Below are 124064 nucleotides of genomic sequence, written 5' to 3' on the forward strand. Positions count from 1 at the left end.
TCACCTATTGTGTGTGGGGGTGTGTGGGAGTGGGGGTGTGGGTTTGTCTGTTTGTGCCTATGGCACTCTTTCCCAGCCAGATAGCCTCCAAACCTATTAAGCTACAACCTCCATCGCCTCAAGCCAGCTGTGGATGATGGGAGCTATAGTCCCAAAATATCTCGAAGCCTCTCCATTGAGGTGAGCTATGTCCCTTGTTGCACAGCTTGACTTTGTATTTGCCATGCTGCTTGCTTCTGTCTCACAGTCACCGAGGATGTTCCTTGCCTGCTAGCTGGCTCAGTGACAAGCCAGGCCTCTTAAATACCTTCCGGAAGTTTCCTTCCGTAGGGAGTGACACAGGTGTGGCTTCCCTGGAGGCGACAGCCCAGTTCTCTCATTCCCCAAGAGAAGGGCTTCCCCATCCCCCAGTCCTTTCTTTCGAGAGCACAGCCTCTTTTCCCTGGGATCGCTGCTCATTCTATTCAAGGCCATTCTGAATGGCTCCTTTATGTCCTGTCCTGAACAGTGGGTGGGTGGTTGATGGTGATCTGCAGGCATGTGACTCCCTTGACCAAGACTATTTAAAAAAAAACAACAAACCCAACTCCCAAGCTGGCAGTGCTGAGTCCTTCCTGGCATCCTGCACCACCAATATTCAAAGCAGGGAGAAACAACGTGTTCCTTACTCATTTATATAGTCCTTTTTATGTGCCAAGCACAGGGGCTGCCACGCTTGCCATGAGGCAAGGCGAGGGCATCACCCACAAGCAGCGCAGCGTTTATAGCAATTGGAAAGAGGGGTTGCTGCTTTCAGCAGAAGCGTTTCTTGCGTTTTCACCTCCAGTTAATAGGTTGTGCTGGAATGTGTGTGTGTGTGTGTGTGTGTGTGTGTGTGTGTGTGTGTGTGTGTGTGTGTGTGTGTGTGTGTGTGTGTGTGTGTGTGTATTTTAAAAAACCTGCAAAACTTGTTTAGTGAAAACAAAGAGATGTGTATGTGTAAAATATAGTCAGCATTGCGTCTCTCAGACCATTTATATGTCTTACTAATAACTTCTGTTCTTCTCTTGTGGGCGCAAGAAGGCCAGCCGCTTCAGGGAGAAGTTTCTCCTGCACAAACTCCAGACCACACTATTGCCCGGCTCACAGCGTCCGAAGGTTTGAGGGCCATGTTTCTGTCCTGGGGCCTTTGGAGAGCAAAATGCAAAGACAAACATGCACACCAAACTGGGAAGCAAGTAGAAGACTCTGTGTTTTTGTTTTGTTTGTCTTGTTCTGAAAAACTGCTTTGAATTGGCTTGTTTTCCAAAAGTGATTCATTGAACTTTCAGATCAGCTGCAACCTATTTGAAAAGGGAATCATGGCCACTTCCATCATAGGCATCCTTCAGTCTCGAGAGACTATGGTAACGTGCTCTGTATGGAGGACTTGGAACAGTGTCTAGTGTTTTGATGCTGTACGCGAAGTTGGAGTGTCCTCTCCAGGGCACGAAGCCTGGGTAAAATAATATGGAGGATAGGCTGTTACCCAACCAGCAAATCCCCTCTCTCCACATCACTGAAATAGTCCAATGGAAAGGCAAGAGCCAATACAATTGGTTTCAGCGACGTTGCAGGAGTTGTCAGAACGACACAAACTGCCTCTGGGACTCCAGCTCCAGATTTTGCCTCGAGATTAACTCCTTAAGCCTTTTCCATTAGTGGATATAGCCACAAGGCAGTGGAGGTTTGGAATCAGAGTGCGTTCCAACTTTAATTCGTCCTGTGGAAATTGCTGTCTTGCGAAAACATCTTGTGAAACGCGGTTCCCCATTGGAATGCATTGAAATCTATTCAATGCGTTCCATCATAGACATCCTTCAGTCTCGAGAGACTATGGTAACATGCGCTGTATGGAGGACTTGGAACAGCGTCTAGTGTTTTGATGCTGTACGCGAAGTTGGAGTGTCCTCTCCAGGGCATGAAGCCTGAGCCTTGGTGGAACAGTGAAAGGCAGAGTGTTGTGTGTGTACAGAAAGTCTTGGAGGCACCCTTTTCTCATCCATACCAATCTCTCCCACTCCCCACGTTGCACAGGAGATGTTCCTGGAGAGTTTTATATATATATCCTACATACATTAATGAATATCGTGGAGGGAAGGGATATGGATTTTCCACTCTATCTGCCAAGAGTTTGTGAGAGACTGTAGCCTATGATTATGGACCTTGCTTGTTCTCACAGAGCTGACCGATCACTTGTAAATGTCCCATTTTTGAAAGGGAGCATCAGGAGCCGTTTCCTTAGGCAGGCTGGCAAGTCAGTTCAGGAGAGGCAGCAGAAAGTGCCCAGAGCCGAATGACTGAACAAATGACCCAAAAGCAAAAGAGTTATACTCACTCTTACCTGTCAGTTGACTGGTAACCAGCAGTATACAAAAGACAAGTACCACCACAGATGGCCACACAAGCCATGAACTGCACCACGTGCATAGGACTGGCCTGGAATGCACCTGAATACCCATCAACCCTACAGCAGCGTTCTGTCTTTAAAATCTGTGCTATATCAACCCACCAGTCCTGGTGCTGTATGTTTACTATGAAGAGTTGGTGACGCAGACATTGCCCATAAATCCCATTATTCTATTCCCTGCATGTGTGGAAAAAGCAAGGTTTTTATTATCCTCTTTTCACCATCACCCTAAAGCCATAAGTTTTGAGCTCTGTACCATAAATCCACACAGCCTCCGAAAGAAGCCACCCCAAGGCATTTTGGTGCCTGAGGCAATGAACCCCAGGGAGCCCCACCCCTGGGTACAGAAGGAAACAGCTGCATCCAATCTTCCTCCTCCACAATTTAGTAAAGTTACTTTTATTACTGATGTGGGATAAAAACTACAGTCTCGCGGCAATGAGGTGATCTGATATTAAGTTCTTCACTTGTAAAAGTCACCCATTTTACTAGGTACAAATGTGTCTCCTGGGTAGGAATAACATTAACAAGCTCTGGTTCAGCTGGAGACGTGACATCATGCCGTTATACCTTCAGTATCACCAGGCAGGGAACTAATTACAAGTAACGTGTTATTTGCAAAGAGTTGCTTCTGAGCCGGGACCCTGACAGTGACAGTGGCTCCGGGGAAAGAAATTCCAGCATCCAGCGGGGCTAGGACTGCAAAAGCACATGTGAGCAAATTACTGGGAATTCTTCTTGAAACAGATGTGTGACTGCCTGGAAGTTTCTACCATTGCATCATCATCATCATCATACACACAAACAGACACCAACACATGACTGAACCACAATCCGTGTTTGCTGTTCCAGAACCTCAAAGCCAAAATCTGTCAGGAAATGAGGATTAACACGCAGGCCAAGATTCAGCACTGGACGCTTTCCCATCCTGGGATCAGCATGAAGCTCGTCTCTCACATGCAAGCCCAGCTGCTGATGGCTGCTTCTCGGGGTGTGTGTGTGTGTGTCACTTCCTGTGTGGATCAGGGTAGATTGCTGCAGAGAAAATGGGTGTTAAGCATTGGAAGAAAACTAAAATGCATGCCTGTGGACCTTTCAAAGGAAGTGTGTGTGTGTGTGTGTGTGTGTGTGTGTGTGTGTGTGTGTGTGTGTGTGCGTGTGCGTGTGCGTGTGCGTGTGCGTGTGCGTGTGTGTGTGTAGGGTCTAACCCTCCCCAACCAGTTCTGCCCTCCACCTGCAGCAATGGCAGACTGCGATGCTCTGGACGTTTGCCAGGTTGCAAGTCCTAGCATCCCCTACCGTTGGCTATGCTGGCTAAGGCTGACGGGACTTGCATTCCACCAAAATCTGGAATGCTGCACTTACTTGCTCACCACTGTGCTGATGTGCTGAACTAGACCTAAAACACTGGCAGGCAAAGGGCCATCTTCTAGATATCTGTGGGACTGCAATTGCAGTAGTGTGGGACACTACGACTTGCAGACCAACAATATTTTCCATGCTCCCCATTCCTGCCAGCCAAATGGCCTCTTTTCAGGCCCTTCAGAAGCAGGCATCGGCCTGAAAGGGGGGGGGGTCAGATCTGAGGCTGTGGGAGTGCTGGTATGGGATAGGGAACCAACGAGTTGTTGCAGAGGGTCATCTCAAATCATTGGATTTAAGAATATCAGCTTAAAAAAGAAAAAGGAACAGGTCTCTGGCTGTCATGAGTGCAAAGATACTTCACTAAATGTACATGGGCAACGCCCGCTGAAATCTCAGAAGCCAGAGCAGATGTTGAAAAAGACGATCAGCCATGACCCTGCGGGGTAGTCTGCTTTCGCTGCCCTGGATAGCTCTCTACATGATTGGCAGAAGCAGGGGAAAACACACAAGAGGTATAGAGAAGAAGAAGAAGAAGAAGAAGAAGAAGAAGAAGAAGAAGAAGAAGAAGAAGAAGAAGAAGAAGAAGAAGAAGAAGAAGAAGAAGAAATGATATGTAAATATGGTGGCTTTCCATAATCTTTACCAGCTGAAAATCCTCTCTATTCTCATGGCACCATCTGGATGACCTTGACACCCGATTTTAGGTGTCACTGGGCATTTTTCTTTAAACGGCAGATTCCACATGTCTTTGAGAAGCAAGTGAGATATTACCATGCTGTAATTTTTACCAACTAATACACCTTCTGTTCTTATATGTACAGTTACTGTATGTGGCATGTCCTGGGCCAATAAGTATGGATTTAGTGTCATTCCCTTGTAAGGAAGCTTGAAAATGTGACCTTCAAATAACATAATTTTCAGTGGGGGAAAAAACACTTTTAAACACTACCAGTGTCGTAATTCTTCATGTTCTTGTGAAATAAGGATCTCGTTGAATACTAACACATCAGGAACAAGTAGCAGAACAGCTCCCCAAATCCTGGAACCCAAGTTGTTCTTGAACTATAGCTCCCAGAAACCATGGCCATTGGCTGTGATAGCTAGGGCTTCTGGCAGGTGCAGTCAAAGAGTGTCAGAGACCCCAAGTTTGAGAACTACAGAATTTCCAAATGTAAGTACATGTCAGTGAAGATGACAAATCCAAGTTCTCTTAAGTCCATAGTGCCAGTGGTGCAGTGTGAATGCCAAAATGCAAGCATGTAGCCCTACTGCCAGGCCTACAGGCAGAGCCAACAAAAGCAGCTGTGTTGATCCATGTTAATCATCCACGTTAATCTAATTCTAACCTTGTTCTGGGAGCAGATCTTTTGTAAATCTAATAGATCATAATTTTGAATTCACAACAACATTTGGCCACAACTACTTTGCCATTTCAACAGTTTAAACTTGCATCAATACAGTATATTATTGCCGAGAAATTTATTTTTCCCTACACCAACTAGGGGAGGATGAAAGGGAAAAGGGAAGCTTGAAGGTGGTAGAAAATAATCTTATTAATTTGCTAATAAAAACACTTGTTTTTTGCCTTGACCTTGGAGGTTTTCATTCCACTGTACCACTGCATCCCAGATCTATCACATAAAAGCTAATAGCAAATAAGGTACAGTCATGGCTGGGCACACATTTAGTATAAAGCAGCAAACTATACTTGTTTAAAAAGCAAGTGTAACGTGGCTGAGCCACTCTGAGGTCACCTCCTACTCAGGCCTCTCAGAATGCCCACCCCACCACTAAACACTCTTGCTGCCACCAACCTTTCCTTTAAATGAAAAGGACAAGGGTTTCTTTCAAAAACAAAACTGGTTTATTGAGTACAAAATAAAATAAGTAAATCACAGTAAGATAATCAAGGTGCAAATCACTTTCTGGTTTAAATCAATCACATAGACTTTCCCTCACTGACACGCAGGCCTCTAACAAACTCTCCAGATCTCACTCTGGTTCTCTCACTCAATCTCTTATCAATCTCCCCACACACACTCTTAACCCTCCTTTTTATACCAGCTCTTCCCCTTCAATTCCACCCTCCGTCACACCATTGGCTGATGATTCACTGCCCAGCTGTGACGGACAGGTGAGGTCATGGCTGCCCATTACAGCAAGCTTCAGTTAGGCAGGGAACAATGGGGTGTGAAATCATTTTAGTGATTAACCAAGGTGGTGGTGGACGGGGACGTCTTTTCTAAACCCAGAGTCTTCCTAACATTGGATCTGAATAGCATTCCAAACATGGGTTACTCTATAAAAGAGCAGGTACAGCTGTGGGTTTCCTGCATTGGCAAGGAGTTGGACTAAATGCCTCTTTGGAGTCCATGTAACTCTATAATTATATGGACCAAATCCTTCATTGTTTAAATAAGGAGTGTATAAATTGCCATAGCTAATTGTGACCTCCCCTTCATGGATTCCTGCCTTGTCATGGCGAAGGGGCCTGAGTAATTCAGAGAAGCTATGGGCTATTCCGTGCAGGGACACCCAAGACGGAGAGGTCATGGTGGAGAGTTCGGACTAAACATGATCCACCTGGAGCAGGAACTGGCAAGCCACTCAAGTATCTTTGCCAAGAAAACTCCTGGCAAACAGAAGGGGAAGATATGGAGGCAGTGACAGATTTTACTTTCTTGGGTTCCATGATGACTGCAGATGGTGACAGCAGCCACGAAATTAAAAGAGGCCTGCTTCTTGGGAGGAAAGCGATGACAAACCTAGACAGCATCTTAAAAAGCAGAGACAATCTTGCTGACAAAGGTCCACATAGTCAAAGCTATGGTTTTTCCAGTAGCAATGTATGGAAGTGAGAGCTGGACCATAAAGAAGGCTGACCACCGAAGAATTGATGCTTTTGAATTGTGGTGCTGGAGGAGACTCTTGAGAGTCCCCTGGACTGCAAGGAGAACAAACCTATCCATTCTGAAGGAAATCAACCCTTAGTGCTCACTGGAAGGACAGATCCTGAAGCTGAGGCTCCAGTACTTTGGCCATCTCATGAGAAGGGAAGAATCTCTAGAAAAGACCCTGATGTTGGGAAAGTGGGAGGGCAAAAGGAGAAGGGGATGACAGAGGACGAAATGGTTGGACAGTGTCACTGAAGCGACCAGCATGAATTTGATCCAACTCCGGGAGGCAGTAGAAGACAGGAGGGCCTGGCGTGCTCTGGTCCACAAAGAGTCCAACACGACTTAACGACTAAACAACAACAACAAATTGTGAACAATTGCCAAGGTGCTGGAGTACATCTTGGTTGTGCCATCAGGCATATGATCAAGATGCTCCAACCGTAGGAAGAACAACCTTCAGAACATGGCCAAAGAGCCCGAAAAACCCACAACAATCATGCACTATAATACTTCATCTATTAGTTACAATTAGCCATAGATGTTACACAAGTTTCAATAAGACTCTGCCCATGTCCTACTTTAGAGGACCATTGAAAGGACTACGGTGGACAACTCTGCACACATGTTTACGGATTTCTCTTTATACCTATTTAATTGTCATGTTTTTCTTGAAGAATGCTGGGAACTGTATTTTGCAGATGGCTCTGTACATTTTCTAGTAGAGGTCACTGATACAGCTTCCCAGCTCACAAAGTTTCATTTTCCTGGAACAGAGAGTGAGGGAATTACATTTAAATCTGTAAGACTCTGAGATAAGGGTTAAAGCCTCTCTGAGACCACAAAAAAGTTTGGTTGTTATTCCTCATTAGCCTAGCAATTCTATGACTGTACACTGCTATTTTTTCCTTTCATAGGCATCTTTATATTACTACAGAGGGACAGGATCTCCATCTCACAAAATCCTGCTCCCCTTAAAGGAGACCAAAACAAACAAACAAACCCACAATACTGGTTAATCATCTTTTGTTCTTCTAACCTACTCCTTTGGGGGTTAAAAACAGAAGCAGGGTGTTTTGAGCAGGTGTGTATTTAAGTGGCCGGGCGCTTACTCGTTTCTGTCGGAGCCTCCGGGAGCTGAGGATCCCATATCCACTGTTCACTCCCCTCTAGCTGCCCAAGCTTATCTGAATTCCAGATAAGTCTAAGAGAAAAATTTTCCAGCCGCCTGGTACATTCCTCCTCCCCACCCCAGCCAGTTTTTGCTGATGGTTCCATATTCCAGCTTCTTAGAGTGAGTTTCATGCAGTGTATTGTAGGAACAGCAGCTCCTTTGTGCTTCTTGCTGAATTGTGATCCCTCTCTTCCTTTTGCCTCCGGCTGGGAGGGTGTGGAGAGCAGAGTTAGTCCAGTTGGGTGATGGAACTCTGCCTGAAGATGAGAAAAAAGAACAGCGGCATGAGCAGACGGGACTTTCTAGCCCGCAGGACAATAGGCACATTGTTAGCCCCTGGAACTCATTGCCAATGGACGCTATAGAAGAAGCCATTGCAGGAAGAAGTTTGGAAAAGAGAGGGCAAAACTAAATCATATTTAGATTCCTGGAGAATCTAAATATGAATCCCAGTTGAGTTGAAGCAAGGGTTGCAACAGAATGTCCAGTTGCATACACACTTATTTATGTTATATTTAAAAAGCTTTAAAAAAAAAAAAGAAAATAAAAGAAAAAGGAGGATTTGCCATTTTTAACCGGTAAGAGCCACCAGTGAGGTGGCTGCAGTGCTTTCATAAAGTCTTCTTCCCTCTCTTGGCTAGTGTCACCACTTCCTTTTCAATGTTTACTATGTCGTTTTTCTGTCTCTGTAACAATGTGAAATACAGCTGGAGAATACATGTGACATGTTTCTCTTCGTTCTTTCTTTGCTTTGGCAAGCACACGCTTTATATAAACATTTTTGGCTCTCTTGAAGGCTGGAAGAGGGCCCACCTGGCTCAGAAGGACAGGGCCAAGCTGAGGAACTCTGGATCTGTGATTTTTGTCATGCAAATGGGGACAGAGAAGGTCACCTCTGCTCCAGTACTCCACAACCACCCTCGACCGCTTTCATCACTGCCGCTACACCTCTTGGAGTGGATGGTTCCGGAAAGAAGTAGGGTTGGTTCTGGCAACAGCTCTGTCTGTCTCATTCAAAGTAAGTGCTGTGAAAAAACAACAACACACAAAACATACGAGTTAATCATGACATTCTTGTTGGTTTAACTGGAAATTCATATGGAAATTGTCATTTCCACTAATGGTCAGGCTGAGATTAAAGAAAGGGAGAGGAAAACCACTTAATTATCATTGTCCTTACTGACACCCAATTAATTCACTGCTGAAGCTTGGAGGGTTCCTTTGACCGATCTATCAGCTCCAAGCTGAGAGATGAACGGGCTCCTAAAGTGGTAGGTCTGAGGCAAAAGCCCTGGGGATATATTCCACTTGGTACTCTGCTGCTGACAGAGTGGATGGCCTTGGGAATGATCCCCAGGGCTGTCACCACCCTTGTTCCAAGGAGATCCAGGAACTTTCCTCTTCATTCCAAGATCATTTGCGTAGAAAGAAGTTCTGGTGATTTATGCCTTTCAGTCTCTTCCTCTGGATCCCAGTGGCCAACAAAATTCATCAACCTTTCCTTGTGCATAAAAATGTGCAGAATGTGTCTGCCATTCAGAAGCAAATGCTAAACACGAAGGATTCAAATTAATGCTGGAAGAAGGATGCTGTATTCCCCCCCCCCCTTTATTATTCGTATTTCCATCAAGTTGAAGACTGATTTAATAAGTATTCTTGCTCTTGCAATGTCAGCAGTTTCCCCCCCACTGTTATCTTTCATTAAACAAGTTCTTCAGGTTTTCATACTGCTTAAAAACCTGCAAAACTGTTTCTTTGGAGATTGCGTTTGCTGAGTGTTCCTGTTACACAACATGCGCAAGATGTTTTTTAAAAAAATCATGTCTTCTTCAATTTGTATGCTTAAAAAAAAGCTGGCCACAATGTCTTCTTTTACACAATAGCTAAATATTCTGGTAGTGGGACAAAAAAATTATTCACTCTATCAACACCCTCGCCGCCACTCCCCCCCCCCCAATGTTTAGGTTTGTTTTACTCATTTCACCCTCATGCACCACCAGTTGCGCTTCTGCAGGAGTTGCTGCTATTATCAAGCCCAGAATAGGAGCTCATGCAGAGATACGATTTGACTTCCTCTACAGGGAAATAAAACATTGGCACATTGTTTGTTTGTTTATTTATTTAAAACTTTGCTCCCCCCAGCTTTTACCTTAAAAAGGACCCATGGGAGCCTATATCATTAAAAGGACAATATTTAAAAGCTAAAAACAGTAAGTATACAAATATTTTAAAATAATTTAACAAATACTGTATTAAAATGGTAAATAGACATAGGCTGTGTCCAGACCATTCAGCCACTCCTGATACAGCAAAGTAGAATTTGCCCAGAGATGAGCCTTCCTAGAACAACCCATGGCTTAAAACCACAGGGTTTACAGGGCTTCAGTGGTTTCCTCTGCGATAATTTCTGTTTTTTTTTTTTTTTTAATGAAAATAAAATGGAAAATTAACTTGTATTTTTGGGCTTGTGTGCCATCTTCTGGTTACAAAGCATATGGCATGCTTTGTCATGTTCCTCCTGGTCCTCCACCACAGAATTGCTCTTATGTCCCATTGAAATATTTTGTGCACATGGTAAACCTATTAATTAGGGCTCTTTTAAAGGTCATGTCATTAATAGCCAAGATCAAGACATAATATCCTTCTAAAGATGATACATATAGTCGTCTGAATCAGTAACTGACCCACCAAGGTCACTCAGCTTTAGGAGATTTGGTTTACACACTTGTTTAAAATATTTATACCTCACCCTTCACGGACAAATTTGAGGGTGGGATACAAAGAGCAATAAATAACTATTACATCAATGTGAAAATGGAAAACCAAAGTTGAAAAAAACTATGCTTGTCCTAAAATTGACAAATTCTTACTTGAACAGGGATGCTTTCCATAGACATTCAACCCCCACCTAGGCTGGTGATTTTCATCTTGCAGGTGTGGGTGGGTGCCATAACAATAAAGCTCTTCTCCTCAATACCACCCACAGTTTGCTTGCTTCTACAGTGGTGCCTTGCTAGACAGTTAGCCCGCATGACAGAGGGTTTTTTTTGCTAGACATTGACTTTTTGCGATCGCTATAGCGATTCGCAAAACAGTGAATCCTATGGGGGAATTTTGCTGGACAATGTTTGGTCCCTGCTTCGCAAACCAATTTTCACTAGACGACAACTTTGACAGCTCCCTCCGCGCTCGCAAAAGGGGTGTTTTGGGGACCTAAGCTTCGCAAGACAGTTATTTAAACAGCTGATCGGCGGTTCACAAAGTGGCTTTCCTATGGCCGATCTTCGCTAGACAATGAGGATTCTTCCCCATTGGAACACATTAAACAGGTTTCAATGCATTCCAATGGGGAAATGCTTTTCGCTAGACAATGATTTCGCTAAACAGCGATTTCAGTGGAACGGATTATCATCGTCTAGCGAGGCACCACTTGTATTTGCCTTTGCCAAGTTTTACTAGCCATTTTCAGACTTGACTTCACAGTATCCTTCTACATGGAATCCCCCTTCATTATGGGGAAGCCAACAGGGGCCATGGGATGAGGGGAAATCTTTAATGGATGAAAATTGCCTCCTCTAATAAAGTTGGCCTGGTGGTGATGATTTTTGGAGAGTAACAACCTCCCCCCCCACCTTGTCATGTGGCCCCCAGTGGCTTCCTTGCAATGAAGGGGACCCCATGAGAGCCCTTGGACTTTTGGGGGGAGGGATGGGAAATGTTTTGTTTCCAAAAGGTTGATGCAGTTGATGATGTCATCATCACCTTATGCTACATCACTGTGTGAACAAGATTTCAGCCATTGAATTTGGTGCTTTTGTACAACAATAGCCTCTTGTTCAGAGTACACCTTTCGCACCAGGACAATCGAATCCTGTGGAACACCCCTCCCCTTTAAACAAAATAATCCATATAGTTACAATCCATAAAGTCAATCCTGGTCAAGCAGAGACATGTCCAATTCAAAGAAAGGCGAAATAGGGAGGTCTGTATGTGAACGGCCTGTACCTCTTTGTGTGAAGAACTGGGGTGTGATACCGTATGTAGTTTACAGCTGCCTCAGATGTCACTTTAAAACAGCCCTAATGCAGCCTGCACCACTCCTGACTTATATCTAAGAAAGAGGTGCCTGGTGAAATCCATCTTGCCAAGAACTTTTGGACCTTAAATTATTCATGCTTAACGAAGTGAATGGTCTTGACCCACAAACACTTGCAGATTGTATGATGATTTTTTAGTAGTCTATAAAAGTATCACCCATTCTTGCATTTGTATTTTGTATTGATCACACAACTTCCTTTTATTTCATACAAAGACTCTGTTATAAACTATAAAGCACGGACTGATTTTATTCTAAAATTAATTGATACGCTCCAGGAGCCAATGTATATTTACAATATGATCTGTAGAGCATGTTCTTTTGTGAATTTGGCTCAAATGTCTGGCTTTGTTTGGTTGGTTGGTTTGCTCCATATGTGGTAAAAAAAATTCTTTAAAAAATTGAGCATCACTTTGCTTGTGTGTGAAATTAATTCAATGATCCTATTGTTACTCCAATTTTTGGCATCTCCTTTCTTTTAGATTGGAATGTATATTAATTATTTCCATTTTGTGGGCTGTTGGCTTGTTTTCCATATTTGACTTTGTTAGATTAAGTTTCTGTAGCTTGAAATAGTTCTGTTGGTGATTTATTTCTTCTAGTTGTTTTAGGAGCAGAATTCACTTTACTTTCTAAAATTGTTCTCTTTTTTTAGAGCTTTAAACTAACACTTTATTTAACAAAGTGCTTGCAAAGCACATAGCAGGCTAAAAAAAATAAACCTATTATCTGTCTCTATTACCCATTATCTGCAGAAACGTCTGGAACCAAACAGTGGGATATGGGAAATGGAACTGGAGCATGGTGCAGAAAAGAGGGGAGGGGATCATAGAGCATTTATAAAAATAGGGGATGGAGCAGGACAAGAAGAGGTTGTAAGGAAGCAATAGCAGGCAGTTGCACCACCCAAAATATGGACTGGTGCCCAGGGAGGTCTTATGCTCCTGTTTGCTCTTTCCCTGGCTCCTTTCCTAAGCACATCATCCTGAATCTGTCTCATTGTATCCAGCCCTGAGTCACCCTTCTGGAAGAAATCAGGTCTTTTGAGGCTGCTGCCCCCAAGTGACCAGCCAAAGGAAGGACTGTGAATGGGAGCATTGGAGAATCTTAGAGGCCTGTTACAAAGGAGGGCTTGGACTGTGTGCAGGGAAAAAAAAAAAAAACGGCAGGCTGCTTGGTGTCCAGAATTTCAGAGGACAGCTGACAACCATGAGCCCTGCCTGGGAGCGGCAATAATTGTTCTTTAAAAGATGGCTCTCTTCAATGTGTTTTGCCTCTTCTAGGCAACCCTTACAAGCATGTGTTCAGGTTGAAACTAAAGAAGGCCCAAGAGTCCCATCTTGCCTCAAACTCTACTGTCCAAAGCTGTGTGTTCATATCACAGCAAAGAACCTTTTCCTCTGGCCTGGAATTCAAGAAGTGTTGTTAAGGGGCCACATTCAAGCCATAGGCAATGCTAATAAAGAGCCCAAGGTGGAGTTTGTTTCTTATTTTGACTTACATAGTGCCCATAGTGCTAAAGCACTCTCTGGGCAGTTTTCCACTTAGTTATGCAAACAATAACTTTGCCCCCCTCCAAAAAACAAAAACAAAAACACAACCAACATGGGTACTTGAGTTGAAGTCAGAGAGAGCGTGGCCACATCTCCTGCTTACATTTTCTGACCCACAATGGACAGCATAGCTCAATTCTATGCGTGCCTCCTGGGACCATTGCAAGAGGTTTCTGCCTGCGCTACAGTGTGCTTTTGTGCATCCAAAGCAGAGAACAGGTCCAGGTGATCTTCTGCTGCCTGCCAACCATGGCTGCCATCCAGTCTCCTGAGCAAGCAAAGAGGTCAACGCCCTATCAGGGGTAGCAACTTTTAATGGCCCTGGGCAATGTTACCTCTAACTCTCTACCCCACTGGGCGGGAGCCTTGCTCCATGCACACATGCAGGGTCCCAGCCAAAACGAGAACTAAATGGGTACCAACACCAGCTGCCAGTGCACAGTCCCAATGGAGGTCAGACAGGATTGGGGGCCTGGAACAACTGCAGTTCATCCACCTCTGCTACAGATGTTTCAACTTAAAATTATTGGGCCAATCACTCTCTTTCTGACTATTTACCTCTGAGGGTTGTTACGAGACCCATGAAAGGAGAACAAGAGCCAAGTAGCCTACATTGAGCTCACTGGAAAACAGATGGGATATAAATGTAATGTGTAAATAAATCAAAGCTCATAGCTATTTTTGTGATTCTAAATTCACCAAAAAAAATTACCTACCGGTTCTAAATGGAGGCAACAACATGATGCAGTAACAGAAAATGCGAAGGCAGTTCAAGGTTTCATCAAGAAAAGAATTTAAAATGCCACTCCGTTTTGCATTGGTCAGACCTCACTAACAACCCTGCACCTATTCCTGGGAATCCCAGTTTTTAAAGGATATTGGAATGCATGTAGAGGAGAGTAACCAAGGTGTTGAAGAGTCTGGAAAAGAAGCCGTGTGTGGAACTGTTGAGAAGACATGTTTAGCCTGGAGAAGAGAAGAGGCCATCTTCAAATATTTGAAGGGTCTGTCAAATAAAAAGATTATTTGGAAAAGACAATAATGCTAGGAAAGGTGGAAGGCAGCAGGAAAAGGAGAAGACCAGATACAAGAGGGATTGATTCCCTAAGGAAGCAACAGGCTTAAATTTGCAAGAGCTGAGTGATGCTGTTGAGGACAGGACAGATTGGAGATGACTCATTCATGGGGTCACCATAAGTCCAAGGTGGACTTGGCAGCACATGTCAGCTGTCAAGTGGAACATGCAGCAAACATAATTTGTTTTGTTCTGAAGTTTAGGAGATGAACCCATGGATTCAATTTGCAACAGAATAAATATTAAGAACTTCCCAGGAGTAAGAGCTCTTTAACAGTGGCCTTGGAGTGCAGAGGGCTCCTCTTTCATGGGAGGGTTTTAAACTGTGGATTCTTTCACTGGACTAGAGTCGGCATTTATTTTATCCTTTTAAAAAAGGGAATGGGAAGCTATGACTGGGGAAGTCTGTGACACAGAAGGAAAGGATTAGCATATTTTTCTAGCCATGCAGAAGGGCAGGCTCCCCACTAAGAAAAGAGCATATCCTGTCATTAGCATCTCTTAATGAAACATCAGTCAACCATCCTGGATAATTTGCAGGCTATTAGACTAACAAAAGATGGTTTCCCCTGTTCAAACTGCCCTCCCTTTTTTTGCATTCTTTTCGAGATGGGAAGCTAAGAACTGTTTCCAATTTCTAATGATCAAATAAAAAAAATTAACAGAGAAATACCCTCCCTTCCTCTCTTTCTCTCTCCTCCTTTTCCTTTGGGGGGAAGTGTCCCATTTTTAAGGAAAGTGATAAAACTACAATGTTTTTATATGCAGCAATGTACCACCACCATAGAATATTAAAATTAAAAAAAAAGAGGTAAAAAGAACCAAGAAGATTCTTTTCCAGTTAGGACAGCAGCCATGAAATTAAAAGACGCCTGCTTCTTGGGAGGAAATCGATGACAAACCTTGACAGCATCTTAAAAAGCAGAGACATCACCTTGCCAACAAAAGTCTGAATAGTCAAAGCTATGGTTTTTCCTGGAGTGATGTATGGAAGTGAGAGCTGGACCATAAAGAAAGCTGACCACCGAAGAATTGATGCTTTTGAATTGTGGTGCTGGAGGAGACTCTTGAGAGTCCCCTGGACTGCAAGGAGAACAAACCTATCAATTCTAAAGGAAATCAGCCCTGAGTGCTCACTGGAAGGTCAGATCCTGAAGCTGAGGCTCCAGTAATTTGGCCATCTCATGAAAAGAGAAGACTCCCTGGAAAAGACTCTGATGTTGGGAAAGTGTGACGGCAAGAGAAGGGGACAGAGGATGAGATGGTTGGACAGTGTCATCGAAGCAACCAAGATGAATTTGACACAACTCCAGGAGGCAGTGGAAGACAGGAGGGCCTGGCGTGCTCTGGTCCATGGGGTCACGAAGAGTCGGACATGACTAAACGACGACAATGTTTCTCTACACTTCTCTTATAGCTATGGCTGCTACAGGTCTAGTCATTTGTCAAACCATTGAAAAGCAAGAGCCTTTTTTTCTTAAAGAACAATTTTTGCAGATGGAGACTTGCACACTGGAGCTCTATCACTGGTTTTCTAAGGGCTAAGGGGTGCTTTAATTTTTAAAATAAGTTTAATGTATTTTTTTTTAAAAAGAAACCCAAATGTTGTAGATGGACACCAAGCAGCACAGCTAGTACAGCCTAAGCGAAACAACCTGGCCCACCAAGCTATATAACACATGGACCTATTGTAATGTGAAGGTAAGCCCTTATATGCAGGGTAGCACCAGTATTTTCAAGAGTAGTTGGTAGAATAACCCACCATCTGCTCTGCGCTCTGAAAGGAAACCCCTGCTTTTCCAATAAATACTGTATTCCTTTCCTCCCATGCAACTTCTAAGCTTTCCCTGAATGCCAGCATATAATAGGATAATAATGGATAATAGCTACCCTGGAGTCCTAGTAATTGATGCCTTCTGAACAGCATCCCATAGAGCCAGACAGTACCAGTCTGTCCAAACAACTTGAACAGGTATTGCTACAAACTGGATGTTTTAAGAATAAGCATTACAGGTGTCAAGGGCAAAGGGAGACAGACCCTCCAGCTCACTCAAGCCCCCCTACCTTGCAAAACTAACAAGCCTCAGTTCACAACATTTAGACCGCCATCATGTCAGAGCTCCTTGGGCTGCCCTTGGCTTTCTACGTTCACCCAGCGAAGGTTGCCATGCTACACACACTATCTTTAGGACAGTGGGCCCAGTTGTACTATCTCAGTTGGGCACACCTCACAGAGTTTTTGTGAGAATAAAATTAGGAGGGTGAGAGCTACATCAGAGCCACCTTCAGCTCATGTAAGAAAATAACATTTCTAATCTTAGCATATAAGGGTGTGTGTGGAGATGACCGATCTCTGCATCAACTGTACTAGATGACCAAGGATTTCTGACTAGGACCAGCAAGTGATTCCCCCCCCTCCCCATTATTATTTAAAAAAACTTGTTTAGAATCATAGAATAATTGAGTTGGAAGGGACCAATAAGGCCATCGAATCCAACCTCCTGCTCAACACAGGAATCCAAATCAAAGCAGATCTAACACATGGCTGTCCAGTTTTTTCTTGAATGCTTCCAGTGCTGGAGCACTCAACTTCTCCTGAGGTACCGTATTTTTCCGTGTTTTTTAACCTCCCCCCCATTGTATAAGAATGACCCCCTAATTTTGTCCCTTGCAGGAGGCAGAGGAACAGTCAATGGGCAGCCGCGAGGGGCAGCCCCTCTGCCTCTGCCTCTTGCGGCCTCCGCTGCTCCAGTATGACTTGCCATGGCTCACCTCCTGCTCATGTCGCCACCTTGTCCCCTGTCCAAAGGGAGCCCATGAATGGCGCTGGAGGAGGCGATCCAGTGGTGGCTGCAGGAGGAGGTGGAGACAGAGCCAAAGGAGCAGTCGCTCTTGGCTGCCTCTCGCAGCTGCCTATTGAACCACTGCTGCCGGATCGCCTCCTCCAGAGCCACTCACGGGCTCCCTTTGGGCAGGGGACAATGTGGCGACATGAGCTGGAGGTGAGCCCTGGCAAGTCATACTGGAGGAGGCCATTGGGTGGCGGCGGCGGCGGCGGCTGTCAATAGGCAGCTGCAAGAGGCGGCTGAGCATGGCTGCTCCTTTGCCTCCACCTTCTTCCATGCATAAAACAATCCTTTGTTTTTCCTCTAATGATTTTAGGGAAAAAATATTGTTTCATACACGGAAAAATACAGTAATTGTTTCCATTGTTGTACTGCTCTAACAGTTAAGAAATTTTTTTCTGACTGGCTTCCTGTAGTTTGAGCCCATTATTATGTGTCCTGCAGTCTGAGATGATTAAGAGAACAGATCCTGTCCCTCTCCTGTACGACTACCTTTCAGACATTTGAAAAGTGCTATCATATCTCCCTTCAATCTTCTTTTCTCAAGGCTAAACATGCCCAGTTCTTTCAGTTTCTCCTCACAAGGCTTGGTGTCCAGTTGCCTGATTATCCTTGCTGCATGGGATCTGTCCATCTGTGTATTGCAAAGTGAGTGCAATGGACCTTGCTTTGGAAAAAGCTTAGGTTCATGTTGGACATGATTGTGAGAATGGGTATCATCTTAGAATGTCTGTGCTCAATAACAGGTGCTGGTTATGACCTAGAAAGTCCTTAGTGGCTTAGGACTTTGATACCTGTTGGAAAGTCTATCACTGAAATCAGTTACCCAATTCACTCTCACTCTTCCCGATCCATGTTGCTAAAGGTGGCCAAAAAGGTGATGAAAAGGAATTGGGCCTTTTTTTGATGTTGGCCCCCCGTCTCTCAAATAAATTACAAAATGAGAACAGCATCCTTCCCTCCTTATGTTCAGGAAATTAATGAAAACAGAATTATTAAAAGTTGCCTTCAACCACTGGTTGTCCTGGATACTGTTAATCTGAATGTTACATTTTGCAAGAATTTTAGACCTATACTTGTGAACTGCCACATTGTTAAATATACAGTATTTTGTTATGTGGGGTTTTAGGTTTTAACTGTTAAAACTGCCCAGAGTGGTGCTTGCACACACCACCATTCTGCACTCATAGGGCAGTATAAAAATCAAATCAATAATTATTAGTGGCCCAGTGCAGCAGCTGAGCTTGCTATTGAACAGGAGTAATAATCACTCTGGAGGCTGGAATTAAGCCAAAAGAGGAAACATACTACAGTACTTATTGTGTAGGAAATCCATTTAGAAATAGGGCAGAAGGATAAATCTGTAGCTTTATTGCAGAAGTTTCTAGACCTGGCTTCTCCCTCTGCAGCTCTGCCTGTTTTTGTCCTGTGAAGAAAGAAAAGCAAGAGGAAACAAAGTGACCTGGAGGCAAGGGTGAAGAATAATACTAATCTAGAGAGATGCTAACAGTCATTAAAACAACAAGAAGAGTAGTATATTCTATATTAGCCTGTCCCTCTCTCCCACTCCTAGCACAAGTTGCATTCTATACATACATGCACTGGGTAATCTGTTTTCAAGACACCAGGTGATGGAAACAGTGTCAGCAGTTTCAACCAGACATCAGTCTGGAAAGCTTTCAGGTGCTAAGTGGCAGTCGCTCAGATCTCATAACAACCTCTGGCAGAATCCCATCACCCGATTCTCTTTGGGAAGGGAACAGGCTTGCCAAGGTGTATGGGGTGTACTCCAAAAGAACTGCACATACATTTGTAGCCACGATTATGGGTCTTGGGAGGAAAGACAGCAACCACATTCAGACATAGCATTAAGGTATGGTTTAGCATTGTGAAAAGGAACCACTATCCTGTACCACTAAGCCTTGCAAACTTTCCCACTCCTCCTCTCCAACTCTGGAATGGCCCTGAAGAGTTCAGGTGTGGAAGCCTTTATAAAAAGCTTTTGTGGATGGATGCTGCCTCTTTCCCCCAGTGCCTAAGTTGGAATACAATTTAAGGGTAGAATTCTGCCAGTATGTGAGTCACAGTACCCAGCATGGTGCAGTGGACAGAGTAACAGGCTCAGGAGGCCCAGGTTCAAATCTCCAGTCAGCCATGAAAACTCACTGGGAGTGTGGAATTGGTACTCCTTACTTTGAAAGCCCTATTAGGGTCACTATACTGTGAGTTACTTCCAACTTGACAATACATAACAATGACCGTTTTCACACAGTGCCTTGTTAAAAGCATGCAATGTTCTCTCACAAGAGGTCGTATTAGCCACCAACGTGCAGAGCTTTGAAAGAGGATTAAAGGAATTCACGAAGGATCAACCTGTCAATGGCTACTAGCCTCAGAATTGGAGACAACACACTTCTGGACACCCTCTTCTGGAGGACCCTGCTATATATTTATTGCCCTCATGTCCTCCTTTCAGACTCCTTTCTGAAAAAAATTAACCTTCCTTTTATTTGTCCAGAATTTCTCCCTCATTCAATTTCAGTGGATGACTTCATTTATAATATTTTAACCTGCCTTTCTCTTTAAAAATGATCCAAGACAGCTTACAACGATTGAAAGACAGTATCTAAGTTAGTAATAATTAGCATAAAATACTAAAGGGATCAATGAATACAATACCAAAAACATACGCAACATCAAAATACATTCAATACAGTAAGGTTCAACAATCCATTTGTATGCCTTTTTTAAAAAAAATTATGGATACCATGGGAAGATAAATCAGTGGGTGCTAGATCAAATCAAGCCTGTGAGCAAAAATAACTGACCTGGGCACATGTGAACAGACAAGACTCACGGGAGAAAGCAATAACGCTAGAAAAAATTGAAAACAGCAGGAAGAGGACAACTGAATATGAGATGGATTGAATCCTTCCTCTATTGAGTCAATCCAGTGCACACAGCAGGATGAAATTCTAATACTAGTTTTAACAATATTAAATAGAACGTGACAGATCTATTTTTTCCTTATTTTGTCCTTTAAATAACGGAATGTAAAAATGCACCAGCAAGCAGGCAAAATATATAATCAATGGCCGATTAGTTTTGAGCTCCCTCATCTGAAAAAAGCAAACCAAAAAACACTTGGATTTTTTATATAGTTACCCCCCCCCCCGTGTTTTTCCTTCTTTCCCAGAAATGCCCTTGCTGCCTGTCCACATAACCAAAAAGGCAGTTCAAGCGGGGCTCTCTTTTTTTTCCCCTTTCCCGACTCAATCCAAAGGTGCACCAGGAACTGAGGCTGAGCTGACCCACCTTGGGGGGCGGGGGGGGCAGCCCTACCTTGAAGCAGAACGAGCGAGTGAGGCCGGTAGCCGAGGCATCCGCCCGGCTGGTCCTTCCGAGTCTGGCTGGCCCCAGCTATTCCCCTGGCTTGGTGGGGTGTGCCCCCCCCCCAGCCCGTCCTAGGCGGCCCCTAAAATAGCTTGCTTTCCTCAGAGACGACGGAGGACGAGCCTTCCACTGTCAATCCTGAAGTCAGGATTAGCCTCCGGCCCAGTTCACTTCTGTAGATGAAATGGTGGGGAGGGAGGGAGGGATCTGCTCCCCAGCTTTGGGGAGCAAAATTTCGGGAGACCCAACCCTCGCACACACGAGAGGCCACCGCAACCCCTCCACGTCTGGAAGAACTGGAGACTTTCCCCTTTAGAGACATCTCCGCTCCTGACTCCAAACGGCTCTCTCATGGCGTCTCCTCTAGGCGCCAAAGGAGCCTGGCCCTAGAAAGAACGGCAGCAGTTCCTCTGAGCACGTACAAAGCGTCTTCCTGATTCTTCCCCCCCCAGATGACCCACAATTAGCCCACCCCAGCACCCATGGAGGGCAAAGACGCCGGCACAATTCGTCCACGAGGCCAGAGGTGGCGTACAGGCGAGAGAAAGCGCCGAGCCCCACGGCCGGGCCGCCGCTACAGGAGGAGCAGGCGCCGGGCAAGAAAGGCGGGGTCGGGGGTGGGGAGACGTGGCCGTGGCTTTGGCAGGCAGGCAGCGGCCGCCCATGCGCAGTGGCTCCCCCCCCCCCCGCCAAGCCCTTCCCTGCTCTTCCCCCAATCGGGCCCATTTAAGGCGCATTAGAGCAGCGGGCCGGAGGCAGAGAGCCAGGGAGGAACCGCGAGACGACGACCTCGGAGCCCGCGCGCAGCTGAGAGCAGCCATGAGAGAGATCGTGCACCTGCAGGCCGGCCAGTGTGGCAACCAGATCGGGGCCAAGGTTAGGGCGGAGGGACGAAGGGAGGAGAAGCGGCAGGAAGGAGCATGGCTCGGTGCCTGGGACTTCATTCTGCCCCGGAGGCGCCGGGTGGGGGGGGGGGCGCGCTCGGAAGAGAGATCTTGGCTCTTTTTAGCCCTGGGAAGGAGAGGGGGCTCTTTCGCCTCCAAGGTTGGAGCTGCCCCCCCCATGGGACAAGGGAGGGGGCGAAGGAGCGGGTGGGTGGATGATGGCGGCGACCCTGGTAAATGGGGCGAAGGAATTCTCATTCTCCTCCCTTCTCCCCCCCCCCAAATGCCGGCGCGGTGGGACGGCTGCTTGGTTGAAGGTGCGCCTGGAGCGCGGGGTGGGAGGGGGGAAGAAGAGGCGCGAGAGACCGAGGGACGCTGAGAGGAGGGCAATTTGCGACGGAGCAAGGAGGGTGGCGGAGGCAGCAGCGGCATTTGGTGTCTGATCTAGAGCCGAATTTTCTTGACGGGTCAGTCCTGAACTCCCTTGCCGCCCGGGGGAGGGCTGCCTATGTGGCGGCGGCGGCGGCGGCGGCTGGACTGGACTGGGTGGATCTCTCTGCAATGCGGCCGCCAACATGGCTTCCACTCTTCCCCTTAGTGAAGAAATCCCAGTAGGAGGTGGGAAGGCGTCTGCGATCGCCTCCCATCGTAACCGCCTCGCCCGTTCCTCCACCGGCGAAGAAGAACAGATTCCCCAGCGCTGCAGTGCTGGCGAGGGAGTCGGAAGCACGTGGCCTCTTCCCCCTTCGCACCCCGCAACTCTTCACTTGGGTTCTGCTGGTTATTCCGGAGTTTTTAGTTCAGATCCAGTCAGTCTCAAGGCATGATGGAGAGTAAGCCTGAACCAGTAATTCTGGGTTATGACAGGTTGTGCTGATCTGGCATTTTATAAAGCCAGACACCCTTCCTCTTCCCCCCCCCCCAACCCCACGCCTCCCATGAAGCCTTTAAGCTTATGCTGCTTGGTGAGGCTGGGAACTCTTTCACCGACGATTGCAAGCCCCTTCCCCGGGTGGATGTAAACAGGAATCTGAATGTACCTTCCTGCAATTCCATATGCATTTGCTTCTGGGGAAGCTATGGTAGATTTCAGATACATACAGGTGGGAGAAGGGACCGTGCTGGTCAAGGATTGTGAGAAGTGCGTGGAATGTGGTGTAGAAAAATGGGCTTGTGTAAAACAGTCTTGATGTGGGGACGTTCTACTCCTTTCCACATCAAAGAGCTACACTCTGTAAGCGGGAAGGTTGTGCTGTATCCTAGAGCAGCCATTCTATTCTCAGCCCTTTTTTTTTGTCACACCCATGAACACAACATGAAAGAAATATAGGCCAAATCCAGATTGTATAAATCAGGTAACCCACTTTATAAGGTGGTATGTGAAGAATTGTTTTTAGTCTGTGTTCCCCTTCAAAGGTGCCCTATGCTGCCCCCACCCCATTGAGAATGGCTTGCCCTAAAGAATCCGGGATGCTGGTGCTTCCTGGATTTTAAGGAGCACCTTGAAAGTAACTGCTTAGGTTATGCCTGCCCAGGCGTTCGTTCCTGGAATTGAATAGGCACCTGTAATTTAAAAAAAAATTTTTTTTTAAATGTAACTTTAGCTTCACGGTCTCCTTCGGCTCTAGAGGCAATGGAAAGTAGTTCTGGGTCTTGCAGTGTCACCATTGTGCCTTTTACTTATTGCGGAGAATATGATTCTTTCTTGCAAGCCTCCTATTCCCTCGTGTTACTTTGTATCCACTGACTGGCAGGCTTCTGGCAGGGCCTAGTAGGCAAGGCTGCCCCTAGGAAAGGGAGGCTGCTGCTCATTGAGGGAGAAGAAGTAGGTCAGGAACGTAGTAGCGCAAGCCTTCCCGTCTTGACCTTCAGGCGTGCTCCACCCTTGCTGGCGAAAACAGGTCTTGCCATCCAGAGTGGGGATGCTGGATTTACGGCAGTGCAAGAAAGTGCCCCTCGTGTCCTTCCTTGAGAGCAGCTGTTAGGTGAAGGCCATATTCCCCTTTCACATCTTCTCCCTCTGGCTCTCTCTCTCTCCCCCCCCCCCACCCATCCACACTCCTCTGAAGGACTTTTTCCCTCCTTTTTTTGGGGGGGGGGAAAAAGGTGGTGGCTTCCTAGTGTGGCTTTTAAGGCCTATCCTTGAGAGGATCAGAATACCTCAGAACTGCAGGACAGGCAAAGCCGCCTAGAGTGGTTGCAATGACCAGATAGGCGGGGTATAAATAGAATAAATAAATAAAGGGAAGGGGGGGGGGACCTTTTGGATGTTTTGGACTACAACTGCCATAAGCCTTTACCCTTGACTATGTTCCCCGAAGCCTTTGGGAGTTAAAGTCCAACACCGTTAGAGGTTGGGGGGCAGTTCCTGAGATAAGGGAAGAGGAAATAGTTCCTACTGGCAACACCCCCTAAAAAAAAAAAAACACTAGAAGTCAAAGGAGGTCTCTGGCTTAGCCATTTTTTTGGATAGTTGCCTGTTTTCTCTGGGGAGGAACCACCCCTCCACCACTTGTCTTCTGAAGTAGTAGAGAGGAGATACAGGTTTCCCACCTCGGTGAGACCCAGGCTTGAGTCATCCCTGCCAAGCTCTCTTTCCCTCATGTTTGAGAGCTGAGCAAGTAAGTCCTCTGGGGGGGGGAGAGAGGGATCTGATCTATGAATAACCCCAGCTGCTAGCCTGTAACCTCCTGGAGAGGGAGTGACTTGCCCGCTGGGCTGCCACTCTTTGAGACTTTCCCAGACAGCTGCCACGGCTCCTGGTAGCAATATCCCTGCCCACCACGACTGCTGCATGTGGTTGGGAGCCGTCTTTACTGCAGTGTGCCCATGGGATTACAGCCCGTTGTGGCTCTCTGGCATAAAAACCGGCCGCTTTGCTGCCCTCCCTTCTGCCTTGTCTTACACATCTGTCTGACTTTGCAGCTAAACATGGTGGGGATCTGAAGGCATTAATAAAAACCCAGGGAAGGCTTAAAGACTTATCTGCTCAGCATGCTTGGATGAGCAGAAGAGTTAACGCCCCTGTACGCAGACCTGGTATGCTTCTTTAGGGACAGAGGATTCATCCTGACCTTGAGACTCAGGACATTTAGAGCCATGGAAGGGTTTTCTCGTGTTAGTGCGCTCAACTGCCGGCCACCCTTCTGCGCTTCCTGAGGAGTCAGGGTGCTGGTTGCTCTCTGCCTTGCATTTAGGCAGATCCAAACAGTGGCCTCACCCTTGATGGTAATCAGATCTGGCTTTACCATCCCACATACCTCTATCCTTGCAGAACAAAGACAGCACTTGCACCCTACAAACCAGGGGGGGGGGATTAAAGGTACACTGGCATGAAAGCTAGTGTGGCAGAAAAGTCCTTGCAAGGAATATTCTCCATCCACCTTCTCCATCCCCCCCCCAGCTGAGTCCCCCTAGGTCTGGTGCAAAGGATGCTAGACGAAGCCTGCAATGGAAGGTTTGGGTTCATTTTAAGGCACTGACATCTGGAGAGAGATTGGAGGCCTACTACAACTAGCTACTAGGGCTGGGGGGGGGGGGAAGTGTGAGGAGAAAGGAAGTGAGAGGCTTCTTTCTAATAAAGGGGGAGGGTCAGTTCTCTGAAGGGCTGCCAATCCTTAAGTCTGCAAGGCTATAGAGTGGGTGAAGGGGGAGGATTTGCCTTTGAATAGGTCAGTGTCACCTTCTTGCATGCAACCTACCCCCCTTCTTCTTCCTGCAGCCAGGGGAGTGACCTGACAGTTGGCTGGGCAAGTGCTGAGGGAGGCCATCTTTGCTCCCTGCTCTGGGATGTCAGGCTTCGAGGCTGCCAGCCTCCTCTTGCGCTGGATATACAGCATTATGACTGCATTGCTTGCCGCTCCCAACTGTCCTGGCTGCCTTCACTGAAGGGTGTATCTCTATGGGGTGGGGACGGTGGAAGAGATACAGCGACTGCTGCATCCACCCTTCAGCTCTCTCTCTCTCTCTCTCTCTCTCAGCAAGTTCTCCCTCTTTCCTTTCCCCTCCCCTCCTCTAGTTTTACATGCATGGAGTATAAATAGAATCTGCCACTGGTGCTGCTCCTGTTCCTGCAGCAGCATCAGGCAGGCAAAAGCTGAGAAAGGGAGACTCCATTTTAGAGTCCGGTGTGTGTGCGTGCGTGTGTGCTGTAGAATGCATTGAGAAACAGCTGTGCAAAGTGCCATACCTGGGTGGGGGTGGATCAGAACTGATGGGGGGGCCCTTTCTATTTGTGGGTTTTCTGAGAGGTCTCTAATCTTACGCCTGCTGTACTTACATGGTTAGAGCTTTTTGCTGCTTATGAAACCGTAGCATAGGACTACAGTCAGTAGCAATACAGCTGATTTCATAAAAGGTATTGTATGTGTGTGTCTATTTCAGATGATTTCTCAACCCTTGATTATTTCATAATAGGGAGGAGTCATAGAATAAATGAGTTGGGGCCTATAAGGCCGTTGAGTCCAACCCCTTGCTCAATGCAGGAATACAAATCAAAGGATATCTGCCAGATGGTTGTCTAAGTTTCTCTTGAATGGCTACAGCGTTGAAGTGCTCACCACCTCCTGGGGCAATTGGTTCCGTTGCCGTACTGCTCCTCTTAACAGTTAGGAAGTTATTCCTGATATTTAGCCTAAATTTGGCTTTTTGTAGCTTGAGCTCATTATTACATGTCCTGCACTCTGGGATGATCAAGAACAAATCCTACCCCCTCCTCTGTATGACTACCTTTTATATTTGAAAAGTGCTACCATGTCTCCCCTTAGAATTCTTTTCTCAAGACTAAACATGCACAGTTCTTCATGTATCAAATGGAGGTGGTGGTGGTGGGGTCTTGCTAGCTAGCTCCCCAGCCATGGCTAAAACCTATCTTTGTGTTTTTCAACACATAATAGAAAGGGCCCGTGTTCCAGACATGTACCTTGTATATTGAAAGAATATGGCTCTAGTACAGTGGTTCCCAGACTTTCTGGGAGTTGTAGTCGAAGGATACCAGGGGAACCACTGATTTAGCGGATTAGTGAAGGGGCTGCATTTTACTGGCCTCTTCCAAGTTCCAGGAGAGCTGCAGGGAAGTTGTGGCAGTTCATGTTTTGGGATGACAAACCATAAAGTGATGCGAGGGGCAGACCTTTGGGCAGATGGGCAAGCAGACAAGTGATGCACTTCTTTAAGCCCTGTTAGCAAGGAGCTTCTGCATGGATCCCAGTGAAGTGAGTCAGCAGTGCTTTCAGTGGGGCTTGTATTAATCACTAACATGGAAGCACTTGGATTTTTCAGCCCCAGGGGCAGGAATGCCTTAGTAGATGTGGGGTTCTGAACAGGTGTGTTGAACTACAACTCCTACCATCCCCAGCCAGCAAGGCCATTGGCCAACATGTATGGATAAGCGTAGAGGGGGGATAGACTGGCCGTTGGGCATCCATCTCTCATTACCATTAGCTTCTGGCCACTTTGATTATTTTATTATCTATCTATCTATCTATCTATCTATCTATCTATCTATCTATCTATCTATCTATCTATCTATCTATCTATCTATCTATCTATCTATCTATCTATCATCTATCATCTATCATCTATCATCTATCATCTATCATCTATCTATATCTATCTATATCTATCTATCCATTTTTTTATTTTTTATATCTGATATATTTTTTTTATATTTTTTTTTTATATCTGATATATTCTACCACTCTGGGCGGCTTCCAACAAACATATATTCATTAAAATAACACAAAAGCCATTGACATAATCAATAACAGAAACAGTGCAAAAATATATATAATAATGAATAGCAAAAAAGAAAAAAAAAAGAGTCAAGTGCTGACAGGAGGGAAGACCTGGATGTATATCCATGTTTTTAGTTGACTTTTAAATGTACCCAGTGTGGGGGCCTTGTGAATCTCCAGTAGAAGGTTATTCCAGAGACGAGGAGCCACCGCCAAGAAAGCCCGGTTTCGTGTTTTTTCTCTCCAGGCCTCCCTCGGCGTCAGGCTCCTCAACCTCACCTCCTGATTCGCGCGGGTGATCCGGGTAGATCTTGGTGGGAATAGACGTTCCACCAGGTATCGAGGTCCTAAACCATTTAGGGCCTTATAAGTAAGCATTAAAACTTTGAAGTCAATGCGGAAACGAATGGGCAGCCAGTGCAGCATGGCCAGAACAGGAGAAATACGTTGGTGTTTTCTCACTTCAGTAAGGAGTCTGGCCGCTGCATTCTGCACCACCTGAAGTTTCTGCATCAGCCTCAAAGGCAGCCCCACATAGAGTGTGTTACAGTGGTCTAATCTTGAGATTACGAGCACATGTGCCAAGGTAGTGAGCGCCCCCGTGTCTAGGTAGGGCCGCAGTTATCCACCAGAGATGGGAAAAGGCGGTATGGACTACCGACGCCACCTGTGTTTCCATGGTGAGCGTTGGGTCCAAGTGTAGAACTTACGTCTTGTCCGGGTTCAGCCTCAGCCCATTTTCCTGCATCCATTGCAGTACAGCCCCCAGGCAGCACTGGAGGGACAGGACAGCATCACCTGTAGTTGGAAAAAAGGAGATGTAGAGCTGGGTGTCATCCGCATACTGATGACACAATGCTCCACACCCCCTGATGACCCCACCCAGCAGCCTCATGTAGATGTTAAACAGCATTGGGGAGATGATCGACCCCTGTGGAACCCCACAATTGAGACTCCACAGGGCCGAGACACTCTCCCCAAGCTGCACTCTCTGGAGACGGTCCCCCAAGAAGGAACAGAGCCAGGCGAGTGCCGAGCCACCAATTCCCAACTCGGAGAGCCTCCCCAGGAGGATACCGTGGTCGACGGTATCGAAGGCTGCCGAGATATCGAGGAGGACCAACAGAGACCCTGGCAGGTAGAGCTGCTCAGAGAACCCATTGCTTGGGGGAACACCACATGTAATGTGCATTTCTGCCTGGTGCTTGCCCCTTCCCCTCACCGCCTTGTGAGCTGTTTGTTATCGGGTGTATCCTGTGGCTCTGTGTGGCACCTGCCATATGAGGGTCAAAGGACCACCATGGATCATTTTGCATCTTGTGTATGCCTTTAGTCCCCCCTTCCATAGAACGAAAGTCTTTGTACTTAGCTCTGTTTAACGTTATAGAGATCAAGTATCTGAGCACGACAGATGAGTACGGAGCCATTTCGCTCTTTTAAAAAAATAATAAAAGTGTCTTCTTACCCAGCTCCGAGAACAATGGGCAGGTATCTTTCCTCCCTGCAGGTTAGCTAAGTGGATTTTGCTAAATCATCATCCCATCAAATTGAGGCACGGAGACACATTGTGCTTTCTAGTCACGTTTTTTTAAGTCTCCCTTGGTCAGTTGCCCTGCAGGCTGTATCAAGGAATCTTAGTGCAGTAGCATCCCCAAGGGAATGAAATCACCTCAGTACCTCTTTGCTGCGAATAACCTACTTGAAAGAGTATCATCAAAGAGCCTTGACTCTTTATTGGTCCAGTCTAAAGCACTGGTGCAAAAACTGTGGAAAAGCTAGGGAACACTCGGATTCTTGATTTGAAGCCAGTATTTTGATTGTAGCCAGATACATTACTAACAAAGTAATCCTGGCTTGACAGAAAATTGGCATAAAGTCCCTTCCCCCTTAGTCTCTATTGAAGGGGGAGTCTAATCCCCACCTGCGTGCCTTGCCGCATTTCCCTTTGCCCATCCTGTTGTGAAGTCCACGATTCTCAGCTTTGATCTTTCTGCATGCTCAGCTAAGCTCCTTGAAGCCTCAATTCTGGGTGGTGGTCGTGATACACAAGATTTATTCAAATTCATGATCTATATTGAATGGAAACTTATTTAAGATTGTTCCAGCTGTTGGGGACAAAACAGTTTTCTTCTATTCACAGTAATACTAATTTGTAGAAAAGGACCCATGTTGGCTGGGGAATTCTGGGAGTTGTAGTCTCCAGATTAAGTTTTCCAAGCTCAGGTGACATGCACAGAGCCTGCCCCAACCCTTGTCAGAATCACACACACTGGGGTTCCTTTCCATGAGATTCTGTGGCTCACAGCTGATCTGACAGACTCTGGAGCTTTTGGTAGCCCCGTAAATCAGTGGTCCCCAATCTTGGGCCTCCAGATGTTCTTGGGCTACAACTCCAAGAAGACTTCACCACCATCTCTGCTGGCCAGGATTTCTGGGAGTTGAAGTCCAAGAACATCTGGAGGCCCAAGATTGGGTTCCACTGCTGTAAATGGCCTTCTGGAAATATCAGTGTCTCTACACGTACTTAGTGACTTGATCTGTAAGTTCAGATGACTGTGTGTGACAATCTGCTGAGTTTCCAAAGTAGGGTGGTTTTCTGAGTTTTAAAACCTGGGTGCGGTTTCTGTAGTGTGCCTGAAATACAATATGAAAGAGGGTGTCGCATTACTCCAAAGGGAAGTACCATGTACAGGGAGCTGCTTTGGGAAGGTATATGCCTCATGCAAAAGATGCAAGCGGTATATGACGGTAGTGCTGTCTATGACTTCTTGCCATATTCAGGTCTTTATTTCAGACAAAGGGTATGGATGTGCATACAGAAACATTCTGGTTAACAGTCAGTGAAACATTCAAGGAAGAATGTGAAGCAGATGAATATGGGGAGCCCCCTTATCCAAAGTAAAGATCACTGGGTCAACAACATTGAAGCTAACAAGCAGAGGTGGGCAGATTTGTGTTTTTGGGCTACAGTATATGCTCCCTGGGGAATTCTGCGGGTTGTACTCCAAAAATACAAATCTGCACACCTCTATTAAAAAGCAGCAGACTTTAAGGAGTTTCAGACAGTCATCTTCCCCATAGATATCAGAGATGGAACCAGGGCCTTCTGCATGATAAACATGTTCTGTCACTGACTTGTGATCCTACTTTAAACTTGGACTGTATTATTTCTGGAATGCTTTGTGGGGGATTGGAAGGCTCTCATAGAAGTAGGTGCCTTATATTGTGGGATACTAGTGCTTCATCTAGCCCATGAGCTGAATTTAGCAGGGTTGGTTAAAAAAAGAGAAAAGATCGCTCTAACATTGCTCACCACTGTTCTTTTTCAGTTTGCACCTCCTGTTGAAAATTAACTCATTCTCCCTTTGGGGATCTGGTGGAATGAACCAGAGCTGTTAGTTAATTAAACGGTATCCCTAGTTTGCTTCCTTCAGAACTATCAGTACAGCCCCTCACTATGACGTTGAGTCATGGCAACTCAACTTTCCTTCAAGGCAGAGGTTGGGAATGTTGCTTTCTTGGGTTACAACTCCTAGAACGCTGGGATGGCTGTGGAATTCTAGAAGCTGTTCATAGGGGGTAATTTTTTGAACATCTACCTAAAGGACAGTTTGCCATGCTGCTGTTTACTGTTTTCTGCAATAGGCATCCCTAAGGACAACTTATTCTGAACGCAGAGTGTCTTTGAACAGTGTAGAGTGCACAGCTGCCCCACTAAATTACATGGCTGGTTTTGCTTTCCATGAAATTGAATGCCATTTCTACCCAAGTTGCTTCAAAGGTCAGAATAACAGATAGAGTGTGTTGAATGAAGAACAACCGATGCCCCGCAGCCTGCTGGCTCTTGAGCTAATTAGCAGCAAACCCAATACATTTCATCAGACTATTACTGATCTAAAGTGGTGGTGGTGGGGATTATGATGATACCTGGCCTACCCACCCCCTACAGAGATATCAGAGTTCACCCCTCTCCTGTGCAGCAGCTGTAGGAGGACCCTGCGCTCATCTCCTTGCAATATTAGCTTGCTCCAGGGATTAAAAAACCAGGAAGGAGTCATTGATATCTGAAAACCCAGATGGTATCCTCTGTGCTACCATGAAAGCCCAACCAACTGGGACGTTCCTCCATGAACTGAATTAAAATGAATGGGGCATAGGTAAGAATGCAGCGGCACCTTAGAAGCTGCTTGTTTCCCCATGTCACAAGATCCGAAGTTCATATGACTCTCCCCTAATATTTGGTGCCTGAACTAGGTGGGTAGCTCAGTGGTTTAGGTATGGCAGCTCAATTCCTCCATTGTACCTCTTGAGGGAAGAGCCAGCCTATGTGTCTTTGAGAAAGCTGCACAGTCCCAGGATGCCCCCTGACGAAGAGAATGGCAAACCACTTCTGGGTATTCTCGACCTAGAAAACACGGGGAAGGGTTGACATAGGTCAGAATTGGCTTGAGGGCCTTTAATTAGTGTTAATGTTTTTGTATGTTTCTCTCCTTTTTACAGTTCTGGGAAGTCATTAGTGATGAACACGGCATAGACCCCACTGGTACCTACCATGGAGACAGTGACCTTCAGTTGGAGAGGATCAATGTTTACTACAATGAGGCCTCAGGTGGGTCTGCAGTGCTTAGTCCCAAAGTCATCCCTCTCACCTCATTCTGGGCAACCTGAGGTCCTGTCTCGTGGGCTGCTTTCCTTTTGGTCCTCTCCACTCTCTGCCCACGTTTCTCAGCTTTTGTTCCCAAGATATCCCTCTCATTTATTTCAAGAGATTTTGAACTGCTCCTCAGCATAAGTAGGGTGCGTACAGCCAATAAGGGATGGAATCTGCCACTTAATTTTTTCCCCCCTAAAAATATCAACCTTAATTTTTTTACAAATACAATATCCTGGGTTGTTTGTCTCTAAACCTATGTGCCGTCGCTGTACATAGCAATGTTCAGTTTGAGATCAAGTGGCAACCAGGGGACATTTGACGCCATTTGCTTTCATCTCTGTCCTTGTAAAGAAAAAAAATTTCCTTCTCCAACATCACTTAAATTTGCCACTCCGAGAAACAACTTTTTGTTATTTCAGACTTAAAAACCTTTCCTGTGACCTAGATCGTGACCTCACCATTTTCGTTCATTCGTTGTAGACCTTAATGATCTCAAGGGTGGGGAAGATGGGAGAGATGCAGGATGACAGTGAAAATCAGCAAAACTAGTGTCATTGGTTGGCTCTCAAAGCCAGCAGTTTTATTCCTCCATCCAATAAGTCTCTTGCATGGGATTGAGCTGTGCAAGTAACAGCCCATAGAAAGTAGCTATTGTCTCTCCACCTGTAACCTAGGGGTTTTTGAGAGACAATGACAGCAAGTCAGGCATTGCAGATGCATCTCCAAGTTAATCATCTTTCTGCAAAGGAATAAGCGGGATGGTCTAAAGGTCCTGGATGCAGCTCTATTGCCAAAACTCAGTAAGCTCAGCCCATAAAGAGAGGCAAAACTTGAAATGGTTCCTGTCTTTGAGCCAGCTAATATGCTCAGCATGCCCTTGTCCCATTCAGTGCCAGATTTGTCTGGGAAGATGGGTTTGCCATGAAGCTGATTCTTAACTAAGTCTGAAAGGTTTCCTTTTCTCTTCACAGGGGGCAAGTATGTGCCCAGAGCTGTCTTGGTTGACCTGGAGCCTGGCACCATGGATTCGGTCAGGTCTGGACCGTTTGGGCAGATATTCAGGCCCGATAATTTTGTCTTCGGTAAGAAATTGTCCAGAAGGAGTGTTGCTGGCTGCCAAGATTAAAAGACTAGATGGTTTTGTATCATGTCAGCCTGTCTCAATTTAAGCTCTTTCAAACCTAGTGTAATTTTAACCATGACACTGTTTTTTAAGTCCAAGTCAAAATGAAAAAAAAAAAAAAAAGAGCCCATGTTGCTGTAACTTGGTTGTTTACTTCAATAAGGCATAGAACACAAGCCCTGGGAAAATCTGGGTTTGAACATCTCTTCACCCGTGGCATTCCAAAGTCATTGGTCTCAGGCCTGATTCCACAGTCCGAGCACATCAGTTTTACCTGCCATCAAGGATGTCTGAAAGGTTAATAGTAATGCAGAGGAATGTGTGTGCGTATATATATATATAACTTGTCCCATAAGTAAAGGGCAGAAATCGAACTTTTATCAGTTGTAGGTAAGCTGCTTCCCTCTATATTGTATTAGACGACAACTCTCCTCAGCCAGTGGGGAAAGCTAGGAAAGTGTTGGCCCAAAGCATCTGGAGGATGCAATTGCGAAGGATTGATTCAGCGTAGTCCAGAGTAGGTGGTGTGCTATACTGTCCTTTCTTTTAAGCCGTATTCTTCTAGTTACATGACTAGGATTCAGGTTCTTCCCTGATGCTTAGGGCAGGGCCACTGCTGCTCCACTGCACAATGTATTTGCAAATCAAATTATCCTAACCAGTGTGAAACTAGAAACTGTTATGAAGCTAGGGTGACCCTCACACCCTGAAGCTTTTAGACAGGGCACCTTCAGGTCCTTTCCGCTATTAAGAATCTGATGTGCCAGCCTCTGCCAGACTGGCACCTTCCAGAAGTGTTACATTATGGATCCCCCCCCCAATTCCCATTCAGCATAAACAGTAGGATGAGTACACCTGAAGAAATGGCAGACTGGGGAAGGCGACTGAATACTTGAACTTTGCAGTGCCTGGGTTCCAAAGCGCAATTTGCCTTGAGGTTGGACAAGAGAAGGAAAAACAGTAGTGTTGGGTGCCTTTATAGCAAATGGCAAGCTCCCTCTTATTTGCTGTATAGTCATAATTTTGTCCCATCAAGCTGATTCCAACTTATTGGCAACCTTTCCCAGGGTTTCCTAGATGCATGGTTTACCATTTCCTTCCTATTGGGGAATGTTCTTGGGCACTGTAGCTTGCCCAAGATTACACAGGCTGGCTTTTTTTCTTACAGAACAGTAGGGAATCAAGCCCCCCCAACCAGGTGATCTGGTTTGCCGAGCTATCCAGCCAAGCTATTTGCTATGTACAACATTTTGAAAATAATTTGCTTGATGCAGCATTATTTCTGGGGGGGAAAAGCAAGCCTTAATTAAATCATCTTTGTAGTGCCCGGAGGAAGAGAGTGCAGTAAGACAGCAACAACTTTCAGCTGTTTCTTGCTACAAATTTGCATCCCACAAGTATAGGCATGGGCCCGTATGCATATTATGGGTGTGCTGACTGGGAGGAGGAAGGTATGGAGCAGGAAGCTACCAGCCCTGGGGGTGCCTGTGAAGAATTTGGAGGGTGACCTCATTTGTAGAGGTGGGAGGAAGGAGATGAGTTGGAACAAGATGGAGCCCATCTAGGAAGTAGGAAGCTGAGGAATAGCCACAGTGTTTCATCATGCAGAAAGCTGGCTTTCCTTGCAGCAGCAGGTCCTTGCTTCTGTGACAGATGGTTTGAAACGCTTGTTTGGACCATGTTCAGATGATGTAAATACGAAGTGAGGACACATTAAGCAGACAAGTGCTGTGGGTGCAGTGCTGTTACGCAAAGGTTTTATGTGGCTTTATGTTCCTAGTTCTGAACTGTCTTTTTCTGAAAGTAGCCCAGGGCTTTTTAGGACTTTCTCTTGGTGAGGAGTAATTAGGATTTGCAAGGTAATGGCAGGAGATGGGAAGGAGCAATTAGTTACACAGAGCACCAAAGCAACACCCCCTGAGGGGCCTGTTGCAGATGCCAACATGCAGTTTTTTTAAAGGTCCAGGAACCTTAATGTGCTTAAACAGCCATTTTTTTTGTATCAAAAGTTGATTTTCTGCTCACAGCGTGCACATAGTCTTGCATGCTTGTAGGAAAGATGTGAGCTGTGCACAGTGCTTGAGAGACGTGACTTTTAAAATGTGAAACATTTAAAATGTGAAACATTTAAAATGTGAAACGTGCAATTCAGTGCTATCTTCCTTTGAGGCTTCCAGGGGCACAACCTGAAATTGACCGAACTTGCAGCTGCAACAGAGCAGCTGCATCTGAAAATGTTGCCCTGCAGTCTATGAAACCGTACACCAAAGAGAACTTGCTAGCCTTATAGGCGTCACAGGACTCCTTGACGCTTTGCCAGAACAAACTAGCAAGCTGTATCATTAACAGGATTTTGTCTTCTGGCTAACGTGAAAAATTGTTATGTGAAATGGTTTGTTTCCCATGAAAAAGGGGAAACCTTTTTTGGGGTTTTGGTTAGACATGCCATGCAGCCAAGGAAGCAGCAGTGTGCAAGGGCTGAGAACTTGAAGGCCAGATTCAATCCCCCAGCCTCCTTCCAGGTCCAGACAACCATTTTCAAAAGGGGGGGGGGGGAATCCAAGCAAATAGGAAGTGCCAAGTGCCTGTTCTTTCCCTTCATTGCAAGGGAGTCTTGGAAGACACACACTGCAGCCCTAGAGTGGAAAACCCCAGCTCTGACCTTCCTTGGGCCATTTTAAAAGGGGAAATGTGACCCATAGACTGCATTTGCCTACCCTTGTTCTAAAAAAGGCTGTGGATAGCATGAGCCTTCATTTAGCAAACCACCTGGCAACTTCTGAATGGTGCCACAGAAGGACTCCTGTGTGGTCTGCGCTCTTAGAGGAAATCTCTAGGCCTGCAGCCTTTCTGTGGCAAAACACTAGCCAAGAATGGCGACATTTTTCACTGCCATGAACTGGTTCCCACCTTCCCCTCAGGGGATACTACACTTCTGTAGAAAACGTTGTGTCCCACAGGATGGCTGTCTCGGTTAGAAGGGAACTTGTAAGAGCAGTCTCAGGCCACGTTTCCTCTCAGCTACGTGTCCCCTGTCCAGCACTCCAGGAAGTTAGAGGGAACATTGGTCCCAGGTGAATTTGGGGTTCTGTTAGACTAAATAGCCAGTCTGGCTGACACGTGTTTTTTTTTTACTGTGAATTAGATCCCCAACCATTTCTGTTTCAAAACTGTATTTTCTGTTTCTTTTGCTTGACTGACCAAAATTGCTTTACAGACTGGGAAGCTGGATTCTAGGATAGAAGTCCAATCAGTTTCCTCACTGGGGGAGGATTTGGTTCCCTTTTTGGCAAATCCAGAAATTGAAGGGAGGGGATAATCATTTTTTGGTGAAAGAGTGTCTGTGAAAGGGAACACTGATTGGAAACACGTTGTAAAAAAAAATGATAACCAAACATCTTTAACCACTTCCTCTTGTCCCCAATTGTTTCCTTGCTCTTCAGGACAGAGTGGTGCTGGAAACAACTGGGCCAAAGGACACTACACAGAAGGAGCTGAGCTGGTGGACTCAGTCCTTGACGTGGTAAGGAAGGAAGCAGAGAGTTGTGACTGTCTCCAGGGCTTTCAGCTCACCCACTCACTAGGTGGGGGCACCGGATCCGGGATGGGAACCCTGCTGATCAGCAAGATCCGCGAGGAATACCCAGACCGTATCATGAACACCTTCAGCGTGGTGCCCTCGCCCAAGGTTTCGGACACCGTGGTGGAGCCTTACAATGCCACTCTCTCAGTGCACCAGTTGGTGGAGAACACAGACGAGACCTACTGCATTGACAATGAGGCCCTCTATGACATCTGCTTCCGGACCCTCAAGCTCACAACTCCTACCTACGGGGATCTCAACCACTTAGTCTCCGCTACCATGAGCGGTGTGACGACCTGCCTTCGCTTCCCTGGCCAGCTCAACGCTGACCTTCGCAAACTGGCTGTGAACATGGTCCCCTTCCCTCGCCTCCACTTCTTCATGCCTGGCTTTGCCCCTCTGACCAGCCGTGGCAGCCAGCAATACCGGGCCTTGACGGTGCCAGAGCTGACACAGCAGATGTTTGATGCCAAGAACATGATGGCGGCCTGCGACCCCCGGCACGGGCGTTACTTGACCGTGGCGGCCGTTTTCCGAGGCAGGATGTCCATGAAGGAGGTGGATGAGCAGATGCTGAACGTACAGAACAAGAACAGCAGCTACTTTGTGGAATGGATCCCCAACAACGTGAAGACAGCCGTGTGCGACATCCCGCCTCGTGGCCTCAAAATGGCCGCCACATTCATCGGCAACAGCACGGCCATCCAAGAGCTCTTCAAGCGCATCTCTGAGCAGTTCACGGCTATGTTCCGCCGCAAGGCCTTCCTCCACTGGTACACGGGCGAGGGCATGGATGAGATGGAGTTCACAGAGGCAGAGAGCAACATGAACGACCTGGTTTCCGAGTACCAGCAGTACCAGGATGCTACAGCCGAAGAAGGGGAATTTGAAGAGGAGGCTGAGGAAGAAGTGGCGTGAACGCCGACTTTCTTTCCCTCCCCTTGACTCCTTCTGATTCCCACCAGTCTTCTGAACCCATGGACCATATTGCCTGCGCTGGCATAGACTTGAACATTGTTGGCCACCCTAAAGGAGGGAAACAGCACTGGGTTGAGTCTTTATTCACCTGCCCATCTGAAACAGCATACATTTAACAAGGCATGCGGGTTTAATGGGGGGCAGACTTGGGGAGAGTAGTGGGATTCGTAGCTGTGTTCAGGAATGGCAGCGAGTGGTAATATGTCTAGCTAAAAGCGTTACCAACATACTTTTGCATCCTCCCCTCCCGCCGTATCCTTGCCCCCCTTTCTCTCCTGCCCCCCCCATCCCCACTCGGATGCACCTTCCCTCCAGTGCTGTCTGTCCTGGGTGTTTTGTGGTCATGTGAGTTTTTGTTTTGGGGGATGAGTATGCACTAACTCGTAACTTGGCATTTGTTTTGGGGGTTTTGTCATCCCTGCTGGGCTTAAAGAAATGGTTTAATGGAAAAGTGGGGGGGCAGGGTTGGTTTGAGGGGGAATGGGGCTCGGTCATTAGGGTGAAATGTAGTTCCCCTTTTGAGTGTGTTTGCTATGTCAAAGCAGTCCTATGTCTCCACAATAAACTACTGAATAAGGATATGGGCTAGTGATGTTTTTTTTAAATCTTTTCTTATCAAATCCAACTTTGTGGCTAAAGTATGGCTAAATCATTGTGGCCAGACAGTGGAAGTGAAGCAGGCCCCTCCCTCCACCCTCACCCATCCTAGTGAATTCACCTGAAATCCTCAAGCATCATAATGCCTATTAAATAAGAGGCCCTTCACTACAGAAGAGAGCAGTTCCAGTCTGGTGATTTCTCATTTGCTGAAATAGTATATACTGTGCTCAGCAATTTATTTTCCAGTGCATTAAAACCCCACAGGCAATGATCTTGCCTTAACCAAAACAAAGAGCACAGTTGATGTCCTGAGTTGTGGTGTTTTGGTTGTGTAAGAATGCCTTTGTTGGGTTTAAAGACTGGGACAGTGATGCTACATGATTGAATTCATTTTCAGAAATGTTTTAAACACTGTTCCTCTCCAGATCTTCTCTAAAGGATGTGCATTTTAACGACAAGATGTTGCAATTTTTTTGTGTAGCCTCCAGAAGTGTGCAGGCAAAGATTCCTTATTACGAAGCATATTAGGGATACCTAATGGAAAATATCCATAGGTTGCCTTTCCCACTCCCTTCATTCATCCCATTAGATTGTAATTCTGTAAGACAGGTACCAGTGGAACATGGCCTTTTTCCAGGAAAGAAGGCAGCAGCAGAGAGATGGCAATCTGTTATGCTACTGAAAATTGTGCCCTCAGTTCAGGCTTGAGGTTTGAAGTGCTCGGCTATAGATCTCCCCTTCCTCCCAGGAACTCTTGCGAGAAAAGTCTTCGATCATTGATGTCAAATTACAGGCATTTAGTAGACCTTAATACTTTTAAGGTCAAATAGCATGTTATATTGCCAATTGTACAGTTTCCAAAATAGATCTCTTTTGGATGCATAAAAATAAGGGCAAGGTGCCAGCCACAGAAGATACGATGATGTGTGGAATATATTTATTATTTATCACATGTACTTATTTTTATTGTTTAACACATTCAATTCTCTGTCTGAAAAGTCATAACCCACGGCTTCCAGCTGGGCTCCAGGATCAACAGTCGGTCCAGCTATGGAGGGGGGGGGGCCATGAACACTGTGTGCTTGCTTGCCCCTTTTGTACACTGACTTTCCTGTACAGGCTGCTGATCAAAATCTGGAATTGCTATGGGCTCCTCTGTGTGACACTGTTCTTGGGAACTGATTGCTCCATGACCTAGTTTTGTCATTTGAAAGCTAATTGATGGTTCCTTTTTCTGCAGGTGTTCATGTGGGAGAAGGAATGTCCCCCAACAGCAAAAAATAAAAAACCCACACAACAAAAACAAAAAAGGAAGCATCTGTCAGGGTGTGGAAGGGCAAACAGGTTCAGGTAGTAGAACAGGATCATATTCCTTCCTTGTTTTCACTCTCTCTCCTGTCTGAATAACTGTAATGCAACTCCCACTGGGTAATTACCTTAACTGTACCCTTCAGCACTCTCCCTTAATTGCTGTCAATTCATGAGCCTGATGGGGGAGGCACATTGATCACAGTATATCTAGGGCAGTGTGTGTGATTGTGTGTATCTGGTACAGCAAGACTGTGGAACCACAGCACTGAAGTAGTGGCACAGAGTGCCGAGTCTAACTTACTTTCAAACCCTGCTTATGTACAAAAGACATTTTTGCCCCTGTAAAAGCTCCATAAAAATGAGGTAGCTACTATATGTAGGTCAGTAAAAAAAAGAAAGAAACGGATTCCAAATTCCAAGCCTACATGAGCAGTACTGTAACTTCATTAAGCCAGCCCAAAAGGCACAGGAAATGTACAAGATTCTGAGACATCCTTCCTGATGAAGATATTGGTGATCCTGAAAGCTTGAACTATTTTTTGTGCATTTTTGAAAGCATGGGAGCGATGCTTAGGAGTCTGCTGGAAAATGGGAGTTGTTGAACTATGCTAAACTCGGATGTATAGGAGCTTAACTATGGCTGAAAAATAATGGGAGTGGGGAATCCAACAAGTTGCTCAGGTCCAAGCATTTCCCGTCTTTGCTGCAGGGGCATAAAATGGGAGTTTATGAATGCTGTTATAGTTATGTGTCCACAGTGGGCGAGCAGGAGGAGGAGAGGAGCAGCCAAGCAGCTTATGTCCATCCATTAAATTGGCTCCAATTCACTCTGAAACATTGCAAAACTGATCTGCTTTAATTACAGAAATGCCTCACAGCTTTTACTCATCTTTACAAAAATGCTAGAAGAGGTTAGCAGTCATTGTCATGAAAAAAAGAGGGAACTGTAAGCTGGAAATAGCGTGCGTATGTGCATGTGGCAAGTGGTACGGGAACATACGTTATTCCTAACATCAACATCAGCCCACTTCATTGTTTGCATCTGATGAAGCAAGCTATAGGGTAGTTTATGTGAAATAAAACTTGTTAAAACCTTACTGTCACAAAGTGCTCTGTTATTCTTGCTGTGACACACAAAGAGTTAATAACTGCATCGTCAAGTCCATTCTAATTTCTGGTGGCCCTTCTGAGGGTTTTGCAGGGAGAGGGTACTCAGAAGTGGTTTACCATTCCTTTCATCTTGGGGCATCCTGGGACTGTGTCGCTTGTCCGTAATCGCACAGTGGGGAACTGAACTCCCAATCTTTGGCTCCACAGCCAAGCACCTAACTATCCAGCCACTCCACCTTGCTGCAAATATATAGTTTTTAAATGACAGCTTGAGGGGAGGGGGAACCTTTTTTTGATGTCCCACTTCCAGAATTCTCCAGCCAGCCTGGCCACAGTAAGAGCAAATGTGAAGCTACCATGAACTTTCCTCATAGGAGCATCTGTCTCAGAGATGAGAAATGGCTGGCCCTCCAGATGGGAACATCTCCTTCAGCCCTTCAACATTAGCTATGGGAATGAAGGCTGAAAGGCGTTGAAATCCAGTCGTGTCAGGGACTGCACATTTCTCACACCAACTAGCCCAAGTATTGACTTGACTGGAGGTAGAACCTGGGATCTTCTGCAAACCAAGCATGAGTTCAACTGCGGAGTGTCAAGCCTTCCGTGAGTGTACACCCCTACTGGCTCCATTGGTAATGTCTTACGAGCATAATTTTCTGTATATAAAAACAGTTCACATGCTACTGTTCTGGAATGACTGAGAAACAGAACTTTGGCTGGTGCCGTATAGCTGACTCAGCTCGCCATAGTTTTAATTAAAGCTTCCTGTTACATAGCATAAAGTGAGGGACACGTCTGGAGCAAGATGCTACTAGCACCATCCAAGACGTGACTCCGATCTCCTTCAGTTGACACCACTTAATGTGTTTCCTTATGGCTGAAGAGGGGTGAAACAGACAAATGAAGCTCTGATCTCAGGTCAACGGAGGAGATGAAATAGCATTGCCTTTGAGAATAAATACAGGTAAGAGTAACATGCCCCCAAAGTCTGTCCCTGATCATGGCTGAATGATACCTGGCCCCCCTGAGCTTCTCCCCATGTTTTCCCCCCTACCTAGATTGATTTACAGTTACTGAATAATTGAGTTGGAAGGGGACTGTAAGGCCACTCAGTCCAACCCCTGCTCAATGCAGGAATCCAAAGCATATCTTGCAGGTCATTATCTACTGTAGTTTTCAATACCTTCAGCATTGGGAGCACACATCACCTTCAGAGGTAATCAGTTCCATTGTTGTACTGCTCTAACCATTACAATTTTTTTCCTGATATTCAGCCTAAATCTGACTTCCTATAGTTTGAGGCCATTATTACATGTCCTGCACTCTGGGAAGATCAAGAACAGATCTTGTCCCTTCTTTCTATGACTACCTTTAAAAATAGGGAGAAATCGCAACCTATTATTACAAAGCTGAAGTTAAGAACCAAAATGACTCAGAAAGAGAAAGCTGGGAAACCCAGTGTTTTTATTATAATCATTACTGTTGCTTCTACCAGAGCAGACTTGTTGATCCCCCTTTTTCTAAGGACAATTGACTGATTCTTTTCATCAAGGCCCCCACACTGCCAGTTCTCTCAAAAAGGAGACACACACCCCACCCGCCAAGTTATTTGTGTCCCTCCCCTTGCCATCTCTGGTGCCAGTTTTCTCTGTCAGAAGAGAGCCCTGTGATTCACCCACTGAGTGGAAGTGTTCCAGCATCACAATGTGCCTCTTTGTACAAATTAGAAAGAGACGGCTCAGCACCACCTGTGCTCTACTCTGTTTTGTTCACTTTCCTATTATGACATCTGCTCAGTTTGGGGTGACAAGAGGGAGCATCCAGAATAAACAAGGCAAGACTTCTGCTTTGGTACCTCAGGCTGAAAATATAAACAATGACCTTGCTCGCTAATTAAAATTGGGAAGCAACCTACTGGGAGGTTATCCTGGTTAAATCCCCACTTACATTATTTGTCAGTTGAATTAAATTTTATCCTGCCATTCCTCCACTGAGCCCAAGGCCGTTCATATGTTCCCCCTGCCCCCCTGCAGCCACAAACACTACAATCCTGTGAGGTAGATCAGGCTAAGGGACCATGACTGGCCTAAGTCACATTGTTAAATTTCATGGCTCATTGGGGCCTAGAATAAGCATTGGTTTAATAGCATGCTGCAGAACCTGGCTATTCTCATGCAGCCCAAGAAAAGGAAGGGTTTTCTGGAAGCACCAGCTCAAAGGAGAAAGTGATTCATTCATACGTTGCATGACAAATATGGCTTAGTCAGCCATCACAACACTGCTCCCACCCCTTGACTGACTTCCTATTCAGAGAGTAGCTCCAGCTAAAAGTTCTCACAATTTCCATTATATTCTATCAGGCAAAAACAAAATTAAAATTAAAAAAAAGACAAAAGCATTATGGCACCGTAAAGACTAACTAATATATATTTAATATTATACAGTATTAGTTTCTGGTCCTGTGAGCATCACTTGTCTAAGAGGAAATGTGGGAAGTGATGCTCATTGTGCACATTGTAACAGTGATGTGCATGTTAAGAATTTCTACAATCACAGCTCATTCTTAGACATTCTCTACACATCAGCTTTAAGGTACATATCTGTTCAGAAAAGCACAGCTCCAAAAATTGGAAGTTAGCATTTAGAAGAAATGGGGGGGGGACTGTGCAATTAATAATAGGTGTTTCCCCAAAACTTGCATTATTACCTATTGTGGGTGATCACAGAACAAAGGGAAGGCAATTAGCCTTCAGAGAAAGCATAAAGAAGAGTCGACAACAGATGTCCAAGCCAGCGGAGCCTAAAGGCAACGCCCTAAGTGCTCCCTTTATTGACTTAGCACGAGTTACATAGTACTGTATGTTGTGAGAATTCAGATAGGACACTAGTTACCTAATTGCCACTAAGATTGGCTGAGGAAATTCTTTGATCTAATGCTTTAACTCTAAGCAAAAGGGCAGAATGAGAGGTTACCCTGCCCGCTGAGACCTGCCGCTCCTGTCAGGAGTGTTTGCACGTCGCTGAAACAGAATGCAGCTTACAACCTTGGGCAGAAGTTTCCCACAACCTATTTTTGAACAAGAACTGTATGCTAGGGAAAAGAGAGAGAGAGAGAGAGAGAGAGAGTTAATTATGAATATGATAATGGCAGGTAGATTAGTGATTGCAAAAACTTTGAGTTTTTGAAGTATTCAGACGTGTATTTTTTTCTGTTGTGTATTTTTTTCTGTTGTGTTTCTGTATTGTAGTTATGTTAATTACAAAATTTTTAAAAATTAAAATGAATAAAAACACGGCTCTCCAGTTTCTGAGGAGGGAAGTCCTATTAGTTTACGGTAGCAAAACCAAAACGGTGTTCTTTGAGGATCTGGGAAAAGTTCCCTTTTTAGGACCGTTCATTCCCATTGAAAAAGCACTTCTCCCAAGTTCTGGCTTTGTGGCACCTTTAAAGGCACCTGATGAACAGGCCAAATCAAATGGCAGAATACCCATAAACCAAATAAATTGCAAACACTTATTTTGCAGTGTTGCTTTTTTTTCCACCCAACAGGTTTCCCGCAGGGAACAGGTCTTACCAAAATAGATGAACAAAAGTGAGAAGTTGAGCAAGATGTGGAAAATGTTCTAGCCAGGAGAAGACTTCAGAGAGAGGTCAGAGCTTCTGCTCAGCCCCAGGGTCTCCTCATGCTTGCTCTGTACAACAAACAGCTCCGGCAACATGGTCACAGTAAGGAAGTCTCCGTGAGTGGCTTCGTGGGGGATGGAGGATCTGTAGCAGTCGCTAGCAGTATGCCAGCAATGGACAAATGATGGGTGAGGAGGTGTTCAGAGGACTGTACAGTATAGAACTGCACAGTCAATATATCCCAGTTATTGTGTGGGGTGGGTGGGTGGCTGGCTTAGTCCAGTGGTTCTTAACCTTTGTTACTTGGATGCTTTTGAACTGCAACTCCCAGAAACCCCAGTCAGGACAGCTGGTGGTGAAGGCTTCTGGGAGTTGCAGTCCAAAACTCCTGAGTAACCCAAGGTTAAGAACCAGTGGCTTAGTCCACCAGATTCCTTAAGATGTGCTTATTTTTAGCTTGTTTTGCGGTACCCAGTGTGGTGTAGTGGATAATGTGATAGACTAGGGCTGAGGAGATCCAGGTTTAAATCCTCGCTTGGCCATGGAAACTCATGTCTTTAAATATCTCACGTACCTTAGAAACCCTATGAGGTTCACTATAACTTGGGTGCAATCTGATGGCACGTAACATACACACAACCAATGTATGGAGTTTGGGGGGGTGTCGGTGGCTGGCAACATGAGGAAATATCCCAACACTTTTGAGAATTAGGCCCACAGCTGAGGTGAATAGGTATAATAATGAACAAGTTCCCTAATATTATAGCGATATCGTACTGGTAACGCACTGGTGATAAAACGAGATCCGGGAAGGGAAAATCCCTGCAGAACAGCCAGAGCCTGAATGAAGGTTCACACAGTAATATATGTAGTTACCATATTGAAGGTTCCTTCATTGCATTAACACCCAGAGATTTCAATCTTTAATGTTATAAATTAAACAAAAGATGGCTAGTGTGTTTCAGCTATCTCACAGAGTTTGCCCCTCTTAGCAGGAACATGGTTGCTGTTTTTACCTTTTTGCTGCGCAGGTGGGTTAACCTGCCTGCAAAGTCCCCAATCAATAGCTATGCTGATTATAATAGCTTTCAATTTTTAGCAAAAGCAAAATATATGCTGTTATCAGAACCTTCAGATGCATTCACACGCTGATGTTTTACTTGAATAAACAGCGACTAGTGTCTCATGATGCTCCTGTTGTCATTCTTCGAATGGAATTTAAGTGACATTAATTTTGTAATGTCACAAATGAAAAAAAATTCTTTGTCAATAAAATAAAAGAAAGCATTTGTGTGTATCCGTGTCAAAGCCCATTAGGCAAATGACAACTCAAGGTAGGGCACTGCCTCCCGATGGCTTCACCCTGGTTCCAGCCCTATCCAGCTCTCGCTTAAGGCAATTGAGGTGTGAATAGATACAAAGTTTTCCCCATCCCATTGTAGAAGTGAATTCATTTGCCACTGTTCAATTGCTTGTGTGATCAGCTGTCACTGTACTTATTTTGCAGGCATTCAAAGCAGCAACAGCTCGTGATGAAGCCCCTTTTCCAAGGCTGGTGCTTCTGACTTCTGCCCTCTCTTGGGTGGTGTGCTGAGTTCTAGGCTGGTCAGTGATCAATGCTGGCCCCACCATGAGATGGAGCGAGAGAGCCATTTCAGCAGCAGGTGCTGAGAAACAACAAATGTGCCATCATTGCTCCTGCTCTCTCCAAGGCTCTTTCATCAAATAATTAAACCAAATCCAAGCGTGTAGGAAGCTAGCACGTCAACAAGAAGACTAGGCAGGACCCTTTCCATATGATATGGTAATTTAATGTGAAGAATGGCCTTTAATAACACCGAGAGAGGCATTTCAAAATGTGAGGCTCTAATAGCACATAGATACAGGTTACCAGAAGCACTCTTTTTATTAACGAATTTGCTTTATTTTGCCTCGACATCTCAGCTGCCTTTGATACCGTCGACCACGGTATCCTCCTGGGGAGGCTCTCTGAGCTGGGAGTCGGCGGCCTGGCACTTGCCTGGCTCTGCTCCTTCCTGGAGGACCGCCCCCAGAGAGTACAGATTGGGGAGAATGTCTCGGCCCCGTGGAGTCTCAATTGTGGGGTTCCACAGGGGTCGATCATCTCCCCAATGCTGTTTAACATCTTCATGAGGCCACTGGGTGGGGTCATCAGAGGGTGTGGGGCATCGTGGCACCAGTACGCTGATGACACACAGCTCTACATCTCTTTTACTCCAACTTCAGTGGATGCCGTCCAGTCCCTTCAGCGCTGCCTGGACACTGTACTGGAATGGATGCAGTCAAATGGATTGAGGCTGAACCCAGACAAGATGGAGGTCTTGAGGGTGGGTGGCCCTCCCGTCAGCGGCATAGGTGACTCCCTTTCTTTTGGAGGGACGACCCTTGCCACAAAGAGTGAGGTCCGCAGCTTGGGGATACATCTGGACCCGGCACTAACCATGGAAACCCAGGTGGCGTCCGTGGTCCGCTCCGCCTATTTTCATCTATGGCGGATTGCCCAGCTGCGGCCATATCTTGATCGGGGGGCCCTCACTACTCTAGTCCACGCGCTCGTAATCTCGAGACTAGACCATTGTAACGCACTCTACGTGGGGCTGCCTTTGAGGCTCATGCGGAAACTCCAGATGGTCCAGAATGCAGCAGCCAGGCTTATTAGTGGGGTGAGAAAATATCAGCACATCTCCCCCACTCTGGCTGCGCTGCACTGGTTACCTATTCGTTTCCGCATTGATTTCAAAGTATTAATGATTACTTATAAAGCCCTAAACGGTTTGGGACCTCAATATTTGGCAGATCGCCTCCTCCCACCCAGATCTACCTGAGTCACCCGACATAGCCAGCAGGGACGGCTGAGGGGACTGACGCCGAGGGAGGCCTGGAAGGAGAAAACAAGAAACCGGGCCTTCTCGGCAGTTGCCCCTCAGCTGTGGAACACACTTCCCACTGAAATTCGGCTGGCACCCTCGCTGGGTGTGTTCAAAAACCAACTAAAAACATGGTTATTCAGACAGGCCTTCCCCCCAGACACCTAAGTTCTTTTCCCCCTTTTTTCTGGTTCTTAATGTTGCCATCTTGGATAATATTAATTATAATAATTGCATTATGTTAGTTATTGTTCTACATTGTTTTAATGTGTTTTAATTTTTGTAAGCCGCCCCGAGTAGACGTTGTCTAGGGGGAGCGGGGTAAAAATTGAATGAATGAATGAATGAATGAATGAATGAATGAATGAATAAATAAATAAATAAATAAATAAATAAATAAATAAATAAATAAATTTGCTGCATTTAAATCCCACCTGGAGCCTATAACTGGCCCAAGGCTACAAAGTTGATATTATGGCCAAGGGCGATTTAAGTCCAGGTCTCCCATCTCCTAACCCAGAACCCTAACTGCTATACCACATTGACCCACTATAACATTTCTTGTTCCAGACATCATCATTTCAGGCCAAATGTGTTGTTCAGAACCCCTGTTGCTTAACTGCCTGCCTGGGATTTTGTTACAACATCCCATTAGAGTTCTCATGACCTGAGATTCCCTTTGGAGCACGTGCGCTAACTCTTGCCACAGAATGCAGCAGCTTAAAGCTGTTCCAAAGCTGCCCTTTCACCCCTCCACTGGCAGATGTACATGTCCCCTTTTCCTAGTCTGGCAGGGAGGAGAAAAATATTTGTGGCTAAAGATGAAACAGCCAGACGCTGAAAATAAATGCAGAGCCAGCTCTGTTCAACAAATTCTTAAGCCTGCAGCATTCCATGTATCCTTATGAAATAAACCAGTTTTCCAAAGGCGGCCCAGGGCCATGAAATGGAAGTTGTTTTTAGTTCCCTGCCAAAAAAAAAGGACAATAATCTTAGCATTATCTTAACAGTTACATTTTGGGAATTTGCTAGAGGGGGGATGGTAATGGTGGCAATCCTTTTAGGGGTGCAAAAAGCATGCAGTCAAACAGCAGCTAATTGTCTCTTACAAAGTCTCAGGGAAATTCTGGGATACTACCCAGATTTCAAGGGATGTGGTGGCGCTGTGGGCTAAACCGCAGAAGCCTGTGCTGCAGGGTCAGAAGACCAAGCAGTCGTAAGATCGAATCCACGCGACGGAGTGAGTGCCCGTCGCTTGTCCCAGCTCCCGCCAACCTAGCGGTTCGAAAGCATGCAAATGCAAGTAGATAAATAGGGACCACCTTGGTGGGAAGGTAACAGCGTTCCGTGTCTAAGTCGCACTGGCCATGTGACCACGGAAAGATTGTCTTCGGACAAAACGCTGGCTCTATGGCTTGGAAACGGGGATGAGCACCGCCCCTAGAGTCGAACACGACTGGACAAAAATTGTCAAGGGGAACCTTTACCTTTACCTTTACCCAGATTTCATGTGGATGTTTGGGTGACACAGACATTTGGAGATGAACAAAATTGCTTGAGCCAGGTCTGGGGGTTCAAAGGCAATGTGTGCCTTGAATTTATGTCCTTTATGCAGATGAGTGGTTGTGTGTTACTGGTCCACATGACCATATCTATGAACAAGGGCATAAAGAATGTTCCATTGCAGGGCAAAGTCCTAGCTCAGCCCAAGTTCTGGTCACTTTACTTGATTCTTGCAACTCAGCACCAATTATGTCTTTATTAAAGTAACAGAGATGCATATTGGCCAGCATTTGCTCTTGGGCAATATTGTTATGCCTCTATGGTTCTCTGAACAATTCTAAGTGTTATGATCCTGGCTTAATTTCTTTGAAGGGGAGTATCCAGACTTAGCATGCCTTTGTAATATTTGCCTTACAGTAGGACCCTCTTATCCATGATATCAGTATCCACTGATTCACTTATCCACGATCTGAAAATATAAAAATATTAAAAGAAAAAAAATATTTTCACATGTATTACCAGAACTGGCCACTTTTTATTGAAGAATACATAGCATGGTTTCTATTAATGGATATTTTTTACCCTTTTACAATGCTCTCTCTCTTTATATATATAAACAGGAGGTCACAAAAGAGGTAGAAGGAAAACACAACAGAAATAAGGCAAAGTGTGGTTTCCTTGGTCATCTATAGCAGAATATATAACTAAAACAATAAACCAGGCCTAATTAAAAAAAACATGGTTTAATGTGATGTGAATACAGCTTTCTGATGATGATCATAGTGGTGGTAGTGATGGTCATACTGAGAATGATGTTGATGATAATAATAATTAATAATATGGCCTGGTAGGTTGATAGGACCTTTATCTGAATAAGGTCCCCAAGTCATTTAGCAACTTGGTCTTCTTGTCTTACATACTGACAAGTTGACCAATGAAAAGCAGACAGTTGAAAGTATTTAGAATGGCAACAGTTCCTCAAATGCATCCTTTGTGATGACTGCTTGTCAACAGTCTTCAAGAATATACATCTATTTCTCCCTTTATTGACACTGTATTGTACTGTAATTGGAGCATTCTTTGGCACTTCCCTTCTTTGGGATTGGGATGTAGACTGATCTTTTCCAATCCTCTGGCCACTGCTGAGGTTTTCAAACTTGCTGGCATATTGAGTGTAGCACCTTAACAGCCTTATCTTTTAAGATTTTAAGTAGTTGAACTGGAATGCCATCACCTCCACTGGCCTTGTTGTTAGCCAAGCTTTCTAAGGCCCACTTGACTTCACTCTCCAGGATGTCTGGCTCAAGGTCAGCAACCACACTATCTGGGTTGTGCGGGACATCCAGATCTTTCTGGTATAATTCCTCTGTGTATTCTTGGCACCTTCTCTTGATGTCTTCTGCTTCTGTGAGGTCCCTCTCATTTTTGTCCTTCATCATGTTCATCTTTGCACAAAATATTCCTTTAATATCTTCAATTTTCCTGTACAGATCTCTGGTTTTTCCCTTTTGTATTATTTTCCTCTATTTCTTCGCATTGTTCATTTTAAAAAGCCCTATTGTCTCTCCTTGTTATTCTCTGGAAGTCTGTATTCCATTTTCTGTAACTTTCCCTATCTCCCTTGCATTTTATTGTCCTCTTCTCTGCTGTTTGTAAGGCCTCATTGGACAGCCACTTTGTTTTCTTGCATTTCCTTTTCTTTGAGATGCTTTTTGTTGCTGCCTCCTGTACAATGCCACGGGCCTCTATCCATAGTTCTTCAGGCACTCTGTCCACCAAATCTAGTTCCTTAATCTGTTCTTCACTTCCACTGTGTATTCAAAAAGGATTTGGTTTAGATTACACCTGTCAAGCCCAGTGGTTTTTCCTACTTTCTTCAGTTTTAGCTTGAGTTTTGCTATAAGAAGCTAATGATCAGAGCCACAATCAGCTCCAGGTCTTGTTTTTACTAACTGTATAGAGCTTTGGCTGCAGAGAATATAACAAATTTATATAGTACTTGTTAAATAAATCAATAGGAAAAAACAAATACAAGCTACTCTAGAGCTCTGGCAAGTGGATTTTTTGAATCCTATCCATCAGTATGGGAGCATTTAGTAGCTGGCTGGGTAGGTGGGGCTCATCAGCCTTGGAAGGCAACCCATCTAGGAGAAGGAAAACTCCAATTTCAAACCTCCACTGCCTTGTGGCTATGTCCACTGATGGAAAAGGCTTCAAGAGTTAACCTCGAGGCAAAATCCAGAGCCAGAGTCTGTCATTCTGACAACTCCTGCAACATCGCTGGAACTAGTTGTATTGGCCCATGCCTTTCCATTGGACTAATTCATCGATGTGGAGAGGGGGGATTTGCTGCTTGGGTAATAGCCTATCTTTCATATTATTTTACCCAGGCTTCGTGCTCTGGAGAGTACACTCCAGCTTCGCATACAGTGTCGAAGCAAAATCAGGGAGCTGGACAGGGGACAGATTGTATTTGTTTTCAGTGTGGAAGGGATGGTCACTCTCAAATTGGCCTTCTCAGCCACACTAGACGCTGTTACACGTCCTCCATACAAAGCACATTACCATAGTCTCTCGAGACTGAAGGATGCCTACATTAATTGACACTATTCTAACAGCCATGCTGTTTTTCTCTTAATTTATGCGTACAGAGATATCAGACCCCACTCAAGCAGGTAGGATGACATTAGCCATCAAAGACCATTAAGATGAACTACTTACACCCAGACCACTACACAAAAGCCTTGAAAGATGTTGATACAGTGGGGTCTTGACTTGAGAACTTAATCCGTATTGGAAGGCAGTTCTCAAGTCAAAAAGTCTGTAAGTCAAGTCTCCATTGACCTACAGTGCATTGAAAACCAATTAATCCCGTAACAGGCCGTTTTTGTTCCATTTTGGTTTTTTTCTGGTCTGTAAGTCAAATCTCAGTCTGCAAGTCAAACCTAAATTTTGCGGCCAGAGAAGTCTGTAACTCAAAAAGTCTGTAAGTCAAGCCGTCTGTAAGTCAAGGGTCCACTGTATTGTATAGCCCAAACTCTGGTTGGTCCCTAGAATTTGCTGGCACCTTAACTGAAGCTTCAGGTAAGCAGGAAAAAAGCACAGCAAAAGAACAGAAAGGGGGCAGGCCAATAGCTACCATTTCGCCCTTCCTCCCCACCCCACCCCCCAATCTGAAGCTTCCACCCCACAGTGAGCTAAGGCAGTCACAGGCTTCATACTTCCGCTATCAAAAAGCCACAAAAGGAAATACTGCTTTTTGAAATGCACTACAGTCAGCGCTAGTAAGCTTTTTCAGTTTTCAGGAAGGGCTGCGGTCTCCTGGATAGGAGAAAAGATTGTCCACCTTGGTGCTTCAGCAGCATGGCCTTGTAATGGAGTGAGCCGAGGACGATGGGATCCCGGATCAAGTAAGACCAGGGGCAGGGTGCTGTGAATAACTGGGGTGGATCATCCTGTCTAGCTTGCTCAGCTTCAGCTTGCTTCAGCTCGAGTTTTGCAGGGCTCAAAGACCAGCCCCCGATTTCTGAACTTCTCAGATGTTTTGTGAGGGATGTGGGTCAGGAAGACCACCTACAATGCTACCAAGCAAGCTTGCTGTGGGGCAACTTTTCCAGTGTTGCACTACTTTTACTAGCACCTCGGGGAATATTGCTGACCCACTTGCTGAGTCAGGCCTGGTAGTGGCCCTGAAAGGGCTTAAGAGTGTCCCAAAATACCATGGCTGATAATCTTCAGTGAGCGCAGTAAAAAAAACTTGGTAACCTGGACACAGGAAGATCTCGGTTTTAACAACTGAGATCAGGGGAGGTTGTGGAACTCCCACCTACAGGAGATCAGTCTGATCCCCTCTTCGCTTCCTTCCACAGGCAGGCGAATACTTTTCTCTTCAGGCAGTCTTTTTCTCAGTGACTGGCTGCCTAAGACTTAAGCTTTTTTCGTTCTCTTTCGGATGGATGCGGTTGTTTATTCATCCCCTTCCCTTTCCAGTTTTTATATTGTTGGTTTGTAATATTGTAAGCCCTCTTGAGAAGAAAGGTGGGGTATAACAATTTTAAATAAACACATGAATGAATGAATGAATTTATGGCCCTCTTATGCTAAACCTCTTAGGAATTCTGTTGGACTACAGTTCCCATGAGCCCTAGACAGCAGAACCAATAATGGGAGATGATGGGAATTGTGACTCAACCATGTCTGGGAGGCCAATCCATTGCTCACCCCATGTTGTGATCACCGTGTGGTGCAATCCTTGGAGGAACGGCAGGAACTAGGGAGTGGTTGGGGGCTTGACAGCTTTTTATGAAACTTTCCTTCATTAACTCAGACCAGGGGTCTACTAGGACCTATTCCAGCTGGCAAGTGGAGAAGATGGCCAGAGGTAAGGGCCTCCCTAGACCTGCAACGGTCAGGAATCTTTTAGTTGGAGGTATGCTGAGGTTTGTAGCTGGGACTTTTTGCATGCAGCACATATTGAGCAGATTTCCTTTAAACTCTCTCATGTGGTTATTGAAATCATGGGAGACTGCTGTACCTTGCTGCCAGACCACTGACCATTAGAAACAGCAAGTGGTCAGTGGCAGCACCAAACAGGAAGTGAAGCGCACACTTCCTGCCCACTTACTCCAGCAGCTGGTTGACTTCCTGCCTGCCCTCAATTGCTAGGTTTCTTTGAAGGAAAGTCATTTTTAAGGCACACATCATTAATCAACTGGAAAGTCAAGTAAGGCTGCAGTCTGAAGTATACGGAAAAGTTAGATGAGATTCACCTATACAAAATATACTGCTCTTTCCCTTCTACCCCTCAGAGCTAAAATGCACGCCGTTCTTTCTGTGTCATTTTTCTGGGCTTACTGACAACACTACTGCCCATCTGGACTGGCAGACATTCCCCAAGTTCCTTCTGCCAACTCTGGTTCTGATACCCCTTTTTTAACCACAGATGCCATGGAGGGTTAGGAGGAAGTCTGTCTGCTCTAGGATCTCCACCACACAGAGATGGAGGCTGGTCTCTCCTCCCTCATGTGAAAGTCAGCTTAAGCATTTCAAACAGTCTTGGAGTATTGCATCACTAGCACAACAACATGAAACAAACAGCACATTGTGGGCATGGGTGTTCACAGATCCAGGAAACAACTGTGTTATAATAACCCCTTCTCCATGCGAGTCTAATTAGGGCCTGTCCAGACAGGGGAAGTTGGAGCTTTCTGGTTTGCACTTAAAAGGTTCCTATCTTTAGCACAATATGTTTTATCTCTCACTTGAGCAATCTTTCCATTCACACTGGACATGTTGATTCTTCTGTGAGAAGGGTGCATGCAGTCCTTGGACTGCTGGCTTACTCGTGTGCAAAGTTCACGTGGTTTACTCATGAGTAACACAGCAGCTGTGGCAGTCAAGTTTATGATGGTGGTGCTGGCACAAGGGGAAAATGTTGGGGTGAAGGTTGGGGAGATGGAAGGAGATACACACACACCCCCAATTTCTCAACTATGTCTTCAGCCAGGGCTCTGTTGAGGTTGTGTTCCGTTGTGGGGGCTGAAGCCCATGGATTCAACATAGCCCCCTTCCTTGCATTTTCTTACATTTGTCATTCAACAGTTTGCTGTGACTTGCCTTTTTCTCTTTTTCTTTTTTCGTGGTGTATTAAAAGATCAATGCATGATATTTGAATTGTGCTGCATCAGTTAGGGATATATTTTTGAAAAGAGAGATGAAGATAAAGAAGGTTTCTCCATCCTCCCTTTTAATGTCACAATTCACCTATTACATTATAGGGTTGTCACCTCCGATCATGTTACCTACAGCTCTATATGGGTGCAAACTAGCCATCTGTACAGGCTACACAATGGGATAATTAGGAGTGTACTGAATTGTGCCAAAAAACCAAGAAGTTCCTAGCCCCTGTACATGAAAGGAGCAGGACCACTCTTAAAGGTACCAGTTGGATTGGTCCAAGTAGAAATATGTGTGAACAACACAATTTGGTTCAAACCAAACAGCGATCCAAATACCAATCTATATACTTGTCTGGACAGGCCCTAAACCTCATCAAAATAGTGTATTTCCCTCCTCCCCATCCCAAAAGACAATGGCAAGATTTCATCAAGGTGGCAGAAATGAAAGGAGGACACTTCAGGGATCTCATTTGCAGCAATGATGGGGTGCTCTCCCAATATCGTTAGACCACAATTACACAACTCCTAACAACTGGCCATGATGGTTTATCGGGCTTTATGGGATTTGTAGTCCTACAACATCTGGAGGCTCACACATTCCCTACTCCTGGTTTCAGTTGAGACGCTAAACACAGTATGTTCTTGAATACTAAATACTGGTGGTGCTAGAATTTTCCAGGTCCTAGGAACCAGGTTTGTCTCTGTCATGTGCAATTCTATTTGGCCATGCTAAGGTGGGATGAAAATGTTTGGAAATGACACAGAATCTTCAGCTGGCAGTTCTTGATCCACAACACAGCCCCCCCCAACCCAAGTGAAAGTGAATCACCACCATTGTCTCAGTAGAAAGAGCATCAACTATGGAACATAGATATAAACAGTCAAAACTGAAGAGTAGAATACTGTAGCATTCCATGAGATTTTTATTTTCACTCTCTTAGACACCATGGCTCCAATTGGCTCTGCCATTTAAAAAAGCCGTGTGAAGTACAGCCATCTGAGCACACACCTCATAATTCATTATGCTCCAAAAAATTGTGTTTTTGCCCAGAGTGGGAATATTTCCTCTCTTTTTTGGAATACAACTCCAAGAATCCTTGCCCATGGTACTCATGAGATGTTGGCTATTGTAGTCCAAAAAGCAGCCATTCTATATTCTCTGGTCAATGTTTAGAGCAGTTTTGGGTTCACTGATTCCTCTTGTCTCTCCAGAGAAAATCCACAGAAAATATTTGATCTCTTCTTTGAGGCTGCTTGTCCAACTACTGAAGATGATGGTGAGTCTTAACACTGATGGGTGGAGATCTTTTGGGAGGATGGTGAGGAGTGGGGCCATCCCTGTCATTCGGGAGAAAGACAGAGGCAGCTGTTTTCCCCTCTCAAAGCCTCCATCTGTTCACCTCTGTTGAAGAGTGAGAGGCCTGTACTCCTTCCCTAGACAAGTCAGGTGCCCCCAGGTGAGTACTGTTTTCGATTACAGTACCAGTGTAAAAGGGCTGTGGTCTTCTCCATGCACTTGCCGTGAAACATCTCAGAAGCATTTAGCTGGCCAACACTGAAAACCAAGTACAAGATTTTGATTTTATTATTTTAGGTTGTAATCCTGCATCCATTTGTCTCGGAATAACTCCAATTAAACCAAATGAAATTCATTAGGATTGAGTAGACATGTATAGGATCGTGCTACCTACCCCATTCAGAAGGCCTGTCTTCTTCCATTCAGTTCTGTGTGTAGATCAAACCCAATCATCTAAACAGATTAGGTAATCACGGAGGGCAGGACTGTTCAGGAGGCACCGGCGTGTCCATTCAAATGCCATGTTTCCCTTAGCCAGCACGTGGGGTGAGCAAAGAGCTGCTGCTGGAACTGTTTTGTGTTTACATTCTCCAACGCAAGTGTGGGCGCAAAGTTAGGCAGCTGTAAACCCCTGTTAGGAACTGCCCTGTTTTAAATGGCTCTATCCAGGTTCAGAGGTGCCCTGCCCTCTGCTCTGTAATGTTAAAAATAAACTAAAAAATTGGCAATGCAACATTTACTGTTGGCCCTCAAAACCAAAATCAACAACAGCAATAGGAAGACCAACCCAAGACATACCTTGAGCTGTTTGTGGCTTCTGAGGCAAGCACAGAAATATCCCTACATAGATTATGATCAAAGTTTTTGCCGTGTAAGAGTGAAGACTCCAACTGCAACCTTGAGCAAAAGCTGGGTGGAGGTTGTTAGGTAGGCACTGCTTTCATCTGTGTCCCAATTTGCTATCAGCAACTTGCTGCCAAAGGCAAAAAAAATGAGATGGCATTCACTGCCTTCCATTCTAAGCACAAACGCTATCTGGGCTGGCAGCTGGTGATGGGACAGCATCTTCCACCACATCTGGAAAAAGCAGGTTTGCTTAGGAGACAGAGGCAGGCCACACTTAGCACCTAACTTTCTCCTCCCACACACTGATACTGCCTTCTGGCATCTGTTGCTGGAGGCCACCACCCCACTCTGCTTATGGGTAGAGCCGGCTTTATTCAGTGGTCCATGGTATGGCTGGCTCCTGCCCTGTTTTTTTTTTACAGAACTTCAAAGTTTTCATAGGCAGGCCATCTATATCTCCTTACACCATCATCCCTCTTATTTCTAATATGCTCCGAGCATCCCTATAGAATGGTGCCCAACTGTAGCACTCTCTCCTCTTTCCTGCGGTTTTCTCCAGATGGTTGGAGACAGCAGTTGGGTAGTTGTTAAAAATAATAAGAAGAGGGGAACTGGAAATCATCGTATAAGAGGCTGCCTTGCATGCAAAACCCCAGCCCTGCCCAGAGACAACACAAGGCAGCATGAAGCCCTTTCATCATCTCCTGCCAGACTCTCTCCTTCCTCTGTGTGTGTGCACATGCACTTGAGACCACATTGGTTAGTTTCTGAAATGGAGGTGCTGAGAGCATGCCTGCCTGCTGCCTGAAAGGCCGACTCCGAGGCACAGCGGTTGTAGGGCTATGGCTGCACAGTGCCACATGGAAGGCTGTGCAGAGTGAAGGCACTCTTTATTGCAGAGTATGGCAGAGATACTTTTTTTTTGTACTATAGTGCCCAGAAATAACTGTACTGACTGGAGATTGTGTGTCCCCTTAAAAGTAACTATTCTGAGATCTGATGGGTTGTTGTTGCTTTTCATATACTGAGTGACAGCGCTGAAAATAACTGTCGGGTCGGAGCGCTGCTGACGCCTGGCTGATATTAAACCATGTATTTTGCAAAGGTACTAGGTCCCATGGGTCTGTTTAAGGAGCTTACTGTATACCAATGGTCCCCCAACCTTGGGCCTCCAGATGTTCTTGGACTTCAACTCCCAGAAATCCTAGCCAGCAGAAGTGGTGGTGAAGGCCTCTGGGAGTTGTAGTCCAAGAACATCTGGAGCCCCAAGGTTGGGGACCACTGCATACCATACACTCCTTGCACAATATGAATGTTTTTGATCTAGAGTTTCTTCAGACGGGCTTCTGTGTCCCAAAAGTTGAGAGAGAAGTAGCAGATTTTCCAGCTTTTGTAATGTATTATCACACCATTTTTACTTAATTGCCATTTGCACATTACTGAAGCTCTTTTGCCTGCTGTATCAACTATGTTTCTATAATCTGCAAGAAAGAGTCCTATAGTGGCTTCTGGATGAATCCAACATGAGATTCTCCAAATATTCCAGGAAAATCAGTCCCTAAATCCAATATGCAGACGTGTAGATTTTGCTCACCTGCCTCTCTGAGAAGGGCATTAAAGTTAATTACTTGCACCATGAGGTTCTCAGAAGTTTGCTTCTTCTTGTTGTTGTTTAAAGGAAACTGCTATGATTCTCCTTGGGAATTGTAATCTTGCTGCCCATTAGGCTTTATAGAGGGTACCTCCCAAAGAACTATAACTCCCAGTTATTGTTGTTTTAAATCAGCAACAGAGAACAAAGACCTAAGAAGCTGATGATGCAGACAATCAACTTAAAAGCCATTCTACAGTGGGCAGGGAAACCTGTAGGTGTGCAGATTTCACTGGGCTGCAGTTCCTACAATTCTTCAAGAATATTGGGAGTTGAAGTCCAAAAATATGAATGAGCACAACCCTAACCATTATAGCTGCAATTCAAGCACATTCTGAAACATATGCCATCTGGTCTATAACTCCTTTGTACCCACACATCCACACATGTCCATGTTTTGTCCAGTCACAATATTTGCAATCTCAAGAAATAAATGTCTCCATTCAGCAGATATCCATTCTACAGATATGAGGCTAGGCTTCTCAGTTATTAAGCTGGAAGAGGGGACTTGATTCAGAGTGGGCCTCGTGGTGCCTTCTGGCCGTCCCCAAGCTCTGCTTCCATATAAAGCCACTGGAGAGGTATTCTGTGTTTGAAAGGCTGACCTTCTCTCTCTCTCTCTCTCTCCGTGCAGATCCTCAAGTGCTCAGGCAGTTCCCTCAGGAGTTCGATGACCAGGTCTGTTCTCTTTTGCAAGGGGGGGGTGCACAGCAACTCCACCATCACTTTCAGTCCTGTGCTAGAGTTGCTGCCTTTTCCCTACGGGGGGCAATGAGGATAAGCCAGCATTCCAAAGGATCCTGGCTTACCGATGAACTCGCTGCATGCTGGGGAACATGGGCTGCTTGATCCAAATGACTCCTTCTTGCTGGTTGAGTAGTCCTACCAATGTCATTGCTGGGAGCCACTGAGGTCCCTACCAACACTACAGTGATGGGCACAAAGCCCTGTGGCAGTAGTCCCCAACCTTGGGCCTCCAGATGTTCTTAGACTACAACTCCCAGAAGCCTTCACCACCACCTCTGCTGGCCAGGATTTCTGGAAGCTGACGTCCAAGAACATCTGGAGGCCCAAGGTTGGGGACGACTGCCCTGTGGTACTCTGAGAGACACCCAAGCACCCCTATGTACTATAAATCCCTGCAAACTAACTGGGTGGAACATTTCCTTCCTTCCTTCCTTCCCATAGGCCAAGGTAGGAGGGTTGCCCACATCTGGGCTATGCCAACCAGACATTGCTGCCATCTAAACCAACCTAAAGTCTTCTGGCTTCTTGCTCCCAAACCAACCAAGAACAGAGCCAGGTTTACAAGGCTGGCTTGGGCAGGGCTCAACAAGTCAGGAACCTTGGTTCAGAAAGCAGACTAAGCCATCTGTTTTTGGTTAGTTTTCACTGGCATTCAAGGTTCAAGAGTTTCTTGCAAATCTAGATTAAATTAACAAGGATACAGAATTATTCAGCAGCAGCAATTAAAACAGCTTTATATATAGATCACAAAAGTAGCTAGCTAGTAACCCAGAAATGCACAATGCAGAATATTTTGTTTTACTGTATTTTTAAGTTGTCTTCGACCAAATGGGCTGGCTGGAACTGCTGGGCAGGCTTCCTGTTCTTCGTGGTTAGCACAGAGACCAAAGGGAGATAAAGACTTGTTCATCCTCTGCCAGTTTTCTTACTTGCTAGAAGGGAATTCATTGTCCTATACAACTACCCGATAGCTTTTAAAATGTGAGGTTGCATTAAGAACTTGGAAGGGAAATTTTTTAAAGAAAAGTAGGGAGAGGCAGTAAGGACTAGTGGTTAAAGAAGTTGGCTAAGTCTTGGGAGCTCCAGGTTTGTGTCCTCACTGAGCTATGAAAGCCACTGGGGGATCTTGGGCTAACCACTCTATATGGCCCTACCAGCTTTACAGTGCGGCTGTTGTGAGCACAATGTGGGGAAGAGGAAGCCCTCTGTGTTGCCCTGAGCTCATTGGACAAAAGACAGGGCATAAGCACAATGTAGAAATAAATAATAAACAAATAACAAGAAAGAAGGGATGAGCAATCTAAACTGGTGGGAAACAGCTCTGGGTATTCCTGCATGTCTGAGCACACTGAGGGGCTGACTACATTGACAAATAATGTAGGAAATTTTCCAGGATTGGGACAGTCAGATTCATGCTATTTTTTGTTGACTACATGTTGTACAAATCAATACTGTACAAGTCAGTCTGGAGTTCCCCCCCTTAATCTATACATTTTTCTGCAGTGCTGGGGCTTCAAAGTTTTTGAAAGTGAATGCATTCATGCTGCTGTTACAGGCAGCATGATTGCTTGGGCCAAGGCAACTTGATGGCTGAATGGGTGACCAAAAGCTGACTCTCCCAGTTTCCTTGCTCAAGGTGGGGAGAAAAGAAGCAAAGGGGTACTCGTGGCAGTGGCAGTTCCGCTCAACCAAGCACCAAAATGTCTGTAAAGTGTTTATTTTTATTAAAGGTTTGGTGTCAGCACTCATGTGTTGGGGAACCTAGAAAATCAAGAGAGAGAGAGAGAGAGAGAGAGAAGAGGAAGTCAGCAGTCAGCCCCTGTTTAGAAGACTAGCTGGGAGAAATCTATTTGCTTTAGCCAACTAGACAGGAGTCAGAGAAGAGGAAATTGGCAGCTGGCCCCTGTTTGCAGCTTGTTAAAGTAGCTCTGCTGTAGCTATGCCTCCTGCAAATCTGGACAGCTATAGTCCAGCTGCTTTACAAGCAAGGGCTGACTACCAATTTTGTCCTCTCTCTGACTGCTGTTTGGTCAGCTAAAGTGAATTTCCCCAGGGAAATATGACTTCCCATGTGTGATTTGACAATGGATTATGTTGCATTTTTCCTGCTGTCTGGTCGCACCCAGAACAGCAAGCAGACAGGAATGCACAGCTTATAGGCGAGCAGTGGGAGGGAGAGGAGACTTTATACTAACCACTGGGAATCTTTGTCATCTTTAATAGAACAAAAGAGCCTAACTAACAATCCTGCCCATTCTTTGCACTTAGTGCCTATACAGTGGGGTCTTGACTTGAGAACTTAATCTGTATTGGAAGGCGGTTCTCAAGTCAAAATGTTCTCAAGTCAAATCTGCATTTCCCATAGGAATGCATTGAAAACCATTTGATCCGTATCTGCTCTTTTCCGTCCATAGAAACTAATGGGAAGCTGCTATTCTGCCTTCGACCACTAAAGGGGGATATTTTGTTTCTTTTTTTCTTAGGTCAAGAAAGGTTCAGGGAAGGCAGGGAAAATACAGTCCAGGCAGCACTAGGCAGTCTGAAGACTCCCAATCCACTCTCTAAACGCTGGGAGGAGTGAGGAAGCAGACAGGCACCCTTTTCACTGGCCAACAGTTAACTGAAAGTTCAAATTTTGCACTTTCCCTGCCTCCCACGTGGTTTTTTTTAGTTCTTAACTCAAATCTAAGTATGTACGTCAAGTCAATATTTTCCTATGAGAGTGGTTCTTAAGTCAAAATGTTCTTAACTCAAGGCGTTCTTAAGTCAAGACCCCACTGTACTGTGATATATATATAATTTAGGTGTTGTTTGTATCAATTTTAATGGGCTCCAAATGTGACTGTAAATTGTAAATTGAGATCCAAACTACTGATCTTAGAATAAGTCCCACTGAACTGAATGGGGCTAACTTTTGAGTTGGAGTGCCCAGTGTGGTGTAGTAGAAGATTAAGTGATGGGATAGGACTGAGGAGACCGGTTTGATTTCTGACTTTGCCATGGAATATTACAGGGACGGGGGTGGGAATTGGTAAAAACACTCCTTAAATACTTTACCTACTGTACCTTCAAAACCCTATTTGGGTCGCTATGAGTTAGTTCTGACTTGACCACACGTAATAACACCTTCTGAGTACACAAGAAATGCACGTTGGTCTCTAAATGCTCAAGGGGTTTCCATGCAATCGAAAGTCTTCCCCCGGATTCCCATTTCAGTATTTCTGTGTTCAGCCTGATGTATGCCCTGTAATAACTAAGATCTCTTTGCTCTTTCCTTAGGAATCAATCCAGATGCTGCCCAGGTTTTGTTTCCCTTTTGACATAGAAAGGTATGCAAAACCCTGCAAGAATAGGGGCTTCCCTGCTAACACAGGCTTACTTTCTACCCCTCAGGGTTTCCTCCTTTCAGTTTAAGGTTACTAACTTTTCTGATAAGTAATCCGTCTGGCTTGTTTCCTCAGATCAGGCAACTATTTACTGTTAACAGTGGACATTTTCAAAACCACCGAGAGTGTCCTGCCCCCTTTAATTCAGAAATTGCATGTACCATAGCTGTTGCAACGTTAGGGAACCCTACCTTAAAGGAGGGTTGGCGGGATAAATCGAATTTAACTTACTGGTAGATAGTTAGATGAGTTACCAAGGATTTCTGACTTTGGTAATTGTTTAACAACAGCAGTGAGAAAGATGAGGTATCAACTTGAAGGCATGGTACGCCATTGGGAATTTTTTTGTGTGAAGGACTATGACCTTTATTCTGGTAAAAAAAGAAAGAAAGCTAATTCTGTAAGACAAGCTGGCCCACACCACCTGACAGAACACAAGATGAAACTGCTCAGCTACAATTCACTGGCAAATAATTCAAGGGGGTGGGGGTGGGCAGCTTGCTTCTTACAGGAAAGGATTGCCCCACAACGTGTTTATGGGAAACTGAATTGCTATGCTAATTTTTCACCAGGAGCCTCAGTTGGGTGGTCTGGGACATACCCACTCACATTGGATTCCATATTGTAAGAAGAGGCCAGCTATTTCAGGCTAAAAGGCCACCCTTAATGCCAACCCAAGGCTCGTGGGAAACCCACAAGCTAGTCACGAATGCCACAGAACCCTCCTGTTTGCGTTCCTTAGAAACTGGTCTTCAGACATGACTCCATGATGCAGGAGGGCCTAAACCTCCTTCCATGAATTGCTCCCACTCCATTGAGCCCTGCTCAAGTGGCTGACAATCAGCTTGCTAACCTCTTATGGCAGCAGATGCCAGCCTTTTAGAAAGTATATACTGTGTGGGGAAGGGGTACAGTATTTCCTTTTCACCCTTCTGAATCTCTCCCCCTTCAGCTTCCATAGATGATGACCCTGAAGCCACAGCTAACTCATGGGGGGGGGGGCGGCTCCATCCCAAGTGAGGGAATGAAGCATCCCCAACTCCATTTCGGCTAGGGGTTGCCCTTATCTTATGAGGCTTTATTATTTCAATTTGAGGATTATGAGATTTCTTCCACGTCATGCAGCATTTTATTTACCCCTCCAGTTTGTCATGGCTTCTGCTTAGAAATGAAGCACAGTTATTGCTTTTGCTTTGTTGGCTCCACAACATAGAACATGATTCACCTTCAGGTGAATTTACTCTTTAGTAAACTAAATGACAGCATCATGCATCGGACTTAGTAAGATGCTGCCCACAAAAATATACAGCATGTAATAATAAACTGAGCCCAGTTTTGTAAGCTCTAGTTCTAGTTGGGTTTCCCTCTCCGCATTTCTCCTGTTGCCTCTTTTACACTCTTCCCCCATTTCCTGCATAGGGTCAAGGAGAGCCCCATGGTCCAGCATTTCACTTTTGCCCTCACCGACATGGAGGGGAAACAACGCTTCGGGTTCTGCCGACTGGCCGTTGGTGTCCGCAGCTGCCTGTGTCTCCTCAGGTAAGGGGGTTCGCGCTAGCTTAGCTTTTTCTCACAGGAAGGATTTAAAAAAAATAATAACTCAAAAGAGCCATGTCATTTAGGTGTAAAAACAAAAATCTGGATTGGGGAATACCTTTATAGCACTGGTTCTTAACCTTGGGTTACTCAGGAGTTTTGGACTGCAACTCCCAGAAGCCTTCACCATCAACTGTGCTGGCTGGGGTTTCTGGGAGTTGCAGTTCAAAAACATCCGAGTAACAAAGGTTAAGAACCACTGCTTTATAGGATTGCTACAGAGTCCTGCATGATTTTTTTTTGCTTTGTTCTGTTCTGTTTTGTTTTTGTTTTGTTTTAGGATATAGATATTATAAAAATAGGGAACTAAAGATCAGACAAGGAAATAGATCATCTTTTGTACCTCTTGTGTAGTGGGTCAGTGTGATTTATTTCCCCGTAGTTATGGGACTTATTGGGGAAACATCCTGTAGCCCAACCTAGACCCATGTCCAAGCTGTACCAGAGGATTTGACCCAAGCCACAGTACTGCTTCTGTGGATCCCTCCATTACTTCGGTGAGGCCTACAGGCCCATTTTACTAGCTCACAGTAGAGAAAGGGGTATCGACACAGTAGATTTTATGTCTAACAAGCAAAAATTTGAATGTACAGGTGAGCTTTGCACATACAGAAGCAATTTTGATAAATTGGTATTCAGGAGGATCCAGGCATAAGGGGTGATTGATCTTAGTGAGGCAAAGAGCCATGTTTCAGATCTACCAAATGTTCAGTCATTAAAAATACTCTCAAGGGTACAGGCTCAAGGAGTGGGGCACGGCCAAAGAGGCTAATTTGCATCTTTTAATTTTTTGTTTTAATGCTGTTATTTTAAGCATATTGCTACAGTTACATCTCTAGTAGATCCATGGATCTTCCCACTCAAATTTCATTCCCCACATACTCCTACCCTTAAATGGCAAAATGGGATAACAATGCTGATCAATCTTACCAGGTTGTTTGCAGGATAAGGTATGTGTGAGGCATGGAAGATTTGAGAGCTCTCTATGTGTTCTGAGTTTCATTCACCAATGGCCCTGTAGGTAAAAAATGTGATTGCCTTCCTATTGCAGATGGGAGGCTAAGAGAGAGAGAGAGAGAGAGAGAGAGAGAGAGAGAGTCTCCCTCCATAGTAAGATCTGAACTAGGGGCTTCCAAGTTCACAGCTTAATCCCTTAGTTTCTCTACAAAAATTGATAGGACCTTCCTCATACATGATACAGTATTGGCATGTGAAATAAATGTTATTCCATTTGCAGTTATCTGCCCTGGTTTGAGGTTTTCTACAAGATCCTGAACTACATTGCAGACAATTTAGTCAAGGAACAGGTGAGCATGGGAATTCTACTTCCCTTTCAAAACCTTGTTGAACTTCCTATGTTGCTATACTGACCCTTATCCTGGCTTCTATTTATTTTTTTCACTTAAAGACTCAACCTCTCTCCACCTTTTTCTCCTACACCAGTTCACACAGCTGGATGAGTTCTTATCAGCACTGCATGCCCACCCTGTGCCTCATCTGGGCAGTCCCATCAGCCTGGAATTTGTAAGTATTTGTAGATATTCCCTGATGCGGGAATATCTACTGCCACCTGCATGCTAGACATTAAAGACATCCACAAATGTCATTAAGACAATTATATTTTTTGGTCACCAGGGTAGAAGGTATTTTTCTGAAATTGTATTCAACGGTTGTTTGGGAGGCTGTAGTTCAACAGGTGCAGCTATTTCTTGCGCCAACATACACCAATGGAAACAATTGTGTTCTCCAAAAGCCAATATACACACCAGCACGAAAACAAACAAAACTTGATCTTAAATACTTTGCATTTATTATCCAGATTTTAAAGATGAACTCTAAGTAGAATTTATGAGACCTGAGCAGGGCTGTCAAGGACAGGACATTTTGAAGGTCACTTATTCATAGGGTCCCCATGGGTCTGTGGAGACTTGGGGACAGGTAACAACAACAAGGAGTCTGGGAAGTTACATTAATCAGCAGGATCACAGAAGTTTGTGAGAGGATTTAACTATTTCTTCCCTTATTGCAAACTCAGGAAGCATCTCTGTTTTAGTGAAGTTGAAATATGCAACAGGAGAAATTCTCACCCTGGTGCCCTTTAGGCCTTGCCTGAATATTGTACTGTACAGTTCTCCATGGCTGAAACCCTGTTGTTGCTGAGTGTAGTAAGTCACAACTAGAGTAGGCCTATTAAATCCATGGGGATTTGCTGAGTCAACTCTTCTGTAAGTTCCATAGATTCAATGGGCCTACTCAAGTTGCAACTGCTATGCTAAGCAAGCAGATCTCAGTCCCTTCATCGGAGGAAGTGGAGTATGATGCAAAATAAGCTCACAATGAAATAAATCTCTTAGTCTGAAAGAAACCACAATATTTTGTTTCTTTGTGTGTGTCCCCCTCTGTGAGCATTATTCATCAGGCTGGGCACTAGAGGACTTCTGGGAGGGGGAGAATCGATAGTTAACCTGAAGTTCCATTACAAAGGATCCATTTGAGGTGCACCAGTAGCATCAGATTTTACCCCCTAGACTAGAAGCTATAGAGTCACTCACTTTCCTCCATTTTGGCAAGTAAATTCTCCCTTCCCTTTTACTGGAAACCTGGGAGTCTGGATTCCAGTATATATATAAATAATATAAATTATTAATATAAATAAATTTTTTTATTTTATTTATATCCCGCCTATCTGGTCGGTTAAGACCACTCTAGACAGCTATATATGTCTGTCTTTAAAGCACCGCATAGCTATTTGTTCTTTCCCACTACAAGAGACTGGCAGAACTTAAAACTTTGCAAATGGAAAATTTAGGATTATCATTGAGAATCTGTAAATGAAGGTCTTGGCTTATCTGTAAATGAAGGTCTTGGCTTATTAATTACATTCCTGGGCCTTTTGCCCCCTGGGATTCATGCTCCTTCCCAACCTTCTAGCTTCCTTTGTAACTACATACTGTATTGTATCTTGTCTTGTAAGGACCCCAAAGTGACCAGATTGACAATTTCAACAGAGAAGCATCTGAACAGGCAGGATGGGAGCAAGTCTCTGGGCCCTGGGACAGCATCAGTGAGTCAAAAATTGGATGCTGCTGCTGAATTCAGTGCTTCTTAGCTGTCTAGCCTTTCTCTTTGCTGAATGTAATGTTTACCTGGTGACTAATACAATTAAGGAACAATTGGCTTACCTGTGCAGCAAAAGGAGGTGTACTGTTCCAAACTGCAGGGGAAAGAAACCTCATTTTTAATGCTCACTATATTAAAAAGAAAAGAAAAGAAAAAAAGAATCTATAAGCAGTAATGATATGAGACTTCTGTTTAGTACTCAGTTCTCTTGAAACTTGGTTCTGCTGAGTTTAGAGAACCAAGCTTCAAAAGATCTGAATACCAAACAGGGGTCATAAATCATTACTAGGTATGAAATGCAACCAAACACCACTGTTCCTTTATCTCAAAGTCTTGCATCAATGCTTTACCATAAAGTCTCTGTTTTCAAATGTCAGAGGAAATAGTCAGTGTTCCACGAAAGCTTACATTAATATATGGCTGCTAGTCTTTAAGGTGCCACAGCATCTTTTTTTTTTTGCTTTCGTTTTGTGTTGTGTTTCTTGTTGAATGCTTGTACAGAATAACATGGCAACAGCTCCAAAAACGTCTTTCTATACAAAAGCTCTGAGATCCAATCCATAATATCTCCTGGGCAGGCTGGAAAAAAAACTCATACCTGAAACACTGGAGAGGTGTTGCCAGTCAATAGGACAGTGCTTGGCTAAATGGACTAACAGACTAACTTGTTATATGGCAGCTTCCTACGATCCTAATCAAATTAGCACCATCATCCCCATAGTTACCTATGCACATAAATATATATATATATATATATACACACACATATATACTGTACATCTCTATTCAAAAGCTGAGTAAACAGATAAATTGTGTTTTTATTGGCCATAACTGGTCTTGCCAATCAGCTCCTGCCAGTAACCTCTGGGGCTCAGATTTCTCTTAGCGTTCCTTTTCAAAGAACCACAGAATGATGGGGTTGGAAAGGGCTTATAAAGCCATCGGGTCCAACTCCGTGCTCAATGTAGGAATCCAAACCAAAGCAGATCTGACAGAGGGTTGTGCACCCATTTGGCTTGACAAGATCATCTACACTTTTCCCCCCAGGCTTATTTCATTGCTCCGGACCAAGGCAAGCTGCCCACCATTCCTGAAAATGTAAGTCACGCAATAGTGATTCTGTCATAGAGCTTTTTTGGGTGGGGGGTAGGAGGCTGAAGTTCTTATGGGCACCGTTTCCTTTTTTAAGGGAAAGGGAAAGAAAAATGTGCCTCCTCCTTTACAAATACATAAGTCCAGCAGTGAATTATCTTGGTGTCGAAGGCGCTTTCCTTATGTTCCTCCATGCTGAGGCCTAGCATTGAAAATAGATGCTGGGACCCAAGTGTGCCTTGGCGGAAGTCAAGCACACCCCCACACTAACAGAAAGGGGGGCTCATCCGCTCATGTTCATTCTTTAGAGGCAGGGTCAGGACTTACTTTTACTTTTTAAAAGTAATTAATTGTACAATCCATTACAAGTCTCTCCAAGTAACAGGTGGCTAAACTGTATTTCTGGACGATCCATTGCTCGCTTTCTTTCGTCTGTGTCAGGTCTGTCTGGCCTCAGTTTAGGCCAAAGTGGCCTGGTTTTCTCAAAAGGCATTCAAAACCCACTTTTTTGAAACTGCTAAGCTTACCTGACTATGTGGTTAGGTGACCCCATATGTCTTCTTTTGTAGAGGACAGTCCTCTGTTTGAAAGTGTCCTCCATATGAAGGACTGCCCACTTCAAGTTAGATTTAAAGATGACCAGGAACTGTGAAGTTGTCCATTAGTCCCAATGAACGCCTGGATAGTAGACTCAGGAGACACACCCAGAGAGGTCTCTCAGTCATGCCCACAGGCAGCTCTGTTAACATTGGAAAACATTTCTTTTTTAATGGCAAAACTCAAATCTTTTACATTTCAGTAGATATCCATTGGTACCTGCAATTTTAGGCAGAGCAACGCCTGCCCGCCCCCCGGCTGAAATGCAGTGCGTAAGAAAAAAGAGGTGGAGAGGGAAGGTGATTCGGAAGGCAGGGTTCTGCCATGGATCAAACAGAGTAGGGGTCGAAAGGAAGAAGAAGGTGAAGGTCCATGATGCTGGCTCAGCCATGAGGGGCCTAATGAGGTGTTGGCTTCTCCCCTCAGAGGAATCTGACAGAGTTTGTGGTGGCTGTGGATGTGAACAACATGCTACGTCTGTATGCGAGCCTGCTTCACGAGCGACGGATCGTACTTACCACCAGCAAGCTGAGCACGGTGAGAGCAAGGGAATGGGGGGGGGGGAGGGAGATGTGTGGGGACACAGATCTTCTGAAATTCTGGCTGTGGAGCTCAAGGGGTAGAATCCAGACCCAGTATGTCTTACCTAGTGAGCTCCTTTTCTCACAAGATCCTCCCTGATGTTTAAAATCTTCAGGGGGAGGTCTTTCTCTCAGTCGTCTCGCCACGGTCACAGGCACGCTAGGTGAGGACATGAGGCAGGGCCTTCTCCGTGGTTGCTCCCAGGCTGAGGAACCTCCTCCCCAGGGAAGCCAGGCCAGCCTGCTCCTTGATGCCCTTCTACAAGTAAGCAAAAAGCCGTCTGCTTGGGCAGACTTTAACCAAGTGTCTGCTTGACAAGGAAAGAGTTTTAAAGGAGGAGGATATGCTTTTTACCTTTTTAGATACGCTTTTTGCTGCTTTTTAGATATGCTTTTTGCAGCTTTTTAGATATGCTTTTTGCAGCTATTTTAAAAAATTGTTTCTTTAATTCTTGTTTTAATATATAATATGTTGAAGTACTTTTTTTAGTATTGTGATTCACTGAATTTTAACCGCATTTGTTTTCTAAATACTTTGTAAACTTTCTTAGGCCCCTTTGTTGGAAAAAGGCAGGTTATTAATAAAATAAACTGCTCCTCCCATCCACCTAGTCAAGGTGGGTGTTACCTGAAGCCAGCCAAGTTATTCTGGTACCTGTGGCGCAAAGTCCCATAGATGTCTTTCCCCATTCCTGTCAGTAAAAATACAATAATACTGTAATGAAATAAATGACTAAGAACTTTCTCGCCTTTTATAATATGCAACATTTTTGCTGCAAGTGGTGATTTTACTCTGTCTAATGCTAGGGTTGGTCACATCCATCAGTGAGTGGTGTGATAATAGAAGCTTTTAAAACACCTTGTGTTTTCTGTTTTAGTTTAATGATGCACAAAGTGTTGGGGTTTGGGGTAAAAAGATTTATAGGAATTTGGTTATTACTTTAGTTAGCAGAGAATAAAGCAGTGGTGGTGGTGGGAGAGAAACATGGAGAGATTTGTGTACATGGCTGTACACAAAAGTATCTCTTTCTGAAATAAAAGTCACTCTAGAAACATTTTAAAGTGTATACAGTATATATATTTACTCACAGTCTCATTTGTAGTTGCAGTCAAGGGGGGGAAAGGGTAAAATTAAGGCTCCAGGCATGGAGAGAATTTCCATGCCTGCTTCTCTAAGCATGGCCAGAGGAAGAAAAGAGTTGTTAGTAAAACCGCAGGAAGAGGCTTGCCCCCAAAATTAGATTCAGATTTCACTTCTGACCTCAGTCCCCTGGGCCTGAATGGCTTTGAGCAGATCATTATCATCTCAGCCATGGTCTTCCACCAGCAACAGGACAATAATATTATGCATTTTAAATGCTTGGTAGAAGGTTTAAAACAAGAACATGTGCTATTTAAAAAAAAAAACTGGGATGCACCACCAATATACAAAATCTCATTCCTGCCCTGTCTGACATATGCAAAACCAAGTCAGTTGCCCTGGTAGTCTGTCTCCCAAATGGGGGTTGATAGATTTTAAGGAAACACTGTCTTGTGTCTTCCTGCAGCTCACTGCTTGTGTGCAGGCCTCTTCCTCCATGCTGTACCCCATGCATTGGCAACACATCTACATCCCTGCATTGCCCTCACACCTCCTGGACTATTGCTGGTAAGTGACTACATCTCTCCCTTGGAAACTGGAAGAGGTTTCCAGGCAAGGTTTTGATCATGTCATTGTCTTCATGGGGGGTTTCAGAAGATGTTGTCTTCCACAGAAAATCTTCCCTCTCCACCATTCCTAGCCTCCCTCTTTAACTTAGGAAATCTCTTCAGAAAAAAAGATGAAGTATAAGCATTGTGTCTTCTGGTTTCCAGCATGAGGAGGCTTCTGTGTAGAAGTTATTTGGGTTTCCGTGTTGAGAAAGAGTAAAAGTTGGTAGACACAGGGCATCCAAGGATGTTGGAAGCTGATAAAGACATATTGGTGAGGGGGAAACATGAAGAAGCTTAGCTGACATGGTAAATTAAGCCCACATTTGCTATTAAGAATTAAACTAGACTAGTCTTTGTATTTAAAATGCAGGCTTCAAAAAACAGAAACAAATTCCCTGTAAAATGTACGAGGATGAACCATGGCAATTCCACAATAAACTGGAAGCAGCCTCAGTGATGAAGGAAAGGCACCCTCCATAGACGCACAGCCTGTCTTTTTTATTCCAGTTCTTCATATTCTGAAGAGATGGGCACCACGCCCTGGCACAGATATGAATTCTTGAAGTGTGTCTTGGCCAGAGCTTGGAAAATTTACTTCTTGGATTTCAGTTCCCAGAATCTCTCTTCCAGGATGACCAGATGGGGACTTCTGGAGGTGTAATTGAAGAAGAAAAAAGAAAAGAAAAGGCAAAAAAGCCTGTCGTGCAATTATGCAAATAGTTGCCATCATTTTAGAAGTCTTTGTGGCCATTACCTATTGCACAGTGAGTTGTGCAAACAGAGATTTCTTACGGCAGTTCAATGATAAAAGTAACTGCACAACAGGATTTTGGTCAAAATTTCCAAAATCTAGTCCTGGCTCAAGTAAAGTTCTTTTTCCAGAGGAACTAGAAATTATGGGGAGCAGAAAGAGAGAAAAGGGAAGTCTTCCTCCTCTCCCATCCCTTCTTTGCCCTCACTCCCTATCCAGCATCATCAGCAGTGAGGACTGGACTTTTCTTTCCGGTTCCTAGACTCCAGACCTTTGAGGCTGTTAAGAGGTCCTTGTTGCCTTTGTGTGCGTTGTTCTTAAGGGCATGGCTTCTCACTTTCACATTTTGAAGGCAAAGGGCGGCTAAGAGGACCCAACCAATAACCTCTTGCCCAAGGCCTACAAAAGCATGGAGCCTGCTGTGACTCGCTTTTCTTTCCTTTCCAGTGCCCCCATGCCGTACCTCATAGGAGTCCACACCAGCCTCATGGAGGTGAGTGTGCAAACGGATGTTACCCCTCGATCTCATGAGACTGTAACAAAGTCCTGTTCTTAAGGTGGAGGGTGTGAACATCAAGATAACAATAGCACGAAGTGAAGTCTTCTGTGAGCAGCTGCATAGAGGTCAGGAGTTCTGGGGAGGTCCAGCTTTGCTACCTAGAGTAGCTGCCATTTTGAGATCAGTTGCAGGACCAATTGCATAATGTTATCAGCTTGTTCTGCATTTCATACTCCTAATGTATTGTTTTTATTGGGTGTAACTAGAACCAAGTTAGCCCAACAAAATTTGGAATAAAATTATTTGAAATAAAATTAAAATGGCAAATTTTCTCTCTCTCCCTAATTAAGAATCCTCTGGGAATTTCTCTTGTACAAACATCATCAAAGTGTCCAGAAGTAAGCAAGGGCTCACACAGGAGGACCGTGTCTGAATCTTCCCTTCTGCTCTCTTTAATGAACAATTATTCAGTGCATTTTGCAGCTTCTAAGCAACTGTGCCACCAAAACCAAGATATGGGCTCAAGCCTTAACAATGTCATTGCAAAGGATTTTGGGGGTTGGCATGGAAAAGAGTTTCTTTTCAGACTGACATCTCTTAAAATGCTGTCTGGGCAAGCAGCTGCATGCGTTTCCTTATAGATTTATGTTGGCCATCCTTGGGTTGGCATTGTTGGGTTAGGTCTTGCAGAATGCGAAGTCATAGGCGACTAATGAGCAGATGCTTTTACGCAGACAGTTTTGAGCACATGATGCTTTGGTTCCATCCATCTTTTCAGTTTCTAATATAACCTTGACTGCAACAAGTGGGTATTGCAAAAGAGGGTGCCCTGGGAATAGTGACCAATCCGATGTAGTTGCTGGGTCTGGTTGGCAGAGGCTTCAGAAGGGGAAACAAGCAAGCAGAGGTCCTGTCTGTTTTTCAATGCTGTCTTGGGTTTCCCCTAGAGAGTGAGGAGCAAGGCCCTGGAAGATGTCGTTATTCTCAACATTGACAACAACACGATGGAATCACCCTTCCAAGACCTGGAAAACCTCCCCAGTGATGTAGTTAGTATTGCTTTCATCAGCCTTTAAAATGCTGCAGGTCTCTTGACGTCTGTCTGATTCCTCTGTGTCCTGAGGCTGCTTTCTCTGTCTTTTCCACACTCCTGCTCTGGTTTGTCACCACTGTATCTTAGGGGTGTTTTATTTTTTTTTTAAATAGCTATGAATCTCAGCTCTGAGTGCTACACACCAAACCTTTGTCTCTCTAAATAGGTTCTCCTGTCCCTTTGTTTTCCAAAAATATTTCCCCAAAAGTAGAAACTGGAATATTACCCTTCATGAAATATTTTGCTAATGTGGGAAAACTGCGAACAGTTTTATGGAACAGTTTTGCTATAGGGAGTGAAATGTTTGTTTATAACCATAATTAAGTTCTGGTTCATTAGTAATTTTTAAACTCACTTTTCAGACACAGGTCTCCAAATATGGCTCAGAAACCAGTTCAGCTGCTTTCAACTGGTTTTGAGCAAGCTTAGTTACATTTTATACAAAGTAATGTAATAAATTGTTTTGACTCATGCAGCTCCCTTACAGTGGATGCAGTTCTATATAAGTTGAGAAAATACATTTTGGGGCATGCTGTCTGCATGTCCCACATGCCACCATAATACTGATAATAATGATCTGCCACCAACTTGATTATCTGACTTAAAATAACCCTTTCCTGGATTTCTTAGGCATGGAGTGTTCAGAAGTGGTTTATCATCTCCTTCCTCTGGAGGAGCTCTGGAGCTGGGCAGCTTGCCTGAGATTTGATAGGCTGGCCCATACTCCAGGAGACACAGTGGGGAATCTAATCCATAACCTGTGGCTTTGCAGTCAGGAACTTCCTCTCATTGAGCTATGATGATGTTGTGCTAGCAGGTCAATTCTGACTTATCGTCACCCTTTCCAGGGTTTCCCAGGTAGAGAATTCTCAGAAGCAGATCCACCATTCCCTTCTTCCGGGGTCATCCTGGGACTGTGTGCAGCTTGCCCCAGGCCACACAGGCTGGCTTTACCCTCGGGAGAGGCACAGTGGGGAATCAACCTCTGGTTCCACAGCAAGAGACCTAAACCACTGAGCTATCCAGCCAGCCCTCAGTGAGCTATAAAGCCAGCTATATACACCCATTAGCACCCTGAATATACTGATCTCATTTGATTTTGGACTGTAAACAGCATTGGGATAGCTAGAATGGGGATCAGAGAATATCAAAGAATATTGGAGAGCTCTAGTTAGGGCTGGGAAAGCATCTTGTCTGCACAACTGCTGCCTGTCAGAGCTGGAAAGACCCGGTCCAAATGGAGCAGTGGTCAGACCTTTAGTATAAGATAGCTGCCCATGCTCCAGGTTCCATATGCTTCATGACTCCATCTAGTTACATTTGACTGCTGGGAGCAGAGAATAAACACCAGTTCTTAAATATACTTTCTGCAGTGACTAGCACAGTAAAAACAAGAGTTAATTTTTAAGTAGGATCTCTGCATGAGTGTGTATGTGAGTGACTGGGTGAGCGGGTGGGTGAAGTACAGTATTGTCTTGCCTGGCAGCAAAGAATATACAGCCCTCATGTCAGCCTTCCCAAGCTTGTTGGCCTCCAGATGGGCAGTAGGGCACTTATCACGTGCCCTGCGAACAGTAGGCACTGGCCAGTTCATTGGCCATGAATTTCTCTGAGAGTTAAAATGATTTTGAAGTTATTCTAGTTTTTCTGAACTGTGATAGAAAGTAAAGCTGTTACTCAAAGCTGGGTCACTCAGGGCAAGTATTTTCACAGTCCATGGAGTATATGCATGCTTTAGTGGGAAATTTCAGAATGGGTTAATTTTTCTCTATCCACCTCTCCAAATTTGTGGTTAATGAAATGGACACAGACATTGGGAAGGGCTTGGCTGAAGCATTGGTTGATCCCCTGTAATAAGTTGATCTGGGGAACACATGAGGCATCTAGCCTCAGGGTACAGGCACACTAATAAAATCAATTGGGTTATGGATTTGGTTTTTTTTTAAAATTTCGGTTTAAAGTCACATGGTACCATAGTCGCATGGTTCTTGTGTTGGCATGTGCCTCCTCTTTGGAAAAATTTTAATCCATTTTTAAGTGTGTTATATATCAGTTGATCAGGCTACATGGACTTTTAGAACTGTATCTGAGACTTTGTCCTGCACTCGCTTGCCCTCATGCTGACTGCCTCTCACAGTCACTAACTGTTGAGGTGTTTTTATTTTTTTTTATTTTGTATTTCTTGCCATCTGGCATAGCACTAGAACAGAATGTCAGATAGGAAAAGAAAGAAAGATAAAAGAAAACACAGGATTTCTGCAGGCGCTCTTATGCACAAGGAGACAGACAGGGGCTGGGCCTGAAAGTGACCAGAGACATTATTGTCTAGGCTTGCCAAGGAGGGAGATGCAGGTGTGTACATGTGTGTGCATGCCCACACATGCACACACACACACATACAATTTTTTTCCTAGTGCAACTGTGCTGTCAGTTAGACCTTTGTCCCATCTAGCTCTTGTACTGTCTGTCTACCAGGGATTTGACACAGGAATCTTTCCACCCCTGTCAGGAAATGCCAGATATTAAATCCAAGATCTTTGCATGCCAATGGTTTCACGTCATCCCTCATGTTAGTCATCTCTATGTAGTCAGATTGAAAAGCTCCCCCCCCCCCAAAAAAATCTTCTCCTTTCCCTTTAGGCCACAAATGACTGGCACAGAAGTGGGTGTGACATGTGTGTGCACACACACACTTGTGAACTCTTGCTGGAGACTTAGACCACCAATTGATTCCATTAGTGTCACTCCTAATTGATAACGTATTCACTTATTGCATGGGTAGGCAGCTTGTGACACTCCAATTATCACTGGATCAAATTTGTATCATTTTTTTAAATCATTGCTGCAATGCTTAGGCCTCCTAGGAACTGTAGTCCAGAAATATCTTGTAAGACACAAGTTACTTGTCCCTGATATATTGCATTTATACTCCACGTTATGCTTGCGAAGGCTCTTTAATCAGCTTATGTGTCCATAAAAAAGAGAAGGCAACCCCAGCCTTAATGTTGACACAGTACAAACAGGGAAATGGAAAAGCTGAACAAAAAAATTCAGGAGGAGGTTCATAATGCTAGTTTTTCATTGCACACCAGCCAAACAAATCATGAGAATGGGCCTCATGCTTCTGAGGCTGGGTTAGAGTGTCTGGGTATAGAACTGTGATAGGGACATCCTTTTTGTGGTTTTGTCTGTGGACTGAGAATGATCTTCTGTTCTCCTCCCTCTGCTCAGGTCTCTCTCTTGAAGTTCCAGTTGAAGAAACAATCGGCGACCACCGGAGATGGAGTTGCTCGAGCCTTCCTCAGAGCACAGGCACTGCTGTTTGGCAGCTACCGCGAGGCACTCGTTTTTAGCCCAGTAAGTTGGCGTGGTTGTCACTGGGTTGACGATTCAGCTCATCATGTCTATGGCATCTTCTCATATCTCACAAGCTGTGTCTATTCATCCCGGTCACATTTACTCCCTCCCCCACCTCCGTCTACTTTTGCAGGGGCAGCCCATCTCCTTTAGCCAGGAAAGCTTCTTGCAGCAAGGATCCAGCGCCATGCAGGCCTTCCTCCAGCGGGCCGTACACCTGCAGCTCTTCAAGGAGGTATGCACTGGTAGAACTAAGGAGGTCTTTGAGCAAACATCTTCAAACTTCACATATACACACAGTGGGTAGTGAGATGGTAAATTTCAAAGTCCCTGCTGATTTAAACAAAAAGTTCCACTTCTCCACTATGCTGTTGTGTGTGAGAGTGTGTTCGTGCACACACACACACATGAGGTTCAACCACTTACTGGCCTTATTAATAGGTATAATTACATCATTAGTGACCCCCCCCTTAGGCTTCTGTGGCCAACATAGCAAAAGTGTGTACTGTATGTGTTTCTTCTGATGGATTTTGACATTGCTTTGCAAGGGGATCCCACCTGTTTCCCACCTTCTGTGCCATTCCATTCCTGCAGTATCTTTGCATGCCCAACAAACAGTCTTGGGGCACCTTGAAGACTGAGAGGTGGATCTCCCTTCTGCAAAGACATGGAGCCTGGCATCAACAGGCAGATGATTATACAAAGATGAGGTGGAGTGTGAACAGTTTTTCTACCTTGGAAATGGCATACTCTTGTGACGCACAATTCTGCATGATATCTCCACTCACTGGGCCTTCGGGTACTACTGCAGTGTTCCTCCTGTTTATGGCATAACCGCTTCATCCTTTTGTCACACTGAAATTAAGTTTAATTATATGTCCCTGCATTTGACCAGATTCATTGCCTGTTAAACTCACCTCGCCATCTCTTCCCTTTGTTGTCCCTTTCACACACCCACATATGCACCCCAGTCCCCACCCCTTCCCAGATCTAAACTTAGATTATACATTCTTTAAAGCAGAACTCTGCCCTTTGGCTTCTGTCGTATAAATCGGTCCTATAAATTGTACCATAAAAATAATGCACCACAATCTCTTGTAACCAGAGGCTCTTATGCTTTGATAACCACTTGAGATTTCTGTTGTTGTCATTGTTTCTCCCTTCATCAGCCTCTCCTTCCAATATCCTCTCAAAGCCATGCTGTTCAACGTTTTTTTAAGTCAAGGAGTCTCCCCTTCCAGTTGTTACTTTATTTTCTGAGAGGCTCACTCTCAAAGGAGGATGAATGATCCATCCCAGAAAAAAGTAGCTGACAAGGCTTGTTGCAGTTGTGTGCAGAGAGCCGGTCCCTTCTGTGCATGGATCTGTGGAGTGGGATACAGAGGCTAGCAGTCCAAGAAGAGTAGGCCTGTGTCTCATTGAGCCTTCTAAACTAAACACACCATACAGTATAAACAAAGCATCTCACATTAGTTTTGGGATGACAAGAAAATGACCGTGTGGAAGCCTACACCCCACGAGAGTCCTCTGCCAGGTTATTTACTCCATCTAGAGGGCTGATACGGGTACAGGGCAATGGCCGGTTCTGTCTTCAGGATTGTTTCTTCCTTCCTTTTGAAGATGCTCTAAAATGGTCTCTTTAAGGCTTGCCCTGTAATTTGAAAACCTCTATCAAATTCCCACTAATTTTCATGAGGCCTATAGGACATTAAGCTGCTTCCGAAATATTCCGTGGAAAAGGACTCCTCCTTAACCACACTTACTAACAGCTCCCTGTCTTTGTGTCTCCCCAATGTTAACAGTTCATTGAGGATCGCCTGGAGAGGCTAAACACTGGGGAGGACTTCTCGGACCTCTTTGAACAGGAGATCATCCGAAGCCTCTCTCCAGGTAATGAAGAACCCAGTTTACCTCAGTGATGATTGGTGGACACGAGGGCATTGAGTGAGGAACCACAGTCATTGGTCACATGGCCTTCACAGCATTTGGGCCCTCCAAACTTGGTGCTTTTAGGAGGGGGACAAAATTATCTTCAATTATTGGGAAACTGCTACTGATATACCTAGGGTGTTACCTGTCAGCAGGCCTCTCAACTTCCGTCCCCACTCTTAAAATGCTGAAACAGAGGAGTGTCTTGTGATCTGAGATACTGAGATCTTGGATCAGCTTTCTCAACAGCTCCTTTAGCTTTCAAGGAGGCTTACACATGAGCTCACAGTTGGCCTTCTGTCAGAAAGAAGATAGCAACAGAGCGACCATGCATGTGCATGTAACACATGCAAGCAGAGTGCATGAAACTAAAGCCGTTTATTGTAGTTTTAATCATTTTGGGAGCGGAGAAATAAAGGGGTCATATTTTCCTCCCCAATCAAATGAAAAAATCTAGAGGGTGTGATTTTCCATTAAAATAAGCCATAGCTCTCCTGCCCACCTTGTTTCAGCAAAAAGATTTGTTTTTAAAAAGGGGGCATTCATTTTTCAACACCTAGCCTGACCGTTTAGTCTTTTCCAGAGGGGCTTGTGCAGCCTTTTGAGGGTCCTTGAGCCAGAAAAATAGCACATAAACTCTGGAGCTTGCCCATTCCTGGCCGAAAACCTCTAATTAGAGCCACCATCTTAGCACAGTCACTTTTTTTACAATGATTCTGAGGTGCCTGGGAGATTGTGGGACTCAAAAATTATATTTCCAAGCTCTGTCTTATTCATAGCAACTGAGAAGGCAGGCTTTTCCTCTTCTGTTGATACCGGGAGACACAGTCCCTTCAACAGATCTTAACTCTTCGCTCGCAATGGTGCCTTGAATGCACGTTATGCCAGGCCTCAGAACTAAAGTTCAGGACCCCACAACCCAGGCTACCTCACACCAGAAGGAAACTCCAGAGAATAGCAAGGGATAGTGACAGCAGTGAAGAAGCCTTGTATCAGTATCTGTGCCATAGCAGAGCCTATAAGGACTGGTGGTGCTTGCTCCAGTGTCCCTCCCTCCCTCCCTTCTTCATTTTTAAAAACATTGTCAGGGAATGTATGCAGCTAGTTACAGATGTGTGGCTTTTTAAAATATATTTTTAACATTTTCTATAACAAAGCAGTGCTTATTCCCAAGTAAATACGTAATGGGGCTATGACATAGGAGAGTTAAAAATATGAAATTAAATGAACTCATGATTGTGCATGTGTGTTTGTGTAGTGGTTATGGCAAATAAAATAAGAGCCCTTCTGTAACCTGTCAGGAATGAGAAAGCCAGTATAAAGCATGGAATGCCAGGAAGTGGGCAGGAAGATAATTGTGAGCTATGCTCTTCACAACTGGAGTGTGCAGCCTGGCCCTGTAAACAGTTGGGCAAGGTTTCTATAAGACAATGGCCCCCCTATCTTTTTAACTCCACGGACTGGTTGGGGAAGGCGGGGCACCCACTCACACACAATTGCGCACATGCACAAAGGAGTGGGGGGCACTCGGGGACACTCACACGTACTTGTGAAGTGGTGGGGGTGCTCGCACACACATGCATGCGTGAAGGGGATTTGCGGGGATGGGAGTGCATGTGGGGTGGGTGGGATATCTGTCTCCTCAGGCCAGGGGTTGGGGACCCCGGCTATAAGACCTCTACGCCTAGGGTCTGAATTTTCCAACTAGATCACAGCTTTTTCTGAAAAGAATGTGTTCCAAGTTGCCCAGCTCTTCAGAGGTTGCTGAATCCCTACAACTAGAGATGGGCACAAACTGCTGGTTCAGCGGTTCATGCCAATTTGTCCTTTGGCCGAGCATGTGTCTGGCGCTTCCAAGCCTCGCCTCCTCCGGCAGGCACTCACTCGGAGTCAGTGATCTGGCTTCCCTTCCCTGCCTCCTCTGAGTGGGCACCCACCAAAAGAGGCATAGCTTTGAAACACAGAGGACCTATTTAGCCAAAGGACAAATGGTTCATGTCCACATCTACCTGCTAAATACGGGTGGCAGATATATAAACTTTCTCTGAATATACAGTTCCCACTCCAGCCTCTCTGAGGGCTCGAGTGCAGGCTGAGATACACATACTCATCTATATCCCTTCCTTTCCCAGGTAGCATGCATGCCTATCACCTGTGGGTAGAGAACCTAAAGGTGAGCAAATCAACCTCCTCTGGTGGGAAGCAAGGGCATCTGGCAGCAGCTAATTCTTACTCTCACAAACGCAGCTCTTCTCATATTTTTCCTTTCTTTCTTCACGGCAATCTGCCACCGTGTGAAGCTTGGCCAGTCCACACATATCCTGCAATGAAGCAGCAGACGGAGGCACCCTCAGTTAGTTTACTCATAAGGAGATGTCACCACACTTTGTATTCCCTAATTCTCAAGGGGGGGGGGGGCATTTAAGAGCTGTAGGAATTTAACTTGGGAGCAGGGGATCAGTTATCCCTGTACCCCCCTCATTGTTCAATGGATCCAAATGGGCTAAGGATAGGAGTGAGAGAGATCCATGGGCTCTTGGACAAAGCTTGAGAAGGTACGTTTGAGCCAGGGCAAAGCTCAGGGTCATCATCAGAACAGTACAATTGTACTGAAGGGATGTCTCTTCATTCTTTATTCCGGAACCTGCTTTACAGGCTGGCAGCATGCTGGGCATGGCAGAGAATGGAGTTCAGGCATTCTAGGTTACCTTCCTTTCCCATGAAGTGTTTCCTTTTGGTCCTCCCTTGGCGCCTGGCGTTCTTTACTCCCCCATTCTTTCTCCATAGGGGCTATTTTCTGGATGACTTCCTTCATCTGTGTTCACTTTCATTGTGCCTCTTCATTTGTGTGGCATGTAATTTGAGTGTGCTGTTCCCAGCTGATAGGCCTGTGGTTTTTTTCCTTTCCCAGAAAGGTGGAGGAGCCCTGCTAACTACAGTGAAAAACAAGGCCAATCCTGCTGTCCGGAGCGTATACCAATATGTAAGGCATTTGTGTGATTTCTCTCCTTCTTTACTGGGCATTTCCAAGTGCAAAGCTGCTGTGTGGACTGGTTTTCCCTTCTTCTTTTGATCTGAAAATGTGCCAAAGGAAGAAGGGAGAGCAGCTGTTTTCCAGGCACCTGCAGAGATGCATTGGAACCTATAGGAGCTGTAAATTAGACTTAATTGATCAAATTGAATCTATCTACATATATCTTACATGGGTCTGTGTATGTGCATGTTTGTGTACAACTATGTTTCTATATGTGTATATTTATGCATATATGTACTGTATTTTTCCGTGTATAACACACACCCATGTATAAGACGCCCCCCACTTTTCTAATCCAAAATTAAGAAATCTAACTGGGGCTTAGCAAGTGTAGGGGGAAAGGGATAAAAGTACTGCAGAATCGCTTTGATCCCTGTTTCCCCCTCCACTTGTTTTTTCTCTCTCCTCAGCTTACTTCCATGTATAAGACGACCCTCAATTTTTAGTCTAAAGATTTTAGACAAAAGTATAGTCTTATACATGGAAAATTATGGTGCATACATAACTTTTTTGCATCTTAAAATTGCTTTGAATGCTTTATGTCTTCTCCACCTCTTCTCCTCACCTAGGCCAAAGGCCATGCCAAAATGGGGCTGAAGAATATGCGAAGCCGTCTGATGGAAAAGGTAGACTCCTCCACCCTCTGGTTTCAAACTTTTCCTCATAATATGCTACCCTGTAGAGGCAGGAGGGAAACTATGTGGCTGCAGCTTGTGAGTTTTACACTCCCTTCTAGGGACACAATGAAATGTTGTGGTATGTCCTTGCCTCCTCATGGGAAGGGTCAGTTATGTCTGCCCTGGCCTCCCCCATAAAACTATTAACCAGCCTTCCTCAACCAGATGTCTTCCATTTGTAGCTGACTGCAACTTCTTAACTGGGGAAGATGGGGGCTCCAGCATGACTGACACATCGGGAGGGTATAAGGTTAGGGTGAGTCACTGTAAGATATCAGAAATTTAACTGGCTCTCTGTATTGCATAGCTCAGTGTTCATTAGGCTTCTGGGGGAGGGTTGCTCCCTTAGGTATTTTGTTTGTTTATTTTTTGGCCAACTTTTCTATATTCAAATATTTCTATATTCAAATCTTTGAATTTCCCCAGGCAAGCTAACAGCTTCCTCTTCTTTCTCAGTGGCTCTCTGTGGATGCCAGTCCATTTCTGATTTCATTCTTAAAGGGGGTGATTTATCCCATAAGTACACTGTAGGTTTCAGCAACAATGACAACTTCCTTGGATAATACCACCCGCCATCAACTGTAGGGCTGTTCTCAACCAATGGTATATATATCACTAGTGGAACGCAGAAGTAGTCTAAATGGGATACAATCTCATGGGATTATTATTTTTGTTTGTGCTTTTTCTGATTAATAATATACCAATTTTAAAGTGCTTAAAAGTTACAATCATTGCAGAATCCCTTTACACATTAACAAGTCATTCTTAGTGGAGGAAAGACATGTTTTGTTGGTTTGGTGAAATCAAGGTTTTTTGACAGGCAATAAGTATGAAAGATTGAGAACTGCTGGTCTATTCAACGGGTGCTGTCCCCACCTCTTGTTCTCAAAGCCTAACTATGTGAGTGGCTACAGAAATGTTAAAGAATATCTTAAGGACTACACTGATAATGCAGTGAACTATATATGTAATGATGAAAGAGATAATTAAAAAAACAACCCTGAAATATATCTTTCTTTCATGAACATTAGCTTTGCCTAAGCATCTGGGTTTATTAGGTGCATGGTATTCAGGAGTGGATTGTATTGTGGAAATTGGAGTGCAGTCCAGTTCCAAAACTCAAGCCTATTTTCTGCACTCAGAATTCTTAAACTCTAAGGTTACATATTTTGTACCAGAATATAGTTAGGGGATCTCAAGGCACTCATAAAATACATACCATACATATATTCTTGGAGAAACAGCAGAATGAAAATGTAATGGAAGAATGAATGAACGAACGAACAAATGAATGGCATGCCAATTTGTGCTAGCTTACTTCTTTTTCTGGCCATTTACCTCTGTGACCATCATTACAATATGATATTGTCTGTTGACATATGCACATGGACTTGACTTCTTTACCTGACCTCATTTTTCCTTACCTGCTTGGTCCATCATATATCTGAGATTTTTTTAGGAATGGTCATTGTCTTGCCTGACAACTCAGCAAGGGAAAAATTGCAATGGGAATGGGAGGAGAGCTTAATCTTCCACCTCATGTGAATCTCCTCTAGGAGTCCAGTGTAGACGAGCATCGGAAGCGAGTTTATTCTTTGAACTGTGATCACATCTCCAGTCCCATCATGCCCACCAGGAGTAAACAGTCTGAGACCTTGCAAAACCGGTTGCCCATCACCCAGCACTTTGGGAAGGTAGGGATGTGTGTGTGTGTGTGTGTGTGTGAAAGAGAGAGAGAGATGGGCCATTTGGAGGTGGAAGACTTCAGAAAGACCATAGTTCATAACAAGTTGGGACTTCACCATCACTCAAGGTTGTTTGTTGGTTTTTTCTCTCTGACTTATTGGGAAGAGGGAAGCCAAAGTGCTAGGTGGGGACATCATAATAATCAAACAGTGGACAAAAGGTGTACTAACTTGTTACTGGGCAGCTTGCAGCAGCTCATCATTGTGAAGTGTGAGACCAGAACATTATTTTGAATGAATGAATGAATGAATGAATGAATGAATGAATGAATGAATGAATGAATAAATAAATAAATAAATAAATAAATAAATAAATAAATAAATATGTGCCTGAACTTTGAAAAGTTCCTCTTTTTTTGAAATAAAGTTCCCTGAATCCTGAAGCCACTGTGATCAGTCGCGTGCTGGTTGAGCCAGTCTGAAGAGTCCAACACACAATGGACAAGCCGGATGCTCACGAGATGTGCCCAGTGTGCAGATGTTGGGTCACAGCTTCCTCACTAGCCATAGCCCAATCCTGAGGGCCACCAGGCATGCTGCCTGAGGACTGCAGCAGGAAAGGGCCAAAGGAAGGGAATCTTCCATGTATACAAATGGCCTGGATGTTCTTCTTCACAGAAATAACAGTTTATAGAGGAGGAAGTGACATAATTGAGTTTTTGTTGGTACAGAAAGCAGGATTGTGAAGAGCAACAGTTAATGCAGGCTTGATACCTTGAGAGTTTGCCGATTGTTCCAGAAGAGGCTTCATTTTGCCTCAACTTTGGATTGTGGATGCTGATTCCAGACATTAGTGTCCTCCATTTGTAATCCTCCTGGGTTTTGCCTTTAATTCTTGCTGTTTTCATACCACAGAAAATCCATTAAGGAGGAACAGATGGAATCACTCACTGCTCAATGTCTTAGGATTGGTAGTGCTCAGAATCCTCCCTCTGGAAACACACCAAGTGCCTTGCGCCTCCCCCTTTGCTTATGTACCTGTACACAGTTGCCTCTAATTAAAAAGGGGAATTATAAGTGTGGAATGTACAGTATCCTCATTCTGGGCAGCCAGAGAGCAGCAGGCCCCTTACTGCTGTCATGTCATTGCATGGCTTGCCTTAAGTTTTGTCTGTCTTTTTTTTTTTTTTTTACAGTCTCGCCCCCGGCGACCACAGAGGCAGAGCAGCAGGACCGAACTGGACACTCCAAGGTGAGGCGTGCCAAGCAAGTGGGCCACAGCAACACACCACTCGCATTTCTCCTTCACCACTCATGCATCCTGTGTGTTTGCCAGGGCTGGTCAGGGAAGGCTTTGGGACCTTACATGTGGCTCTCCAAGCGGGGGGACAACTCAGCCCCACCCCTGCAGGATGAGGCACTTCCCACCCAACTCCTGTTGGACTCAGAATTTAGACTTACATGTGGAAGAGGCAGAGAAGAAGGTTACGTAAAGTTAGAAGTGCCCTCTCAGGACCTGGACTGGAAAATGGCCCCAAGAGATTAAAACAATGGTAATGGATGGTTGACCTTCTCTGCTCTTTCAAAAATGCCCAACGGTGTGCCTTTTGTTGTGCTTACTTTATTATTTCCCCACCTGCTGTGGCACTGAACAGCCTTCAGAAGGCTCCAGATTGGGTGACAGCGTGGCTTAGTGAAATAAAACATTCTAGAGTGGCATCTGCCTACATCTTCTGTGGCATAAATAAATAAATAAAAATGACAGACCCTGTGATCCACCTTAGAGACTACTGCAGAATTCATCAGTTTTCCAGAATTATTATTTAATTTTTAAAAGGCAATGTCTAAACAGTATATTCCCTCAGTCCTTCTTCTGAGAAGGAGTCAGGTTTAGATCTTTTCAAAAAGGCGTTTCAGGTTTTTAAAACAAACATACTTATTGGATGAACCTTTATGAGCCTCAGGGCCCATGTCATGAAATATATGAATGCTTTCCTACATTGGGAGGGCAGAAAAAGTAGTGATAACAAATAAGATGCACCAGCCTGTCACCTCTACCCTAAAGTTATGGTACTTACACTCATTTACATTTATATCCTCTTTTCCGCTGATGAATTCAAAGCAGTGTATGTGGTTCGTTGCCCCCTCCCTTTATCTCTGCAACTATGTAAGAGGTAGGTCAGATATAGAGCGTGTGATTGGCTTAAAGTGACCCTGTGAGTTCATGGTGGTCAAATAGTAACCAAAGCTGACCCAATTATTTTGGCATTTGACGCAAAAATCCCACAAGCAATTCCTTCAATCATGGCAGTTTTAAAAGGAAGAATAAATCAATGGCCAAAACCCTACTGCCAATTTATCCAGGCATGGGGGAAATTGTGTAAGTCTTGGTGGCAATGAGCTGCTGGGTGGCCAATTGTGGTGGTCTTCAAGAATTTGTGCTCCTTTTTTGCAGGTCATCTACAGGGCCTAGTCATCCTGTTGTTCTCTCTCTCTCTCTCTCCCTCTCCCCCCCCCTTTGTTTTCCATACATTCTTCTTTATGGGAAAGTTAGGAAATTGATGCAGACTCTCTACCACTGCAGATCAGTTTAGTGCTACAGTAGTTTTTTTTTAAAGGAGCAAGAGTTGGGGGCTACCTAGAAGTCATTTTGCCATGTACATTTATAGTGCTACACATGGCAGTGCCTTGTGCCAATCAGCAAAGAATCGTTATGGGTATTGATAGGAGCCTTCTTTTGGGAATCACCTAGTTGATAAAGTGAGGCAAAAAATCCAGTCATGCCAGAAATAGTAGAAGGTGTTGTTGTCGAAGCAACAATTAATTAGAGAACCAATTACTACAGGCTACTTATCCCAAGTAGGTGCCCCAGAGATAAATTAACACTGGAAGAGGACAGACCATAGAAATACCTAACTATTTTAGGGGACAGCTACCTTTAGCAAAGAAAGCCATGTGGTCATCATGACTCATACACATCAACTAAGAAGCTTCTTTTGGATTATGACAATGCAGAAGTTGGGCATCCTGTATCTGTGAAAATTCCTTTTGCTGGAAATACACCTCAGCCCTGCTTACTTTTATGTCTGATGACTTAATTCCCAAAGTTCCCCTTCCCCCCAAGAGACACTTATAGAGCTCATGGAAAAAAAAATGAACGCAACGGGAGGAGAAAGAACAGGTTTTCACAAACTTTTATGGACTGGCTGCACCCAAAATTAATTTGATGGTGCAGCTCACTTGCTGTGCAGGTAGTTTGTTAACTGCCTGCAAGTGGCTGGGGTGTCACGAGTCTGGCCCATTAAGTCATCTAAGCTGTCAATGTAAATTCACCGACTTTGTTGACTTTGAGGACAAAACCAGATAGCAGTGCTGAACGACATGTGCGGAAGCCAACTGCACAGGCAGCGAAGTCTCTCTTGGGCACTGGTGACGGGACAGGATCCATCTCTGCTGCACCTGAGAGTAGCAAGCGAATTTAGGTGGCACACACAGCCTTGCCCTCCAACATCCTGCCTGACGTTCCAACTAAGGATAGAGCCAGCCTTGGAAAGGAACATGCTCATTTGAGAATCTGCTGTTATGTTGGTTGCAGGGCTTTTTCATAAAGCATCATAACAAAGGAGGGAAGAGGAACAGTCGCCTTGGATGGTGTCTCAGTTCCAGGCCTGTATACGGCCAGATGTTGGCTTTCTGTTTGTTACCAGAAACCCTAAGCCAGCAGAGCCAGGGGCTGGAGAATAATGGAATGTATAATCCAAAAAAGTAACTTCCAAGCTCTGGCTACTGAGCATTTAGCAACAGGTGCGCTGTGCTCCCATGCTTGTTTCCTGTGTTGTTTCATGTGCTGTTTTCAATGTGAGATGCGATGCTTTCTGAAAGTTCAGTGCATCCACTTGCACTGCTTGTACGACTGCTTACATTTCACATGTGAAATACACCTATTTTCTCAGGGATGTCTCCACCTCATCTAGCGTGGCCTCACTCGATTGCTGCTCAGAGCCAGATGGCAGTGAAAATCTACACCCAGGTTTCTTAGACCCTGGTGGTCTTGATCTCTTAGGTGAAATCTTTGAGACCCTAAACTTTCTGGAACCTAACCAAGCAGGACAGCCACTCTACTCCACCCGCAGCCTGGACTTCTGTAACTTAGAGGAAAGGAATTTCTATACTAAGGTAAGATCTCTGATTTCAGGTACCTGTTCACCCGTCAAAGGTGCCCAGATGCAGTTGGGGGGTTGTTGCCCAAAACATCTGGCAGAGTAGATGTTCTCCACCTCCTTTACTAACTCTCTTGTCTCTTGCAGCTGAGGACCAGCAGAGAGACCCTCTATGAACCTCTGTCTGAGGAACAAGATGATGGGGACTTCTTATCTGAGGAGAAGATGCCCTTGAGCTCTCTGGAGCAAGAGACTATGCAGAGTGCTTTGCTGCTCACCACCACCACACCTGTAGACCAAAGCAATTGCATGCAGGACTGCAGAAACTTGGAGCCCCAAGAAAGTGCTTGTCCCAAGAAGGCAATAGTTCCCTTGCTGCAGGAGGAGGAGGAGAAGGAAGAGATGGCTGAACCTGCTAGTTGTGAGCAACCACAAGTGTCATGGACCCTAAAGGTAGATCATGAGACCTCCATCCCTACTGCCAACAGAACAGAATGTGGCACTGATATAGCATCTGGGGAGGAAACGGGGGTTGTCCAGGTCCATGATCCTCCTCCAGTCATCCCCACCACGAAAGCAGAGCCACCAGCCACCAGTTGCTCAAACACTCCATCACCTGTGACATCATTCGGGTCGAAAGTCAATGGAAACCCTGTTGTCACACCCAAGGAGACCTTCCCTGTCCTTGGGCAGGTCACCAACGCACAGTCCCCATTGAAGTCCAGATCCATGCCCAGGGTATCAGAGCTCAAGAAAAGATTTGAGGCCTAAAAGATAATACAGGCAGTGACTTCCTAAGTTTAGCTTTTGGAGCTGAACGTGTAGCTTCTGTAACCAGTGGAAAATTTGTTGTAAGTCCCTCCTCTGGAGCTGTGGGGCACCTTTGAAAAGCTCTGGTGGAAGCCCTCTGTCTCTCCAAGCCAAATTGCGATGGATACAAGCAGAAGTGGCTTCCATTAATAGCTTAAAGGGTAGGGCTGCTTCCTTGCTGTTGTATTCAGCTGGCAGGTGTTCCCCCACCCCAAATTAGGAGGCAGCTCATGTATTCAGATGAATTTACTGCACTAGGCAAGCTTCTTTCCTCAACTAAGCACAGAAAGCTTGTTTCTTGGCTATTTTCACCCAATGTGGGAATTACGTAAAAACCCTATCAGGGCATGCATGCAAGGTAAGAATGAGGAGCAATCACCAGGCTGATTCACAGATGCATCTTCATCTTTTGATGGCTATACCATCAGGCGATGAATGTGCATGTGTGTGTTTGTGTGTGTGAATCAGCTACTATTCGGGAATGAACATAAATAAAAACAAAGAATGTCAACTGAAACTACCAAGACGCGGCGGTGGCTATTATTGTGCCTTAAATTAGAAGGGTTAACATAGATTCATGGAGGAGGATGAAGAGTATCATCAGTTGCTGTAAGGATAGCGCCTTTGTGTGCTGCCTCTCATCCTGCAAGATGATCAGCTAAGCAGCCCTCTGACCAAAGCAGGAGTGCCAGTAACTCTTGGAAGAAAGGCAGTCTAAGGTTAATCTGCAAGTTCCTTGATGAAAGGATAGCTCACAGGTGGGGTCTTCTATCACTTCTCAGAAAGTACAATTCCACTCAATTCTCTCTCTCTCTCTCTCTCTCATATTTGCACAGCTTTAGTTCTGGGACAAAGGGAATAAACTAACGTAGGTACCTCTGGGAAAAAAAGGTGTAAATGCACTGCTCCAGGAGATGGAAAGACCGCTTAGGGGTCTGCATGATTTGCTGATCGGGTGTAGTGCATCTCATACAGGGAAATGGCCCTTTGGGCTGGGGACGTGGCCAAGAAAATGGCTTGACCACAAAGCTGTAGACTTTACATCATGCCCCAATCCAAGGCTTCCTCTTTGGAAAAGGATCCACAAAGTGGGAAAAGGACAGCTTGGCATTCAGTGAACTCCACTGAGGCCACCAGTTCTGGCCAAAGGAGTTTGCAGCTGTTTAGGAACTGCAACCCAGCATCAGTGAGAAACAGTGCCTGTCAAGCCACAGCAGCTGGATCTAAAGACCGAGGAGAGGCGGGATACCTCGGAAACCCTGGTTCCTGGTGGTGAAGAGAGCTGGAAGATTAGTGGAGGCTATTGCCCTTAAGCCCTGCTTTTGAGCTTTTTTTTTTTTTTTTTTTTTTTTTGGAAGCAACTGGTTGGCTACTGCTAGCAGCCAAGAGCTGTTGTAGATGCACCTTTAGTCTCATCTGACAAGCTTGTCCTTTTGTGATTAGTACTGGGAGGATTTCTGCAACCTGTCCTGTGTTTTCTGCAACCTATGTTTGAGCTTATGGGTGGGTTTGAACATGTGGAGCGGTCAGGCTTGGTTGGGCAAAATATCCTACCTGTGTTAGGAGGGGAAAGAAGAGTTGGATGAGAGGTGAAATTATGTACACAAATTTAGAACTTCAGAACAAATCCTCAAGCTCTAAAAAAGAGCAGGTTTGGTGAACAGAAACTGAATGGAAGCTGGCCATCCTTAACCTGCCCTTCCCTAATGGGCTGGATTACAACTCTCAGTAGGCTCTCAACCTGCTTGATCATGGGCAAAACAGGAGTTGTGGTCCAATAGGTAGGAGAGGCACTAAGTTAAGGAAGGCTACCCTGGGGAATTCTTCTGCATAGACTGCATCATTTTTTTTGGGGGGGGGAGGAATATCAGACCTACTGTGCATCAATGTAATGAGCGTTATTGAGAATGTCCCCTGAATTGTAAGAGGGATGTCATTTTAAAACATTTTCATCTGGATTATGTTAATATTTTGGATGGTATTAGTTTATCCCAAGAAAACCTGCAGCTTCCCCCCCCCTCCCTTAAAGGGAAAAAAAGGAAGGTGGGGAAAAACAAGAACTGCTGGAGAGCCCAGGGGCCGAGGTCTCTGGCTGCAGAGCCAGAGGTTGGGACTTCAGTTCCCCACTGGTTCTCCTTTGACAGGGGCTGGACTGGATGATCCCTTGAGGGTCCCTTCCTACTCTGCCATTCTAAGATGATTATTATTATAAGCCACGATCATGGTCCAAACGATTGAAAAGCTGGAGTTAAGCCTTCTGAAAGAAAAATAAAAGCAAAAAGCGTGCTGCTTATAGACCGCCCCATAGTGCTTCAAGCACCCTCTGGGCGGTTTACAAGTGAATGATGCAGGCTACACATTGCCCCTCCACCCCAGCGAGCTGGGTTCTCATTTTACCAACCTCGGAAGGATGGAAGGCTGAGTCAACCTTGAGCCGGCTACCTGGGATTGAATCCCAGGTCATGAGCACAGTTTCGGCTGCAGTACAGCAATTTAACCACTGCGCCACGAGGCTCTTTTATATAACTCATTCAGAGTCGCAAGAACTGAAACTGCTGCAATGCTAGGTGTTTTCAGTGTTGCACACTGTGCTTATTCAAATTTGAAGGTGGCCCAAGCGCATCTTGCACTAATTGTGCTGTACTGGGATGCCACCTAGTGCCTGCCTATGGTTGTGGGTCTGTGCTGTCAAATCCTTTCTCACTTGTTGTGACTCTAACAGGGTTTTAAAGGTATGCAGGGGGATATTTTAACAAGTGATTTACCATGGCCATCCCTCTATTTGTGAGTTTCAGGCTCCCCCACTCTTCTCATAGTAACCTACCAGCCACCTGAAACTCTCCTAGAGAAGGATGGAGATTCTGATGATTAGGATTCCCTGCAATGTGGGAAATGCCTGTAAATGGGAGGCACAGAATGTTTCTGTCCACAGAAGACAGATCTTGGAATCAACACTATAAAAAAAGTATGATGGTGGTGATGATTACAAAAAAATGTTCCCTGCTTTGGTTCCATGTCTATGTGAACACTGGGACTCAAGCTTGATTTGGTTTGGACGAATTCAAAACTAACGTTGCTTTAATTGTTGGATTTCAGAAGCGGGTGTTTTTCCCCCCCTTTTGTTCATCTGAAATGCTTCAGAGTTAATTTCCACGCAAGAGGACGAGTGATCACCTCCCCCTCTGCACAAGTGCCACTTCCCTTTCTCACTGAATCTCAGCAGAGAAGGAAGACATGTCTTTTATTAAATAGTGGCATAATTAAAAGGCACAGTGTGATACACACATTTTTTCGTAAAAAAATTAAAAGGGAAGCAAACCCCTGAACCCACAGGCCAGGACCCTTAAAAGGCAGCACAACATGCTCTTCCGTTCCTCTTCAGGAAAAGCAAGAAATCGTGTCAGCTTCAGCGGTAATCCCATCCGCTCCTCTTTACAGACTGGAGACTCTGTCCTTTTGAACAGCACAGAACTGGGCCATTGGCGTCACGTAAAGGGGAGGCAAGCCCTTTTTCTGTGTTTGCACCAGGACACTAGATCCACTGGAAACCATCTGCCATGATCCATTCCCAACTCATTTTTATCTCCCAGAGGTCCTTGAAGCCTCTATTACCACATTGAGAATCTTTCTACTTCGCAGCCAACCTGCAAGGCATGTGCAGCAATATCTATTTGGAGCCTCAAGGCTGAGCACAAGGGGCCTGTTTTCATGTTCTCTTTTAGTTCATTGCGTTGAGTAGCTCTTTCCAGGTTGGAACCGAAGAGTGGAGCCATGTTCCCATCTCAAATGAGTCGCTCCTCGGGGGGCAGCTTGAGGTTGGTGCTTGTCTCCACCCGGGCACCTGCCTGTTCCTCATTGCTTGGCCGGTAGGTGCCTTCAGTCTGGCGCTTCTCACGAATTTTGAGTCCCATGAAAACCAGAAGACCAATCAGAATGAGCCCTCCAAAGACGCAAGGTACAGCGATAGCTGCTGCTAGTTCCGATCCCTGCCATTGTGAGGAGAGAAAAGAAATGGTGGAAAACATGGTCACTCGCTGGTGAACAGCATGAGACTCAACACTGGAAATATTGATACAACATGAAGCCTACTTATGCCTTCAGCTTTTTGGCACCTGTAGTGCCAAATAAATTCAAGAGACACAATATTGGTCATTGGAATGTATGGAAAATTAACTGCTTGGCTCGCTTGTGTGACTGAATGAGTTTTGACAAGCAAACTGGTGGCCACCAGATGCCAGCTACAGACTTGATGCAAACTAGTGACTACAGTGGTGCCTCACTTGACGAGGATAATCCGTTCCAGCAAAATCGCTGTAGAACGAAATCGTTGCCAAGCGAAAGTAAAAATCCCATTGAAATGCATTGAAAAACGGTTCAATGCGTTCCAATGGGCAAAATACCTCAGTGTCCAGCGAAGATCCTCCATAGGGCAGATATGTTCCAGGGCCTGTAAAGCGAGGAATCTGTCCTAAAACACAGCGGGGAGCCATTTTACACAGCGGGGAGCCATTTTGAAAGCCCGATGATCAGCTGTTTTGATCGTCGTTAAGTAAAAAATCGGTTCCTGAAGCAGGGAACCGATCATCGTGAAGCGATTTTTCCCAATTAAAACATTGTTTTGCGATCGCAAAAGCGATCGCAAAAACTTCATCATTAAGCGGCTTCCTTGTCTAACGAGGTAATCATCAAGTGGGGCACCACTGTACAAGTATAGCAACAAGATACCAGCTATGGAACTTCAGCAGACTTTCAGTGTGAGCTAGATTTTAGCCCTTCATCTTGTTTTTATCACCATTATAAATGTGCAAACTCAACTCTTCACTGCCATTGCTGCAGTCAGGCAGGGTTCAGAAAAGGAGGGGACGGCTGACTACAAGTCCCAAAAGCCCCCAAACAATTTGTTGACTTTCAGCTGCCACTACAACAGAACATCAAATGATCAAGCAGAGGGAAGAGACCAAAGCCATCCATTTCCCATCGTGGGCCATTTCCTGCATTATGTGTCTGTTGTATAATTTGGTCTCATAGTGGCGATATGGGTTCCATGCAGCATGCCCAGTTTACCACAAAAGGCAAATGTTTCAATAGCCCTGCCTCCCAGAGCTTGGAAAAGTTACTTTTTATGACCATCACCTCCATATTTAGCCAGTCAGTGTGGCCAGGTTGGAAATTCTGGGAGATGAAGTCCACAAAAATGTAACTTTCCTTTCTGCCCCCAGTAAGGGACAGCTGTTTTCAGAAAACAAGCTGCGTTAGCCTATCTCAGTGCCCTGGCAAAATTACAGAGAAAAAGAACAAAACTAGAAAATAATATGATATATTAAAGCCTAACAAATTTGTTCCAGTATGACTTTTTGTGGATCAAAATTCCCTTTTTCTGACACAGAAATGTTTTGCAAAGCTATAAACTATATATATGCCATAATCCTCCCACACCTGGCTTCCAGAGTAACTGCTATCCATCCCTTAGGCTGGGGGAAATGGGGGCTTCAGGCATTACTAGATGCCTCCCCACTCTCACCCCCTCATCTCACCTCCAAAAAGGAATCCCCAAAGACACAGACATACCGAAAGCACATAATGAGAAGTTGACGATGTGGGTACCACTGTAGTGTTATCAGGTGGACCTTGATTAGGAGAGACAAAAAAAACCCAGTTAGAAACAGAAAGCAAGGACTAGGCATATGTCTGTCCTCTGAGTCAGAAGGCTGCTTCAACGTCATTTAGCTCATCTGACTGCTCAGTATAAGGTCTACCATGCAGACGACAACTGTGTACGTACAACATCCCTGAGAAAGGGTCACATGGCTTCTTAAAAAGAGAACTCTCCTGCCAAGGCAAACCCATCTATTGTTTAGCTGAAATCTGCTTCCGTGTCAACTACTACACGTTGCTTTTAATCCTGCCCCCTGAATCAACAATTTACGCTTTTATCACAGGAGGCAGCTAGCATAGCATCCCTCTTCTCCCAGCTAAACATGCTCAGGCCTTCCAGCTTTAATAGAACTTGGCTACCGCGCACCCCTCGGCTTTCTGGATGCCTTCCTCTTGCCCATATTCCAATTTATATCCTCCTTCAAATATGGCACCCAAAGCTTTGTACAATACTTCAGATTAGAGATGGAACACCTGCAGAGGTGGACATAACGAGAGTCCAGTCCCCTGGGGCCAGACCAGACCTGGGCAAAGTGCGGCTCTCCAGATGTTCGTGAACTGCAAATCCCAACATTCCTCGCTGTGTGGACTAGGCCCAACTCTCCTCACACTATTGGCTGTGTGGGCTAGGAATTGTGGGAGTTGTAGTTCAGCAACATCTGGAGCGCCGCATTTTGCCCACCCTTGGGCCAGACTGTCCTCTCGTTCTTCTGCTGCTGTCACGGCCTCCGCACACCCTTCCTATCGCTCCAGAGCTCGCAGTCGGCCAGCCACTCTTCGAACTGGCAGGGAGGCTATCATTGTCCTACCTCCTGCCAGGAGTGGCTAGTTGACAGCGAGCTCTAGAGTGATAGGAAGGGCGCGATAGCAGTGGAAGGGTGAGTGGACTGTATGTCCAGCTGTGCGGGGGGTTTCATATACAAATATGAATACTCCCATCTCTACTCCAGGTGTATGGAAAGAGCACATGGTGCTTAATTTAATGCAGCCCACAGTTTGGAAAAATATATTAATAAAAATAATACTTCCCTTTCACACAAAACCATTATCTTTTAGCCACCATTTTAATATACACATCTAAGGGTGGAAAAAAATACTTGCTACATTTCTCATTCTCACTCATAAGATACCTCAATAGTCCTTCCCTCCAACTGAGAAGCATCAGCAAGAGCTCTTTCTTCTCCCTCAAAGTTTCTGTCATTTGCACAGAACATCTCTGTTCTCCTTTCTCTTCCAGAACCAAAGCACACAGACACACGGGGCACATGCAAGCAGGACTGCCATGAAAGATGCAAACAACTCATCTTGGTTCAGATTTTTAAAGAAAGCAGCAATCGGTTTTGAGCAATTCACCCACTTTTTAAAATGATGGATGCATCAATACGATTTTTTAAAAAATAAATTGGACAGTTTTACATCAAACATCATCCCTGCCAGTGAGAGAATTCTGAGATGAATGCCAGGAAACGAGTGAAGATGACATCCCTATGTTCATCCCACTATCACGGCAGAACCCACAACAGGTCACAAGGCAACTATATTGTAGTAGACAACGAAATTCGTATCAGTGCTTTAAAATTTGCTTTGGAACACACCACCCAAAACCTCTCTGCCAGGATAGTCTCTGCCCATGTTGCCTGTGGAATTCTTAGGAGTTGTAGTAAAAAAAAAAAAAGAGCTAACTTTCCCAGAGTCCGCTTCCTAGTGAATATAGATTTATCCATTTCCTATACAAACGTATACGTGCAAGACCCATTTACTCTAGTAGAACATATTTCAATGTAAGCAGTTTAAGGAACCGTAATACCACAAATACATGTAGAATTAGGTCTTTGAAAGTAACATTAATTTTTCTTTCTCACTGTTGGAAACTTCTTTCTAGAAGAACAAAAATAATCATAGGAAGTAGAAACATCTAACAATTTGCACTCCCTAGTCCCTCGCTCCCACTTATTTTTGCCAATTCTTTCCTCAGGGTAGCACCTAGTCAAGCACCCAGTAGCCTGCAGAAAATGAAATGAGTTTTCTGGAATACAAGATGCACGGTAGCAGAGAATGAATCAGGGTCTTTTATTATTTATTTATTTATTTATTTAACTTATATGCCTTCTTGACTACAGGACCTTAAATCAATTTGTGAATGGGATATCTGTATATTAGGGGCCCTGGGGACCTGAATTTGCTTCATCTCCCAGAAAGAGAAGAGGAAGCAAATCCAGGTCTCCAGCCTTCATGTACACATTGAATCCACTGCTTTCAGACCCTTCTGGGAAAGGTGTGGCTCCTCTTTTGGCCGCTTCTGCTCTCAGGCATTCCATTTCTGTGTCAGGCTGAGCATTGCTCCAGTTGTTGCAGGTCAAGGACAAGGTGGAGCAACCAAGTTTCTGCTGGCTTCCCTCAGCGCTTGGCGGCGTCCACACCCACTGTGCATCAGCCAGAGCTCACTCCTTGGGTTGGGAGAGCCTCAGCCACACCCTGAAAGTGCTCTGCTTTCAGGCTGAGGCCTGGTCAGTAAAGACAAGGCTGAGTTGACAAGCAGGGGTGGAGGTGGGGACACTTCAACACGCCTGACACATTCCTACGTAGCTCCATTTTTAGGATGATCTGTCATCTCGGTTTCAAACTCTGTGTCACAATCAATAGAGATCTAGGCCATTTGAAACAGCAGTTTCCTAAATAACTGAGGCCTCCACTGAAATGGCATGGGTGACTGGGGACAAGCGCACCCCTGGGCACTAGAACTGATAGGGCTTTCAAGGTAAGTGAGATATTTAAGGAGTCATTTTACTAGTTCCAGGCTCCCAGTAAGTTTCCACGACCAAGTGGGGATTCTAACCCTGTCCTCCAGAGTGCTAGTCTGTCACTCTATCTACTACACCACACCGGGAATTGCTATTATTGACATGCAATCGGGTTTAGGATTATATAATAACATAACGAGCAATAGATAACCTGTAACACTGATTTATGTTGGATAATATTTGAAAGTTGGCATTCAGAGATGTTTAGGAACTATCAGGTGGAGATATCCTATCCGGTGTGTACTAAAACAAAGCTCATCTCCCGAGGGAGAAATGTAAGCACAGAATCAGGAGGCTGAGTTCACTGAATCTGGTGTACAACTTACAACAAGCAGGCTGTTATTTTGAGATCATCCTAACGTGAAAGAGAAGTTCTCTCTGGGACCTTCTCTGCTATGCTGGATGAAGGTGATGCAGAGATGACATTCTGCCTGCTGCTCACCAAATACCCTTTTGAACAAGATGTGAGCTGTTTAAAACCACACACAGCAGAGGTGCTGGAAATTCCCACACACGCACACACAAACACCTCCTTCTATTCCCCTTTACTTTATGACAGGGAAGGGAGTACCCACCTTGACCCAGTGCAGGCTGTATAAAGGACTGGAGAGACACTGTCAGGAGGAAGGCAAGCTGTCCAGAGCCTGCCATTGCCCACCTCCCCAAGCAGGAGAGGGGGAAGGCAAGGCCGATATCTCCACTGCCTCCTAGGAAGGTTGCCTGGTACAATGTGCCCTTTGCACGGCAGCTATGGCCAAAATGCCACCGCCAGGTTGTTCCCCGTAGGTAAAGTCCTGCGATTTGCAACAGCAGAGAGAGAGACGTCTGGTTTCCAACTAGAACATAAAAAGAGAAGAACTAGATATTTATGTATTTTGTGATTTGATGTATATCCTACATTTCTTCTAAAACTGGGGTACAAGATAACACAGAACAAGATTTTTAAACAGCTATAACATGTTGTAATATTAACACACAATTAAAAGCTATTTTTAAAACAAAAGTCAATTAAAATTTTAGCATCCATTGGTTAGAAGCCCTTCTTCTGCACCCAGTTAAATCATCTAATGCTTATTTGAATAGAAAGATATTTGCTTACCAAAAGAAAGATAATAGATAAAGAGAGCCTAGCTTCTTTTCAAAGGATGTTTTGGGTTTAATATCTCAAAATCAATAGCTACATCGTTTCTGCATGATGGTATATTGGAACAAGTCCTGCCTCATGTCAAGAAAATTAAAGGTGCTTTTTGTGTGGGTGCAGGTGGTGAGATATATGTGGAATCTTCTCTGAAAGAGGAACAGGGAGTGCCTATTCTGATAGCACTTGGGACTCAAGATACACAGGTTCGAATGTGAGCTCTGCCACAGATTCACTGGATGGCCTTGGGGAAGTTAACTCTGTGGCTGGCTCCTCATTCTGAATAGAATCATAGCAACTATCTTCTGCTTGTTTTTTAATTTGGGTTAAATGCACAGAACAGATTATCTACATATAGTAAAGATGCCTGCTGAAAGTAGGGACCAGCTAAGGGCATTTCCCCCACCCCATCCATCTCATATTTTGGGAATGTCCTGTAATTTGTCAGTCCTTTATTAATTTCAGAAGAATAATGTCAATGCTAACAGAAATCAGGATTGTATACTCTTTTCTGCAAAGTTATCGTCTATGGGGCTTAATAAAACACTTAGTGGGGAGATAGAAAAGTTACTAATTAATCCTTTACTGAGAAAAACCTGGGACACTGAGACAAGATAGGTGGGGCACACAAGAGTCATTCCTCCCCAAATCAACTATAGCCCCTCCCCTTTCATAAAATTGGAATAAGAAACATAAATATGGATGTTGACAATCCCAATGTTGCATTTGTTTCAGGCCTGTTTAATATAATTCTCACAGGCATACAGAAAGTATGTTGTACACTGCTTAAAACAAACACACGCATACACTCATCTGATAGTTTCATGGAATACACATCTCTTCTCTGTCCTATGATAACTTTGACATAATTTCCTGAATCATCATTTTCAATGACAATTTTAAAAATGGAATTGTGGCGATCTACCTTGAAGAGTTTTGCTACTGAGTGCTTTGCAATTAAATCCAGCTTCCACCTATACCAAATACACACAGCAGCCCTCTATCCTTGGGTCGGGTGCCCGAGTTGTCAGGGAACATATGGGGGCAATTGCTTGGCAAGGCAGAGTGGAAAGGGGGATTTCTTGTCCATTAGAGCAATGTGCAATGCCTGATGAAATGTATGGCACAATGACACAGAAAGCCAGGAGTAAATTAACCCAAAAATTCAATAAATATAATGTACAGTATTAGATCCCTCAGTCAAACACATGGGGTTCTTCAGCAAAGAGATCTAGATAGCTGTTAATGTGAAACTGAGAAACCACTCTTGGTTAAGTGCTTCACTTGTTAACAGCCAGGAATTATAAGTGGGTAAGTCCTCAGTGGGAGTTAATGACTGAAGATATGATTTCCTGAATGAATAATTTAGCACATGAAAATTCAAGGAGGAGTGGTGAAATGCAACTACAAAAAATGATAATAATAGCACAAATTAATGACACTTTCTAGACAAGGATAGGAGAACATCTGAGTAATTTAAGAAATAGAGAGCTGGGTAGTCCTCTTGTCAGCCACTTCACGCAGGCAAGTTGATCCCAACATATGGTGACCCTTCCCAGATATTTCTAGACACAAAGTAGTCAGCAGGAGATGATGTTTCCCTCCTTCTGAGGATGTTCTGAGACTGTGCAAATTGGCCCAAAGCTATACAGGCTGGCTTTTCTACAGGGAGGCACAGTGGGGAATTGAACTCCTGATCTCTAACTCCACACCCATGTACCTAACTCACTGAGCTATCCAGCTATTCATCAGTATAATAAACAAGCAAATAAATACTATCACCTATTTAATAGGCACCCCGGCATTGTTTGCTGGGGGTGGGGGAAGCAGGAAAGGGACATCATGACACAGGTTCAGACAAATTGTTCAGAATGCTTGGGTGTGTTTTCTTCTAAAGAAACAATTGGCAGGAGTTCCTTGTACAGATCGTGCATGTGCATGCCAGGTTTGTTTTGTGCAGCAAGCCTGGGTTTGTTACCAGGAGTACATGTGACAAGCAGCAACAGCCCAGAGGGCACACAAGCTTGCAAATCTATGACATTGTAATATGTATATTTAACATAAATGTATATGAAGGAAAGAAAGAAAAAGATGCCCTCACCACATCCTGTGGCAAGGGGTTCCACAGACTAACAACACGCTGGGCAAAGAAACATTTTCTTTGGTCTGTTCTCACTCTCCCAACACTCACTGGGTTGACACTTTCATCGAGCTGTCCACCAGCACCCCAAGATCTCTTTCCTGATCCGCCATGGACAGCTCAGAACCCATCAGCTGATAAACTTTTTTTTTGCCTCAACGTGCATTATTTTTCATTTTCTTATATTGAAATGCATTTGCCATTTTGCCACCCATTCTCCCAGTTCTGGAGCTCTTCGCAATCCCTTCTGATCTTCACCATCTGGAAAAATTTTGTGTCATCTGCAAACTTGGCCACCTCACTCCTTATCCATGTCTCCAGGTCATTTATGAACAGGTTGAAAAGCACCGGTCCCAGGACAGATCCCTGGGGCACACTGCTCTTCACCTCTCTCCCTTGTGAAAATCGCCTACTGACACCCACTCTCTGTTTCCTGGTTCTCAACCCATTCTCACTCCATAAGAGGACCTGCCCTCTTATCTCCTGACTGTGGAGTTTTCTCAGCAGGCTTTGGTGAGGGACCATGTCAAAAACCTTCTGAAAATCCAGATAGACAAGATTCACTGCTTCGCCCACATCCACATGCCTTTTGACCTTTTAAAGAATTCTAAAAGGTTTGTGAAGCAAGATTTACCATTACAGAAGCCGTGCTGATTTTCCCTTAGCAAGGCTTGTTCTGACATCCTGTATCAGTATGTGCATAAAATAACTCATGTTTATTCACCTTGATGAAATCAAGCAGTTTTGGTATCTGTGTATTAAAAATAAGAAAATACAATGGTGCCTCGCTTAACGAGTGCACCGCAAAACGACGAAATCGCATAGCGATGAGGTATTCGCGATTGCAAATGCGATCGCATACCGATGGCCCCTACGGGCAAAATTCGCTTTGCGATGATTGGTAAGCGTTTCGCTTACCGATCTTCGCAAAGCGATGCCCGCGGATCAGCTGTTTGGCGGCTCCAAAATGGCCACCAGAAGCCCCAAAATGGCCGCGCGCAGCGTTTTCGCGCCCTGCCCTCGCTTACCGAGGGCATGAAAATGGCTGCCAGACCCTGGAAACATCGCTGAACTGTGAGTTTTTTGCCCATTTGGAACGCATTAAACAATGTTTAATGCGTTCCAATGGGCTTCCCCGTTCCGTACAGCGATGTTTTCACATAGCGAGGGTTAATCCGGAACGGATTAACCTTGCTATGCGAGGCACCACTCTAAACTCTTTTCAGTAGGTCTCAAATATTGAACGATTTGAATATACAAGTTACTAACTATTTATTTTATTTTATTCATTTATTTATTGGATTTTTACCCCGCCCCTCTAGACCATGTCTACTCGGGGCGGCTTACATAGATAAAACAGAACAATATAAAATACATAAAATTATAAAATTACAATTACAATTGAACAATTAATTTGAAGAAGATTACCAAGATGGCATGGCATAAAAGGGGAGAAAAATAAGAAAGACTTAATTGGCTGTAGGGTAGGCCTGCTTGAATAGCCAAGTTTTTAGCTGGCTTTTAAAAACACCCAGTGAGGCTGCCAGCCGAATTTCTGTTGGTAGGGTGTTCCACAGCTGAGGGGCCACCGCCGAGAAGGCCTTGTTTCTTGTTTTTTCCTTCTGGGCCTCCCTCCGCGTAGGACCCCTCAGCCATCCCTGCTGGTTATGTCGGGTGATTCGGGTAGATCTGGGTGGGAGAAGACGATCTGCCAAATATTGAGGTCCCAAACCATTTAGGGCTTTATACGCGATCATTAGCACTTTGAAGTCAACGCGTAAACGGACGGGCAACCAGTGCAAAGCAGCCAGAGTGGGGGAGATATGTTGGTGTTTTCTTACCCCACTAAGAAGCCTGGCTGCTGCATTCTGGACCATCTGAAATTTATGTGCCAGCCTCAAAGGCAGCCCCACGTAGAGTGCATTACAATGGTCTAATCTCGAGATGAGCGCATGGACTAGAGTAGTGAGCCCCCCCCATCAAGATATGGTTGCAGCTGGGCAATCCGCCATAGATGAAAATGCCACCTGGGTTTCCATGGTAAGCACCGGGTCCAGATGTACCCCCAAGCTGCGGACCTCGCTCTTTGCGGCAAGGGTCGTTCCCCCCAATCCAAAGGCAAATGTGGACGGCACTTTTATTAGGCCAAACCTGAGCTAGCTTTCAACTCTGTACAGGTCTTTATCACCAAAGAGCTGTGTATGGTGCAGAAGAAAAACAAACAAACAAAAAAAAATCCAAAAATCATGGCCAGGTCTGTGTACTAGGACACCTTTGTTAACAGGAATTTTGCAGACTTAGGTCAGAGGAACACATTTCAGGTTTCATCTCTGGTCATGTGGATTGCAAAAGCGATCCCAATTTTATTGGACAAAGAGTTACCAGTCATTCAGCATGGCCTTATGTCTGGGAACAGAAACACGCTGTTTCTTCTCTGAAAATGACACCACTTGAAAGACAGGAAAGGAACTGCGAGGATAGCAGTCCAATGTGCAATTCCATAGTAATAGCTGTTGTGCCAGCAAGTCACTTCCAACTTATGGAGACCCTTTCCAGGGATTTCTAGGTGGAGAATACTCAAGAGTGGCTGGACATTCCCTTCTTCTGGGGACGCCCTGGGACTGTGCAGCTTGGCCAAGGCTACACAGGCTGGCTCTTCTCCCTGGAGGTGGAGTGGGGAATAGAAGTCCCAACCTCTGCTTCCACTGCCAGATGCCTAAACCACTGACCTACTGAGCTAGGTATTTGGCTGCGGAGCCAGAGGTCAGGAGTTCAATTCCTCACTGGGCATCCCAGAAGAGCCAGCCTATGTGGCCTTGGGCAAGCTGCACAGTCCCAGGGCACCCCCAGAAGAAGGGAGTATCAAACCACTTCTGATATTCTCTATTTCCCAGGTATTCTCTACCTGGAAAACTCTGGAAAGGGTTGCCGTAAGCCAAACTGACTTTAATTCAATAGGAGAAAGGAATGAAATACATATTAGCCATATAAACTTCTCATTAAGAGACTCTTCCAAGTCACTCTTCTCAACTCTCTGCAAACAAATCTCTGGAGAATTGTCTGTAGGTTATGTGCCATCAAGTCACATTTGACATATGGAAATCCGAATAAGATTTTCAAGATACTGTATGTGAGCTATTTAATGAATGCCTTTACCTTTACCATCCAGTAATTAGAGCAGGAGGAAATTAAACACTTCTTCATAGGAGGCATTTGTATTATGTGGATGTGGATGTTAAGAGTCAAGAGGAACAGGAAGGATCTATAGTCCTGAGTTCTGCTCTCCTCCTCCTGCCTTCTTTATCCTTCCAAAACCTTCTTCCTGGTAAATGGGCAGGAGGTACTCAGGGAGCCTCCATTACCTCAGGGATATCTGATTAGTAACTCTCCAGAAAGCAATGACAGCTATTTCCAGGCTGGGGAACAGTAGCTCTTGAGAGGTTGGCCTGCTTGTCCCATCATCCCCCGCCCACCTTTGATCAGGTTGGCTGGAGGTGATTAAAAACAGGACTGCATTACCCCCTGAAATACCAAAATCGGGGGGTCAAAGGGAGCCACGAGTGGAAACCTAGGTCTCTGTTCTGTTATGCATTTGCTTCCTGGTCTAATTGTGATGGAGAACCACAGACTGAAATTCTAAAGATTATTTGAGATGACACAGCAGTGTCCCATCACAGCTGCAAGACCAGTTTGTGCCTTGGCCAAAGTGGAAAAAGCTCTGATGACAATGGCAGCCACTCATTACTTGTATGAGGTTTCTGACCAAAGACCACAAACTACAGGGAAACAGTGCCAAAAGTAAATAGGCAGCAGGCTTTTAGTAGCAGCTCAGTATGAATTTATACCACATCTTCCACAAGCACAGAAGGGAAGAATAACTCTGTCCTTCAGGTCTACTGGCAGAAAGGCATTGGTATAAATTGGTATAAACCTTGGATACCACACATATTGACTACAGGCCCTATCATCTCCATCAACTGGCCAGGGTGGCTGGAGCTGATGGGATTTAGAACCCTGAGACATCTGAAATGCTACACATTGCCCATCCATTCATGCCCCAAAGAAACACCAGGCGGAACCTTTCTTTTAAGATGCCAAAGCCCACTAGATAAGGAAGCACAACAGAGAAGAGTCTCCTGAGTAAGGAGAGCACCGGCTGGGAAGGAAGCCTTAAGTGTCTTCTTATGGGGCTCCTCCTATAGACCAGAACAAGATGTGACAGACATGCTAGCTAAGAGGGATGGGAATTGCAGCCAACTACAGTACAGAGAAGAATCCTTGGAAAAGACCTTGATGTTAGGAAAGTGTAAAGGCAAGAGGAGAAGGGGACGACCGAGGATGAGATGGTTGGACAGTGTCATCGAAGCTACCAACCAGAATTTTACAGAACTCCAGGAGGCAGTGGAAGATAGGAGGGCCTGGCGTGCTCTGGTCCATGGAGTCAGACGAGGACAGTACATTTGCAATTTATTCTTTAAATACAGTACTTAGACTAGGGCTTGCAACCTGGAGTGAAAAAAACCAGTCTGAATTCACTGCAAGGGAATTCACCCAGTGTGCTCCATTCAAGGGGGGGGGGTCATCCTGATTTACATTCCAAAGTATTGCAAAAGATTATTTATATAAGGAATGTGAGCACTTCCATGGGCCAAGCAAATGCTAATTATCTGTATTTAACTGATAAGTACTGAAGGATTGGTGGCACAAAGGATTTTACTTGGTGGGAATTTTGAAGAGAAGCTTCAGGTGGGCCTCCTTGAGAGAAGCCAGACTAAAAACAGTCTGAAACATACTATGGCTCAGAATAACCTTCCCTCCAAACCTTCAGGGCAGGGTGGAAAAGATCTCTAAAAACAGCCCGCTTGCATTATGAACCAAGGCTGGGCAACAGCTACCAACCATTAGTTAATGTTCCTTGGGAACCTCTATGGTCTAGAGACAGCCCCAAAAAGCAGCCATGGGGAGCTTCCATCCATCAGCTGGGAACAGTGTTGCGGATGGATAATTTTGGCATAGCCAGACCTGGCGCTGGGTTTCCAGATTCCTTGGGAGAGAAAATAGAAAGAGACCACCAGAATTTTTAAAAAAAAAAGCTTAATAGCTCAGCAGGATCTAGTCTTCTGGCTCCACATCCTGCAGGCTCTGGCCATCAGCCGAGAAAGGGGAAAGTCTACTCAGCCTGTGTGCCTACAAACAAAACCTTTAAACCGGACTCGCCACCTTTTGTTCTCTCAGAAGCCAAGTCTGACCCTCCCTCTCCCAAAATATGCCTTTAAAAGTGTTGTACATCTTTTAACTCATCTGAGTTATGACACATTTCTTTTTGACTGGAGCCTTATGCCATCAGTATGTGGGTGGGTGTGAGTGTGGGTGTGAGACAGAGGTTTGTGTGCATGTGAAAGAGAGAGAAAAAAGAGAGAAATGTCCATGAAGATTGGGACATACACTTTTAGATACAAAGATACCTACTGGAATCCTCCTGCCCTAACTTTATGCCATGTCGTCATCAACCCACAATGGTAAGACTGAATTGAAAGAGTTCTATCCACATTCTGAGATTTCCAAAAAAAAAACCCCAAGTGTCTTTGGGAGCCTCAGGAATGGGTGGAGGAGAGGGAAGCCTTTAGGAGCCAAAAACAGCGGCTCAGTGGGTGGCACTGATCCCAATCCTGATGTGGCAGTGGGTTCTAGTTATTAAAGGCCCTCCACAGTGGATTCAACATACATATAGGTACCAGCCATTTGAACACTGCTCTCAGTCAGCAACCTCTTTCCAACAACATGTTAGTTATCGTTGGTGGATATGTCCAAGAGCACATCAGGAAGATTTGGTCATTCAAACATTTGTCTGTCTTTAAAAGGGGGAGTCCATGGAGAAGAGCTGAACATCTAAAGAGGGCCGGTGGGTTTGTAACAATGCTGGTCCCTGTGGCTGCTCCTGTCTCATGGCCAGCTTCTACTGTGGAACAGTGCAACTAATTTCCAGAGTTACCAAGGAATTTAGGACCCGTCTACAGCCAGTAATCAAAGGGTGGGGGAAGCTGTGGGTCTCCAGAAGTTGTTGAACTCTCAGCAGTCCACGTGAGTAGGGCCAGTGGGTTGAGTGCAATGGGAGCTAAAACCCAAACTTGACATCTCTGTAGCAACATCTCCCATAGTCTGGAAGGAAGTGCAACCCTGCATCTGTTCCACTAACATGCTGATGCCACACTACCTCTACATAAACGTAGCCCTCCAGCTTGGAAAAGCCTCCCTTTGAACGTGTACTGAATCCACACGAAACCCCAGCTTGGCTCCCCTCTATTCCTTCATCTATATACAGAAAATCATTGCCACTTGTTGACCAGGAGCACCACGGACCTTGATGGGTGGCCTTTACAATTACATGTTAAAACCCCACCACACACTTTCAAATTCACTCTGTATGAAAGGATGCAGCAGCTCCTTTATTTTTACTGGTGGATGATCAAAGTGTCCCTCAAGCAAAGTCCTGAACTATTTTGCCACTTCTTGAATATTAAGGGTTTCAAGGAGGACTGGTAGAATCTGATACCTATTCCCTCAGGCCTTTTTATTAGGAGTAGGAAACCTCTTTTCCCCCCCCACACACATGTTCTGACATAATTCCCCCAGTTGCTTGCCACTGGCCGTGCTGCCTGGGGCTGCTAAGAGCTGGAATGCAAAACATCCAGCTGACCCAACATCTCCCATCCTGTTTTAGGCAGCAAACATCTTGTTGCCAAAACCCCATCAGCTCAGTCCTTAATGCAACTTAGCCTGAATGTCAGTGTAAACATGTGCAATTAGGATAAGTCCATTTTCAGAGTTTAAAAATATTGTTCTTCTGGGCTCCAAAAAAAATCCGAGAACCCCTAGTCAGAATGCTCTGTGACAGTGTGTAGGTTATGGTCGCAAACAACAGCAACAACTTCTTCTCTCAGCCCTGTACCACATTTGGTCTCCCTCTGCCCACGTCTTCTGGGACTCCGATGTCAAATTTTACATTGCAAGTTCCTTGGGGTAGGTATCTGTCTTCTTTTACTCAGCAAAGCGCCATGCGAGGTGATGCGAGTGCTGTATCGGTGAATATTACGAGTAGCAAGGAAAGACTGAAGGCCTTTTCACGCCCTCTGACCTCAAGCAGCGCTTTCAGGTTCTGCTGCTTCATTGCTGCTTCATTGCTGCCTCATGCTTTCGACTGATCTCCCCATGTTGCCAAAGTCCCGGACAATTCCATAATGACCTTCTTCGCACAGGCACGCACCTCACCTATTGCCTGGCAGACCATTTCAAAGAGAACATTCCCCAGATGACTGGTTCAGTGGGAGTACACCCCAATCACTGCTCCATGGCCAGAAAACAGAACTGCATTGCTTAACAGCCAGATTGTAGGAATTCATGCCCTGAGTCAGATCAATCTTCCAGGCCACCCAGCATTCTGCCCGCAAGCAAACCCACTGGACGTCCCAAAAGAAGTCCAAGGGCAGGGCCAGATGGGTCACACAAACTTGGGGAATTTTACTTTCTGGACTACAACTCCCAGCATCCGCCAGCTAGCATGTCCAAAACCCATGCTGATGGAAGATTCTGGGACCTGAAGTAAAAAAGAAAAAGAAAAAGTAATCCTTCCAAGCACTTCCCCTGCAAGCCACAGCAAAGAACACAAGCAGCTGCCATTTTAGTGGCTATGACGGGAAATCACCAATCATCCCATTTCCTCCCTGAAAACCCTTTGATCCCAGGCAAGAAAGTCCAGGGGTTAATGACACATTGGTAGGGATCCAGAAAGTTACTTTGGACATGCCTAATGGCCTGGCTGGATGGCTGGATAGCTCATTGAGTCAGGGATCTGGCTGCAGAGCTAAAGGCTGGAGTTCAGTTCCCCACCGGGCACCCCAGAACAGCCAGCGTTGTATGGCCCTGGGCAAGCTGCACAGTCCCAAGGCGCTCCCAAGAGCAGGGAATGGTGGACCTGCTTCTGAGAATTCTCTACCTGGGAAATCCTGGAAAGGGTCACCATAAGGGAGAATTGACTTGAGGGCACACAATTACTAATGATTAAGGATCTGGGCATGTAGATCTCCCTCCCTTCCCCCAGTTTTGCACAAACATGCATAAACACAGAGACACCCCACATCACTAACTGCTTTTGATCATCCTTCCTGTCAATTTCCTTTGTTTTGTGACACAGAGGTGGGGGGAGGGTGCAGAAAGCAGGGACCGCTCAAAGCCCCATTTGGAACTGAGGAGTAAGTTTTTGGATGCTGGCTATTGTCAGAGCTAGCACTGCCATCGGTCCTGAGCCTTCTCTCAGGCTGTTTCTTTGGCCACACACTGAGGATGTTCAGATGTCACAACGATCCAGAACTACGGACAACCCGGCATGCTGGTGCTTCCTGGCTGATTGCTTCGGCTTGCAGCAGGAGCAGTTCAATAAACCACAGATGTTCTAATCATAATTTGTTTAGCATGCCCTCCATGACTGGCAAAATGATTTGTCTCTCTTGCATAAGCCAGATAAATATATGTTTGTCACATTTATACCTCATCTTTCCTCCAGTGAGAAGGTGTAGAGAGCTTTCTTCCTCTCTGTTTCACTCTCTCTAAAACTTGGTTGAAGGACATAGCTGATCCAAGGCCACCCAGTAAATTTAATGGCCAAGCATGGACTTGAACCCGGGTCTGCAAAGTCCTAGTATAACATCTTAACAACGATTGTTCTAACTACAGGCTATTTATATTCATCATCATCATCTTAGAACTGCAGAGCTGGGAGGGACCCTAGGCATCATTGAGTCCTTAATGCACCAAGTCAAGGAGGCACAGTGGGGGACTGAACCCCCAACCTCCAGCTTTGCAGCCAGATATCTAAACCACTGAACTCTCTAGCCGTTCTTCTTGGGATTGTTACAGGAGAAGCAAGCCAGAGGGGCCTATACCCTGCCAAGTTACACTAAACAAACCACAAGACAGTAAGTAGGAGCACTTGGCCAACATGCGTGAACTCTGCTTGTACCCAGCAAACCCAGGTTGCTCCAGAACCCTGCCATGGCTTAGCCACAGCTATAAGAGGGAATGTAAAAGGAAAGAGCGGCTATACCGATTTGGATTTAGTTTGATTTGGAGAACATTCGAACTGTGGACAAAGCTTGTGGAGAGGACTTACACAATACCACTATGGTGCCTACTGGTTTTGGCATATAGGTTGAAAAAATCACACTACTATAACTCAATCAGTGCAAATTTCAGCAGCAACATGCTACAACTTAAAGAAGTCAAAGTAGCTACAGTATTTGTTGTCATGCACCAAGTAACAAACCTGATACTTAATAGGAAATGTGTATGCTCACATCATAACTTGCCAGAATTCGCTACTGAAATGTATGCCAACAGAGTTAGAGCAGAGGGCATAACTACTATAACTTGGCCACTGGTGCAAAAAATAAGTACTGTACCTCTTTTCTTGCTTTTCTCCTGAGTATCATGGGGCTATCTGGCTGGCCGTTATTAAAGAGAAGGGTTAAATTAGAAGGGACATTAACTTCACACAACTAAGAGCAGAATCCATGTTCCCATAATGTATGTCACGTAAGACTGATGTCAGCAGCAGCAGCAGTAACTTTTCAGAAATTAAACATTTCCAACTTCTTTTCAGACATTTCCAAGGCTTCTATATAACCTCTTTCGTCATTACAAAGCTGTGGAAGTTTTGGATAGGAGAGGAAAATATTTAATGCCTGAAAACTGCCACAACTGAGATAACTTTACTAACCGTTATGATTTTCAATAACCTTCCTCCTCCTGTCCTGCAGCTTCCAGGGTTTCCCAACAAGGAAAGGGAAGTCCCAGGAGTTTCAGAAGTTAGGAACATTTAATTTCCGAAAATCACAACTGCTTACCTGGCATAAGTTATGACAACAAAATTTCAGCTAATATATCTTAAAAAACAGATAAATATTTAGAGACACACATTTTTTTGATGGAATGAGCACTTTTAATTTTTACATTTTGCCTACTGCTTCCTAGCATTAAATTGTCTTTGGTCACTATAAAGGCTTTGCAAACTGACGTTTTCCTTTGACTTGCCCTCTTGGCAGGCATAGTTTCTGCCAGTTCACTTACTTGCAAATACTTACTTCACATATTTAAAATATTTATATTCCATCTGTTATTACTAAGAATTCCACAGCACTATACAGAAGGCACTAAACAACTGCATTAAAATACAAATGCAAACATTCAGAAGAAAAAACACACAGACGGACAGACGACACATCCATATACATACACCCAGCAGAATCCCAAAGAGATTGCCCCAGTATACATATTACAAACCTAATCGATGCCAGCTATTCTCCTAACACAGGTCCAGACTATACAGTCTACATAATCTATATAATCAAGTACTAAAATGCACATTTTTTACTGGAGGTTGGGGTTACATGTTGTAATACTCCACCTTTGGGAGAACACCCTCCTGCTCCTTCAGACAGAAATATAGCTCATCAGGCAGAAGTCTGAAGAGTAATCTTTTTCCTGATGTGCTAAGTATAAAGTTTTGGTTCAATTGGGAGTGGAGAACACTGAAGTATTTACAGTAATTACCAATTAAATCCTTCAATATTGAAGTATCTAGTTAACAATTCGATTTCCAGTGTGGTGTAGTGGATAGACTGATGGACTAGGTCTCTGGAGAACAGGGTTCAAATCCCCACTCGGCCATGGAAACTCACTGGCGAAGTAAACTGGCAAAATCACTCCTTAAATACCTCACTTACCTTGAAAGCCCTATTAGGGTCACTATAAGTCAGTTCTGACTTGACAGCACAGAACACTTAAACAGTTACCAATTAGAGCCTGAGCAGAAAAACCAAAATGCTATCACCTAGACTTGCTGTAAGTGCAATCAAGTCAACTGTTACTATGTTTGGAGAGATCCACCTGAAGTTCTTCACAATTTGGGCACTGGTGTTCCAGATCTGTTGGTATCATTCCTGCTTCCTGATCTTTTACGGCCAAGGTTGAAATCCAGCATTCTCAAAGACATGTCCTGACATGGTTCTCACTGTTATCCTATCTGTCTATGATCAAAAAGCAGCCTTCAAATAATTCTCTCAAATAATTCAAGTAAGGATGGATCAAGAAACAAACAATCAAAAAGCAGGCTTTCTTCTTGTCCCTGCTCTATGCATTTTTCTATTTATAAAAGAATGTCAGAAAATAAAGCAGGAGAAAGCATCAATAGCATAAAGATAACCCCATGGGGCCAGACCAGCATCAAAGTAGTCCAATCTTTAACATTTTTGTAGTCATCCAGATGCAAACAAGCCACCATTTGTTCCATGCAGCATGGCTAATTGTCAAGGATTGTAAGAGTTGTAACCCAATCACATGAGATGAAAGGTATATAATCCAGCCTTTCGTTTCCAAACAGCAGATCAGATGCTTCTGGGAAGTGCATGAGAAGCACATAAGCAGGACATGAAGACTATGGGTATTCATTTCTCATGTTCCAAGAAAGGAACCATTGTACAGTGTCTCTATACAGTGGTGCCCCGCAAGACGATGTTAATCCGTTCCATTGAAATTGCTGTCTTGTGAAAACATAGTCTTGTGAAAAGCGTTTCCCCATTGGAATGCATTGAAATCCGTTTAATGCGTTCCAATGGGGAAAAATCGTCATTGTTTTGCGAAGATCGCCCATAGGGAAGCCATTTTGCGAAGCGCCGAAAATCGTCGTCTTGTGAAAATAGGTCCCGGGGGGAAAAAATGTCTTGCAAAGCACAGACTGAAACATTGTCCAGTGAAAATCGCCCATAGGAAACACTGTTTTGCGAAGCACAACGGCGATCGCAAAAACTCATTGTCATGCAGATTCATTGTTTTGCGACGTCATCATCTAGCGAGGCACCACTGTAACTAGAAGCTCCATTTGACATTGTCACTAGAATCTACCGGTATCAAACCTATCCTTTCATTAATTTGTCTGATTCTTAAACAGAACCCTCTATATCAGTGGTCCCCAACCTTGGGCCTCCAGATGTTCTTGGACTTCAACTCCCAGAAACCCTGCCCAGCAGAGGTGGTGGTGAAGGCTTCTGGGAGTTGTGGTCCAAGAACATCTGGAGGCCCAAGGTTGAGGACCACTGCTCTATATGAATGGCCTTGATCACAATGGGCAGTAGAGAATTCCTTGTTAGCCCATACTTCCAGTTACTCAAGTTGAATTCCAGAGAAAGGGGGTGATGGCTCTGGATACATAGGCAAGAGGAAATGACAGACAGGGCCAAAGCTAGTCCAAGATGATCTCCTGAAGGACAAGCTAGCACCCTCTCCCATGTTGATGTACAAAAGCTGATGAGACTGGCAATCAAATCCATCTTTAGTGCTGGTGATGAGATAGCCTCTTTCACTAAACATGGAGGCAGCAGACCAGTTTAGGGGACCCAGGGCTCGCTCCTCTGATGCTGCTGTGTGTTCCCTAACATATTATGCCAGACATGACAACCTCAGTCCTGCTTAACGATACGCCTTAAAAGAGTGGCAGAGAGAACGAAACGTGGATCTTGTAGGTAAAGAATGTTGAGAAAGCGAAGAAGCACATGACGTTTGTTCCTGAAAGCTGAGGCAGGGCAAAGGGATACTAGTTTCCTTGAGGTTTATATAACATATGTAGATATGAACCTGTCCTGACTCAGAACTCCTTTCCTCCCTTACAGGATCATAATCTAACAGCAGGAAATCTTGGCCAGAAAGACAACCTCAAGACAGACTCATTCCCATGACCTTTGGCAAGTTTCTGTGAGTCATCCGTCGAATGGGAAGTGATACTGACTCTGTGTAAGCCTAACAGGCTGTTGTTACAGTACAGGAAAAACTCAGGTGTGGAGGCTTACGAGAGCCTCAAAAGCATGTACACTTCTGGGGTTTCCAGCATTCTACAAAACGGAGCAAGTGAAGAGAAGAAGCAAGGAAATTCACAATTTAGCCAGAGAATGCTGCCACGAGATCTACAGTAAAACTCCATCCCAAAATTCATATTGCAGATAAAACAAGCCACTAGTAGCCGCTTTGGTATCAAAACTGAGAAGGTGTCTTAGGAAAGGAAACTGCTGACCAAAAGTCCATGTTCCAAGGCAATCAAACAAAAGATAATAATCACAAAGGTGGCCATACCTTTCTCCTTATACAAACTATTACCAAGAAAGTTCAATGATTAACAAAGAATTTTAAAAAAAAACTTATAGAATGTATAAAATGGATTACCTATTAAGCCATTTTTAATGGAGAGAACAAATAGTGCAAAAAAATGAGTTTTCTACCTGTCTGAGTTATATACTGGCACTCTTAAGGTCAGGATGCACCAAACACGTTGGATTAGCTAGGATGGGCCCAAGGTGTTTTGCTGCCTGAGGCACAGGTGATCCTCTTTGGTCGAGGCACAGAAGATGCCTGTCCTGGCAGTGGATGGAAACTCTCCCCTTCTCCACCTCAGAGCAGCAGCCTATTTGCGGGGCTCAGAACATGTGTAGCATCATACACTACACTGTCCTTCCAACAGAGCAGAACACCTGCAGAGCCCATATGTCACCTTTGCCCCTTCCCCAAGCATATCCCACCAGCATTGACTCACTCAGCCTAATAGCAGGGCTCACTCAGGATTCAATGGGTCTCCCACACACTGGCCTACCAGGAAGTGTCTATGGAGAACAGAAATTAAGATTTGGATTGTATGATACAGGAATAATTCTGCAGATTTTCAGCTTTATTAGAGGGACCAACAGAGAGGTAAGTCAAGGAATGTGGCAGGAACAGTTTCGAATGCTATTCAGGGCAGCAGATGAGTGTGAGCTAATGAATTTCAAAAGCACAGCTTATATGCAAATAAGAGCCATGCAAGGGTCTTACTGCAAACTCTCCTAGCAGATTGTGACACAGGCCAGTGAGAACATACAGTTTGTTATTTAGCTTTGCTGCCTTAAACTCCGAGATACCCTGGGCCTGCCCTGCAGCCCAGGCAGGTAAGTTTCCTCCACTTCACATTTTCTTTCCAAAACAAACACAGCATGAAATAATCCTAAAGTAACTAAAGTCTAATGGCCTCCAAGACGAAAGAGTCATCAAGTGCTAAACTGAAGGCTTATCTGAACCAGCCTTCTGAGTGCAGGGGAGCCAGTAAAAAAGAATGTATCTGATCAGCTTAAACTATATCCAGTAGCGAAGCATGGATCTGTTCGGACACATATACTTTCTCAAACAGGGATGAACTTCCACGAGTCTGAAATATGTTATTGCTTGTATTCTCCCCATCCCAGGCCAGTTGTCTGACTTGTGTCACAAGGAGGAATAAATATGGCCACTCATTAACTAGCAGCGATGTATACCACACAACATAAAGCTTCTGTAAATAACCCACAGAAGTCTGGTCAATATGTGTATGTCTGGGTGTCCATATTGTGTGTTTTAATTAAGTATTATGAAGGTGAGGAAATAAATAATGATCCCCATCCTGCCCCCAGTGGCATAGCTCCTTTGCCTTTAAGATCAGCAGCAGTGCAAGAGGTAAAATTTTCCAAAATGCACTAAACAAGTTGATAGGGGACATATTCTGCTTGTGATCGAATGGTTAAAAATACAAGAGCTCTGTCCCACCCTCCAAAAAGTGGTCATCCGAGATCTCACTCCGGTGTGACCAGTTAGCCACCAGTTCACCACGAAGCAGTGTCCAAGCGAAACCTCCACTCACACAAACAAAATCAAAGCAAGGAGCCTCCCTCCCTTTTTTTTAAACTTGAAAACATTACAGCAAGGCTGTGCAACATGCGGCCACCCACAGGCTGCCAAGTCCCACAGAGGAGCGAACCCTGAGCGATCATGGGAACTGCAGCTCAACAACATTTGCAGGACCACACATTCCCCAGGTTTACATGACAATGCCTACAGAGAAAGTTACGATTTGCATGACAGGTGACAAGCCTGGTCAAGCCCTACCAAGGCTCTGCCTGCCCATCAGCATGAGGAAACTAGCATGCCACCCACGGAAAAATACCTTTCAATATGGGCAGGCCATCCCCATACTAACTAGCGTGAGTCCAAGACAAGCATGAACCTAGAGAGATTGGAAATCCATTTACTGCATGCTTGCACACATGTTCTCCAGCTGTAAAACCTGTCTTCTGTTGCCTGACTTTAAAGCAGTGAAGCATTTCTCATGTAGAAATCCAAAGTCAGGCCTCCTGTGGTTTTTTAATTGCCCACGTTGGCCGGATAGCTCAGGTATGTGGCTGTGGAGCCAGAGGTTGGGAGTTCAATTCCCCAGGGTGCCTCCCCAATTTATCCTTAAAACGGCCTTGTAAAGCAGGCCAGGCTGAGAGAATAGGCCTCACCCAAGATCACCAGTGAGTTTCACAGCCAGTGAGGAGTTGTATCCTGGCCTCTTGAGTCCGAAACCAATACTTTAATTACACCCCACTGGTTTTCACCCATGCCCACTAACTTTCTGGAAGAAATGCTCACAGGACCATCAGAGGACATCCAGGATTTCTAGGCTTTGAGCAACAGCATAGAAACTGTACCTGCTGATTTATTTCCTTAAATATCTTAGTGATGCCATTACTTATGAGAGTCCTATCCACTTTTTAAAAGTGAGCACACTAAAACCAAAAAAAGGAAAAAAGGGGAGTGACCCTCCATTCACCATCTTCTAGTAGGCAACCTGATGGTTGCTGGTATAACTAGCAAATCATGCTGGACTAGGTAGGTCTTGGTCTCTGCCAGCTTGGCCATCCTGAGATTCTTCATCAAAGAACCTGCTTGCATAAGACTTTGTAACCCAAACGCAGCCATGCCTTTGAACGGAATGCAGCATTGTATATATGGGCATGCAATTTTCTGATCACCAATTCAACCTGTTATGATTTCAATGAAATTTTTCTTATTGTTTTATTGCTGGTTTATTAACTTGATTTTCTTGTACAGGGAGTCAACTCGACCGTATTGTGCTTCGTTTCTGGACTGTTGAGACGAAAAATGACACAAACATTTCTTAAGAAAACATTGGTGGACCATGCTTTCAAGGAGAACACAGCAAGCATGAACACACACATACACACACAAAGCCAGCATGAAACCATTTCAATCTGAACTGCACTTTATATTAAAAAAAGCAAGACTTGCAATCTCCCCAATGCAAGGCTCAGGTCACAGGTCAGGGCTGGGAAGGGGGGGGGGAGACCTGAAACCCCCACCTTTCCCCTATGCCCTAGCCTGGAATTGGAAGATATCCAGCTAGGCTGCTCAATGGTTAACCAACTTGGCCGATTAGGAAGCACAAGCCATGGGAGGAGAAGGGGGGGGGAGAGAAGGCGGAAGAGCTCTCTGCCCGGGCCCCACTGGGTCTCCTCTGCCTCCTCCCAGATGAGAGCATGAAAGGCAATTGGGGGGGAGGGCAAAGGGGTCCGCACCCCACCAAGATCAGGAGAAAACGCCCCCCCCCCGCTTTCTCAGCGCACCTGCTTTGAAAAGGCACCTGCTGGTCTCCATTTTCCAAGGAAGAAACAGAAAGTTGGAAGGGAGGCCGGCAGAGATGGAGGGAGAGCGAGAACGGTTCTCGCAAGGAAGGAAGGAAGCCTTCGGAGAACCTCCACCAGGCCGACCTTTTTGCACCTTGTTGGGCGAGGCCGGGTAGAGTAGCAAGGCCTTCTTGGGTCGAGGAAGGCAGATGGATCTGGAGGAGCGCGCTGGGTGGGGGTGGGGGGTGCGGTGGAGAGCATACATTTTTGCTAGGGATCAGAAAAAAGGCTCTTCTCTCCCTTCCCCCCCCCCCCCCGCTTCCCGGTCTATAGCAATAAAAGAATCGTCTTTGAAAAGATCGCCCCAAGGAGGTGGCAGAGGATCAAGGAAGAAGCGGCGAACTTACATTCCTCCAGGCGCCTTCGTCTCTTGCGAACAGGTGTCCCAACCAAGAGCCAGGCTTCCTCCGCGGGAGATCCGCGGGGCTCGGGGGACCTCCGACAGGTAACCGCGCGCCCCCCCCCCCCCAGTCCTACTCTTGTCCCTCGGCTCCCTCGACGCCTCTGCCGCCGCCGCCGCCGCCGCCGCTTACGGTCCCGGAGCTGATTTTCCTCGGAGCACTCGCCGCCCCACGACAACAACGGCTGTGGTGGCGGCACCGCCTCCTTCTCCTCGGCACGTGACCCGCCGAGCAACAGGTACTTTCCTCTTGGCTGCACCTGAGCCAGGTGAGGCGCCACCTCCCGCTTACCTGGCGCAGGCGGCGGCGGCGGCGGAAGAAGGTGGAATGCAGGAAGGGCAAGCCGGGAGTTCCCACGACTCACCCGTCCAGACCTCGTCTCCTCGTCCCTGCCACTCTCGACTAAAGTTGCCAAACCGTCCCCCCCTTCTGCAAGAGGAGGGGGAGAGAGGGGAGAGGAGGTCTCAGCCCCGAGGAGTTTATGCTCCAGAAGCGCAACAATAGTGCGCGGAGAGGAGGGAAGACCCTGCTGAGATCTACCTGCAGAGTAAAGCCTTTGCGCTGTTTTTCAGTCTTTCCGTGTTATGTAGACGGTTTTCCTCATTTCCTACTGCCCTCTACTTTTCCTAGCAGTATTATTTTCTTGTCTTCTCAATACCTGAAATATTTAGTCATTTTAATTTGGTTACTTCCGTTTAGTCATTTGAGCTTCCAGGGAAAGTTCTGGCTAGGTTTGATCTAGAATTCATTTTTGTTTTTCTTTCTGGCCATCCATGGCATCCCTAAAAATGTCCTTTTGCACCACATTTTAAATAAATTGGCGCTTTTTCTGTCAGTTTTCTTCACCGTCCATTTTTTCTCATCCATACATGCTAACAGACAACACTCGTAGATTATCTTGTCCTCCTTCTTCAATGACAGTTCCTTACGCTTAAGGATCTTTTCTAGTTACTTCAGAGCCACCCTTTCAAGTTTCAGCCTTCCAGTTTCTTGACTGCAGTCTCCATTTCGACTGATGACAAAACCATGGTACAGAAAATCTTTAACAACTCTGAACTCCCTGTAGAATTAACACCTCCATTTCCTTACTGGAAATGATTGTCTGGGGTAGTTAGACAGTAATGTGTATTCTGCCACAGCATCTAATTTGACAGAAGGAAGGTATGGGTTGCCTTGAGGTCTGTTGATCACAGAGATAAGTGATATGGAGTAGTTCTAAGTTTCCCGGGTGGGGAGATGCCATGGCTTATAAACTGTAGGTCTATATTAAGTATATCTACTGAGCTTGGTTTCAAAGGGTCAAATAAGTAAAAAAAAAAAAAAAAAAGGCAGCTAGTACATAGTTTCAAAGCTATCCACAAGAATGCAGAGATGGCAAAATTCCTGAACTGTGACCTGTTGATAATCATACTTGGAGTTTGTATAAAGAGGGTGAAATATTTTCAACACTTCCAGCACTTTCTCAGATCTATACACAGTGGTGTAGTGAAGTCAGGGCTCTGAGGGATCGGATCACTGAGACTTTTTGACAGGCTGTGTTTATGGAATCAGTTGCCATGCACTCACCTTAACGTCCCTTGTAACCTCATAACCTGGGCACTATATTATGGCATAGGGAAACAGGAGGGATTGAGTCCCCCCCCCCTCACAAGTAACAGTATATTGTTCTGAGCTAGCTCTGATATCGTGCAAAGTATTTTGCAGAGGCTTGGTCCTGAATGGACAAGAAAGACCCGTTAGCTTTACAAAAGACCTGTTCTTGGTAGAGAGGGAAACTGCAAACTAGCACACACTTGGGTGCATATGTAGAGCACACAGAGAGAAAGAGATACAAGTGAACATGGCAGCCTGAATATTTGGACTTGAAGGCACAGCAACTACATGAGCATCATCTGCACTTCAAAATTACCCATAGCACCACTGACCTGACAACATCCCTCAGAAGCAGGTTTGGCCATATTACCTCCATATTGCAGGAGGGGTAAGGCGAGGCTGTATTCTCCCCCCTTCTCCTCCCATGTAGCTGTATTTCTTAAACAAGGGATGGTATTTCAGGCACGTACTTCTATTTTGCACTGTCCCTGCAGCCTGATCCTCTAAAGTCAGTGGTTCCTAACCTTGGGTAACCTAGGCATTCTTGGACTGCAGTTCCCAGAAGCCTTCACCACCAGCTGTGCTGTTCAGGGTTTCTGAGAGTTGCAGTCCGAGAACACGTGGGGTACCCAAGGCTGGGAACCGCTGCTCTAAATGCTACTTGAAAATAAGTCTCCTTGAGTTTGATGGGATGTCTCCCAATAAGCATGCACAGGAAGCTGTGTCAGCTCTTACGTTAAAATTACTCTTGAACTCCTATTGTTCAGAATGCTGAGGGAACAGGAGCTTTGCCAGGAGGAAAGTTGGCATCTCTAACCCTTTTGTATATGTGGAACGTCCCCCTAGAATCTAACACTCAGACGACATTTCCTCACATCCATGCCACAGATGATACTGGGAGGGGGCAGTTTTCAGGACAAGCAGCACAAAGACGACGTGAGGTCTGCTTCAGAAGGATGTCCTTCTCTTCTGGGAACCACTGAGGAAATGTGCGGAAAGCTACCTTTATCTGGGTCATTTTACTGTGAAAAATAGAGACACGTGGTCAGGGGGGAAAATTAGTGGTGGCTGACTCTAAAAAGCATGTTTTTGTGAACATTACTGCCTGTGGAATTCAAGAACAGCCAGGCAGGATCACACCAAAGGCTGATGGAGTTTAGCGTTCTGTTCTTACAGTAGCTCATAAGCAAGACATCAGGGTGACAGCAGCCCTCCCCCCCCTCAAGCCACTGCTATTCAGAAGCATGCTGCCTTGGAGGATTAAAGGTAGTGGGTAGCCATTATGACTACTTGATACTAAGCCTTAAGGGTAGCCTCTTCCTCCATACAGGAAGGTTCTTAGCTGCCAGCCACATCAGGGGAGAGATGCTGTTTCCTGCTAGTAATTATAAAGAGACTTCCCATTTATCTCCTGGTGCGGCTGTTGCACCTGTTAAACAGGTAAATGACATCAAAAGAAGTTTTTTTCACACATGCAAATGCACCAGCAATGTATTTCTGTCCTGGGGGGGTGGGGTTTGGGATGAGCTGACAGTGACATCACCCCCCAGGTGTGGCGTTTGCTCAGTTTTGCCTCATTTCCCTCCAGCCATGTCTTCCATTTTTAGATCAAAGAATTTCTGTGTCCTTTACTGAGAACTCCAACACTCCAAATTGGCATATCTTCGTTTCTCGGGCTGCTGTTGTATACTGTATTCTGAATAAATGCCATTAAACTGACTGAGACATGTTTCTGAGTTAAAATACTTAGGAACTGCCTGAACATGGGGAATGAAAAAAAGCCCTTGTAATAACCAAACATTCAACCTCATAATACTAGGGACAAAATTCAGTTTTCCAAGAGACTCTGTCTCTGGTTTCCAGGTAGCCATGCTTGAACACATCAGCCAGAATTCAAGTGAATAAGACTTTGTAAGAGTATTAGCTTTCATACAGAGCAAAGTATAGCTGCTAACTAATGAGTTTCCAGTCCAGTTCCTAGTAATAGGCCAAGTCATGCAACTGACACACTAATAGGAGGATTCACTAATGGGTTACTATTTGCCACTCCTGGTTATGGAGGAATAACTATTCGGTCAATGACACATAACAACAGTAAATGAAGTAATGGCTTTTGAAAGTTCCTGTCATTAAGTAATGGGCTCAGGATCCTGTGGCTTCCTTTTTTGAGTCATGCCATGTCGTGTTAAGCCTATTTATTCCTTTCCTTTCTATGCCACCTTTCTCCCCGAAATAGGACCCAGGGCAGCTTACAGAACAGTTTAAAATGATAGAAGATTAAGATATTATGCCTGAAATCGTGCTGGTGGAACTTTACTTAGGCAAGGCTGATGGCATCATCAGCCAGGCCTTTTATTGCTAATTAAAAGTTTCTGATTCCATCTCTCTAGTTCTGAGACTCCCTAGGGATGCCTTTCATCCTGAAAGAAGGTGGGTTGGAGCTGCTGGTGGTGATTTTCTGACTGCCCACCCAGTCCCCATAAGTTTTCTGAGGATGGAAGAGATGCCTAGGGAGCCTCAGAGTAATGGATAGGGAGTTGGAAACTTTTAATCGGTGATAAAAGGCAGTGGCTGATAATATCATCAGCCTTACATGTGCAGAGCTGCAACAACAGGGTGTCAGCCATTAAAATCACAAATGGTAAAACAGAATTACTAAATTCAATTATATGATTAACATGCTATTAAAATTTAAAAAAAAATATTTGAAAGCAATTAAATATAGTAGTAATGATCTAAGTTAAAACAGTGAGAATCAGAACACCAGCTGAGACTGCATAGCCGAAGGCCTGCTTAAATAGAAATGGTCTCCTTCTGCAGCCTGAAGAATAAGGAGGGAGCAAAACTCAGGAGGATCAGAGCCTGGGGGAGGCCACAGAGAAGGCTGTCTCTCAAGTCTTTTATCAGCTGTGCCTCTGAAGGTGATGGGACTGGGAAAAGGGTCTCCTCTGCAGCTCTTAAAGCCTGGGCAGGCTTGTATGGGAGGACATGGCATTTCATGTAAGGTCGTTTCCTCTTTTCTTCTTTTACTGCCTTTAGTTTTTCCAAAAACGCTTGTATTTTGCAGTGAGGTACTGCTCCCCCTAGTGGAAAAAAAGTGCATGCTACATCACCTCAGAGTAGGTTTACTGCAATAAGGGGAATAAAAAAGGGAAGGAGTTAAGAAGCAGCAACAGAAACCAATGGAACCTTCTGTCCATTTTTCTCAGAATGATGACTTGTAAAGTTTCTTGCAGAAAATCCTCATAAACTGAATTACTCTTCTCTTCGTCTTCTGTGGGTCAGAGAGGGAATCCCACCATTTTCTCTTCCTTCCAGCAGGCATGGTTAGGTTACTAGCAAAGCTTGCAAGTGATTTGTGAAGCCTGCCTTTTCCACCTTGCAACTGAGTTTAACTTCATACATTCACGACTGAAACATCAAGCCAATTTTTTTGGATTTCTGTACTTCTTTGCTCCTCCCTATTTGCCCCCCCCCCAACACCTAGCCCCACCAGATGTCCTGGGGAATTCAAAAGCTTGCATGCTGCTGTGGAATGTAATTAGTGGGCCTAATAAAGGTGTTGCCCAGCTGTGGATTTTGTTTTTTTGTTTTTTTCATGGCTAAATATGGCTGCCTTTGTTTTACTTCCACATCTAACTGGTGTTTATGTAGAGAGGCAGGCTGACCTGTTTTGCCTGTGGGAATGACAAGGGGAGGAGGGCATTGTTTCCAAATGATGGTGTCTCTGAATGCATGAAGAGAGATGCCAGTGAATGGGCTGTTGATGTTATGTGGTCATGTCTTAGGACTGCTTAAGTAATTATGAGATCAGAGCTAGAAGTGAGAAGAAAGAACTGCTCTCTCATACAATCTGGGATTTAAGGTGGTTGTTCTTACTCCGGTTGAATTCCTTGACCTGCGTATGCACCTGGATCGGAATTCCCATAAGCTTCTTATACCCAGAGAAAGTAACTGGCCCAAAAGATACTTTCAGACTAGGCTTTTGCTGGCACAGAGGAAATGCCCGTTTGCTTGCTCTGAAAGTAGTATGTCTTTCCAGTTTCCACTGTGATCCTAATCATAGGGAGAGACAGAGAGCAGATTTATATATGCATATACACTACACTAAGGAGATAAAGCAGTTGTAGTACTCAAGAGCATTTTGGTGCCTCCAGCAGAAAATCTAAATAACACCCTGCCCCATCCTTTCTAGTCTTTTTTTTTTAAAGATGCAAAATGTGTAGTTGAAGAGGGAAGACACGGGAAAGCTGATAAATGTTTGATAACATAAACTGGTTAAAACACTTAATACATGGGAGACAGGACATCAGGATAGACATATATAACAGCATGATCATGAAGAACCCCTTTCAAAACCTTCTGAGGACTGATGATGGTGCATCTTTTAAAAAAACACTGTTTGAGAGGTACCAGTTTCGGTTGCACAAAGTTAATGATACAGCAGGAACAGATAGAAACCATTGTTTATTGAACTAAGACAAATTCCTAAATAAATAGGCAACATAGGCAGCTACTGATTGGAGTGGTGAAGCTCTCCCCAAATTTGGGTGTGGGAATCAGTCTTAAAAAGTCAATATGTGTTTTATCTTCCAATAACCAAGCGTAAAACAGTGCATGCTAAATGCAAGATATGGAGGTACAGAAAACCCATGTCTCCCAAATCCAT

The 124064-nt window shown here is 44.8% G+C and overlaps 3 protein-coding genes and 3 long non-coding RNA genes across 11 annotated transcripts; 3 read left to right on the top strand and 3 right to left on the bottom strand.

The window, feature by feature from the left end:
* Nucleotides 1-7187: 7187 nt before the first annotated feature.
* LOC140704731 (uncharacterized) lies at nucleotides 7188-21505 on the bottom strand. Of its 5 annotated transcripts, XR_013542305.1 has the most exons (4): nucleotides 20774-21487; nucleotides 18740-18857; nucleotides 8675-8886; nucleotides 7188-8118 (listed from the first exon to the last, which is right to left on the bottom strand). It is a non-coding gene; the product is annotated as an uncharacterized LOC140704731 (long non-coding RNA). The 5 variants fall into 5 exon arrangements; XR_012084114.2 differs by having other exon boundaries at nucleotides 7188-8886; nucleotides 19028-21503; XR_012084112.2 differs by having other exon boundaries at nucleotides 7188-8886; nucleotides 20774-21496.
* Nucleotides 8118-16646, top strand: LOC144587120 (uncharacterized). Its single transcript, XR_013542306.1, has 2 exons — nucleotides 8118-8439; nucleotides 8658-16646. It is a non-coding gene; the product is annotated as an uncharacterized LOC144587120 (long non-coding RNA).
* Nucleotides 21506-21511: 6 nt separating the features above from the next.
* On the top strand, nucleotides 21512-38360 carry TUBB4A (tubulin beta 4A class IVa). Its single transcript, XM_020815373.3, has 4 exons — nucleotides 21512-21700; nucleotides 31944-32052; nucleotides 33069-33179; nucleotides 36664-38360. Exons 1-4 carry the CDS (start codon nucleotides 21644-21646, stop codon nucleotides 37719-37721), a joined length of 1335 nt encoding a protein of 444 aa, XP_020671032.1. The 5' UTR covers nucleotides 21512-21643; the 3' UTR covers nucleotides 37722-38360.
* A 13697-nt stretch (nucleotides 38361-52057) lies between these two features.
* Nucleotides 52058-89613, top strand: DENND1C (DENN domain containing 1C). 2 transcript variants are annotated; one of them, XM_072991501.2, is made up of 23 exons: nucleotides 52058-52228; nucleotides 55709-55773; nucleotides 58925-58968; nucleotides 62317-62366; nucleotides 63843-63962; nucleotides 65257-65326; nucleotides 65463-65543; nucleotides 66994-67083; nucleotides 68187-68237; nucleotides 69255-69365; nucleotides 70957-71057; nucleotides 72300-72345; nucleotides 73299-73400; nucleotides 76676-76801; nucleotides 76935-77036; nucleotides 78604-78691; nucleotides 80863-80903; nucleotides 81642-81713; nucleotides 82334-82390; nucleotides 83998-84135; nucleotides 85323-85378; nucleotides 88080-88302; nucleotides 88434-89613. In XM_072991501.2, the coding sequence occupies exons 1-23, from the start codon at nucleotides 52212-52214 to the stop codon at nucleotides 89055-89057; spliced, it is 2475 nt and encodes an 824-aa protein (XP_072847602.2). In that variant the 5' UTR covers nucleotides 52058-52211; the 3' UTR covers nucleotides 89058-89613. The 2 variants fall into 2 exon arrangements, with proteins under 2 accessions (XP_072847602.2, XP_072847603.2); XM_072991502.2 differs by lacking the exon at nucleotides 66994-67083.
* LOC144587121 (uncharacterized) lies at nucleotides 55838-56318 on the bottom strand. The gene is made up of 2 exons (XR_013542307.1): nucleotides 56188-56318; nucleotides 55838-56051 (listed from the first exon to the last, which is right to left on the bottom strand). It is a non-coding gene; the product is annotated as an uncharacterized LOC144587121 (long non-coding RNA).
* Nucleotides 89614-92320: 2707 nt separating the features above from the next.
* CRB3 (crumbs cell polarity complex component 3) lies at nucleotides 92321-119737 on the bottom strand. The gene is made up of 5 exons (XM_078384072.1): nucleotides 119728-119737; nucleotides 117749-118363; nucleotides 98128-98388; nucleotides 94665-94723; nucleotides 92321-93082 (listed from the first exon to the last, which is right to left on the bottom strand). Exons 1-5 carry the CDS (start codon nucleotides 119735-119737, stop codon nucleotides 92879-92881), a joined length of 1149 nt encoding a protein of 382 aa, XP_078240198.1. The 3' UTR covers nucleotides 92321-92878.
* Nucleotides 119738-124064: the final 4327 nt, after the last annotated feature.

Source organism: Pogona vitticeps, chromosome 2 (genome assembly GCF_051106095.1).
Source record: "Pogona vitticeps strain Pit_001003342236 chromosome 2, PviZW2.1, whole genome shotgun sequence".
NCBI classification, from domain to species: Eukaryota; Metazoa; Chordata; class Lepidosauria; order Squamata; family Agamidae; genus Pogona; species Pogona vitticeps.

Bases quoted from the DNA above. Each gene is read 5' to 3' on its own strand.
- TUBB4A (XM_020815373.3), top strand. From the start codon at position 21,644: ATGAGAGAGATCGTGCACCTGCAGGCCGGCCAGTGTGGCAACCAGATC. The intron at 32,053-33,068 runs GTGGGTCTGCAG...TTCTCTTCACAG, and splicing joins TTACTACAATGAGGCCTCAG to GGGGCAAGTATGTGCCCAGA. The intron at 33,180-36,663 runs GTAAGAAATTGT...CTTGCTCTTCAG, and splicing joins GCCCGATAATTTTGTCTTCG to GACAGAGTGGTGCTGGAAAC.
- DENND1C (XM_072991501.2), top strand. The intron at 58,969-62,316 runs GTCTGTTCTCTT...CTCTTTCCTTAG, and splicing joins CTCAGGAGTTCGATGACCAG to GAATCAATCCAGATGCTGCC. The intron at 88,303-88,433 runs GTAAGATCTCTG...TGTCTCTTGCAG, and splicing joins AAAGGAATTTCTATACTAAG to CTGAGGACCAGCAGAGAGAC.
- CRB3 (XM_078384072.1), bottom strand. The intron at 98,389-117,748 runs GTAAGTTCGCCG...TTTATGTTCTAG, and splicing joins ACGAAGGCGCCTGGAGGAAT to TTGGAAACCAGACGTCTCTC. The intron at 93,083-94,664 runs GTATGTCTGTGT...TCACAATGGCAG, and splicing joins CTTCTCATTATGTGCTTTCG to GGATCGGAACTAGCAGCAGC.